At 42.1% G+C, this 144,179-nt stretch overlaps 4 protein-coding genes, 2 long non-coding RNA genes and 1 pseudogene across 7 annotated transcripts; 2 read left to right on the forward strand and 5 right to left on the reverse strand.

Annotated features, from left to right (window-relative positions):
• The first annotated feature begins 25,945 nt into the window (after positions 1–25,945).
• Positions 25,946–27,585, forward strand: LOC146386269 (uncharacterized). The gene is made up of 4 exons (XM_084932365.1): positions 25,946–26,028; positions 26,138–26,293; positions 26,709–26,801; positions 27,006–27,585. The coding sequence occupies exons 2-4, from the start codon at positions 26,189–26,191 to the stop codon at positions 27,132–27,134; spliced, it is 327 nt and encodes a 108-aa protein (XP_084788491.1). The 5' UTR covers positions 25,946–26,028; positions 26,138–26,188; the 3' UTR covers positions 27,135–27,585.
• A 2,158-nt stretch (positions 27,586–29,743) lies between these two features.
• LOC146386270 (uncharacterized) lies at positions 29,744–34,025 on the reverse strand. The gene is made up of 4 exons (XM_084929894.1): positions 33,985–34,025; positions 33,232–33,514; positions 32,521–32,601; positions 29,744–31,895 (listed from the first exon to the last, which is right to left on the reverse strand). Exons 1-4 carry the CDS (start codon positions 34,023–34,025, stop codon positions 30,303–30,305), a joined length of 1,998 nt encoding a protein of 665 aa, XP_084786020.1. The 3' UTR covers positions 29,744–30,302.
• Positions 34,026–37,124: 3,099 nt separating this feature from the next.
• Positions 37,125–40,291, reverse strand: LOC146386271 (uncharacterized). The gene is made up of 3 exons (XM_084932367.1): positions 38,756–40,291; positions 38,314–38,449; positions 37,125–38,038 (listed from the first exon to the last, which is right to left on the reverse strand). The coding sequence occupies exons 1-3, from the start codon at positions 39,076–39,078 to the stop codon at positions 37,577–37,579; spliced, it is 921 nt and encodes a 306-aa protein (XP_084788493.1). The 5' UTR covers positions 39,079–40,291; the 3' UTR covers positions 37,125–37,576.
• Positions 40,292–40,585: 294 nt separating this feature from the next.
• LOC146386272 (uncharacterized) lies at positions 40,586–43,296 on the forward strand (annotated as a pseudogene). Its single transcript, XR_014800566.1, has 8 exons — positions 40,586–40,712; positions 40,833–40,951; positions 41,047–41,439; positions 41,519–41,735; positions 41,863–42,074; positions 42,187–42,334; positions 42,413–42,523; positions 42,861–43,296. The product of XR_014800566.1 is annotated as an uncharacterized LOC146386272 (transcript).
• A 222-nt stretch (positions 43,297–43,518) lies between these two features.
• Positions 43,519–49,858, reverse strand: LOC146386273 (uncharacterized). Its single transcript, XM_084929895.1, has one exon. It carries the CDS (start codon positions 49,856–49,858, stop codon positions 49,229–49,231), a length of 630 nt encoding a protein of 209 aa, XP_084786021.1. The 3' UTR covers positions 43,519–49,228.
• A 2,084-nt stretch (positions 49,859–51,942) lies between these two features.
• Positions 51,943–54,395, reverse strand: LOC146386274 (uncharacterized). The gene is made up of 2 exons (XR_014800567.1): positions 52,776–54,395; positions 51,943–52,299 (listed from the first exon to the last, which is right to left on the reverse strand). It is a non-coding gene; the product is annotated as an uncharacterized LOC146386274 (long non-coding RNA).
• Positions 54,396–58,343: 3,948 nt separating this feature from the next.
• On the reverse strand, positions 58,344–101,467 carry LOC146386275 (uncharacterized). The gene is made up of 3 exons (XR_014800568.1): positions 101,340–101,467; positions 101,127–101,261; positions 58,344–58,622 (listed from the first exon to the last, which is right to left on the reverse strand). It is a non-coding gene; the product is annotated as an uncharacterized LOC146386275 (long non-coding RNA).
• Between the last annotated feature and the right edge of the window lie 42,712 nt (positions 101,468–144,179).

Raw genomic sequence — 144,179 nt, forward strand, 5'->3', positions numbered from 1 at the left:
TCACAAAGTCTAGTTCTGCCTGCGTGTCACAAAGTCTTTTTCTGCATGTGCGTCACAAAGTCTAGTTCTGCATGCGTGTCACAAAGTCTTGTTCTGCCTGCGTGTCCCAAAGTCTAGTTCTGCCTGCGTGTCACAAAGTCTTGTTTTGCCTGCGTGTCACAAAGTCTTGTTTTGCCTGCGTGTCACAAAGTCTTTTTCTGCCTGCGTGTCACAAAGTCTAGTTCTGCATGCGTGTCACAAAGTCTAGTTCTACCTGCATGTCCAAAAGTCTAGTTCTGCCTGCGTGTCCCAAAGTCTAGTTCTGCCTGCGTGTCACAAAGTCTTGTTTTGCCTGCGTGTCACAAAGTCTTGTTTTGCCTGCGTGTCACAAAGTCTTTTTCTGCCTGCGTGTCACAAAGTCTTTTTCTGCCTGCGTGTCACAAAGTCTAGTTCTGCCTGCGTGTCCCAAAGTCTAGTTCTGCCTGCGTGTCCCAAAGTCTAGTTCTGCATGCGTGTCACAAAGTCTTGTTCTGCCTGCGTGTCACAAAGTCTTTTTCTGCCTGCGTGTCACAAAGTCTTTTTCTGCCTGCGTGTGACAGAGTCTTTTTCTGCCTGCGTGTCACAAAGTCTAGTTCTGCCTGCGTGTCACAAAGTCTAGTTCTGCATGCGTGTCACAAAGTCTTCTTCTGCCTGCGTGTCACAAAGTCTTTTTCTGCCTGCGTGTGACAAAGTCTAGTTCTGCCTGCGTGTCACAAAGTCTAGTTCTGCCTGCGTGTCACAAAGTCTAGTTCTGCCTGCGTGTCACAAAGTCTAGTTCTGCATGCGTGTCACAAAGTCTTTTTCTGCCTGCGTGTCACAAAGTCTAGTTCTGCATGCGTGTCACAAAGTCTTTTTCTGCCTGCGTGTCACAAAGTCTAGTTCTGCCTGCGTGTCACAAAGTCTAGTTCTGCATGCGTGTCACAAAGTCTTTTTCTGCCTGCGTGTCCCAAAGTCTAGTTCTGCCTGCGTGTCACAAAGTCTAGTTCTGCCTGCGTGTCACAAAGTTTTGTTCTGCATGAGTGTCACAAAGTCTAGTTCTGCCTGCGTGTCACAAAGTCTTTTTCTGCATGTGCGTCACAAAGTCTAGTTCTGCATGCGTGTCACAAAGTCTTGTTCTGCCTGCGTGTCCCAAAGTCTAGTTCTGCCTGCGTGTCACAAAGTCTTGTTTTGCCTGCGTGTCACAAAGTCTTGTTTTGCCTGTGTGTCACAAAGTCTTTTTCTGCCTGCGTGTCACAAAGTCTAGTTCTGCATGCGTGTCACAAAGTCTAGTTCTGCCTGCGTGTCCCAAAGTCTAGTTCTGCCTGCGTGTCCCAAAGTCTAGTTCTGCCTGCGTGTCACAAAGTCTTGTTTTTCCTGCGTGTCACAAAGTCTTTTTCTGCCTGCGTGTCACAAAGTCTTGTTCTGCATGCGTGTCACAAAGTCTAGTTCTGCCTGCGTGTCACAAAGTCTAGTTCTGCCTGCGTGTCACAAAGTCTAGTTCTGCCTGCGTGTCACAAAGTCTTGTTCTGCCTGCGTGTCACAAAGTCTTTTTCTGCCTGCGTGTCACGAAGTCTTCTTCTGCCTGCGTGTCACAAAGTCTTTTTCTGCCTGCCTGTCACAAAGTCTAGTTCTGCCTGCGTGTCACAAAGTCTTTTTCTGCCTGCGTGTCACAAAGTCTAGTTCTGCCTGCGTGTCACAAAGTATTTTTCTGCCTGCGTGTCACAAAGTCTAGTTCTGCCTGCGTGTCACAAAGTCTAGTTCTGCCTGCGTGTCACAAAGTCTTGTTCTGCCTGCGTGTCACAAAGTCTAGTTCTGCCTGCGTGTCACAAAGTCTTTTTCTGCCTGCCTGTCACAAAGTCTAGTTCTGCCTGCGTGTCACAAAGTCTTTTTCTGCCTGCGTGTCACAAAGTCTAGTTCTGCCTGCGTGTCACAAAGTATTTTTCTGCCTGCGTGTCACAAAGTCTAGTTCTGCCTGCGTGTCACAAACTCTTTTTCTGCCTGCGTGTCACAAAGTCTTTTTCTGCCTGCGTGTCACAAAGTCTAGTTCTGCATGCGTGTCACAAAGTCTTTTTCTGTCTGCGTGTCACAAAGTCTTGTTCTGCATGCGTGTCACAAAGTCTTGTTCTGCATGCGTGTCACAAAGTCTTGTTCTGCCTGCGTGTCACAAAGTTTTTTTCTGCCTGCGTGTCACAAAGTCTTTTTCTGCCTGCGTGTCACAAAGTCTTTTTCTGCCTGCGTGTGCATTCAGGTAAGTTAGAGTTTCTTGCTCTCAAGTGGACTATCACAGAAAAATTCCGTGATTACCTATATTATGCACCATTCTTCACCGTGTACACTGACAATAATCCACTTACCTATGTACTGTCCAAACTGAATGCAACAGGGTGTCGATGGGTAGGAGAACTGGCAGATTTTCAGTTCACAATTAAATATCGCCCTGGTAAAGAAAATGTGGACGCGGACAGCCTCTCCAGGATGCCGGTAGACATGGAAACATTTATGAATGAATGCACAGAGGAAATGGCATACGATGTAATTGGGGCAACCACACAGACAGTGGAAAGGCAGGATGACTCCAATGTGTCATGTGCCAACGCACCGACCCCTGAGGGCATCAGTTACCGGCAGGGAGTGTGGTGAGGGGAGATAGGCCTTTGGAGGGCCTGGGAGTTCCCAGAGAGGTGGAGTGTAAGACCCGACCTGACATATAGACACAGACAAACTCTGTACATAAGATGTAAGGGTGGTGGCCACAATTCAGAGATGGTCCTGGTGTTTCACTGGGATGCTCTTTCCACATTGCAATGTGTTTATTAAACCCACTTCAAATCAAGCTCACTGGGTGTGTTGCAGGTTATTGTTAAAATCTCCATAACAATGTGTATATGTGTTAGTAGGATTAATGCATTTTCTGTTTGTGTGTGTGATTTTTGTGTGCCTCTCCTCCTTGCAGTGTTTCAGACACTTTTCAATTCTCCACTCAAAGGCAGTCGGTTTTCCTCCCCAGGTTCCTTAGCCCAATTTGATCTCCCACACTAAACAACAGCGTTCTTCCATGTCTCCTCCCCCTCCTTCCACTGTAGTCTCGTCTCCCCCCCTTGCAGCAGTCCATTGCAGTCAGTTGTCTTCAGCTTTGTCCTGTGTAATCCCACTGTCTCTGTCTGTTTGGTCATGCAACATGCAGCACCTGTATAAAAAAGGCCAAAGCAGACTGTACTTCCTCGGGAGCAGCACAGCACAGAAGGACTCATCCAGGCTGGAAAAACGAATCAGGAAGGCTGGCTCTGTGGTCGGCATGAAGCTGGACACTTTGGTGACAGTGGCAGAGAAAAGGACATTAAAGAAACTGCTGGACATTATGGACAATGCTGGGCATCCTCTGCACACGGTGGTAAATAATCAGAGGAGCCTGTTCAGCGACAGGTTGCTTCTCCCAAAGACAAGAACCAACAGGCTTAAAAACTCCTTTGTCCCACACGCCATCAAACTCCTCGTTGGAGGGGAGAGGGAGGGGAAACAGGAGGACAAAGGAGGGCGGGAACCACTGAGCTGTAGTGCTTTTTTTTTCAACTGTGCAATATTTGCAGTATTTTTTATATTCAATCTTTTTTGTGGGGTAAATAATATTGACACCAGTCATTTTGTGTTTTTCTGAAATTATTCTGTTATTGTGTACGAAATATTAAAAAAATTAAGCTATAGGGAAATCCTCTAGTTGAAAATCCTGTTTAAAAAAAGCACTTGGGACAATTGTGTTGGTGACAGCTTTTGTTATAATATCAATAATATTTATATGAATATGGGATACTGTTACGTGTTTGCATAGACTTTTGTGGAATATGGAGACACTCCTGGCATTATATGAGCAAAGTGAGACTCATTTTTTAGGGTTGGTGGAGATGAGTGTGAAGATCCAAACAATCCCTGTCAGTGATGGAGAAGCTTTGATGAAAATATTTGGTAAAAGGTTCACCAGCATGAAGGAAATGAAGTTTCAAACTTTCCTTAGGAGGACCCCAGCACGCCTGCTTAAAGAAAAGTAAGTGTGCCGATGTGGATGCTTGCAGCGACTGCTGTATAGAGGACATCCTGCTACACGTGAAACACATCAGAGTCATAATTGTTATTTTAGTCACGTGCTTGTTTATTATCCTTATTGTTTTATCTGGGACTGTTTGCAGACATCTCAGAGAGAGGAGACACCAGCATCTGAACAGAGACTCAAACCAGCAACCTGCAGCTCCCTGCTTGGCTGCTCCAGTTTTCTCCTCACTCATGTTGCCCACCAGTGATTTCTAGCTGCCCACCCACACAGCAGGCTAGAATATGCGCTGAGCCTCAGCACCCAATACTTGGACATGTTTTCTTTATTAAACAATGAACCAGACCCCAAAAAGTAAACAGCTGTTATTGCTAGGCAACGGGAGCAGCATTTGGCGATGCAGCACCTGACATTCCTGACCATGTGGGCGGAGCATGCATGAAATGGAATGTTTAGTAGAACTGTGCAACACAAGCACTTAGTTACAGCATGTTTCATTGTATCCAGACACAGCTAGAGACACATCTACAGCAGCATCTCTGTGCAGGACAAACGACAGTTGACGAAGAAACATCGAAAACTTCACTTCACTCCTCTACAAAACATTGGTTCCTTTGTTTAAAAGGCCAAAGTGAATCAAGGGAGAACGAGAAGAGGATCGGCGAGTGCTTCACCATACAATTCAGTACAGCTGATTCATTTTAAATTTCAAATGATACAGGCTGAAAATGTCAAATTAAAAGAAGAGGCAGAAAAATCAAGAGGAGAAGCTAAAAATTCAAAGTTTGAAACTGAAGTAGTATTGCAGGAATTACTGGATGTGGGTCTCAAACTTAAAGGAGAGAAGATGAGAAAACAACAGGCAGAAAACGAGAATGAAAACATGAAGAAAGAACTGTTGGAAGCTCAAAAAGCATTGGAGGAAGAGAAAAGCACAGCACAAGAAGCCAAAAATAAATATCAAACTGCAAAGAAGGAGGCAGGAAATGTGATGCAGGAATTACAGGAGGTGCAGGAAGCTTTTGGAGACGAAAGAAGGAAAATGCAGTTGGCAACACAAGAAGCTGCAAATGTAATGGCTGAAGCTGAAACACTAAGGAAGGAATTACTGCCCGTGAAGCAACAACTTGAAGAGGAGAAAAAACGTAAACACGAGGCAGAAAATGAGATTGAAAATATGAAGAAAGAATTGTTGGAAGCTCAAAAAGTGTTGGAGGAAGAGAAAATGAAAATACAGGAAGCAAAGAAAGAAATGGAAGATACAAAGAGTTACACTCAAAACATGAAGAAGGAACTGATGAAAGTGCAAGAGGAACTTGCAGAAGAGAAAATTGAGGTGAAGGCATTCAAGAAAGAAATGACGGTGACCAAGAAAGGCTGCAAAGATGAACTTAAAGAAATACGAAAGCACAAAAAGGAAGCTAAAGAGCTCCTCAAACACAAAGGGAAACTGGCCAAAGAGCTGAAGGCAAAAGAAAAGCAAGCCGAGGACAGGAGGGGATTCTGGAGCAGACTGCTGAGAAAGAACTGACCCAGCAGCATCGAGTTTGAGGACATCAATAGTTTCTTCCTCCTCTCTCCACCTTTCTTTCACCCCATCCTTCTTCTTGGGATGTTTGTTTGTTTTTTAAAAACTCTAATCTAAATACATGTACTGAAATACACAAATAAAATTGCCATAACTTGACCTCATGTTGCCTGCTTCTTTTCTTGTGTGTCTGTGGATGTAAAACAGTAACACACTTCCTGCTCTGTGTGTCTTTAATTGTAAATAAATGCAATATGCTTTCATTTTAAAATGCAGTGCAAAAAACTTCTGCTCTAAATCTTTTTTTTAGCAAAAAGCTTTTTTTTGCCTGTTGTGGAAGTTTTCCATTTAAATAAAGCCTGCAGACGAGCGGTGAGCGGTAGCTAACATTCTTTAATCAAACACACAAAGAACAGACAACCAAGCTTGATGAAGTCCCTGCATGACCGCGGGACAGACGGTCAGCAGAGTCTCCCTGAGCCTAGCATGGCTCTCAGTTAAATACCTTCTCCAGGAACAAAAGGCAGTACACAGCTGTTTCACACCTTAAGACTAGAATTACTGAGCCTTTTTTTCCCTGGTGCGAGTTCCTACTACTAGATTTACTAGCCCTGCGCAAATTTGCGTAAATTCCACTGGCACTGCGTTGTCTTTACAGTCCCTGGCACAGCAGCTGCAGCAGCTTCAGCAGCCTGCGTCTGTGCTAATATTTCCTTGTGCTACATGAATCGGCAACGAAGTTCCTGAGCTAGAAGACTCAGAAACAATCTTCTTTTGCCTGTCCACCCTGTACATGCCTTGTACAAAATGTAGGCATTCACCGCCGCCAGGTCCAGCATATTGTAGAAAACCGCTACTGACCACCTGCGTGTTGCTGCTCTTATGGAATACATCCGCACAAGTTGAGGAAGTTCACGCCAGACTTTATTCACCGTGCCCCATAACGGCGTTTTGTGCTGCAGCAGTCTGTGCGACAGTGACAGTGAAGTAAAGAAATTGTCTGTTGTGACGTTTCTCCCATCATCCAAAAACGGCTCCATCAGTTTCATGATCACGTTCTTTGCCAGCCTCTCTCCCTTCTGACGACTGGGGTCTTTTCCCAAGTAAGGAGATGCACTGCAGACATATTTGGTGTCCAAGTCCGTGGCCATCCAGAACTTGATCCCAAATTTGTCTGGCTTGGTTGCGATATACTATGTGAATGGACAACGAACCTTGGTAGGGAACAGCTGTTCATCTATGGTCATGTGTTCTCCTGGAGTGAAACTCTTAGCACAGTTCTTGTTGAAGCGTGTCCAGATGTCGGAGATCACCGCAAATTTATCTGTTTTCACCCGTTCTGCCCGCGTGTCCTTGTCATCAAATCGAAGGTGTTGCATAATTGAAATGACTCTATCTCAGGGCATTGTCTCTTTGATTACTGGCACCAGAAATCTTTCTGACCAGCAATCCACAATGGCACCAACAGGACACATGATTGCTCTTACAAAAAGGATTGAAATGAATGCCATCAGTTCATGAACTGACAAATTCCAGTCCGGCTCTATTCTTGATGGACCGTACACTCCCTGATGGTCTGCAGCATTCCCACGTCTAACAGGCAAAGGAAGCTTTGGAGCACACTTGTAATCTTACGCTGTCAGAAGATAAACAAATAGAGAATGGTAAATTTACATGGACCTCACTCTAAATGGGTTTATATAAATATCATATGTAATATGGTAGTGACAAACCTTAGCAGACTCTGTGGGTCCAGCTTGTGCAGTGAAGCACGAGCGATTTGCTACTGCACTGGGCTGGAAAAAACATTGGACATTGGAATATGTCCAATGTCCAATGTTTTTTCTTGAGAACTGAGACCTGACAATTTTTTGTCTGATACCTGACAACTTTTTTCTTGAGAACTGAGACCTGACAATTTTTTGTCTGATACCTGACAACTTTTTTCTTGAGAACTGAGACCTGACAATTTTTTGTCTGATACCTGACAACTTTTTTCTTGAGACCTGACGATGTCCTAAAATGTACACCGTAGTCAGGGTATCTGTTAAGATGTTAAGAATAACAAGTATCTCTTAAAATGTTTCCGATAATGAAACATTTCAATATAATGTAGACAAAAACAAAAAATAAAAAGAGTTACGGATCAGGGCTCCCCGATCCTTACTGCACATGTGCAAAGTCGGACCGTACAAATCGGGTCTACCCGATCCGTACCACGCATGTGCAGGGGTTTTCTTCTTCTTCTGTTCGTTTAATGGCAGTTTACTCCCCAGTGTACGAGGATACTGCCACCTGCTGACTGAGCAAATGAACCCTATTGTAAACTGAACTAGCGTCATTACAAACGTGTGTTAAATTTGATTTAGTGATAGTGGAGTGTGTTTATGTGTGGAGAGGATTGATTGGAATAGTGATGATGATGTCCGCTATCACTGTCAGTTGTCAGTAAACACTTAATCTGGCTGATGAATCTTCGCGTGACATATTACAAAGTCTGTATTATTAACTCTGTAATTATGCGCCATTCTTCTTATTTTACGGTGCTGTTGTTCAATCGGGGGACGCTCTGTGTTGAGGAGAAAAGCATGAATTTGTTTGTATACGAAGGTATCCATTGTTTAAATGTCCCGGTAGTCGAAAAGGAGGCAGAGCTGTTGAGAAATGCTAGGTGCTAACTGGGCGCTAACTGTATCATTCAAATATATTGAATGTCGCAATGTTGGCAAAGAGAGGAAGTGACGTAAGATTTGTGCATGCGGGGTACCGATCAGGTTTCCGGTACGGATCAGGTAGTGACACTGTGCACGCTTCCTGGTCCCATATATCCCACAATTCATAGCGCGGCAGTGGGTGTGGATAATTTTGCCGCAAAATGCGGCAGAAGGGAGCGGCTGAAGAGTGAACTGTCAAAAGTAAGTACTGAATATTATGTAACTTATTTTTGTGCAAATGGTTAATAATGAAGAACATTAAAACATTACTGTTGGCCACATGTCGGCGAAGTTACGTGACATTAGTGATGTTTGTACTTTCAGCGTTAACTTGGTTTTAAAGCCTCTACTTCAATATATATATATATATAGTCGACCTTAATCTCACAGAGAATGTGATGATTTTATGGATAATTAAAGTCAGTCTGTGGCGTGGGTGTGGTCTCTGGCCAGCTGCAGAGGAGGGGTGACGCAGTGAGCTCCCGGGGCGGCGCAGGGGCGGGGTGAACAGGTGTGCTGGGATCTGACAGTGATTGTGTCTCTTTATATGTTGGCAGTGACAGTCGGAGGAGGGAGGCGGACGTGACGGCACTGCTGTAATATATCCTGTAATATATATATATATATATATATATATATATATATATATATATATATATATATCAATCAAATGGTCAATTTTGATGTTTGATGAGTTTAGATCAATTGTTTGTTTACATCACTCAACACAAGCAGAACTGCATCACTGCAGCAGAAGACACATTGTCCACATTCAGAAGCACATCTCTGTATAGTGACTGGTCTCATGATTTAAACAGGCAAATGTTCAGCATTCAAACTACAGGTGAACAATAGTCAAACCAGATGTTTCTCTGTTATGTCGATACCAGTACACACCTACACAGCATGTTAACAAACCGTGAAAACAGGATATAAAAAAATACATGAATGATTGCTGGTAAGGGTTTCTATATATTAGTATTTACGAAGGGTATGTTGTGACCTATCTTCTCAATTACAGTGGTCCCTCGCTATAATGCAGTTCACCTTTTGCAGCCTCGCTGTTTCGCGGATTCTTTTAGTGCAATTTTGCATGCTTTTTTTTTTAAGCGCATTGTGTTCTGCGTCCTGATTGGCTGTAGATCACTGTCGATCTCCTCCATGCCATCTCTCCTGTACAGTACGGAATCGTTACATCGATCACTAGCAGTGTGACTCTGAAGTGCTGCACTGTTTGTTTGTAAGTTTTCTCCCCAACAAACAACAATGTCAACGAAACGTTTTGCACCGTCAAAGGCACCTGCGGTAGCACCATGCACAAAACGTTGGACTTCTGGTCATACTAAAGAAAGGTAGAAGTTACCTTTTTTTTTTTTTTTTACCATACCGCGCACCAGATTATAAAGTGCATTAAGCTTAAATTAGTGATGTGCGATACCACTGATTTCCTTTCCGATCCGACACCAAGTAATATTCAGGGTGGTATCGACGATATTGATCCGATACTTTGTACAAAAATGTATTTTATTTATTGTATCTCAAATTATAGCATCATAATGATTACAGGACCATCAGAGTACTTGTTTCCAACAATGGCGGCAGCTGCTTAGTTTTAATATTACTCTTATTTCTCTTTCTGGGTCGCAACACATCGTCTTCAAACCCCCGCGGTCTTTCACTACTTGGGTTAAACATGATATATAAGTCACTTGTTATTGTTTGGCTTTTTCAGTGTTTTATTTGTTCGTGAGTAAATCGGTTTGGCTGAGATTAAAGTTATTAGATTAGATTAGATTAAATTTAACTTTATTAATCCCTCGGGAGGGTTCCTCCGGGTTTTCACACAGCTGAATAAACGTCAAACAGAAAATGATTAAACAGAAGAGTTTACGTCAGCGCCCGGTTATATTTTAGATAGCAAGGAGCAGACGGCAGAGTTTCACTCCACCGAGGGAGCTCGCGACGTACTACCCGGCTTTCTTTAGACCGCGAAGGCCGTGTCCTCAGGTGGAAGCAGCCTCTGAATTTGGACACCACCGCTGTTTCCGGACATTTAACGTATTTTATCTGATAAATCAACACTGTAAAATGTATTTATCCCCCCACCCCCAACAGCCTTTTTGAATGTCTCCCTAGTATGGCCACAACACCTCACCTTTTTTCCACATGTATTGCAAACCACGTCTCAGCTGTTTGTGGAGGTAAAATAAGTCCGCACATGACTCCAATTACGCTCAGCCATTGTTGTGAGTGCGCACGCCAAGGGGCTGCGAGACATTTATACAGCCGTATTTCGCAAATGACTATGAAAGGCGGAAGAGGAAGTAGTTCCTTTGAATGTAGACAATCCGAATGTTAGTTTCTTTCCACTGTGTTCCTGTTAATGATAAACTACAAATTTACTCTAAATTACTAAAATATCGATATTTTAATGTGAGAATCGATTCTAGAACATAAATGATTGGTATCGGAGGAATCGATATTTCAGGATCGATCCGCACATCACTAGCTTAAATTAAACAATTAAGCTTAAAGTTAAATTCATTATTTCAAAAATCTGTCATTATTATTTATAGAAAAACAAATATACTGTATGTTTATTTCTCAAATAAATGTTTGGGACTGAAAACAGGTTTTGATCTTTGGTTTCAAAACAAGAGAGAAAAGTGTGAAACTGTTCATGCCTGTCTGAGAAAAGTGTATAAAGTGTGTAGTGACGGGTTTTACAGCCTTAAAACATCTAAAATTATTGTAAAAAATAAAGCTGGCTACTTCGCAGATTTCACCTATCGCTGGTTATTTTTAGAACATAACACCCGCGATAAACGAGGGAACTCTATATACAAATACTGAGAATTTTCAATCCCTTTTCTCTTTTGCTCTGAGGGGCAAGGGAAAAATATCGACAAGTCGATGAACATCAGCTACAGATATATTTGGTAAATGCCCAAGAGATCTTGAGAAATGTAACTCGCTGCTTGATTCGTCCATTTGGTTGACTTTTTTTTGGAAAACCCGACCGCAAACAAGACGCGAATATCACACCGGAAACGAAGCGCCCTACAGGAGTTTCCCCACCGGAAGTAGCATATGGTAAGGTGCATAGTCTATCGGCTTGTTTCTTCCCGTCTCCTGTATCCGGCCGTTCCTCTCGCTGTCGGAATTCGCGCCTCAGAGACAAAGTTATTTTTCAAAAAAAAAAAGAAAGAAAGAAACAGCAACAACTAATAAACAGAGTTTTTGCACGTTCATTGCACATTTGTGGGAATATTTAAATCTGTACTTTTTATTAATTACTTTTCATTTTATCTTTATTTTTAAAATCACCATGGTAATGCGCATGCGCATATTCTCCTGCACGCAAAGGGCTTTGGAGTTGACGTAACGCCGCAATGCATTGTGGGAGCGCAGCACCATCTTGGCAGGCCACGAATCAAAACAAGATTGTTACGAACCATTCTGAAAAGTAGCTCAAAAGAAAAAGGACGGTATAGGGCTTTGGAGTTGACGTCACGCCGCAGTGCATTGTGGGATCGCGGCACCATGACAGAAGGCCACAAATCAAAACACAGTAAGTGTTGGAAGCAGGACTGCCAGAACCATGCTTAAAATCAGCGCAAAAGACAAAGGGCTGTATCGCGACCGATTGCGCCCAGACGCCAAGAGATGGTAGCGTGCATTGGTAATGTGGACCCGTCTGAAATAAGGCAGTGGAGCGGAAACCCAGACAGCCTACCACCGTTGTCCTATCCCGATATTTTCGCGTACCTTGTCTGTGGAGTCAGCGCATACACGGCGAATCATTTTCGGAATTATAAATCCCTGGAGGCGCACACCTAATTCCCAAACAGTTGGGTACAAGATTTGGCCGTTTTTAAGCCTCCACGTTGTGAGTACGTTGACCATATGACCAAGATACAGCCAGAGGTTGCACATAACATTGACTTCTCCTCAGCAGCTGCCCCAAAAATTGCTCTAGATGAACGATTCACCATTGGTGCCAGCTGTGTGTTGCCATGTAAATAGTTTGCATTTCATGTGTAACCGCACATGTATTTGCTAAGTACATGTGAACAGATCTTGAATAATAATAAAAAAAAACAACAACATACTTTTCATTTCTGTTGTATTGAAACCACTTCACAGAAAGTACAATTATTTACAATGAACTGTACATGCAACACAGCAGTTTTATGAATATTCAACAAGAGCAAGCTTCATTTGGCCCTGGTTTGACAACCACACTGGGGCACATGTTCATCAAAACACAGCACACCTTAACATTGTTATCAAGCAGTGTTGTGTCTTCACCCTCACATGATATGAGTAACTCCTGTCCACAGCCTCCATGACATGGTGATTTTGTTGTTGGTCTTCTGTCAGATCTTCATCTATTACTTCTGCACAGCGCACACCTTCAGACTCTGCAGCTGTATAATGAAAGCCTGTAAGATAAAATTAGTGCATACACATAAGGTAAATGTACACCAGTATTCCAGGTGTGTGATTCATCTGAAAGTTATGTGCAGATTAGCGTACAATGAGCACAATTTTGTATGTTTTTGGGGCGGGGGTTACCTCCGATGGGTGCTCTTTTTCGCTTTCGTTGCACTTGCCTTGCGTGCCTGACGTCTTCGTTTAGTAATATCGGATACATGAGATCCCTCCCGTTGCCTCCAGGAGGGGAAACGATGAAAAGAGAGCCCATTTTCCAGCTTCTTGCCTTCCCTATCATGTGATCTAACGTTGCAACCGACCACGCAGTATGTACGAACCATAGCTGACGCTTCCGTGTGCTTCGTTTGGCCTACTGTCATGGCCCCCTCCCGTGACATCACGATCCAAAGCTCTATAGAGATTGAAAATGTGACGTCATTCAGGGGTAAAACCGCAAAGGATTCTGGGAACGAGTGGCAAGCAGTACTAACGCACGCAGGCTTTCACATGAAAAAAGTCACACAGCGATAAAAAGAAACAGAGTGGCAAGAAGCTGTTGTATTATTAACTGCAATAGCCGGTCGCATGACAGCCAGGGGAAGCCGACGGGTAAAGAGATCGGTTTTTATCGGATTCCATCGTTGAACAGAAATTGTTCAAGCCGTGTTACCGAAGTAACAAAGAGGCGACGGATGGCCTGGATTGCAGCCATTCGAAGACCAAATATAACGTCCCAGAACACTCCAGCTCACATGTTAGTCTGCTCCAAGCATTTACACAAAGGTCAGTCTTCTGTTGTAGTTAATACGTCATTTATCATAACATAATTGTTGATGTAGGTTACAAATAAGTCTTAATTTGAATTGAATTCGTTGCTATGCTGCTTTGTTCACTGTGGCTTTGCGGGCTAATGTTTGTTGTGTTTTGTAGGAAAACCAGCCAACAAAATGCTGGAATGCGATCCAGACTGGGCCCCTCTATCAGCCTGGGTCAGACTGAGTTTAAAGCTGCTACCACAGCCAGATTTGATTGGTTAAGAGAGAGAGTGATATCAAAACAGCCACGAAACGTCCCGCCAACTGTTTTCCAGTATGTTGTTTTGCAATGTTTTTGGGTTTTTTTTTGCATTGTTGATTTGTTTTTCACCGAAGCAGCTAATAGAGCACGGTGGATTTTTACAATTTGCCTCTTTCTTGTAAGATTCTATAACAGAATGAAACAATAATGCCAGTTATAAATAAAGACAATAATTGAATGAATTACGAAACTCATTTTATTTCTATTAGATCTGAAAATGTTGTGTAACACTACAACCTGAAACGACAAATAGATGCGTTTGCCTGTACAGGAGATAAAGGAAAAAACAACAGCTGTGAGATGGAATAGTCCAAATCACCAAAGTAAACTGGACCTGGGCTTGTTGCAGGATCTGAAGTTACTAAACATTTTGAGAGTGTATGCACTCACACTTAGGACCATATAATAATAATAATAATGTGCGTGATGAAAGTTGGGCAGCACGCTAACGTCCTTACTCCACTCTGTATGCTCGTGTGGGTCTGACCCAATGACTGCATAAAAGATGGACGACGCGACACCGCCTCCTACCATTGTGCAAAAATGAAGCCAAAATATCCCGCTTGTGGAGGCTGCCATCTTGCAAATTTGGAGCCAGAGTCTGCGCAGTAGTGACTTGAGGTGGAGCGACTGTGTAACACTCCCGCCCACACACCCGCTGGACGTGACCGCAAACACGCCCCCCTACACTTTTTACGTAGCACCTGTGGCTCGAGTTTTTTTGCTGGTTTACCGCGACTGACGACTCGTTTAATTAAGGTAAATACAACCATGTCACTGTTATAAGAAAAGACACACAGCTTATCATCTCATAGTTCTAAAATCGCTCTGTTGTTAATTCGTTTGCTAGATTAGCCGCTAGCATACGCACTGTGTTGGAGGCTTGTTGCTAGCTAGTTAGCGATGCTACACACCTGTTACGCTAATAGCCTGTGTTATTGAAGGATTCAGCGCTCCTTATGTTTTTTTTATCCATTTTTAGACAGCGATGAGATCGGCTACACACTCCACAGAGGCCCAGAGTTACTGTTAATATCAAAAATATAATGCTGTCCTTTGAGATTTTAACATTTAAGACTGAGTGTAATGGATCTAAAACTGTTTAAATCTCTAGTCTACAGCCTGGTAACATGGAAACTTTAAAAAAAGCAGCAGAAGGTTTCAGTAGTGTAGTCTAATGTGTTCTTTTCATTTAATAATAATCCATATTATGTATAACAGCTACATTCACCCTGGAGAGAAACTAGTGAGGGAGACCATCAGGACCAAGCTGGGTTTCTGGGTCCAGAGGTTTGGAGAAACTTCTTCCCTTTCTTTCATCACAGCTGTCCTGTGCCAGAAGTTCTGTTGACCCACTGAAAGAGGCTTCATTTAAGAAACACCAGGAACACTGAAGCTCATCGCATTGATCAAGCAGGACTCATGAGCTTCACCAGCAGCTCCCTCACAGGGAAATCTTCAGAGCTCCTCTGCAGGCCCGCCCCAGGAGATGGATAAACCCAGCATTTCATGAACACTGTGATGGAGACCTTTGGTTTGAGTAATGTTATAAATACTCGGATACTCCCCAGAGGCTCCGGACTTTTACATAAAGATATTATATTCAGTCCTGTAGAAAGTTATATATTTAAAAATATATGATCCTCTCTGGTTACTCTGGTGTGAATAACTCTGCATCACTTTATGGTAAATAACACACTATCTGCAAAAAACTGTGAAAACTGTGACCTTTGACCTTCATCAGGTTTTATTTAATTGTGTTAGAGAAACTCAAGCGTGCTCTTTATGCAGCTGAGTACATCAAGTGTTTAAAACGGAAGCTGTGCAGGTCTGAGATACAAACTGAGGTCCTGTTAATGCTGATATATAGTGACACAGTTACAGGGGTGATTAATCCTTTTGTTTTTTTGTCTTTAACTTTATCAATAAAACAGCTGCAGCTTTCACTACAGCACATGTGGTACTTTAACCTTTGTATTGTTTTCATCAGTTCATTTTGCAGTTAACATGTGAACATGTTGGATGATCTGTCTGCTGTCACTGGGTGGTGCTGAGGTCTGAATCTGAGGGCAGCTCCTGTAATCACAAAGAGAACAGAACCATCAAACTGAAATATAAATTTTATCCCTCAAAATTGAAATAAAGCTGATTTTTCTGTCCTCACACACTCAGGATCTGAAGTTCTTCTCTTACATTTTTTTCAGTATTACAGTACACTACAGTACTTTAATCCATAGTTCCTGAGTAATGAGGAGCTACAAGGTACAAGCTTTTTTTAAAAAAGTTACTGTCTTTACAGATGTGGCAAGAGACTGAAAACATGCTGTTGTTTGCACATATTTAATATTCAGCTCTGCACAGGAGCTGAAGCAGGATGCAGCCTGTTGCTTTTACAGTATAATACTTGTAATAAAAGTACAGTAACAGTAATTAGTGACTGAGCAGCCCGGAGCGTTTCTCTTGATTTTTTTAGTCAGGGTAAATTCATTCACCTGCACAGCTAAACGAACCCTGACAGCCGAGTCCTCATCTTAGCTAGCTAGGTCTCAGGACCGAGCCAAGGACGGTAGTTACGGATTAGCTTACAAACACGTTTAACTTACCGAAAAAGTGCAGCGGGGCCTCGGGTCCTTCTGTCGGGTAGTCCAGTTTACTGAAGAACACCTCAGGCTGTCAGGTTAAAACACTCGGTCGTGTCTTCGTAGCGTAAACGCTGGCCCTCCTCTCAGAGCCTACGCTCTATCTGCTATTCCCGAACAGAGATACGCAAGTTTCTCCGTGACTGCAGCTGCCAGTCAAAGCTGTTATGATGACGTTTCACCCCAATTTAACATCACCGCGGTAGGAATTAGAATCAAACTTATGGGAGAGGAGACCCCTTGGACATCAATCAGCGTGATGAGAACTATTGATAACAAAAGAAAGAATCTTTGGAAAAAAATTATCTGAGGAGAATAAATTTATTTTAGTCTGACCCCAGTCCCATCTGCTAACATGGAGGAGGCGGGGTTTATGACCTATACTGCAGCCAGACACCAGGGGGCGATAGACGGTTTGACTTCATTTTTGGGGAGCTGTCGCGTCGTCCATGTTTTATACAGTCATTGGTCTGACCCTTCCACTCATTTGATTTTTTTCCTCGTCCTTTTTTTTGCCTTTTCATCAAGTCTGTCTTAGTACGGACCTGCCGTGTTCTCCGTTGTTTTGTACAGAACTGTTTTTGGGGCAAATAAAATGTAAGTAGGGATTAAAACCGCAGAATTAATGATTACCGGTGCTGGAAATGCTAGCGCTTGATGCAGCGTTTTCATTTTGTTGCCACGGGTACCCACAAAGCAATGCGCGAAAGTCACGTGGTCTGTCAATGTGCACGTTAGCATATGCTACTTCCGGTGCGGAAACTTTTTTTTGGTTTTTGTTGTTTTTTATTTTCACAGAAATGGACAACAATTATGGCAATCTCTACAAAGATTCTATTTTCCCAAGATGAAATAGTATCAGAACAGGCTGAATTCCAACATATAGAAGATAGATAATGAACAGGAAGTACAAACAACAACAAATAAATAAATAAAAACAAACCCCAAACATAATCAAAGCAAACAAACAAACAAAAAGACGTTATACCTTAGAGGTTTTCTAGTAGATCTACTTCCGGTGCGGAAACTCCTGTGGGGAGCTTTGTTTCCGGTGTCCTATTTGCGCCTTGTTTACGGTCCAAAACAAGTTAAGCAAATGAATGAATCAAGCGGCGATTTACATTTCTACAGATGTCTTGGGCATTTACCCAATATATCTGTAAATGATGTTCATCGACTTGTCGATATTTTTTCCCTGTGCCTCAGAGCAAAAGAGAAAAGGGATTCAAATGTTTCTCAGTATCTATAAACAGCGGTCCCTCGTTTATCGCGGGTGTTATGTTCTAAAAATAACCAGCGATAGGTGAAATCAAGGAGCCAATGTTATATTTTGACGGTGCAAAACGTTTGGTGGACATCGTGGACATACAGTACTGCACTTCAGAGTCACACTGCTTGCGATCGATGCAGCGATTCTGTACTGTACAGGAGAGACGTCACGGAGGAGATCGTCTGCAGCGATCAGGACGCAGGACATAATGTGATGTAAAAAATAAGCATGCAAACTTGCACTAAAAAATCCGCAAAACAGCGAGGTGAAAGGTGAACCGCGTTATAGCGAGGGACCGCTGTAATTTTGAAGGTAAGTCACAACATACCCTTCGTACATACTAATGTATAGAAACCGTTACCAGCAATTGTGTGGCTTTTTTCACGGTTTGTTAACATGCTGTGTAGGTGTGTACTTGACTAGCTGATCTCGACATAACGGGGAAACATCTGGTTTGACTATTCTTCACCTGTAGTTTGAATGCTGAACATTTGCCTGTTTAAATCATGAGACCAGTCACTATACAGAGATGTGCTTCTGAATGTGGACGATGTGTCTTCTGCTGCAGTGATGCAGTTCTGCTTGTGTTGAGTGATGTAAACAACTGATCGATCTAAACTCTTTAAACGTCAAAATTGATCATTAGATTTTTTGTGACACAACAGTGGTGAGTGTTCCCACCTTCTGCTCTTTGTAACTTAACGCGATCTTTCCGGTTTTGAGTTTTGGACATGGTTTTGGAGAATATCTTCGCAGTAGCGATTGACCGCAAAGTAACGCTACCGGAAATGTGTGATCCACACAGAAATGTGGTCACAATTGTGAGTTAAGTGTCGTGATATATGGAGATTATTTTGCACGTTTTATTTTGCTGGTTTATTGGTGTAATTTAAAGCCACAATGTCATGTAAGTTCCCTGTTGCCAGGAGAGTGTATAACACTTTGGACAGTAGGGGGCAGCAGCGTGCTTTGGGAACTGAGTCGGGTGCATAGCTGCCGTAAGTTTTCCATTCTGGCAAGACTGACCAGGCGAACGGCAGCGTGTCTCCTGTGTTCACTTTCTCTCCTGTTTTACAGGTCAGTAATGTGGTCAAAAACATAAAGAAATACACAGCTGGACACTGTGATACTTAAACTTTCATGACATAAGACGGGTCTGTGATATGTGATGTATTACACTGTCGTCATTTTTTTTATTTATTTATTTAGGACAGTGCATGTTAATGAACATAAATGTAAAAAAAAAAAATTACATGAATGTAAACATGCCAGATTATAGCCAAAGGCTAATTTCCATCTGTTGTCCTTAAACATAAAAAAATAGACATAATAATTAATAAAAATTCATCATTCATTCATAATAAAAACTCCATCACCAAACTTACACATACACACCATTCTGTTCCCAAATAAAACATTAAAACTATACAACTCATACATGATCACACACTTGATTTGTCCATAACCAGTTTTTAACCTTTGCCTTAAACAAATTGAGTGTAGAGCATTCTCTAATGGGTTGAGGAAGACTGTTCCACAGATGGCCACCCTTAACAGAGAGGACGTTCTGCCCAAATGCTGTCCGTCTGTGGGGTATAAACAAGTCTCCTCGGATTGTAGCTCGAGTGGTCCTGTCTGAGCTTTCTTTATGCCTAATGAACTGCTTTAGTGGTGGTGGAGCAAGGGAGTGTAAAACTTTATATATTAAACACACTCTTTTAAGTTTCACTAAGTTATTGAAGTTCAGTAATTTATGTTTTTTTAACACATGACAGTGGTGGTGGGAAGTCGTTTTTTTGTCAAGTAGTTTTAAACTTCTTTTATAAATGTTTTCAATAGTTTTAAGTGTTGTTGGACAAGCAAGTGACCAGGACATCAAACAATAGTCCATATGAGAGATGATCATTGAGTAAAAATAAGTTTTTGCAACATTCATATTTAAATTATTACGTATATGATTAAAATTTCGATTATTAAATTTAAGTACCTGGGACACTTTATTTATGTGACTCTTGAAGGATAATGTTGGGTCTAGAATGACCCCAAGATATTTAAATTCTGGAGCTAATTCAAGCTCTACTCCATCCAGGAATATGTTTGACTGCTTCAAGTTTAAGGGGCGTTTTGAAAAATACATACAGACAGTTTTTGAGGTGTTCAACATTAGGCATGAGTCCTCCAGCCAGCTATGCATTAATGCTAAAGCAGCTGTAAGATCTTTTGCCACCTGCTGGACACTATTTGCTTGCGTATATATAACTGCATCATCCGCATACATTTGAGCAAATATATTTGGACAGACTTCAGGTAAGTTATTGATAAAAAGAGAGAACAATAAGGGCCCAAGAACAGATCCTTGAGGAACCCCTGTATCACAGTCTAAATATGGAGATTTAACCCCATCCAACACCACACACTGTTTCCTGTGTGAGAGATATGAGGCAAACCACTGAAGAGCCTGACTGGAGATATTAAACTGAGTCAACCTGGACAACAATATCTGATGGTTTACAGAGTCGAAAGCCTTCTTCAGATCTAAAAATACAGCTCCAACACAGGGACTCTTGTCCAGCAAGCTCTTCAAGTTCTCCACTAACATACACAGGGCAGTATCTGTGGAGTGATGGGCCCGAAAGCCAAACTGCAATGGATGTAATGAGGGTTGGGTGTTTTCTAGGTGAGCAGTGAGGAGTTTAACCACCCACTTCTCAGCTATTTTAGATACGACCGGGAGTATGCTTATGGGGCGATAATTAGCCATGTCAGTCTTCACACCTGCTTTGAAAATTGGTGTAACTGCAGCAATTTTCCAATCTGTTGGAACAATGGAGTGTTCGAATGACATATTCAAAACCTGAGTTGTTGGACGTACAAGCAAATCCATATGTTCCTTTAGGAAATTTGTGTTAATACCATATACATCAAGTGCTTTTGATTGTTTTAAACCTGTAATTAGTTTAGCAACTTCAGTGTCTGAAATATGAGTGATGGTGAACAAATTTTGACCAGCATCATTCACATTATCAGAGCATACGACTGAGTCAAAGCTCTGACTGATCTCCTTAACAGATGAAATAAAGAAAGTGTTTAAGTTACTGGCAATAGACAGAGGCTCTCTAACAATAGAGTTATTTACATAAAGTTCAATTGTATTTTTACTTTTGTTTGAATGACGGCCTAGTAATTTATTTAAGTGTTGCCAGATAATTTTACCATTACCTTTGGCTCTTTCAATTATATTTATAAAAAAATTTGCTTTGGCCTGTCTCAAACTTCTTGTTACTTTGTTCCGCATTGAAGTAAATCTCTGTCTATCCAGAGTTAGACCTGTTTTCAGGAACTGCTTTAGTAATTGATCTCTTGTTTTCATTAAATTCTTGCACTCTTTGTTTAACCAGGGCAAATTAGATGTTGTCTTTATTTTTTGTCGACCTCTAATGGAGTATGTTGATATAACATCCTTAACAATGTCAGTGAAGTGACTGCTGCAGAATTGTGGATCATCACTACACAATAAAGGCTCCCAGTTAACTGATGCTAATGCTTCTGCTACATTTTGTCGCTGACTTCTTGGTATGAATTCATAAAAGGATCTCCTATTAGATGAACTTTGAAAGTCATTCTTAACCCGTGATTTTATAAGTTTTCTAGAAAATAATATAAAATTGTGGTCTGAAATACCAGTGATAAAATTATAAGATTTAATAATTCGCTCGGGGTTATTACTGAAAACCAGATCTATTTTAGTTTTAGAGTGTCTTGTTATTCTTGTGGGTTGTTCAATGTGTTGAGTAAAGTTCAAAGTCTCCATTATGTCCTTGAGTGTTTTTCTGTCCTTTTCACAGTCCCAGTTGACATTAAAATCTCCCATTACAATTATTTCATTAGACTTATTATTTATAGCATGATATTTAAGTAATATCTGTAGTTGTTCATAAAAAATATTCTTTGCGGAAGGAGGGCGATATAAACAGATCAACGTAAATGACATTTCTGGGGAAAGAGTGATTTTAACAGAAATATGTTCTATTTCGACATCTATTGGTAAACTAAGTAAAGAGCAATCCAGGTGTTTTTTTTTTTTTTTTTTTACATACACAAGTATTCCTCCTCCTCTTGTTCCAATTCTATCCCTTCTGAATACTGTGTACTCTGGAAAGACAACCGCAGACTCAGGAGAAGAACTTGTGAGCCAAGATTCAGAGATACCCAAAATAGAAATATTGGAATTGCTTAGAATATGTTCCAGTTGCTCATGCTTTGGTAACATACTGCGAATGTTAATGTGTCCACATAGCAGCCCCTTTGGTTTATTTTTAGTGTCCCAGATTACTTTAGCCTGATTAAATGTCTTGCAGATCTTTGTTCCTCTGTAAATTTTAATAGCAGGATTTATTGTCCTTTTGTTGACAATGCTATGAGCATTTAATGATGAGAAACCCTTTACCGGAGACTGTAGTTTGGGTACAGCAGGTGGGGGCCCAGGCAGCCGAGATGGAGGCCCAGGCAGCCGCGTTGGGGGCCAAGGCAGCCGAGGTGGAGGCCCAGACAGCCGAGGTGGAGGCCCAGACAGCCGAGGTGGAGACCCAGACAGCCGAGGTGGAGGTCCGAGCAGCTGAGGTGGAAGCCCAGGCAGCTGAGGTGTAGGCCCAGGCAGCCAAGATTGAAACCCAGGCAGCTGAGGTGGAGTCCCAGGCAGCTGAGGTGGAGGCCCAGGCAGCTGAGGTGGAGGCCCAGGCAGCTGAGGTGGAGGCCCGAGCAGCTGAGGTGGAAGCCCAGCTAGCTGAAATGTAGGCCCAGGCAGCTGAGGTGGAGGCCCAGGCAGCTGAGGTGGAGGCCCAGGCAGCCAAGATTGAAACCCAGGCAGCTGAGGTGGAGTCCCAGGCAGCTGAGGTGGAGACCCAGGCAGCTGAGGTGGAGGCCCAGGCAGCTGAGGTGGAGGTCCAGGCAGCTGAGGTGGAAGCCCAGGCAGCTGAGGTGGAGGCCCAGGCAGCCAAGATTGAAACCCAGGCAGCTGAGGTGGAGTCCCAGGCAGCTGAGGTGGAGGCCCAGGCAGCTGAGGTGGAGGCCCAGGCAGCTGAGGTGGAGGCCCGAGCAGCTGAGGTGGAAGCCAAGCTAGCTGAAATGTAGGCCCAGGCAGCTGAGGTGGAGGCCCAGGCAGCTGAGGTGGAGGCCCAGGCAGCTGAGGTGGAGGCCCAGGCAGCCAAGATTGAAACCCAGGCAGCTGAGGTGTAAGCCCAGGCAGCTGAGGTGGAAACCCAGGCAGCCGAGGTGGAGGCCCGAGCAGCTGAGGTGAAAGCCCAGCTAGCTGAAATGTAGGCCCAGGCAGCTGAAGTGTAGGCCCAGGCAGCTGAGGTGGAGGACAAGGCAGCTGAAATGTAGGCCCAGGCAGCTGAGGTGGAGACCCAGGCAGCCGAGGTGGAGACCCAGGCAGCCGAGGTGGAGGCCCAGGCAGCCGAGGTGGAGGCCCAGGCAGCTGAAATGGAGGCCCAGGCAGCTGAGATGGAGGCCCAGGCAGCTGAGATGGAGGCCCAGGCAGCTGAGATGGAGGCCCAGGCAGGCCTAGGCTAACTAGGCTAATTAGTTGTAGCCAGTCCAAATCACTGATGTTTGAATTAGGTCCAGGATTTAGTTCTATATCACCAGCCAAAAGTAGCATCAGAACAAGTTTCAGAATCTCCAGCGACAGTTGTGGTATATTTGATTGTTCATGTTTACCTGGGGGTGGTCTAGCATGACCAAAATCCAAGAATCTTGTGAACAAAAGATGTTGACTCCATTTGGCTGGGAAAGTGGTATAATTATCCAGCTTTCTTGGACATGTCAAACTCCACAGAAGATAAAAATGTATAAAAACAAAAAGACAAGTTGATGTCAAGATCCAGGGGTTTTTAGATGGTTTTTTAGGTGGGTTTTTTGGCAAACGCACAGGACCTGCCAAGCTGTGTGTCTGCACCCTAGCAGCCATCTTGAGAGTTCTCCTGTTTCTCGGTGAGCTACTTTAGCTCTGTAGGATGTTATAGCTAGGCTGTATGCCTGGGTAACGCTAGCAAGCTGTTGCAACTGCATATAATACTCCATATAATAATAAGAAGCACCAACCCAGTTGGGTTTACAGTTCCTGATAAACTTGTAGCTTTGTGTTCATGACAAATGTTTTGTATAACGTGTGTGTAAAGTGTTCTGAGCCCGCCTGAAGTCATGTGTAAACTTGCTGTTTCAGTGTTAGAATCTAACTGGTCTGAAAAAGACATATGAAGCGAGAGAGCTAATAAGAGTACGGCCAACAAAAATGCTGGCAAGGAAAGTAGTGCAGTAATGTTGAAAGTAGAGTTTCCTTTCTATGATAAGACACTACCATGATGATGTGAATTATTTTGTTTATCTCATTTATGGGAAAAGAGGTGTAGTTGTCATTTGTTTCATTCATTTAAACCCTTTGTTGTTTTATGCCAGTAGTGTGGACTAATATTGAAATGTACTGGTGGAAAACAAGTCATGTGAGGGAATGAGAAGTTATTGTGAAATTGAGTTAACAAAAGAGTGGAGCAGATATGCTTGTGTTGTATGAAAAAATTCTGGCAAGACTGACCAGGCGAACGGCAGCGTGTCTCCTGTGTTCACTTTCTCTCCTGTTTTACAGGATCGTAATCTGGCTACGCGCCCATCATAGTGGGGCCTGTAACAAATGTATAACCCCACATCCGGTCTCAAACCAGGAAGTTAGCATTTTCTCATGCACAGGGTCCCTGTCACTACCCGATCTGTACCGGAAATCCTATCGGTACCCCGCATGTGCGAAAGGTGTCTACTTCCGGTCGAAGCATTTTACGATAGTTACAGGTCAGGTACGGTGTACATTTTAGGACATCGTCAGGTCTCAAGAAAAAAGTTGTCAGGTATCAGACAAAAAAATGTCAGGTCTCAGTTCTCAAGAAAAAAGTTGTCAGTTATCAGACAAAAAATTGTCAGGTATCAGAACACAAGGTACCAGAGAGAAAATCTTCCTGCAGGTGGCGGTGTTGTCATGTCCCACCCAGTGTTGCCAACTTAGCGACTTTGTCGCTATATTTAGCGAGTTTTCAGACCACCTTAGCGACTTTTTTTCTGAAACGCGACTAGCGACAAATCTGGTGACTTTTTCTGGCGTTATTAGAGACTTATTTATGACGACTTTTTGACGTGAAAGCACGTATCGCTCTTACTCTCAATAAGCAGCGGGTGCTGCGGTGGGCACCTCGCCTGTGCCAAAGCGCTCACAGGCGGAGGATAGTCCTCCCCCAGCTGCTATCAGGGCAGGGCTCCCGCACTGACTGTAACGCAGTCAGTTCTTCTTTTACTGTTATGTTGTTTTGTGGACCACAAAGTTTAAAACTACACACACACAATAACTCCACCAGAGTGCCTGTTTCGGGTCACTTTTGCCGGTCCAAGCCCGGATAAAGGAGCAGGGTTGGAATTGTGACATTAAAAAAACAATAATTGCTAAAAGAAATTTAATTTGTAGTTCTAAATAAATTCTAAATGCATTTAAGACGTTTTTTACTGACTTTATGTCTCTATCACGATGTTATTTCTCTCTCCAACAGCGTAGGTTACAATTACATTAGCATGACCAATTATGCAAATTAGGCGATGACATCATTTAGCGACTTCTAGCGACTTTTAGGACAACCAATAGCGATTTTTCTTACTGAGGAGTTGGCAACACTGGTCCCACCTGAATTGATTTCCAAATATGTCATCAACGTGTGACAGTGGGAGAGCGTAAGGTCATTGACCTCACCGGAGTTTTACTGCGGTTCAGGCTCCTAACAACACAAGGGCTGTATCCCAATTCAGGGTCTGCAGCCTTAAAGTGCGCAGCCTTAACGGTCCACAAGGGCCGCGTACTTAAAGGCCGGAAGTGAGAGGCTTGTGAAATGGGACCAGTGTTGCCAACTCCTCAGTAAGGAAAATCGCTATTGGCTGTCCTAAAAGTCGCTAGAAGTCACTAAATGACGTCATTGCTTAATTTGCATAATTGGTCATGCTAATGTAATTGTAACCCACGTTCAGTGTTGGTCAAGTTACTTGAAAAAAGTAATCAGTAACTAATTACTGATTACTTCCCCCAAAAAGTAATCCCGTTACTTTACTGATTACTTATTTTCAAAAGTAATTAATTACTTAGTTACTTAGTTACTTTTTAAAAAACACGATTTACAACCTGAATAGGTGATAAAGCGATAGATCTCTCTAGCCGAAGACTTGAAGTGGTCAGCCTCTGCCCCTCTGTGGGTGAGTTAAAAGAAAGGTGGCCAGCATTATTCACTGAGGCTCAGGTGAGTATGTGTGATAACTTTTCCTTCCCACCAAAAAACATTCATGTTATAACTATGAGATCTGGTCTGTCATTTGAAATGTCATTTTTTTTGTCCCCTTACTTCTTAGATCATCGAAGAGTTCAGACGCATCACCACAGTTTCTTTGGTGGAGACATTCATGCTGAAACTTGATGAGTACACAGCAGGTCTTTTGCAGCTTATGCCTGCCAAAGGAGGAGCTGCTGGTTCCAAGATGAGACCTCTGCTGGACACTTTGAATGACGTATGTTATTTGACTTTTTTCACAAATATGTAATTATGGAGGGCTGCAGTGGGTAGCACGAAGGTCCTGGGTTCAAATCCTGGCCCAGGGTCTTTATGCATGGAGTTTGCATGTTCTCCCTGTGCATGTGTGGGTTCCCCCCAGGTACTCCGGCTTCCTCCCACAGTCAGAAAACATGGCTGTTAGGTTAATTGGTCTCTCCAAATTGTCCTTAGGTTTGAGTGTGTGCGTGCATGGTTGTTTATCCTGTCTGTCTCTATGTTTCCTTGTGATTGACTGTCCAGGGTGTACCCAGCCTCTCACCCGTTGAAAGCTGGAGAGAGGCATCAGCCATGTTTTTGTTTTTAAGTAATTCAGTCTTAATGTATGTAAATCACTCGACTTAGTCTTTTCACTAAATTGTATCTCCCTACAGACACAGAGCATTGAGAAGAAAAGGGATCTCCTTATCTGCTGCCTCATTAGCTACCTCGGGGAAAGACAAGAAGATCTTTTTCATGACTGCCAGGTTTGTCATATTGATAACAGATTACTTATTAACTCAAGGGATCCTAATGTTCTTCTCTCCTGTCCTCTCCTATCCCCTTTTCTCCCCTTCTCCATTCATCTTCTGTCCGCTCCCCTCTTTAGATCAACTGAAATATATTGAAAAAGCATCTTAAATAAAATAAAACATGTGTATGCTTTTTCTTTCTTTCTTTTTAACACGTAGGAATGTGAGGATTACACAGACAATATGATGAAGGTGATCGTGATCCACAACATCATGGCTGAGGAGGATCCATCAGATGTGTCCATTGTGATTGAGGGAAACCAAGTGATGGAGGGATGTGGAAGCTGAACAAAGGCATGTGTACTGCTGATGGGACTGATATATGCCCTCAACCTCGAATATCCGAAGGAGCTGAAGAACACATCTGACACTTTTGAAAAACTGTTTTTGGAACTTGACGGGGCGAAACTACTGAACAAGGTCCACGACCTCAAAAATAAGCTTATGCAATGCACACACATTTCCCCTCTTGTTCCCAGAGGATCTTTTGTCCAGACATAGCTTGATGGAGCTGTAATTTTTCTTCTGACAGCAAGCACGGAAACTATTGAATGTTGGTGATAGTGTTCTGTTCTATCTATACATATGTTTGATAACGTCCATGCACAGAAACAACCTTGTAGAGTTTCTGTGCTTTTGGCTTTTAAAATGGACTAAGTGGCCTTTGAAAGTGTTGTCTGCATTAGCTGTTGTGTTGCACTTTATTCTGTGTTTTTATGGAATAAAAACATTGAGATGATGAACCATTTGAATATCTTTTTTTGGGGGGGTACATTTTACCTTATATGAATAGGTAATGTTTATCAACTGATAATAATTAAATTTTATTAGTAATTATCAGGTATTACCAACTAGCAAACAAGAGATAATTTTACCTAATTTCAATGAGTAAGTAGCTGTTGAATGTATACATAAATATGGGGTAAATTTTACCCAATTTAATTAAGTATTTCATAGCTTTTTATTGAAGCTATTTTATACACAATATATTGAACTAAATCTACCACAAAAAAGTCAATGCAAATTGTTACCTCAGATTTATTGGGTAGATTCTATAGATGACTTCTTACAGTGCAGCCAGAAACATTTACCTCAGAAGCCACTCCTACCAACACCCTTTAAGATCAACCCACTTCCAGATCACGCCCCCTTCTGTTATTTTATTTTATTTTGTATGAACTCAAAATCTTTAGAGTTTCATATTTATAAAGTATCACAAAGAATACATTTATACCATTGTATGAGCTACACTTCTTGTAAAAAAACTGATTGGAAATGCATTTGAGAAAAGCTCCTGCTGTGACCTTCCTTCTGTGAGGGCACACACACACACTCACACACTCACACACACACTCACACTCACACACACACACACACTCACAGAGAGAGAGAGAGAGAGGGGGAGATCATTAATACAAAAGGTTGGAGCTTGTTTTGGATTTTCACTTGTTGATGGCTTTAATATGAGCAGTCACATAAAATTCATTCCAGTTTTTTGCCTTTGCTTCAATTAAGAAGTTTCTTTAAATCTACAACAGCTTCCTTTTCAAAGATTTTACTGACATAGTAAGGAAGTAGCTAGGGAACTCAGTAAGTATGAGCAACAATAGCTTAGGGACAGTTTCTCCAATAAAGAGGATTTCATCATCTGCAGTTCGTCAAAAAGTGGCGTATTAAAAACAATTCAGCAGACCCTCAGAGTGCGGATACAAACTGTTTTCAGCTGTAGAGGTAGAGGTACGCTTCATGTACTTATCAACATACAGTTTAGAGGCTTGCATTAGAGTGCTTTGGTGCTTGGGCATCTTTTATTTAGCACGGTTATACCATTGTGAATTTAGCTATCATATGTTTGACATGCAACTAAAAATTCTAAAATATATTTTTTAAATCAGTAACTTTGCAAATTTAGAGGAAATGTTTTCGGACAACATATGTGTCACATTTTAAACAGGGTTTGAATAATCAGCGCTGACATACAGACATTTATGCCCTGGGTATAACAGACATGCTCACCTTGTGAAAGGCCCTCGGATTTCTTGGAGCAGAGAAACACGCTATATTGTTGCTTTTCTCTATTGTATAAGCAGCGCCCGACTGTCAGAAACGCTCTGTGCGGGTAGCAAAGTCGGCTCAATGCACATCCAGGAATTAAACTCTTATGAACAGCTATGAATTCTACCTCTCTGCTGATGTGTTCCCAACAAACGATGTTTTCTACATGGCAAAATTGTGTGCTAACTACCTCACACCACTGTGTCTGGGATCTGAAAAAATAAAAAGTTACAACGATATACCTTGCGGCAGTTGTGAAGTGCTGAGGAAAATACTGTGTGTCTGATGGGGTGTTTTTATATAGGTGGACTTGGTTTCAGTTGGGCTCTGAGATGCAGATATAAAGAGCAGGTTGCAAAGAGAAAGGTGGAAAAACTATGGAGGTTCGGTTAGTCAGTAGGAGGTGTAATTGTCAGCCTGTAGAGATAAAGGTGTGGGGTGTAAGAAGATGTGAAAAACCTTTGGAGGTTCAGTTGGACATGGTTTCAGTTGACCTCTGACATGATAAGATAAGATAATGGAACTGTGTCAATGGAAAATTGTACTGAGTAGTCAGTACACTGCAAATTCCTTGTAGCTTGACAAGATTTATTGTCTTAATTTTAGCCAGATTATCTTGTCCATCTTGTTTTGAACATTACAAGCTAGTTTCCAGTCTCATGTGTTAGATGATTAAACTTGTTTCAAGTATATATTACTTTTTTTTCTTATTTAGTCAGTATATCTAAAAATGAACCATTTTACATTTATTTCAAGCAAAAATAGCTTTTAGATAGAGTGTAAAACAAAAATTATCTCAAAATAAGAAACATTCACCTTTTTCCTTGAAATAAGAAAGTCACTCATTGGAAGGTATTTATTTCAGGTTTTTAAAGAAAGGACATCTTCAAGGTTATATTTTGTCATAACATAGACACTGTTTCTGAAATTGACTGGGTAATATGACGTAAAATCAAGTAGGTCTTCAACATCAGTCAGTTCAGTTGCTTGGGCAAGGTTGGGAATTGCAATTTCATAGGCAAGAAAGTCTTTGTTGAAACCCAAGGTTTCATACACCTGGTATTCAAAACAATAAAGTACACTATTAACAATAAAAATGTTTTTTACAAGTCCAAAGATAGGGTTTAAACCATTTGCTGAAATGAGTATAAGAGACCTGTCACAGATGTATTTGTTTCCATGTAAAATAAGCCACTTTACTCTAACGGCATGATGTATAGCATCTTCAATCCCCAAAAAATCTACAACCTTTGATTGCAAATGGTCCATATTAGCAACCTCTGATATAGGACCTAGTTCTTTCTCATTTACAAATATCGGATGCTCAGTTCCTGCTTCACTTTGGCAACACTCCAGCAGCTGATTGTGGTTTACAAGAGACTTCCACACATTCTTAAAGTTTCATTTGGATGACCATTGTTTAAAAAAACTGTGTTTAGACTCGAATCTCATGCACATATGACGTATTACAGGTCCCAGGGCAATAATTTGAGACATGTAATGTTGCTTTGGGATTACATTTTTTTCTGGGAATAGTTGCCTGAATTGTTTAAGATGATCTTCTATCATTTTTTTTAGTTTGGACACAGTTTGTAAAGACACAACTGGGGCAAAAAGTATTTTAACAATTTCAATTAAATCCAAAATAAACTGGATAAAGGGATTTTTCTCTACAACACTGTACAATAAGAATGGCAAAATCTTGATCAATATAAGCATTTGTCCAGAGGATTGTTTGAGTCTGTTGTCACTTGAAGCTAAAGTAGCAATACTAATTGATGAAGGCTTGTCACGTATGTCCACTGATGAAAAAGGAAAGTTCTGCATGGCAGAATTAAACAAGTCCAATTCCAAATTTCCAGATAAAACAAGGTATTTCAACACACACTTAATTTCCATTGGTGCCACTCCTTCAAGAATTACATGCATAATATCCTGTGGCATCTGCTCTATGAGATTAAAACCTGGGAAATCAACTAATTTGCTTTGTCTATTTATGCCAAAAGTCGTTTTGAGCGAGGATTTCAAAAATTCAGTAGTTGCCCTTTCTATTTCAATGCACTGCCTAATGTGTCCGTCCAATGTCCGTCTGGTGAAACTATGTTCATTGAAATTTTCTTGCATTTCATCAAAAGTACACTCACAATGACGACATTTGCTATACGCAAAACCAACTCCTTCCTTAAATCCTGCAAGCTCATGCTGGGCCAGAGTGTCTCCACACACAGCAACAACTGCTCCATTTAAATAAAATTCCCCATTGACAGTGTTAATCATAACACCATCGTACAGTAACTTCAAGTCCTCATTGATTCTCCGCAGTATTATATCTACCCCACACTCATCTATGTCCCTAGACTTTGCGATTGCGAGAAGTCTGATGGAAGCCAACTTTGATCTAAACTTAGGGTCTATGTTGCCTAAGGTGTAATAAAACATTAGTAGTTTATTTACACTCGCACGTGACCCTAGGGGGTTACACATTTCTATCTCATCAGAATAGAGTATCAGTTGTAAAGCAGAGTTCTTCTTTGAAAACAGTGGGTGGGTTTTGAAAATAATTCCATCATTAATGTCATACAAAAAACTGGCGTTGGGGCAACTCTGAGGTCCAGCACTGAGCATGTCAAATAGTCTTGAATTGGATAATAGCTGTTTCAAACTTTCAATCAAAGGAATGTAGTAGAAAGACTTGTTTTTGATTGCAAGAACTCTCGATTCTCCCTTTTTAACTCTACAGGCATACTTGGAAATGATGATCTCCTCAGGTGTGACAGGGTTGAAATGCATCTGTGTTACACGGTCCTGTAGGTTTGAAGCTGCACATATGGGAAAGGGATCCTGAAAGTTGTCCAGTGTTGAAAGAACTTCTTGTTGTAAAGGTCCATTGCTGTCAGGTTGCCTTTCAAGGATGGTCTTTATTTTTCCCCTCAAGGACGTCAGAAGAGCTGTTTGATACTGTTGAACACCAAGGACAATGTTGTTGACACTCCTCTGATGGGGGGAAAAAAAAAAACACATCAGAGACATGAAAACGTAAATAGAAAATATAACAGAAGCAAAATGCAACTCTATTTCTTTAGCTCAAATTAATGAGCCACTGAATGTTGTAATTTACCAGTGGAGCAGTAGAAGAAGAAATCAACCAATAATTGGCATTGTTTTGCATGACATGCCACATGCATGACTCACGTGGCACAAACACATTGCACCGAGCAGGATGGAGGAGCATGAAAGGTTACAACAGAAAAAGTGAACAAATGATTACCTCATTTATTTATTTTTTTATGTAATTCTACTTCATTTGTCTTTTATGCCTAAAAGTGAACACATTTTACACTGTTAAGCCTATTTTAAACTGTTGAGTGTGCCCAGAGTTACATACATTGCAGTGAACTGCACAACTCTTGTGCTTAACTTCTTCGTAATGTACATTTGTTCTTAATAACTTATATAGGTGAAAGTAATAGCTGAATAAAACCAGCGATGAAAAACAATCAATTAATTGCAAAGACAGTGGACAGATTATGAAAAAAAATCATTAGTTGCAGCCTTACATTGAACCAGACTTATTAACAAGTTAACAATGACACCCCCATAATATCAGATGAAGCAGTACCTGTGATAGGTGGCATTGCTCCCGCACACCAATAGCAAATGCAGCTGCGCATCTGGCAAGATCAACAGTTTCTCTTTTACCCTACAGGACAAAAAGAAAAACAATTGTGTAAGAAAAATGACTCACTCAGAATGTGTTTCAAATTCCACCAGATGCAAAACAAAACAAAGAAATATTCCAAACTGTTGTACATTTTTGCTATGAAAAGATTCATACTACAATGGATAGCTAATGAAGCTGCAAATGTTATGAACAATTTAAGAGTTATTTAATGAAACTTAACCAATCTTTATGGAATCTACTCTGAAGTTAACTGAAAGAAAAATTTGAAAGCTGCTTGGTTCATGGAGCATCTAACAACAACCAAGGCAGGTACACAACACTGGTAAATAATGAGTTTATTTATTATGTTTAAGTATGGTAACTAAGCCTACATTGTTGTGCAAGCCTGAATTTCAGCGGATTCATACATTTGAAATTCAGCACTGGCCTTCATACCTATTAAAATATTCTAATCAAGTAGTTTATCTTAGAAAACACATAACTTTAAAACTATAACCTTCACTTGAACTGAGTACATTTTCTCTAGTTAGGCTTTACTACGGTTTTACTAAAGCTGAATTGGGGTAACTGTGCTTGGTTAAGGTTAAACAACACACATACATTTAAAAATTCGCGCGCGTACACACAGAAACACATAAAGTACATTACCTGATTCTGACGAGGTGTTTGAAGCTCAGCTGCGTCTTGCTCCATCACGTTCTGACTTTCCTGTCGCTCCTCCTCCAACACCTCCGATGTTACTGGGGGGTCTAGTGGTGGTGGCTCTACTTCAGTGCCATTGCCATTGCTAACAGTTTGTCTGAGTTCGGCAGTATAGTCGGCAAAAATGGCTGTACCAAAATTTTCGCCTCCTAATACATTTGCATCGGATGAAGCTGTCAGCCATCCTGTAGGCGGGTTCCCAGTGGCGATGTATTGTGGATGTGTGCGTCTGAGATGGTGGTAAAACGAGTTGAAAACACGGTAATCCTCGGCGCATCCATCGACTCCACAAATGACACGGAAATCTGGACTGCGACTGTGTGCAGTATTAATGTGACTTAAGAGAGACTTCAATGTTAACGCCACAAAGACGAAGCAAATCACACACCTCCAACAGGCCATTGTATTAGACTAAGTCAAGCAGAAAATATGTTGCAGTGTGGAGCTGTTACCGCGCTAGTTTAGGAAATACCAAGTTCATGGGGGGAGGGGGGTATTACAAACTGTAGCTGTAAAAACAAAAAAATGGTCACAAATAAGGAAAAATGAAATAACACCTATAAGAGTTTATTTTAAATCAATGAAGAAGAAATTTACCTATCATACTGACTGTGTTTTATGAACGTACAAACCACTAAATTGTATATGGAAGCAAAAATTGAGATGTCCACCCCCTTCATGTTCCATGTTAGTTGTTACCTAACTCCGTTTGAATTTGGAGTCACAGGAATCTTCTGCATCTGAGCGTTGAAAGAAAAACTGTAAGAGAAAACTTCGTCGAGAAAGAGAGGTAAGCAATTTTAATTTTTCGAATGTAAGTAGTGTGTAGTCTAATCACTGTTTTAAAGTCAAGCGGACAGAATAATAAATTTAATTTGAGCGCGGGAAGGAGTAATGTAGCATGCTAACGGATGCTAGCGTTAGCTTAGCAGCCCTCGCATGTGGTTCAGAGAACATTTAGTGAAGTATCTACTGTAATGTTGTGAGAATTCCTAGCTATGCTATTTATAAGGGGCAGTGTTAGCCGTTTGTATTAACTTAATAGGCACACTGAGAATTTCTTTCAATCAGCAAGAGAGCTAATTAACCACATTCAGGGTTTTCCAATGGACTACTTGCACAATCACTTCCGCGTTCTATGTAGTCCTGCCCCAGTGCTTCCAGTGTGGTTAAACCATGGCGACGTTCTACACTCGCTGCCTACAAGAGCTCCCAAAATTGAACATCACTGATGTTCATCGGATTTACAGAGTGACGACTACCCCCGTCAGCAAATTAGATAAAGGATTTAAGTTATATGCTGCATCATATATACACAACTACGAAGGTAAGAAAAAGTAAATTAACGACAAAGAAACGCTAGCTAGCGTCAAATGCAAACACTACGTTACTCCGCTATGTCCTTCATTTGATGTCAATTCTCTATATTACTCTACACCTCTATATTATTATGTTTTATTAAACGGTATTTTATGTCGTCCGAAACTATAGTTGAGGTTTTCTTAACTAATGTCACTTTTGTTGTTAGACACTGTTATAATAGCGTTAGGTAGTTGGCTAACTAAGGAGGTAGTTAACTACCTAATGCTACTCTTGCTAAGTGTAAAATATATATGTTTAAGACGTGCTGACATGAGTAATACAGAAATAATGCTAATGGTACTTGTATCTTTATTCAGTGTCCAATAAAGACAGGTTGTCAGGGGAGGTCGGTGTGAGAGGCTTGTGCTACAGGTCAATGAGGAAGAGTGAGGCACCACACAGACTAAGTGTAGGCAGGAAGCTGTGTAAAGTTGTTAATCCCCGTTCAGTGGGGTTCAGTTCATTTAAGCATTAGTTAAGTTCATTCCTAAAGGCCCATCAACTTGAATGTTTTCCTTGTCTCCCTGCTTTATCACTCCTAATTTGACTAGTCAGATAGTTAAATCAACGTGTGTTTGGGTGATCAGAAACATTTGACACCAAGTTAATACTGCAAATATACACAATCAGTTATTACAGTTATCAAGGATGGTTAAGTTGTTTTAATAGGGAGAGAAAGAAACACTAAGCATTCAGGAAGGTAAGCTTGTAGGGGTCAGTAACCATAACACTGAACTATGTTCCTGTTCGGCTCTTCCATGAAGATGTTACATTTTTAAATTTTTGTTCTTTCTTCTTAGATTAAGCTTCTGGATTCATCGCTGGTGATACTGACACATAGTCAGTGCTCCTGTGTGGCAGGCGCTGTTATGTGCAATCACACAGTGGCACTGCTCTTCGAAACAGCACACTACTCACAACTCACCCTGTGCATAGCTGCACGGAATCTGAACAGCAATGGCACAAGCCACGGACAGTGGTAATTTAAATGAGGTTAAAGTTTTTGAATTAGTCCATGTTTACATATGAACAGCAACACCATCCATAGTAAATGTGTCTTCTGTTAGGGTGTGAAGCCAGGACCCATCAACTCCATGATCTTCACTAAGCCGGTACCAAATAGGATGGCCCAGACTGGAGTACGGTAATTAGATTTGTAAAATTTGGTTTCATGTGTTACAAATGTATGTTGCTATTTGTTCATACATACATGTGTCAGAATAGGTATTAATTTACATACAACATTACACTTTCTGAAGACGGCTAACTCAGTCATGTACATATACATCCCAGTCTCTAACTTATGCACCACTGTTTTACACCTTTTAGTTTTTAGTTTAGTTGTTGTTCAACTGCTCATCAGTGGGATGCAGTGGTGTGACTTTGTTGTGTGGGCACAAGAGGACTACCTAGTGCAAAGAATAGACATGGATACAGATGTGCACAATGCAATCAGAGAAAAGGCAGACTATTTCTTTTTTTACATATATATGCCAAGATACCTGTGTTTGGAAAAATGAACAGTGAAAACATAGCAAAAAGAAAAACAGATCCTTCAGGCTGGCTGGAACAAAATAACTGATGTTTTATTTGCAATGTATTTCATGAATTATTTTGTTGTTACATGTTACTTTTATGTGAAATCAATAAACTGTTATTTAAGCAATGGCATCAATTTCATTTTTTAAAAACACACATTAAAACATTGAATTTGTGTAGAACTTATTTACATAGTATTTAAAACTCCATGCGTAGCATACTGATATACATTTAGACAATAACACAACTGAATGAAGAAAATGACAAATGGTATTTTTGATGTTACAAAAGCACAATGTCACTTATGATTTTAAAACGATTTAGTGATTTACTTTATAATTTTGATAAACAATTTTGTTGAATCTGAATAGTAATATAGTAGTATAATTAAACAGTATTATTAACATTCAACATTTGCAATGAATTTGAATTATCAATAACTGAAACTCAACTATCAGCACTCAAGTGCCAGTTCTGTAATCAAGTATTGTCAGCTGAGAAGGAAGAAATGTAACTGTAGTGGCCTCAGCTGCAGGTCATTTTCCATAAGTTACTTGTACTGGCACTGGTGTCTTGGGAAAAATCCATCTTGTCTCACTTAACCCATTTTTTAACTAATGCTGTGTTCTGGTAATTTGACAGCATACATGCTACTGCAAACAGTTGGTTGATATTGTAAACATGTGACATGGTAATGATGCTATCAAAAAGTTTCTGTTTTATCCTCCTAATGACTCGCTCCACATGCACCCTGAGTCTGGCTATGGCCTGCGTCTCCTTAACCTGGTATGCTGGCTTCTGCTTAGATAGAAAAGGTGGGCAGTACACTTTGCATTTACAACAGTCGGTGATTAGGAAGGCCTTATCTACCATCACTGCCATGTCTTCAGTCAACTTCTCAGCAATGCCTGATTGTTTGAATAGTTCCTTGTCACTAACCGAACCAGCTTCCAGTTTGGATTCGGGAGACAGAAACTATCTCTACTTTTAAGATTAGGCTTCAAACTTTCCTTTTTGCTAAAGCATATAGTTAGGGCTGGACCAGGTGACCCTGAATCCTCCCTTAGTTATGCTGCAATAGACGTAGGCTGCCGGGGGATTCCCATGATGCATTGAGTTTTTCCTTTCCAGTCACCTTTCTCACTCACTATGTATTAATAGACCTCTCTGCATTGAATCATATCTGTTATTAACCTCTGTCTCTCTTCCACAGCATGTCTTTTATCCTGTCTTCCTTCTCTCACCCCAACCGGTCGCAGCAGATGGCCGCCCCTCCCTGAGCCTGGTTCTGCCGGAGGTTTCTTCCTGTTAAAAGGGAGTTTTTCCTTCCCACTGTCGCCAAAGTGCTTGCTCATAGGGGGTCATATGATTGTTGGGTTTTTCTCTGTATCTATGAAGCGCCTTGAGGCGACTTTTGTTGTGATTTGGCGCTATATAAATAAAATTGAATTGAATTGAATTGAATTGAATTAGAGATGAATGTCACTGGACCATGTGGAGCTATGCCAACCAGGGCTTTCATCGTACAGTGGGATTTGTACGAAGAGTACATTTCACTTTGGAGAAGTGGTGAGGATGGTGTCTGACGCCTCAGCTCTGTACAGTCAAGGATCATCTGGGTGTCTGAGAAATCTTTGAATTCCTCAGGGAGGTAAGCTTGCACTTCTTCACGTGTAAGCCAAATGCATTGAGACCCCAGTGCAGTGGCAAGAAAATTTGTCCATGTTGCAATAATGCGGCTCACTGTGGACTGGTGTATGATAAATCGGTGTGCCAGGTCCCTCACCTTCAAACCAACTGACAGGAAAACCAGGAAAAGAAAAAACTCGTCAATTGGCTGTAGCAGCTGCCTCTGGAAGGTGAAAACAAAAGGGAAAATGTTACTCCTTAAGCTATGAACTAGTAAAATTATGCTTTTCTTGGCTAAATGTTTTGTAATGGTTATGCATACCATACTGTACCATGGGGTAAACAATGAGGTGCTGTAGTACACAGTATGTAAAGGATACTGAGTCTAGCATACATACACCTGTGTATGTATGCTATTGTACATTATGTAATGTTATTGTACATAAATACAATAACATTACACCTCTAGTTCTAACTACCAACAAACCCATAACCTACCGTTGATGTTCGTGCAGGTGTCAACACTTCTTCATTCCGATTGGCAGCTGACTTGGCTCTTGAAACCCGGATCATTTTATAGATGCAAGGCTCAATCAAAAACCAAAATGCCATCAAATGATCATAGCTTGGAAATCTATTCACGAGAGAGACATACATCGTGTCAATCATTAATTAACATCCAACATTGGCATAAAAATAATGTAAACTGTGACAAATATGCTAATGGTATGCTGTATAAAATAGTCTGATTAAGAGTCTATTTGGTGTTGTATTTTACCTGTAGCATTAGGATATGGTTTAAATACTAAAGCATCTACATGAAACATACAATCAGCAGAGAAAAAGTAAATATCTATTTTGTTTTCATTAAGACTGGAAACACTTGAAATTTAACCTTGGTATATTTTAAACAGTTAGCTTGAATAGAACTTAGGTGTACCTGGTATAGAATCGGATGTCAGTGTCGGAGCCAGCAAAACACTGTAACCCAAATTCTCGCTGGACACGTAACTCCTGTATTTCCTTTCTCAGAGTCTCCACGTCTTTGGACAGGTCTTCTGCAGCTGATGCAGATATGTCCAATGCAGACGGCTCAGGGACTGAGCAGTAGTCATGACTGTGCTCTTCTTGATCGTCAGGAGGAACTAGTTCAGGGCGTCGCTCCGTTCTCTCCCAAACACTACGCCGCGGTGGTTCAACTTTATAGCCATTCCACTCAAAAAAGTGTTGGTACAGCACCTTTAATAAGCCGCCTTCGACCATCGAGGGTTGTTGGCTCTATGAGTTGATCACTGGCAAAGTGTCTGCAGCAGACCCTGGTGTGAGAGGTAATCGTGAAATGATCCCGGCATATGTTTACCAGCCATTGTCTTCTCAAGTCGGAATGGGTCGGAAAGCCATAAAAACTTAGTATGCCGTTAAATTTGGCTGAAGCCGAACAAAGTGGGACACAGCAATGTTCGGAGTATTTCTTGTCCTGTTTTTGAAAATGTTCTGTTTTAAATACTTTCCTTTTTATACTCATTCTGAAGCGACATTAGCATAGCTACCGACAGATAAACGAACATACCGGAAACGCCCAAGCGGTAGTATTTGGAAACAGAAATACGTCACCTGCCCTAGTGCAAGTAGTCCATTGTCTTTGACTGATTTACTAGCTGCTTGAATTCCCTCACAAGGTGTGGGTTTAAATTAATATTTTGATATTAATTTGATTTATTAAAGTGGGCTCAAAACAGTGTTATTCAGGAATCAGGCTGGTTGGTAAAACAAGTAGCGCTGTGTATCGATTCAAAATTGAAACAGAAGATGGCAGCACTGCATGTACAAGGATGCCAGCTGCCGTTAAACCCCGAAGAAGAAGAAGCTGTATCCCAGAATTCATAGCACGGCCTAGCTCAGTTTCCAAAAATGGCGGCAGCTAGTTAGTTTTAAAATTTCTCTTATTACTCTTTCTAGGTCACAAAATAAACGTTTAACATATTTTCAGGCGAGAATGTAGCCGTGTAAACTTCAAATATCTGGACAGTTTATCAAGACACCACATATTTTCAAAAGCGCTCTGACATTTTTGGAGACGTCTGTTACCCATTAGCTCGATAGCTAGCCGGGGTTTAATGCTCACTAGAGCCCGTGAGAACACCGGACTCCGGGCAAACCATTTTCAAAACCACCGCCGTCTTTCACTACTCAGGTGAAACATGATATATAAGTCACTTAAATGACTTAAAAATGTTATTGTTTGGCTTTTTTCAGTATTTTATTTGTTCCTGAGTAAATCGGTTTGGCTGAGATTAAAGTTATAGTTTTTACACAGCTGAATAAACATCAAGCAGACAACTGATTATTAGAAGTGTGAGATGCTCGAGAATATACTCCAGTGTCCTGTTATATTTTAGATATCAATGAGCAATCTGCAAATTTCTTTAAAATGTAATAAACTATCATCTTACCTTTATTTTTAGTTAGCACATACCTGAAACACTTAAAGCTGCAAGCTAATGATCGTTATATAAGAGCAGATGCTGCTGGTGCAATAAGCTGTACATTTTACGTCCAATGGATGCATGATCTGGCAGCCCTAGTCAGCATAATCTTATTGATGAAATTCAATGACACAAATCTGGGTGAGTAAAAGTTCACCGGGCAATATTGTATAACCCTTTCAGACCTCAGCCTGGCTGTCTGGACATTTCTTTTCTGTTATAGCTTTAAAAAGGGTAAAAATGTTGAACAATCAAAACGATTCTTTGATGTGAATCAATTTGATTCTCATGGGACTGAATTAAGATTCAACTTTTCAAATGTTTTTAACATAACACTAATTGTAAACATTTGTCTTGCAGGTGACTGAGCAATGGAGAAGCTGGATGATGTAACAGTATCTGTCCTTAAAGGTTATATTTGATAATATATTTGTGTATATATATGTGTGTGTGTGTGTGTATACATACATACAGTTTTGTTTGTGCAGTTATGTGCTTGCACAGTTTAACTGGTGTTTGTCTTTTTGTTAGCTGCAAGCATTGACGAGCGCATGCTTTTAACATTGACCCGTGATGATCTGAGGGACCTTTTTTCTGGGCCTGAGCACTTTCTCAGAAGAAAACATGTGTGGTCAATAATTCATCCTGAGGTATTATGTAAAAAATATTTAGTTCAACTAATCTCCAGAAAGTATGCTTTTATTTTAGCAGTACTTGACATTTTTATTTTCTCACCCTAAACCAGGAAGACCATCCGCTACCACAGAAACCTGAAACAACTTCTTCACCCAGGGTAGTTGCAACAGGCCCTCCAACTGCTGATGCTAATGTAAGCCAGCTGAAAATCTTGCAGCTCCCCAGTCCTCCGGAATATGTTGTGTACACCGACAGTGAGTTGGAGCAATGCCGAAAGAGTTACCTGGAGTTGGCCTGCTCCGGCAGGGAACAGGCATGCGTCATGTCAAAAGAACTGAGATGCAGATTGGTGAGAAATACAATCACAAGTATGGTGTCCCTTTTGAGAGCAAGCCAAGGCCAAATGGAGCGATACCCCTCTAAGACCGAAATCACTGCAATGGCTAAAAAAGTTGTCGAATATTATCCTATGCTGCAGGATAATGATGCAAGCGTAAAACACGTAAGTTCTTGTATTTGTGTCTCATATATAAATCATTTTGTTTTGTTCAGGGGGCATGATATATATGTATTTTCACCAGGAGAGCATTAATGCCAAGTTACAAAAAAGGCTGCAAAATATGAAAACCCCAGTAAAAAGGCAAGGACCAACACCGGAAAGGGGACGGCCCAAGAGAAGGCTCACTGACCTCTCCCCAAGGGATGAAGAAGCTGATGATGAAGATGCTGATTGCAGTTGCAGTGGTGCATCTACTCTGTTATCACCTGTCAGAAATTCTGACGATGCCTCCACTTCATGTGAGTACATACATGTAATTTTGTAAAATGGTTATCAACACACAGCCAGTAGTAGCTAATGTTTTGTGGAAGTCTACTTCAGTAACAATGAAAAACCAAAATGCTCTTGTACTTCTCTCTATCTTAGCTGACAAGGATAGTCGGCAAATACAAGCAAGACATTACAAAACATTACAAGAAATGTGCAAGAAGGCAAAACCAAACCAAGAAGATGTGTCCCAGCTATTAGACCTCGAGTTTGAAGCCAGAAGATCCTTCATTGACTCAGACACCACGAAAGAGGAGAACAGAGCTCACCTCATCTTGGATGCATATCCATGCTTTAAAGAATTGCATCATGTAAGTTTTTGGAAGAGTTAATCAATAATCACTTTAATTTCAAATATATTTGGTGTGGTAGTAAAGTTATTTTGATTTTATTTGTTTACTTATTTTTTTAAACCTATTGTAGGCATTGGGTGAGCTTCGCAGAATTTTGGATCCCCACAACAACAAGTTCATCAGTCAAGTAAAACTGAGATGGGAAGAATTCTGCTCCAGGGTAGAGTTCTACGGTGTGTCAAAGAAGGCAATGAATCCACCAATGACCATGGACAAAAGTAAGTTTTACCATTTGAATACAAAGTTCTCATCCTTTAAAATTTATGTTTATGAAGGTTTGTTTCTGCTTTGTCCAGCTGAAGCCCACCTTGCACTGATGAAGGCTCTTCCAACGCTCTTTCCCACACCTGCCCATCCACCAAAAAAAGATGGGGAATGCTTCTGAAGCATTTCTACATGTCCTGAAGGTAAGTTTTATCAAATTTGCTTATAAAGAGCTACAGAAAATTTGGCAAACGAAATATTTCGGTCAAACATGACTCAAAAATGCTTTTTCGGTTTCAGCCGAAAGACTTAAATCTATAATTTATTGTTTTCATTAATTTATAACGTATTTAATGTACACAAGTGTGGTCACATAAGGAGTCGCTTGACACTGATAAACCATAAGTCAAAACTACTATAAAATGGGTGTAACCAACAAAGAACAAGATAATGACGTCTCCGACGTTATGACCAAATCCCAGCAAAAAAAACATACAATTAACATAAGATGTTAACTGTCATGTCTTTTGTGTCTTGCAGCCTACAGAAGATCCAGATGCTTTCCTCCAGAAACGAAGCTTGTCATGTCCAGTAGTGATGTTCGATGGCTGCAAGTGTGTCATTGCTGTTGGTAATTTACCAGTTACAACATTTGACAAAGAAAAACTTGGTGAGGCTATGATATATGTGATGGCATACTTTTATGCACTCCATCTGACTTACCCCAAATGCGTGGCAACCCTGCTGTCTGTCATTCAGACAGAAGTTCTCCAGGATGCCATTCATGAGCATGACACTACATCATCTTACAGAAAAGCCCTGGCAGAATGGCATGCATTTATTGGAAAGTAGTGTGTAAATTTCAGATAAGATTAGGAGAGGGCACTTCTGTTTTGTTTTTTCAATCTGGGTCTTATTTCTAAAATGGAAAATGTTCATTTACTCACCCAGACAAGTTTTGTGGTATTTGGTGTCATTCGGAAGAAATTTTAATCTTTGTGGTCTTCCTATGTCACTCGTCAATTTTAATGGCAATGGCGAAACCTCTAAGGCTGTTGAAATGTTGAAACCACTTAAACAAACTCATAATGTTGGACCTGTACTGTTCAATTGTATCTTTATTATCTGCAGGTTATTGTTAAAGTGGACAAATAAAGATGGACACTTTTGCTCTGTTTCAGCAATGTAATCTTAAAGTAGTGTTTAGCTAAATTTAAAAAGAAGATATCTTTAAAATGATTTAATGTACTAGTTTTTAGATTATTTGCCTTGATTTGTTTGTTAGAATAAGTGTTTTATGCCTATTTTCAGATTTAATTTCTTCAACATTTTACTTAGAACAAGTGGTTAAAGCTTATTTTAGGTTTCAAGCCATGATTGGTTGCCTGGAATAAGTGTAAAAGACTTATTTTTAGCTTTATTATCTTTATTTGTGGCCTACAATAAGTGGTTAAAGCTTATTTTAAGTTTCAATGTTCTGATTTGTTGCCTGGAATGAGTGGAAAAGACTTATTTTTAGCTTTATTTAAATCTAGATATTGTTCTTATTTCAAGAAATCTTATTAAGAAAAAAACACTTACCCCATGGGCAGATAATTTCACTTGTTTTAAGCAAATCTTCACCAAAAATAAGTGTATTTTTCTAGTATTAAGGAGGTGGGTTTTTGCAGTGTATAAGCTTTTAGTGATATAAGTTTATTGACGATAGAATACTGCATGATGACCTTTTCCTTGTTTAGAACTGATTGTTCTTTATGAAACGTGTTCTGATATTTGTATCTGAAGCTTTCCACAGCGATAGTAAGAAGTTGAACAAGCAGTTCTCACCTCACACACACACACACACACACACACACGCTCATGTCACTGAACGAATGTATTAATTCCTGTTGTATAAATAAAGAAAGCAGACGGTGACAGAGCACAAGTCCGTGAGTGTCTCTTACGTGTAGGAGCGCTCTGTCACTTGTCCTCGCGAGTAAAGACAACTGCAGTGTTTGTGTTTTCTAACTCAAGTGTCTCAGCTGAAGAATTGCGGGGTGATTTAAAGAAATCCCCTGTCAAACTGTTTGTAATTAAAAAATGTGGAAACTATGGAACTACAGTTGGGATGTGTGCTGGGATGCTCTTGATAAAGGGAGCCTCTTTTATTGTTTCATGACTTGTTTTGCTGACTGTTGGGGGCCTAACTGTAACCCACTCTAACTGTTGCAGAGTTAAGAATCTGTAGTTTCTGGAAGTAACACAAGAAAAGTTTATTTCTAAAGGAATACCTGTTGTTGTTTGTGGTGCTCTATTTAAAACTATTAGCCTCTGTGTCTTTTCGGAGCGCTAAAGAAAAAAAGTAAAATGCTAGTTAAATCATCCATGTGTAATCAACAAGTCTTACTGTTGCAGTGTGTTTGTGCCTAGTAGATAATTATAGGGCTAGTTGCATTAAAGGAACATTGGGGTTGATACAGTGCTAGTGTGGCTAGGTGTGAATATGTGCTTTTAGAAGTATCACAGTTTATTTCTAAAGGGATACATGTTGTTTGTGGTATTCTGTTTAAAAACTATTAGCCTGTGAAACTATTAGAAAAGTGAAATCTTCCTAAACTAGCTAAATTAAATGCTGTGTGGGAATACACGGTTTTTAGAAGTATCACTGTTTATTTCTAAAGGGATACCTGTTATTTGTGGCACTCTGTTTGAAAACGGATGATCTGATATCCTCGTGTTGGTGTTGTTCCCAGACCATCATGAAAATGTTGTTCCAGGTTCAACATTGCAAGTGACCAATCACATTGTTGTGACGTTATTCTTTTGCGCGCCAAGCCATTCGTGCATTTATGAAATTCCAATGTTGCAAGGACAATATCAATTCTGCTTACTGTTTATTAAAGGGTTACGGTTAGGGTTAGGGTCTGGGTCCGTTGATCGGCGGACAGAGGCGGTTTCTCGCAGCTTAAGTACAGTTTTTTGTTTTACGCCGGTTTTTCCCCGAAGTCGCAAAAGTATGACGTCACAACATTCTGATTGGTCACTTGCAATGTTGATCCTGGAACAACATTTAGTATGATGATCTGGGAACAACACCAACACGAGGATATCAGATCGTGCGTTTGAAAACTATTTGCTCCTAAATAGCACTAAAGAAAAAGCAAAATGCTCCTAACTAGGTAAAATACCCCTAAACTAGTTAAATTAAATCATCTATGTCTAAATAACAGAGCTCTGAGACCTATACAATCCTTTAAAAAGAGTTTAATTAAAACACATAATGGTTTCATTAAATAAAACGCTATTAAACACATGTAAACTCATATGACCCCAAAAAAAGTATAGGTATATTACTACTAGCAAGCTTTCGGCACCGGGATGCTTGGTTCTCATTCCTTGTTCGTCTTCTGCAAAATGCAGCAGCGTGCTTATGACTTTGAGGTTGATTGATTTGTAATTTGATTGATTGGTAATTTATTTCAACATGTGAACAATATACAAGTACATTTAGAAAAGAAAATAAGAGAGAAAAAAAATACTATACAAATTACATACAAAAAAACATTCTGATTAATTTACATGTTGAAAGGGAGTGGGAAGAAGTATACACTTATTTAATCCCACCCCTTTGCCATAAATTATCAGTTAATATTTAGTCAGCTTCCTTACTGATACAATTTGTAAGAAAAATAGTGAACAGATTTCTGATATACTATATACTATAATATCACATCATGAGTTTTTTGTTTGTTTGTTTTTTTTTTAAATAGAGACATTCACTTAATTTAAATATTTTCCTTTTCTTTATAGTTCGAGAAGATCATATTTTTATAACTCTTTTTGAACAGTTTTATGTTTGGACATTGCTTTAATTCCATATTCAGATTGTTCCATAGTTTCACTCCATGCACAGAAACACAAAAGCCTTTTCTTGTAGTACGTACCTTCATTGTTTTGAAGTTACAAAAACCCCTTAAATTATAACTTCCTTCTTTCAAAAAAAACATACTCTGAATATTACCTGGCAGTTCTTTATTTTTTGCTTTGAATAGAATTTGTGCTGTTTGGAATTTCACTATATCGTCAATTTTCAATATTTCAGACTGCAAAAATAGTGAGTTTGTATGTTCCCTATAACCTGCATTGTGGATGATTCGAATTGCTTTTTTTTGAAGAGTAAAAAGTGAATGTAATGTGGTTTTATAGTTATTGCCCCAGACCTCTGCACAATAGCTTAAGTATGGTGAAACCAGTGAACAGTATAGAATATGAAGTGATGTTCTGTCGAATACCTGTTTTGCCTTGTTTAGTACTGCAATGCTTCGTGATACTTTGGAATGAATATATCTTACGTGAGCTCTCCAGTTAAGTTTTTCATCTATTATTACCCCCAGAAATTTATTTTCACTGACTCTTTCAATATCAACACCATTTATTTGAATCTTTGCATTTGTATTTAAACTACTATTTCCAAATAACATCAGTTTAGATTTATTCAAATTTAATGATAATTTATTTTTATCAAGCCAGAACTTCACTTTACTTATTTCATTAGTCATATCCTCCAATAAGTTCTGCAGATCATCACCAGAGCAAAAAATGTTTGTATCGTCAGCAAAGAGAACCATTTTTAATACTTTGGACACTTTACAGATGTCGTTAATGTACAAGTTGAAGAATTTTGGACCCAAAACTGACCCTTGGGGTACACCACAAGCAATGTCCATACATAAGGAGCAACCACCATTTATTTTCACAAACTGCTTTCTGTCACTTAAATAACTCCAGACCCAATCTAAAACTACCCCTCTGACACCATAACGTTCCAGTTTTCTTATTAATATATCATGATCTATAGTGTCAAATGCCTTTGTCAAGTCTATGAATAACCCAGCCACATATTGCTTTTTGTCTATGGAATTTGTGATGTATTCTATTGAATCTAATAGTGCCGATGATGTTGATCTGCTTGATCTGAATCCGTACTGACTCTCAGTGAGTAGTTTATGTTTATCTATAAATTTTTCCAGTCGGTTTTTAAACAGTTTTTCAAGAACTTTTGAGAATTGAGGTAGTAAAGAGACAGGCCTGTAGTTTGTGAAATGGTGTTTGTTTCCAGATTTGTATAGAGGTATAACTTATGCTATTTTCATTCTGTCTGGAAATTGACCAGTTTGAAATGATAAATTACAGACGTATGTAAATGGTTTTATAATAGCCTCAATGACTCTTTTAACCACTATCATATCAATATCATTACAATCCAAAGATTTCTGATTTTTACATTTTTTGACAATTTCAAAAACTTCATTTTCATCAACGGCTGTGAGAAACATAGAATATGGATTTCTGTCTAGCAGTGTATCCGGTTTTTCCTGTGCTTTCCCAGGATCAGTGATTGTTCTTGCTAAATTTGGTCCAGCAGTTACAAAGAATTCATTGAGACTATTTGCCACAACATCCATATTGTATTCTTCATGGTCATTACAAATGAAATACTTGGGATAGTTCTTTTGTCCAGTCCCACATTTTATAACACTGTTCAGGATTTCCCATAATCTTTTATTATTATTTCTATTTATATCTAATTGCTTCTTATAGTATTCCTTTTTACTAAATCTAAGTATATTAGTTAACCTATTTTTATATCTTTTGTATCTGATTTCAGCATCTTTAGTTCTCGTTCTTAAGAACTCTCTGTATAGAGCATTTTTCTTTATGCATGCATTTTGCAGACCTTTTCTTATCCATGGACAGTCCATATATTTCTGTTTCCCACTATATTGCTTTATTGGACAGTTGGTATTGTACAGTAATGTAAATATTCTAAGGAATTCATTATACGCACTATTAACGTCCTGTTCCTGATATACTTCACCCCAGTTTTCTTTCAATAAATCTTTTTTAAATGCATTCATTCTTTCTTCTGTTCTTACTCGTCTGTACTCTTTTTTACTGTCCATTTTATTGATCTTGTAATTCCTATCATAGATTGTAAAAATTGGAAGATGGTCACTTATGTCGTTAATCAGGAGTCCACTTACAGTCTTATTTTCAATGTCATTTGTAAAAATGTTGTCTATGAGAGTTGCACAATGTGATGTAATCCTGGTAGGTCTAGTAATTTTAGGGAATAGGTTCATACAGTGCATTGTGTTTATAAATTCCTCAGTGGTTATATGTTTATTTGGGTTTAGCAAATCAATTTTGAAGTCTCCACAAATGAAAACTTTTTTGTGAGCTATTTCAATAAATGTTTCTTCTATCCAGTCTTTAAATGTCTCAATACTACTACCTGGAGCTCTGTATATACAGCTAATGATTACATTTTTACTTTTTTCTTTACAAATTCCTACTGTAATACATTCTAGTACATTATCAATCACCATCGTCATCTTTTCCACCACATTAAATTTCAAGGATTTGTCCACATACAAGGCCACTCCTCCTCCTCCTTTGTTTTGCCTAGTTATAAATGTGAATTCATAACCCTCCAGTTCAAAGTCTGTTCCTTTTTCCATATTGATCCAAGTTTCTGATAAGGCAATGACACTAAATGGATGTGAAAACTGGTTAAGATATTCTTTGATATGACTAAAATTAGCATAGAGACTTCTACAGTTAAAGTGGATAATTGATAATTTATTCTCAGTTTTAATCCTCTGATTGTAGTCTTTATTTGTATAGTAACAGCAATTGTTATTGTTAGATGAGAAGAAGTTGTTGTCTGGATCTATTTCATATTCCAAGTCATGTGTATTGTGATCCATATAGTTAAATGTTTTCAGTTCCAATTGATCATATTCTGCAACTGTCTGACTGATGCAGCTGTTTCTTCCAGATGTATCTGAGTTCTTCCTTCCAGTGTGTGTCATAAGTGAGTGTGTGGTTGTCTGTTACCTTGTTTGCCGTCCAGATCGTGTTGCTCACTGATATTTTTCGAGATCCGCCATATTTTTAATGGTCAGAACTTTGGCTTCCTCTGGTGATCCGTTTAGTTTAATGAATATTTTGCAGTTCGTCGTCCAAGTGCTTTGGATTTTTCCCAGCTTCTTAAGGTGTCGCGCTTTTTTGGCTATTTCAGCGTTGTGTTTGGTTAGATGTTCATTGATAAAGACATTAGATCCTTTTAATTTTCTTCCTTGTTTCAGCAGCGTAATCTTGTGATTTCGATTTACAAACCTTAATATAATAGCCGGTATGTTGCCGGTCCTCCTGGGAAGAGGGTGGCATGCTTCGACAGAGTTACAGTCCAGGGCAATCCCTTTGGACCGCAGGAAAGCAGCCACCTGTTGTTCCGTGGAGCTAATGTCAAGCTCTCCAGGTTCCTCATTGCTATCAGCGGTCACCGCCTGAGCGTATGACCGGGGTTTAACATGGAGCCCAGTGATGATGACGTAGTTTATCCTGGAGTATTGTTCCAGGTCAGCGACCTTACTTTCCAGGTATGCAATCTTTTTATCTTTTTCGGCATTTTGGATGCGGAGGAGCTTTACCTCCTCCACAATTTCAATGATATTTTTCTGCTGCAACCTGATAGTAGAAATTTCCTCCATGAAGTAAGAGACTTTTTAATGTCCTCGACTTCCTCAGCTGTCGGTGTCCTCTTCGGCCCCATTTTATCTGGTTACCCTGGTAGCAGGTTCAGTCAGCTGATTCCTCAGTCAGCTGTTAGCCTGGTAACGTGTTGGCTAGCCTGCAATTACCTCGTTAACTCCGTTAGTCCAGTCCAATATCCTGTATCAAAGTCGTAATCCAGACAGGGTGGTACCAAAAGTTCCAACAATTTGAGTAGTCTTTGCTCCAGAAATTGATGGCCAAATTTCAAAAATCCACAGGACATGATCAAAACACAACTTTCAAACAAATGACAAACAGGAAGTGACCTTCACCAATTCACAGATTCACAGTTCTTTCTTTATCCCTCATTCACGAAAGCAGCAACGTGCTCTCTACCATCGAGTTGCCAGTTTCTCTTCATTTGTCACCACAAATAGCAGCAACAAATCGTTCTAGCCCCGGATACCAAGTTCTTGTCTCTCATTCACAAAACGGCCAGTTTCTCTGCATGGGAAAAAAAATGTCACTGGGTTGTCAGGTTTTCCTTTATCCCTCATTTACAAAAGCAGCAGCAAGCCTTCTACCAATGCAAGGATGCTAGGTCCTTCCCTCATATCCAATCGCAGCAGTAAGCTTTTCTATGAACGAGTCACCAGTTTCCCTTTCCCGTATCCCCCATTGGTAATATGTAGCAGCATTCTTTTGGCACCGGGATGCCAGGTTCTCTTCCTCTATCCCTTCTATGCAAAAACAATAGCAAGCTTTGGCACCGGGATGCCAGCTTCTCTTCCTCTATCCCTCCTTTGCAAATGCAATAGCAAGCTTGGCACTGAGATGCCTGGTTCTTCTTTAGCCCTCCTTCACAAACGCAGCAGCAAGACTTCTTATATAGAGTTGCCAGTTTCTCTGCATTTATCACAGTAAAAGCAGCAGTGAATCCTTCTACCACTGGGATGCCAGCTTCTACGCCTCTAGCCTTCATATGCTAAGCAGCAGATGTCCCTTTCGGCACCAAAATGCCAGCTTCTCTGTCTCTATTCCTCATTTGCAAATGCAGAAAAAAACTCTTTGCACCGAGATGCCATGTTCCTTTCTCTAGGCAGCTCACCCTTCCGGTACTGGATTGGCGGCTTCCGCCATCAATCCGCCATCAACAACAACAAAAAATTCCTCTCACCAGGATGCCAGTTTCTCCGTTTTGTCCAGTCTTCCAAAAGATGTAGCAGCAAACCATTCCGGCACAGAGATGCCAGTTTCTCTGCCATCTTTCCTGCCTTCACAAAGCACCGGCGACCCTTCGTAGCAGCGGGATGCCAGGTTCTGTCCTTTATCGCTCCTTTTAAGACATAAAACCTGCGCCATGCGTGTAATTCTTCATGGCGTCCCTTCACTTCTCATGTGTTTTCACTAGCATCATCTAGCATCCACCCATGACACAATCATTCGAGACCGCTCTCTAAGCTGACTCATGGTTCTGACTACGTCTAAACAGCTTATCATGAAGTTCAGTGTACTCGAACTCTGCTCTCTGGTGATTTTGGGGCTAATTATTATAGAAGACAGTTTTCCTCTAATCAGTCTTTCAATTCATCAACCCTACCCAAGCCGCTGCTGTCACTTCTGCGGAAGAACGCAGAGTGGCGGAGTTTGAAATATTACTATTTCTGGATCACAAAACAAATATCTGCTCGATTCATCAAGACATTACATATTTCCAAAAGTGCTCCAACGTTTTTGGAGATGCCTGCTACCCATCAGCTGACCACGTAGATGGACTGGCCATCGGGCTTACCGGGCATTTGCGTTACACGTGGCGAGCCAGCCAGGAGCCTGATGTGTGAATGAGTGTTTTTTTGTGTTATTTGGTTTAATTGAATGTTTGGTATTTTCTGTGGTTTTGAGAAGGTCTGCGACAAGGGAAAAAAATGAAGTTTATTCAGGAAAGTGGGGTCAATGCGTGTAACGCAAAGTTATTTAAGGGCTAGTTTTATTGCAATGGGTGAGTTTACTGACTGACGCGCAGAAGAAATAGTTCTTTATGGAGCCTAGATGGTGTGAATGACGAGACCAAAGACTGCAATATCTTGTACCAAAAATATATTGAATAAATGGGGGAAAGGGGGAGTGGAACAAAATAATTAATACAACACACAACATAAATAAATGCCCACAATTAATTAATAAATTAATGCTGTGATTCTCTGTACAAGAGTCCTTTTGTTAAGAGTCCATTTGGTCCTTTTTTTAAAGTTTCTTTTTTTAAAGTTCACTTTTTTTAAGGAATTCCTCCTTAGGGTCCAGCTTCATGTAATGGGAAAATATGTCCGTAATCCAAAGACTGCAAAGTGGGGGAAAAGAGGGGGGAAAAGAATGGTCCTACCGGCTCGCCACTTCAATATGAAGAAGATCAATTCAAGGGGGGAAAAAAAACCCTGACCTGTAGGCCAGAAAAATGTCCATTAGCACATCAAGTTCAATTCAGTTTACCGGTAATCAAATACGTTTTTCTGCAGTTCTATGCAACAATGCAAATCATGAATTATCATCATCAATCACAAATGTACAACAGTTAAATTATTAATCATCTTGGCTACGTAGCTTAATCCACACATTCCAGTAGCGTTCACTACAAACAAATACAAAAACAACAATAAAGAAAAACAACTGTCTAACAGACAGCATAGCCGAATTCAAGGCAACACATAACGATAATCATTCAATTGCACTTTGTTTCAAAGTAAGCCCACTTAAGTGCTTAAGTAAATAAAAGTGTTCAAAAATAGAAGCTTTCGAATCGGAGTTCTTCCCGCGGTGGGAACGCCGGCGAACAAAGTCATTTTTTAATCGCAGAAACGATCGACTGGTTACTGACAACTAAAAAGGTCGTTATTGGTAGATGTTAAGAACACTTACCGCTGAGGTGATACAATTTTATAGACGAATTTAGGTGAGAAAACGCTTTGTTTTCCAACGCCGTTCTAAACGCCAGAAACTTACAGCCACAGCAGGAGTCGAACCCGCAAGTATCCCTCCACAGCCGGTTTTCATACCTGCCGGAACGTGGAAGGAGCAAATCAGGAGAAGGGGATCAAATCAGCTGACGTGGGTCTTGTGACAGTGCATAGTTGATATGGGTTACAACGATAACCCAAGCAACGATTTCCTCCAAAGAATACAAATCTGCATTTTGAGAGACACTGTCTGCTACAGAAACATTATCAGAGTCAGAATCACACTCCATGTCATTCGTGTCGTTACCATAACAACCAGCAGGCGTCCTGCACTGCTGCTCCTCCACCCCTCCTTCCCCCGAGGCAACAACACACTCTGCACCCAACTCAGAGCTCCCCATTTCATCCCCATTCTGCTCCGTACTGACCGCAGGTCCAGCTCCTCCACCCTCTCTGTCGGCTTGGTCGTAGTCATGCAATCACTCACCTCACTCCACACCAAAGCCGTAGCGTCCGCGGGAGAAACGCCGACCTCACCTCGCACCGAGGGCGCAGCGTCCTCTTTAGATAGGACAGTTTCACCACACGCTAGAGGCACAGCTCCAGACGGGTCAACGGCGGCCTCGCCCCGCACTAGAGGCACAGCCTCAGCCGGGACAAGAGCAGCTTCGTCCCGCACTAGAGGCACAGCCTCAGCTGGGGCAACAGCGGTCTCACCCCGCGCCGAAGGCGCAGCCACGTTCAGCGCCTGCTGCCCGCTAACCCCCTCCCCACTATCATCCACAGCAGGTCCCGCTGCAAGCTGTCTGTGAGGACACATTATTTTCTTATGACCCACACTCAAAACATTTCATGTTCCCAGAACTAGCATACACCATGTAGAGCCCTTCTTCATGTCTGACACGGAAGGAGACATCCAGTGTCTGTGTGGGGGAGTCTAAAAACATGAACATTTGCCTCCGAAGGGACTGAACATGCTTTAACTTGGCGTCCTTACAGCCCAGACTCACTGTCCGGGAGCCACTGGCAAATCTCCCAAAGCGCTTCAGTTCTTGCTCTAAAGCCGCATTGGGAATAAACGGAGGCACCCCCGACACAGTGATCCGAGTGGAGGGCACTGCGAGGGGTGAAACCTGCATAAATTCATCGTTCAAATACAGGCCACTCTCTATAAGCTGATTGACAAACCCCTGCTCTTTCAAGAATATGACAACCGCTTTATTCATACGTGAAGCATACGAAATGTTTCCATGCCCCACCCGCTCACCTACAGCCAACAGCACCTGCTCGACAGCGGTGCTCGGCTGCGGCACCACCCTGACTCCATGCTTCAAAGACAGGGACAGCGTCCCACCGGACGCCTTGCCTGTCAAACTGAAATACAAACTACACAATCACAAACAGCTATGAAACAATCATACAATAAACACAGCAAGAAAACGGGAAAAAAAGCATTCAGTGAAAAAAATCACACACTCTCACTCAGACACACCAAACTCACCACCATCAAACTCCCAGCATGCAGTGCGAGAGAGAGAGAGAGAGGAACAGAGAGGGAGAGAGAGAAACAGAGACTTTTGACTTTTCACACAACTTTATTTACACCGAGTTAAACAAAACAAAAAAAACAAACACACAATCACAACAGTCATTGCACACTAACCATTAACTAAGGTACCCAGCACACACACTCAAAAGTTAAGCACAAGTGTCCCATCTGCTCCTACTGAACACAAAACCCTTCCAATGCCCCACACAGTTTCAAAAGAGTCCAGACTATTAGTCAGAGAGTAAAAAGCATGCTCTACTCTCAGACGGGATGCCACACTCTAAGAAATAAAACATGGGCTTTTTAAAAATTAATTCATAGTTTTATGTTCAATATACTTAAAATTGTTAATCTTATGGGTGTAATTAATATTTTTAAATTTGATTTAATTAATTCTAAACCGTTTTAATGTTAAATAATATTGATATTTCCAATTTATTGAACACATTTAATTAAATCCAAAGAGCCCTTTCCACATCCTTTCTGAGCATGCGCAGAGAATGAAAAAAAATCTTCGCGCATACGCATTGACCTTCTTCATCTACGCCACAGTGTGCTTTGGCCACGTGTCTGGAAAGAGGGATTAATCACGATTCATCCGTTGGAGTTAAGGTAATTTCTTCCTATTTTTAATAGAATATAATTTAACTAGTACTTTGTGATAATATATGGCGTATATTTTTCCGGTAAATATGTGGGCCGTATGTGTTCTGTAGGTTGTAGCATTTTGCTAGCGTTGGAAACATTCATTTGCATATTCAACGTTACTGCACATCTGAATATTGTCCCATCTGCGTTTAAAATTTCATTCGAACTCCGAATAGCACACTTATTTTATTTGTTTTATTGCACTATCAAGTTAGGAGAACATTAGCCCGAACAAGAATTGGGATACATGTGCAGTGATTGTTGATGAGTCCATACTCGTCTGTTTCACTGAAGAGAACCGCTGCGTAGTTTGCATATCTTCGCGCATCGAGTCTCAAAGAGACCTCTGAAGGTGACCCCCACTTGCCCCCAAAAATAAAATCAAGTATACTGGGTGGTTAGTGCTCCGTTTGTTTGCTACGGTGTCAAAGATATTGCACTTTTATTAAATAGGTCATTGAGAGTTGAAGAGCCCCCCCCCAAGCAAAACGAAAACGGCCCAAAATAGGCCAAAACATGCCACAAAATGCTCTGCTTGGTTAGTGCTTGTTTGTGCCGTTAAAATTAACATTTGTGCTGCTAACCCCAACGGACTCTGTTTTATCGTTTAGCTAAAAGTATGAAGAGATTTACTTAAAGTTGTCTGATATTATATACGTCAGATGATGAAGTCATCAAAATGACACTGTTTAGAACAGGAGTGGGCATCTCCAGGCCTCGAGGGCCGGTGTCCTGCAGGTTTTAGATGTGTCCTTGAGCCAACACAGCTGATTCAAATGGCTAATTTACCTCCTCAACATTTCCTGAACTCCAGAGACTTTGTAACGAACTAATCATGTGATTCATGTGTGCTGACCAAGGGTGATCTCTAAAACTTGCAGGACACCGGCCCTCGAGGCCTGGAGATGCCCACTCCTGTTCTAAACAGTGTCATTTTGATGACTTCATCATCTGACGTATATAATATCAGACAACTTTAAGTAAATCTCTTCATACTTTTAGCTAAACGATAAAACAGAGTCCGTTGGGGTTAGCATAGTGATTGACTAGTTAAATGTAAAAATAGGCATCAAAGTATTTGAAGTAATTTCATTGTTTATTTGTTCTTTTTGTTTTTTGTTTTGGTAAAGGAATGTTTCTAAAAATACTCCCTTTTGTTTCCTGAAAGTACAAAATAATATAATATGAACACATTTATTTAACTGAATGATAAAATGATCTTGGTGTTATGTATACAGCAGGCAGCCGCAGTTATTCCTTCTGGCCACCAGGGGTAGCTGTTGTTCCAGCTCAGCAACCACAAGAGACACACACACACACACTTGCTCCACATGTGTAAAAAGTCTGCATGCTCTCAGACTATGATATTAAAGAGGCAGTTAACAACATGAATGAGTATGTATGTGTATGCAGCAGCCTGGCTCTTACCTATCCCGTGGCATCATGGGAAGTCATCCAGGAACAAGCCAGCAAAACTGTTCATACAGTCAGCGTGAACAGATGAAGCAACTGTGTTTGAGCTGGTGTTTAGCTTAGATGTTACTCCTCTCAAAGGACTCTTACAGATAAAACTAGTTACTACTAGTTAGTAGTTTCTACTAGTAACCTTAGGCTTGCCTCATGTTCTTTTCTTTAGGGAGGACATATTATGAATCTGTAACTTTACAGTGTTTCTAATCCATTTTTAGATATTCAGGTGTGAAAGTTATCCAGACCTTCAGGCAGTGGCGGTCCTAGCCTGTTTGGCGCCCTGGGCGAGCACTCCCTCTGGCGCCCCCCCCCACACACACAAAACATAATAAGGATTCTACATTAACATAAAACTGATGTCGGAACCATACTGAATTTCACCAGAGAAACACACACACACACACACACATGGAGAGAGAGAGAGTATGCGTTGTATGCAAACGGCTACCAAACGGCCATCATAATTCGTCATACAATGAGAACAGGACAAATCAACAACTGACAATGACTAATTAATATTAAAATCTGTAACATAATGTATTGTTTGGAGTTTAGTCTGTTACTGTTGCTATTTTTACCATTTCTTCTTGGAGCAACTGTAACCCACATAATTTCCTTAGGGATTAATAAAGTATTCTGACTCTGATTGTTTCAGGATGACCTGCCATTATCCAATCACACATCTGCTTACCTGCATCTTTTGCTCGTTTCTCCTCCTCTTCTTTTCTCTTTTTTCTAAACTGAGCACCTGATGGCTTTGAACTTTTCTTGTCCATCTTCCATTGGTTTTAATTTCGCACTCCAGTATGAACACAAATCCCCCAACCCGAGGATCTGCACAACATAACCTAATAGACCTACACCTTAGTTCACAGATTCACTTTGTCTAAGGTGTATTTCTGGGATTTCACACAACCCAGGATTCAAATCATGAATACATAATTTACAACATTATGAATGAAATGTGCTCTACTTGGAAGCAGCCGGCCCCCCTCCCCTTTCGACAGGTTGTGTGTGAGACTTTAAATCATCAAACTCTAAATTATAAATGTTAAATTGTTATTGATCCCTTTACTCCTGGTCCTAAAGTTATATTTATTTTCTTACTCTTCTTATATTTATTGTTTGTTTACTTGCACTGCTGTAACTGGAGCCTCGTCGTCTCGTCTCTGTATATACTGGACTGTATGTAGCGGAGATGACAATAAAGTTTACTTTGACTTCAGCAGCGAGCAGGCGCACCGAGGGCTCTTGCGCTCACTTTTCGTGTATAGAATTTCGAAAAAACATTGGTGCAAATTATAAGTCTGTATGATGATGTCTGGTGTTTTCGTGTTTGTTGGGTTGTTTTTATTTTGTTTTATTTTGCGAGTTGGTTATTAGATGCTGCTCCAGCCAGCCAGAGAATCCCCCATCGCCCCGCCCTCTCCTCCCTGTGCCGCAAGCAGCAGGCGCACCTCGCAAACGGAGGGCGCCCTTACTCCCAGCAAATGGGCGATACAAAACCGATCGGTGCCTGTACCATTCCCAATATGCGCTGGCATGATGTCGGGGCAGCATGAGTACGAGCAAATTTTTTTTTTTTGCCCCACCACGATGCCGTCCCGGGCAACCGCCCGTGTCGCCCGTATCAAAAACCACTACTGCCTTCAGGTTTCACGTGGCTCTGAATAGTTTCTGAGGCCTTTTTCCTACTTTCAGGATGTCTCTGATTTTCTTATCATCGACTTGTGACAGCACTCTGCAATACAGCCTTGAGTAGTATTATAGGTGTCTAATGTAGCATACTGTAACACACACACACAAAAAAAGATTCTAGGTCTGACCAAACATGTCAGCCGTGGGCAAAAAGATGACAGTCAATAAAATTCTAAAAAATAATTTATTGACAAATAATCAAGAGATTCAATTCAATTTTATTTATATAGCGCCAAATCACAACAAAAGTCGCCTCAAGGCACTTCATAGATACAGAGAAAAACCCAACAATCATATGACCTATGAGCAGCACTTTGGCGACAGTGGGAAAGAAAAACTCCCTTTTAACAGGAAGAAACCTCCGGCAGAACCAGGCTCAGGGAGGGGCGGGGCCATCTGCTGCGACCGGTTGGGGTGAGAGAAGGAAGACAGGATAAAGACATGCTGTGGAAGAGAGACAGAGGTTAATAACAGATATGATTCAATGCAGAGAGGTCTATTAATACATAGTGAGTGAAGAAGAAACACCCAGTGCATCATGGAAATCCCCTGGCAGCCTACGTCTATTGCAGCTTAACTAAGGGAGGATTCGGGGTCACCTGGTCCAGCCCTAACTATGCTTTAGCAAAAAGGAAAGTTTGAAGCCTAATCTTGAAAGTAGAGATAGTGTCTGTCTCCTGAATCCAAAGTGGAAGCTGGTTCCACAGAAGAGGGGCCTGAAAACTGAAGGCTCTGCCTCCCATTCTACTTTTAAATACTCTAGGAACAACAAGTAAGCCTGCAGTGCGAGAGCGAAGTGCTCTAATAGGGTGATATGGTACCACAAGGTCATTAAGATAAGATGGGGCCTGATTATTTAAGACCTTGTATGTGAGGAGCAGGATTTTGAATTCTGGATTTAACAGGAAGCCAATGAAGGGAAGCCAAAACAGGAGAAATCTGCTCTCTCTTTCTAGTCCCTGTCAGGACTCTTGCTGCAGCATTTTGGATTAGCTGAAGGCTTTTCAGGGAGTTTTTAGGACATCTTGATAATAATGAATTGCAGTCGTCCAGTCTGGAAGTAATAAATGCATGAACTAGTTTTTCAGCATCACTCTGAGACAGGATATTTCTAATTTTAGAGATGTTGCGCAAATGGAAGAAAGCAGTCTTACATATTTGCTTAATATGTGCGTTGAAGGACATGTCCTGGTCAAAAATGACTCCAAAGTTCCTCAGAGTGTTACTAGAGGCCAAGGTAATGCCATCCAGAGTAAGAATCTGCTTAGATACCATATTTCTAAGATTTTCAGGGCCGAGTACAATAACCTCAGTTTGATCTGAATTAAGAAGCAGAAAGTTAGCGGCCATCCAGGTCTTTGTCTTTAAGCCATTCCTGCAGTTTAACTCATTGGTGTGTTTTATCTGGCTTCATGGACAGATAGAGCTGGGTGTCATCTGCATAGCAGTGTAAATGTATGCTATGTCTTCTAATGATGCTGCCTAAGGGAAGCATGTATAATGTAAACAGAATTGGTCCTAGCACTGAACCCTGTGGAACACCATAATTAACCTCAGTGTGTGAAGAGGACTCTCCATTTACATGTACAAACTGGAGTCTATTAGATAGATATGATACAAACCACTGCAGCACAGTACCTGTAATACCTACAGCATGTTCTAATCGCTCTAATAGGATATTATGGTCGACAGTATCGAACGCTGCACTGGGGTCTAGCAGGACAAGCACAGAGATGAGTCCACTGTCAGAGGCCATAAGAAGATCATTTGTAACCTTCACTAAAGCTGTTTCTGTGCTGTGATGAGCTCTGAAACCTGACTGAAACTCTTCAAATAAACCATTCCTCTGCAGATGATCTGTTAGCTGTTTGACAACTACTCTTTCAAGGATGTTTGATATGAAAGGAAGGTTGGAGATTGGCCTATAATTAGCTAAGACTGCTGGGTCTAGAGATGCTTTTTGAGTAAAGGTTTAACTACAGCCAGCTTGAAGGCCTGTGGTACATAGCTGATTATTAGAGATAGGTTGATCATATTTAAGATTGAAGCATTGATTAATGGCAGGACTTCTTTGAGCAGTTTTGTAGGAATGGGGTCTAAAAGACACGTTGATGGTTTGGAGGAAGTAATTATTGAAGTTAACTCAGAAAGATCAATTGGAGAAAAAGAGTCTAACTTAACATCAATGGTACTAAGAGTAGCTGTAGATAATATTACATCTGTGGGATGATTATTGGTAATTTTTTCTCTAATGATAAAAATTTTATTTGTGAAGAAGTTCATGAAGTCATTACTAGTTAACGTTAAAGGGATGGTTGGCTCAACAGAGCTCTGACTGTTTGTCAGCCTGGCTACAGAGCTGAAGAGAAACCTGGGGTTGTTCTTATTTTCTTCAATCAGTGACGAATAGTAAGATGTTCTGGCTTTGCGGAGGGCTTTCTTATAAAGCAACAAACTATTTCTCCAGGCTAAATGATGATCCTCTAAATTTGTGACACGCCATTTCCTCTCCAGCTTACGAGTCGTCTGCTTTAGGCTACGCGTTTGAGAATTATACCACGGAGTCAGGTACTTCTGATTTGAGGCCTTAGTTTTCACCGGAGCTACAGTATCCAGAGTCGTACGTAGTGAGGAGGTGAAATTATTAACAAGATAATCGACCTCTGTTGGAGTAGCGTTCAGATAGCTGCTCTGCTCTATGTTGGTACAGGGCTTTCAAGATGATAACAGTGGGTGGATTATATTCTTAAACTTAGTTACAGCGCTTTCAGAAAGACATCTACTTTGATAAAATCTACTCTCCACCGCTGTGTAATCAATTATTGTAAATGTAAATGTTATCAGGAAATGATCAGACAGCAGAGGGTTTTCAGGAAACACTGTTAAATGTTCAGTTTCTATGCCATATGTTAAAACAAGATCTAGAGTGTGATTAAAGTGGTGGGTGGGTTCTTTTACATTTTGAGAGAAGCCAATTGAGTCTAATAACAGATTAAATGCCATGTTGAGGCTGTCATTTTTAGCATCTACATGGATGTTAAAATCACCCACAATAATTATTTTATCTGAGCTCAGAACTAAATTAGATATAAAGTCTGAGAAATCAGACAGAAAAATCAGACAGATAAAAGATAAAACAGTCCAGTGTCCCATTTATGAATCAAATAAAAACACACAGTCCCAAGGCCAGAGCCAGCTATGCCACACTGCCAGCTGCACTCCACATGTTGCCTTCAACAGGGTTAGAAGTTGTCCTCTGAGACCCACCACCCTGCAAGCATATAGCCAGTGGTCACTCCAGCCTCTGCAACTCTGCTACCTTTAGGCTGTGGCATATAATAGGCCCTGGCTTGCACAGAGAGACAAAACGTTACTTTCACTATAGAATTCATAGAGCAAAACCCATCCATCCCAAACATATCTGATTTCATCACATTACATACCTGCACAGAGAGACAAAACGACACAGCAGTGTTTGTAGTGTGGGCTATAGGTAGACCAGTGTATCAGTGCAATCAAGTACACCTGCCTCTAATTAGTCCAACCCCATTCCAGCCATTGGCTCACCAAAAATGTGACACACACACACACACACACACACAACCACTCCCAACCCAGTGCAACTTCACACAATAATATGGAGCTGAATTAACACAGGCACATTAGTCCACCATGTTACAATACCACTAACAGTGTAGTGTACCATACAGTCATAGGGTGACATGTTGCTACCTTCATTACTGTTGGTCTTTTGTGACAGTGGATGTTTTGCATGTCAGTCGATATTTCCCACGTGTGCACCATTTATCAGGCGCATATATAACAGGTTTATATGTGGCAGGTGATGGGAAGCTTAAATGCCCTGCTTTGTTGCTGTGGATGATCATGCTGTTCATCCTCCTTTTCTACAAGGACAGCTAAATAACTGTGGTTTGTAATACTCAGTGGGTTTATATTTTGCTTTTGAAACCTCCACACTAGCAAGAGACTGAGCTAGGCTAACAAGCAGTGAGTGTTGTGTCCTTCCTAACACATCTGACTGACCTGATGAACAGAAGAAAGTGCATGTTTCAGCCACAGGCTCAACTAAAAAATAATGCACAGCTACTATGAAGTCCCAGAATAAAACTGTAGACTTGAAGTCTAATGTGTTCCATTTAATTTATTTAACCCTAAGTGACGGTGCTTTCTTTAATGTTGTTGTTTTTCTAAGAAGCACCTGAACATTAATACCAGCTGATCCTGAACCTTTCCATTCTTGGAACAAGTTGGCACTAATTAGTTCCTGGTTTTCAAATTAGCTGTTTTTTTTATGTTTTCTAAATTGGTAACCTTTCTTTATAAACCACAGTCGGTGAATGTAACTGAATGTGTAATTTAGATTGTGATTCTGAATCTGTTACAATTGTCAGCTCATATAAAGGATGCTGACTACATTGTGTATGTGTCTTTCACTCTGTTGTGGAAGTGAAGTGTGTTTGCTTTGGCATCATCACCTTCTACACAGATGGCAGCTCTCTGTGTGTGTTCTTCACTGAACCTGGCCAGACAAAGAGGACAAAAGCTGTATAATCCTAAAAAACAAGCATAGGCCACTTTGGAGAGATGTGAACTGGATGGTTTAACAGTGTTCTCACTTTGGACTGTTGAGATGTAACTGTAGACAGTTATGGTCACAGTATTATCTATGTATCTCTCTCTCTCTCTGGGAAGGACAAGATCAGGGCTATAACACCTACGCCCATGATCAGGTACCCTGCTGGGATAATCAGCTGGTCAAAGGAGAAGTGGCCCCAGTGGTAATCAGAGCACTAGAAGGGGTGCACTACTAAGAGAGAGAAAGAGTCACCACTGCTGTTAAAAATTCACTGTAAATAAATGCACAATGCATGTGACTTCTGTGAGTTCCCAGTACTACATGTTTCATCTCATTAAAAGTCCCCTTAGCCTTCGGTGTAACAGGGATAATGATCATTTCAGTGTGAGATATACAGAATAAACCTGAAGAGGCCCCTTTACACCACGGGAAGCATAAAGATCCCCACACAACAAACCGGCTAATGTGATTGGTCAGAGGGATGACGATGGCAGAGAAGACTCTGAAAGAAGTGACGGAAGTGACGGACAAGGTAAGCGACTCATGTTGTAGCTGACGTCAGACGCCGGAGATTTTGGCGGAAAATTAAAGCAAATGGTAGCTTAGAATTGAACAAATTCCTTTAAGCTTCAGTATTACCAAATACACTTATCAATTGTCTTATAACTAACAACTTTTGTCTAAATCATCTCCAACACCCTGGAGAACAACGGGGAGAGTTTAGAGGCTCTCCAAGATTACATCGATCAGTGCTTCCAGGATCTCATAATGAAGAAGGCTCAGAGTGCAACTTCCCCGGCCAAAACTGAGACGCCGTCATTGAAATGATGTCATCCGGCAGATTCCCCCAGCACAACATTGCCAGCCAGCAAAGATATTGCAGACATCCTAGAGTTAATTGACAAACGATTGTCCAGTTTTGATGCAAGGCTGTCCTTGGTGGCGATTCTTCACCAGGAATTTAAATCCTTGCGAGAATCCCTGGAGTTCAGCCAGCAGCAGGTGGAAACGCTCGCTGCTGAAGATGCCACGCTAAGGGAGTCGGTGAAATGTCTCACAGAAAATGTCACCCAGCTAAATAGAGAAAATTAGAAAATAAAAGAGACAGTTATTGATCTACAAGCTCGTGGTATGTGAGATAATCTGGTATTTTCTGGTATTCCAGAAGCCGCTGGAGAAGACGCGGAGACCACGGTGAAAAGCTTCATCAAAACCCACCTGAAGCTGCCGGAGGACACGGTGAAGAACATCGTCTTCGATAGGGTACATCGCCTCGGCCCCATGCGGGCAGCGGCCGGGAGACCACGTCCTATCGTGGCCAAATTCGGCCACTTCAAACAAAAGGAACATGTGAAAAGCCGCGGCAGGGAATTAAAAGGAACGGACTTCAGCGTGAACGACCAGTTCCCCAAAGAGATCCTGGAACGACGCAGGGTCCTCTTCCCAATCCGACGCGGCTTCATCCAGAAGGGCTCCCGCGCTGTCATCGCTGTGGACCGGCTGTACGTGGACGGACAGCTCCACCGCGACCCCGACATCACTCCGTGGCTGTATTAACCTCACACCAGATAAGAATCCGCTACACCCTTTCCCTATCCACTCACACTAACTTGCATTAACATCTGTTTAACTTGCCAGTATCAAATCGCATCTTAAGTGTGATTTCATAGCAGAATGAGCACCATCACTCTCCGTCAGTGATTTAATTGGAATTGTTTCCGGGGTTTTTTCTCCTTGTTTTTTCTTTCCCCCTCTTGTTTTTATGCTGCTCACCCTTGTCCTTGGTTTCTTTCTTTTTATTTTCTTTCACTACCTCTATCACCTGCTTCCACACTCATCCACAAACAACATCCTTTATTTCGACACATACGCACAGCACGTTCATGCACAGTCATGCGCTCAACGGCAGCACATTTACATCAGTCAGACAGCGCACACAGTCGTATAGGATACACACACTTAAGCCAAGCATACTCATATTAGTAAATATGCACACACATAGTCAGACTCAGGGAGCATCTCGCCACACATATTTTCTCTCTCTCCTTCTCTTTATTTATGAACAAGTGACGTATTCTCTCCACCTGTCTAAGCGACACACACAGCATACATCCCTAGTTATACACAGACATCTATGGGTGCACTGAGGTTTGTTACATGGAATATAAATGGAGCTGGCTCCAGAGAAAAGAGGTTAAAAATATTTAACCAACTCAAAAAACTACAGGCAGATGTTGTCCTTTTACAAGAGACCCACAGACCTCTTAGAGGTTCCAATGAACTTAAAACACCTGAGTTTCCTTATGTGTTCTTGGCTTGTTATAATTCTAGACAAAGGGGAGTAGCAATTCTAATACATAAAAATATTAATTTCACAGTACTCGATACAGTTATAGATCCAGAGGGCAGATTCTTAATCATTAACCTATCTATACGTGATAAAAAGCTATGTATTGTAAGTGTATATGGTCCAAATGTTGATGATCCCTCATTCTTTCACGGTTTTTTCAGTGCACTCTCTGAACACTTAGATTGCACACTTGTTCTTGGGGGAGACCTCAACCTTGGACTAAATGAAGAAATGGATAGGTTCAATACAGCAGGAACTCAGCGTAATTGGCAGTCCACAAATATAATCAAACAGTATATGAGCGACTTTGGTCTTTGTGATGCATGGCGCTCCCTTCACCCCACCAGTAAGGAAAATACTTTTTTCTCACATGTCCATCACTCCTACTCTCGTCTGGATTATTTTTTGGTCAGCAGCTCACTGCTGAGCGACATTTCAGACACTGAGATTCACCCTATAGCTGTCAGCGATCATGCTCCTGTATCTTTAACACTAATGCACAAGAATAATACTACACCAAGTAAAAACTGGAGATTTAATACATCACTGCTCAAAGATGAAGAGTTTATTAAATATTTTAAAAAAGACTGGACTCTATATTTAGGCTTTAATGATGCTCTCCGAACTTCAGCATCTGTTCTATGGGAAGCAGGGAAAGCTGTGATGAGAGGTAAAGTATTTTCTTTCTCATCACATAAAAAGAAAGAAGAAAACAAAAATATTCAGGAATTAGAAAAAAACATTAAATCCCTAGAAGAAGCCTACGCGTCCCACCAAGATCAGGAAACATTGAACAAAATATGCTAAACAAAACTAGAATTAAATGAGATAATTAATAAAAAACAAAATTCTTAGTACAAAGACTAAGCTTACAAAATTTTCAACATGGTAATAAATCCGGTCAATTTCTAGTTTACCAGCTAAAAATAAATAAAGAAAAAACAACTATAGGTGCTGTTCAAGATTAATCTGGGAACACAATATATGACCCGAAACAAATAAACAACATTAAACCCATCTAAAAAGGAAATTGATCAGTTTTTGAACAACATAACTCTTCCAAAATTATTAGACACTGAAGCAATGGCACTGGATTCACCACTGACGCCAGGTGAACTCCAGGAAGCCCTGATAAGTATGCCCAATAATAAGGCTCCAGGTCCAGACGGCTTTCCTGCAGAATTCTACAAAGAATTCTGGGCGATTCTAGCACCAGTTTTTTACAGAACGTTGTTGGAAATCAAAGAAAAGGGCAGACTTCCATCAAATATGAATTCTGCAAACATTAATCTTGTCGTGGTCCTGAGTCTGCCGACTCAGTGTTTTGTGTTTCTTTATGTTTTTGTTTATCCTGAGTATGTATTCTGTTATGATTTGCCATTTGTTAGGTTTCTGTTCTGTGCTTACCCTGGTCCCACTTCTGTGTTCTGTCTGTCTATGGTGTCACACTGTCTGTTTGTGAATCTGTCTGTTTAGTTAGTTCAGTGTCTTGTCTGGTTCTCTGTGGCTGAGTTTCCTGTTTTATTTTGAAAGTCCCTGTCTCGTGTGAGTGTGTTCAATTTACGTTTCCCCTGTCCCGTCAGCTCTGATTTCCCCCAGGTGTGTTGCCCTCCTGTCCCTCATCCCCTGATTACTGGTGTTTGTATTTAAGCCCTGTGTGTTCTCCTGCCTGTTGCTGGTTCGTCTGTGTTCCACGGTGTCCTGTTCCTTGTCTGCGTCTCTCACCCCGTTTGGTATCACCTCAGGTTTGTTATTTAGTTTTCCCAGTTTAGGTTTCTTTAGTTTATTGTTCTCCCTCTTTGCCTGTTTTGCCACCACTCCACTTTGTAAATAAACATCACTAGCATTATCATCCTCTGCTTGCATTTTGGGTCCTTTCTCCCTCTAACACCACACGGCTCACCTCGGCAGCTGTGACAGTACAAACCGGCCACAATCTCTGACAGCATGGTGGGAGTTTCTAAAATTGACAGAGTCTTCATTAATCCCATGCAAACGTACACCTATCTGGAACAACCCTGACATATTACAAAACAATAATATGATAAACTTTCCAGATTGGAGTGGTAAAGGAATCATATACTTAGAACATATACTGGAAGGAACAGAATTTATTTCATTTGACAGACTAGTTACACAATATGGGATCAACAAGAAAAGATTTTTAGAATATCAACAAATTAAATCCATAGTAAAAATCAGATTTAAACCGGGTCAAGTTCAACTACAAACACCACCAAGTGTGGTTCAATTTCTAACTCTTAAAACCCCAAAATTACTCTACAAAATATACAGAATGCTTTCTAAAACAGATGAATCAATAACACTTCCTACTGCAAAATGGGAAGCGGATTTATCAGTTAACTTAGATCAAAACTTGTGGTCTCAGATTTGCTTAAAAACCTTTCATCTAATTAGAAATCCCAGTCTTCAATTAATTCAATACAAAATACTACATAGAGTGCACTATACAGGTCATCGGATGTTCAAGATGGGCTTTACGTCTACCAACAACAACTGCTCACACTGTCAAACCAATTGGTGTGGGGGTAGGGACAGCCTTGGGGCGTCGGGGGGTTCCCCAGGAGCATCTTCCTTGGAGGGCTCAACCCGGGGTTGCGGTCATGGCCTATTATGGTGGCCCAGAGATGGTGCTCCATCTCTGGGCTGGGGCCCTGGCTGGGGCTTGGGTCCTGGTAGGTGTGTTACCGGGGTTGTGGGCGGGTGGGTGTATGGGGGCCCAGCCCCAATGTAGACATTGAGGGCTATCAGGAGGGGCTATGCGCTTACCTGCTGCTCTCTGGCAGGTAGCTCCATGTCCTCCTGGGTTTTAAATGCACCTTAGAACACACATGCATCAACACTACATATGAGCGGGCCGAGGGAGGTTTGGAGTCTTCTCACACCCCCGTTCTCTGCGGCCTGCTGGAGCGGGGGGGCTGGGAGGAGAAGTTGGCCGTCCGATTGGGGTCTGGAATGTGGGGCCTCCCTCCTGCTGCTGCCGAGCCGGGGCGGTCTGCTTCTCTCCACCCCAGGGAAAAGGGTAACACTGCCTGGGTCTGGGTGCAGTTTCCCCCTCCAGGGGCAAGGGTACCTAGACCTGGGGCTTAGAGTACGCTTGGGGAGTGTGATTGTGTGTACAGTGTCTCTCTATGTCTGTCTCTACGTTGGGTGAGTGTTGAGTAATTGCATATGAGAGCATGAGGGTGGGAATGGATGTTTGTATCTGTGTGTGCCTGTTTGTCTGTGTCTATATGTCAGGTCGGGTATCAGAAGCCACCTCTCTGGGGACATCTCAGGCCCTACAAGGTATGGAGGCCTATCTCCCCCCACCACTTCCCCTTCCAGTGGCAGACGCCCGCAGACGTGGTGGTTCTTTGTGTCCGGGGATGGGCATCCGGGTACCCACCAGCTCATTCCTTGGTGGCTGCTTGTCGGGGCCTGGAGCCTGGGGCTCGCTCGGGCCACTTCGGGGGTGGGGTGCCCTCGGCCTCTCGGCCTGGGGCTCGGTCACTCTGGCGCAGCTGGCTGCCGGCGGAGCTCACGGGCACGTCACTGCAACCCCCCCTGGCCTCTGCTCCGCGGATACTGAGTGACCCCTCATCTGGGGCTCTCCTCAGCTCTTTCTGGGATAGTGGCGCAGCTCCCCTGTGTTGGTCTTCCTTGGTCTCTTGTGTTCTGGGGGCCTCTGGATTTCTGGAGTCTTGATCTCCTCCATACCTGCTTCATGCCCTGGTGGACGGGGCTGTGGCCCCCCCACACCCTCTAGCAGATCATTACACGAAGGAACCTTTTAAATACAAGCGCGCTCATGCTCACAGGTGTACACGCGGGTGATCACACACACAAACTACACCCTTTTTGGCTCCTACCTCAAAGCACACTGTGCGCTGTCGATCTTACGTGCTGCACAATAATGTTTAATATTTAGTATTTACAGTTATATTCACATATATCATCGTGATGTTGTTTATTCTATTGCTCTCGTTTTCTTCTGCTTGTTTTCTTTTTTCATTCTCAACAGGTGATCCAGGTGATTGATAGATGTATTTTTTGTCTGCTTATTTTGTTGTTTTCTGTTTTTTGCCCTTTATCCCCGTCCCTCTTCCCCACTGTTTTTCTTTCCCTCTTTCTTTCTCCCTTTTCTTTTCCCCAGTCAAGTCTCTCCCGTATTTAACAAGTAAAAATAAAATAAACAATAAAAGGTGAATCAAATAGACCATTACGGCAAGGCTGGGATGGTCCATTTGGTAAAGTAAATCCGTTGGGCATCTTTCTTTGCCTTTAGACAACAATTCTGATGGCAAAAGAGCCAAACGGGACAGGCAAAAAAAAAAAAAAAAAAAAAAGAAACTCCCACCATGCTGTCAGAGAAGAGCTGATGTTGACGCTTTTGAAGCATTCATGTCGTTGGATATTTGAGCTGATAAATGGTAGATCTGAAATCTCTAGATTATTGCAAAGTGCTTGTTCAAAGTGCTTGAGTTGGGGAATGGCTGCAATCACAGCATTGTAAGATGGCGAAAGAGGTACCCTTACCCCCTCCCCGATTCAGAGATGGTCTTTCCCTTTTCACGTAAATGGCCTCCTTGACTCCGCGCTCAAACCAGCGTTCCTCCCTGTCCAGTATGTGAACATCCTCATCATGGAAAGAGTGTCCACTGGCCTGTAGGTGTAATTGAATTTTGCTGACACATGGTGGAGGTGGAGCTGGAGGACCTGTACAACTTGAATGGACAATTTATACCATCTCATGGTACCGGTAGTGCCAAAGACATCAGTAAAGAGCAAAATTAGCAAAGAAATCAGTCAATGCAATGATCTTTGGCCACTGTTTCACTGTGTTTCACTGTGAACCTGAACTGTACCTGTTGTCAGCAAAACCTGGACTGAAGCATAACTTTGCTGTCTACGAGTGTCTGCTGCACCAGGTGGACTGTAAGTCTGTGTACCTTTGGTTTAATTGCTACATGTTTTAAATTTTACTTCTCTGTTGTTTGTGAAGAGAATTTCCATTTGTGTAATAAATTGCTAGAAATCTGTAAGTTTTGTCATCAACAATGCTGAAAGAGGGGCAGATGTTTTCTGTTGTATTAAGAGAATTAAAAGCTGACACAGGAAGTTGGTGTGTCCTAATTGCTTAAGAGCTGTCATTACAAAACTAAATCTGTGTGCACGTGTGAACAATATCCTCCTGAGAATGGAGGCTGAAGCTGGCTTTTGTACACCAGGACAAAACTACTCTGCAGATTGACCTTTGACCTTGTAGCATCAACTTTGTAAAATATTCACATCAATGGGTTAATTCTTACCCACAGTCCTCTGGGACAAAACAGGCTCCGCTCTCCCACAGCGCTGACCTGACCTTTGAAGACTAGCTCAAACCTGCAAGTGTACTGTGATAACATGAGCAGCAGACAGCATTAATTATTGGAGGAAGCAGAGTTGAAAGCGTGTGCGCGCGCGCGCACACACACACACACACACACGTATATATATATATATATATCATAAAAGGTTTGTAATATTGATTACTGGGACAGCAGAGGCTTGCCTCAGAATGAACTTAGAACTTTTATTGTCATTATACAGCAAGACCATAAAGGTGCAAAGGTAAAGATATACAAAGAAGAAAAACAATATAAGTAAACTATATACACTGTGTATGAGTAACAGCCATCTATATAGTTTACTTATATTGTTTTTCTTTAGGTTTTAAAGAATTCTTCTGCATTAAAGTAATCCAGTGACAGTTGTCAGCGACAGAGCAAACAATAACACATTTTGTCAGTCTTGACTAAAGTCTCTCTCTCTCGTGTCACCTCTCTTGCATATGACAAAGGAATTTGTAGGCTGATGAATACAAACTTAAACTCACCCATCCGTGCACACACCACATAACTACTTTGCCATTCTATAAATAAACCAGTAAATAACTCACAATGCACTTGTGTGGACTCTTTTTCTGTTGTAAGTTTGAGTTATTTGTCAGATTAAACTCTTTAATTTAATCTAGATAGAACAACTTTATAGAATTATATTTGTTCGCAGATGTTGGCAGCTATCAGCGAATAGTTATCAGCTATTTTGAAACAATAAAAAATACACTTTTTATCAATAACAAGAACTCCATAAGAGCCAATGAACTGTACAACAGAAAATGCAAATGCTATTTATGGTCTCCTCACAACAATGATAAGAAAAATAAACTGAGCCAATATGGCATGTTTGTTAATACAGAGATACACATGTTAATGTGATTTTAGATTAACTCACTGCGTGTCATGCCCAGGGCTGAACTGGGACAAAAAAATCGGCCTGGGCATTTTGACCAGAGACCGACCCACCAGGTATTAAAGCCATAAAGCCTTTGAATGAAAACAAACGCTGTTGTGACAGTGATGTACAGTCTTGTTGGTATATGTGTGATTTCTGTGCATTTTACATCAGATAAAAACTTTGGTTGTAAGAGTCACATAATTATTTATTAAAAGCTTTTTATTTTCAATGAGAATAAGAAAGAAAAGTATTTCTTTGTGCCCCCCTCTCCCTGTTAATGCCCTACCTGGCCCCCCTGGCAACACTTTGCTAGACCCGCCCCTGCACAGTTACCAGCTGTCAGCTACTTAGAAAAGGATCCTGGTGTTATTTGTCTCTCAGAAACAGTTCATAACTTCAACTCATTCATGTCACCTAAAAGGTAAACCTGTTTCTCCATCACCTGTTCAGCTCTGATGATTCAGTAAGGACATCTCCTGGTTTCATCTTCATGTTTCCCTCTCACCACATATCCAAACCGACATCATGACCAGCAGCTTTACAGCTGTGGCTCCAGCAAACATCAGCTGATACTAGAAATTAATATTAAATAAATTCTAACAACAGCTGATCAAGCTTCAACATGGTGCTGTTGTTTAGCACGACATCCACTGGTTTCTTCTTTCTGGCGCGAAGTGGGTGATAAACAAACATGAGAGAAAAGCCGATCAGCTGATCATTGATCAGTTTAATGATTGAAGTAGAAACAGGCGAGAGAGGGGAGAGAATGAGAGAAGAGTCCGCTGTGCAGCGTAACGACAGAATAAATCCAGCTTTGTGTCTTTTTCCATTGTAGCTGAAGTCCGGGACAAACTGTTCCTTTTCACCTCAATACGAAACGCGTAATATTTTCTCTGAATACGGGACGATTCAGTTTTTACGGGACGGTTGGCAACTCTACTAACTAACCTTATGAATAAAATAAAGTTTACTATCAGTAACATCATAGCACCACCCAGCTGTATAGAAACTCCGTCATGCTAGCTACTACGCAGTTCGAATTATTGTAACTGACGGTAAAAAGTCAGCATAACGAAAATAAACTCCACCTAAACTTGGTTTATATCTGACCCAGATAGACTGCAGGTCATAACTTCATACCTGAAGTTCAGTTCTCCTGACACTCGGACCGGTGGCTGCCTTGGGGCTCTCCTCCTCCTGTCTCCCCTTTCCCTCATCCACCTGCTTGCCTCTGTGGAAGCTCCGCCATAGCCACCACCAAACAACTGAGTTATTTTTACACATCGACGAGCATCTGGCCAATCCACCACCTTTCATTGTTTATACCATCACAAAAAAAATGAACAAAAAAAAACATCGGCCATAAAAATGAAAAATTACCATCGGCCCACCGGGCAAATGCCTAGTATGCCCGATGGCCAGTCCAGCTATGGTTGTGCCATCAGTTAACCCTTCATGTGCCAGCCGTGGCACGTGTGCCCAGGGTTGCCGACCCCTGCAATATTTGAGTTATCAGACTTTTATACTCTTTGATCATCACAGTAGTTACATTTTGTCAGAGTTCTTATATCCACAAGGTTACTGACAGTTTAGTTTAATTTTACTCTCATTATGGAAAAATAAAGTGGACATACATACTTTAAGCAATTTTTTGGCTGCACTGATCTAAAAGAGACTCTGAGACTGACGGCTGTCATTTTTAAAACTGCTGTCCACTTTGCTTTCCACAGGATGTGAAACCAACTGGTAAGAGTCTTACAGTACTTGTGTCTTTACCTCATGCTAATGAATACTCGTGGTTGTTATTGTTATTTAAGGGAACTGAAAAACACAATGAGCCTATGAGTCGACACCAAGCAGCAGCTGTACCATTGTCCCTATGTGTTATGGCATTTGTGTCACATATAAATGATGTCACAAGACTATAATCCACATTAGGTGGTACTCTATTGTACTCGATTGTAATCTGAAATGACCAAAACCGAGTTGAGTCGAGCCAAGTAGGTACAAGAGGAAAAAGGCTGTTTGAGCACATGCACACATAAATGTGAGATCCAGGAGTTCACTGTTACTTATGAGGAGGGAAAATAGGAGTATAGAAATAATGAGATCTGGATGATCCTGAGAGGTCTGTCAGTTTGACTGAAAGCTTATGGTTTGCAGCTGATGCATCTCCAGCTCATGTTGGACATGCCAAATATAATTCTTGGACTTTGTCTGGTCTGCAGAGATGTATTAAAGAAATAAAGAAATGTGCATTGCCTGTTAGTTCTGGTTGCTGGCACATTGGACATGGATTTTTTTCATTACACTGTGACTGTATCCATTAGCAGTCATTGGTGAATTAAATATAAATGTGAACTGATCCTAGCTTACATTAATGATGAAGCATCAGAGTTTTTGGACTGAGGTTTATTCCAGACCATATGCTTCACTTTCCTTATTAAAGAGGTGAGAAATAAATCATCATGGATTAGTGAACCTCCTGTGGCCAGAACAACCCAATCTCCCAAAACTTCCACAGAACTATCCCAAAATGTTGATTCTTTTCATCTGATGTTGCAGTGGGAGAAATGTTTTGTTGGTCATTATTCATTGGATTTCTGTTTTATTTGGAGCTTTAACTTCTTTTAGTTTCAGTAATAATTTTCCATCGCTTCAGTTTTTGGACTTCTGTGTTCTGCTTTTGGATTCTATTTTCAAACTGCATTAAGAAAAATAGAAGTTTCTTTCTCGAGTCAGTGTTTGCTCTAACAATCCTTCATCCTGACTTTATCCTTCACTATGTTAGTTTTTGCCGTTAGCTTTTTGTAACACTTTCAGATTACATTTCAGAAAAACTTGGTCTCCTTGGTTCCCATGTTCTCGTTTGCTTTCATTTCTAGTTAGTGCCTAACCCTGACTTCCCCTTCTATATTAAAAGAAAAAACAACACCGTTCTGTTGGATCAGGACTGAGATGTTTTTGGCCCTGCAGTCAGCTGTGTAGATCATGTTTCAGAGGAAAAAAACAGCAGTGAAAGCTCTGCATCTTCTTCCAGCTGTGATATGACTGCCAGAACTGATCAAGACCACTCAAGATGGTAACATTTACACAATGTGGGCACAAGCATAATAACTCACTCTTTTTCTTACAAAGGACTAGATCGTTCTACAAATGTTCACAGTTGCTTGCACAGCTGATGACCATATGCATGTTATGAATCACTTTCAGTGTGGATGGTTCCAAATCTATTATCAACTAACTTAAACAGTGAAAAGTTCCTAGGATCACAATTACTGTGCATCTACATGATGATCAACACAATGCATTACATTAGGATGGGTAACCAATTTCCAATAACCAGAAACAAACATAACCTTGTACACAGTGATGGCATGTCTGTAGCGAGTTAGGGATCAACACAAGTTGTCCAAGTGGTATGAAACATGAAGTTTCATCATTCGTATATTAAGACAGGCTGGTAGGTTTTCTCACTCCAACTTATTTCTTACTGTAATGCACCGTTCACTCAAAACATTAAAAACACGTATCCTGTCTTCTGTTCACCAGTTCACTGACTCAGGTGAGTTTCATCACCTGCTTCTTCAGTCCTCATGTCAAGGTGACCTGGGTCGAGACACTGAAGCCCTGATTACTCTTGATGTGTCTGTGCCTGTTTGTGTAAGTGCTTCACTCCAATGCAGTGTTTCTTGCTGCCTTCCAAAAGAACCAACTCTGTCAGAACAGCACCTCCAGATAGTCTTCAAACCAGCGGTCCCAACCTTTTTTGCTCCACTGACCGATTTAATGTCAGACACTATCTTTTTACGGACCGGCCTATAAGGATAAATACAACAAAACACAATGATACCACCAAGACAAAACTGTGGTATTTTGTAAATATAATAATAAACGTGAATTCACTGTGTAATTGTGTAATTTTATTGGCAGCGTCCTCCTTTTTTTTTTTGCCTGTCCCGTTTGGATCTTTAGCCACCAGAATTGTTGTCTGAAGGCCAAGAAAGATGCCAAGTGGATTTACTTTACCAAGTGGATCATTATGGCCTTGCCATATTGGTCCATTTGATTGACCTTAATTATAATTATGTATTTATTTTATTTTTGTTTTTTAAAGACGGGACAGACATGACTGGGGGATAGGACAGGGAGAAAGAATGAAAGAAAGAGAGGGAGAGAAAGAAAAATAGAGGGGAGAAGAGATGGTGAGAAAGGGGGGAAGAAAGAAAAAAGAAAAACAAACAAAACACCTGGATCACCTGTATGGAGATAAAAAAACCAAAAGAGAAAACAAACAACAAAGAGCAACATAATAAAAACAACACCATCACAATAAACTAGCTAACAGTAGATAACAGTAGATACTAAATATTACATGTTATTGTTTTTTTTTTTTTATTTCACCTGTTGAGAATGAAAAAACAAAAAACAAGCAGAAGAAAACGAGAGTAATAGAATAAACAACATCACGATGATCTATGGGAATATAACAGTAAATACTAAATATTAAACATTATTGTGCAGCACGTAAGATCGACAGCGCACAGTGTGCTTTGAGGTAGGAGCCAAAAAGGGTGTAGTTTGTGTGTGTGAGCACCCGTGTGTACACCTGTGAGCATGGACGTGCTTGTTTTTAAAAGGTTCCTTCATGTAATGATCTGCTAGAGGGTGTGGGGAGCCACTGCCCCGTCCACCAGGGCATGAAGCAGGTATGGAGGAGATCAAAACTCCAGACATCCAGAGGCCCCCAGAACACAAGAGACCAAGGAAGACCACAGGAGGGGCAGCCACGCCACTATCCCGGAAAGAGCTGACGAGAGTCCCAGATGAGGGGTCACTCAGTATCCGCGGAGCACCCCACCCCTGAAGTGGCCCGAGCGAGCCCCAGGCTCCAGGCCCCGACAAGCAGCCACCAAGGAGTGAGCCGGTGTGTACCTGGACGCCCATCCCCGGACACAAAGAACCACCAACGCACCGATGTCTGAGGGCGTCTGCCACTGGTAGGGGAAGTGGTGGAAGGAGATAGGCCTCCATACCTTCGAAGGCCTGAGATGTCCCCAGAGAGGTGGCGTCTGATACCCGACCTGACATATAGACGCAGACATACAGGCACACACAGATACAAACATCTATTCCCACCCTCATGCTCTCATATGCAATTACTCAACACTCACCCAACGTGGAGACAGACATAGAGAGACACTGTACACACAATCACACTCCCCAAGCGTACTCTAAGCCCCGGTTCTAGGTACCCTTGCCCCTGGAGGGGGAAACTGCACCCAGACCCAGGTGGTGTTACCCTTTTCCCTGGGGTGGGGAGAAGCAGACCGCCCCGACTCCGCAGCAGGAGGGAGGCCCCACATTCCAGACCCCAGTCGGATATTCTTTTCTGTAGTGACATTATCTAAGCTGCCCAACAAACACACTAAAGGGGAAGTTGGAATGTTACATTTCAGAGACTTTGATAAGTCTTCACATATCTCACGCCAAAACTTCTGAACTGGTGGACAGAACCAAAGAGCGTGGATATAATTGTCCGGTGAGTTGGTTTGACAGTGTGAGCAGTTGTTGGTAGACGTATAACCCATCTTGAACATCCGATGACCTGTATAGTGCACTCTATGTAGTATTTTGTATTGAATTAATTGAAGACTGGGATTTCTGATTAGATGAAAGGTTTTTAAGCAAATCTGAGACCAGAAGTTTTGGTCTAAGTTAACTGATAAATCCGCTTCCCATTTTGCAATAAGAAGTGATATTGATTCATCTGTTTTAGAAAACATTCTGTATATTTTGGAAAGTAATTTGGGGGTTTTAAGAGTAAGAAATTGAACCACTCTTGGTGGTGTTTGTAGTTCAACTTGACCCGGTTTAAATTTCTTTTTTACTATGGATTTAATTTGTTGATATTCTAAAAATCTTTTCTTGTTGATCCCATATTGTGTAACTATTCTGTCAAATGAAATAAATTCTGTTCCTTCTAATATATGTTCTAAGTGTTTAATAATAATAATAATAATGGATTGGATTTATATAGCGCTTTTCAAGACACCCAAAGCGCTTTACAATGCTACTATTCATTCACACTCGCATTCACACACTGGTGGAGGCAGCTACAGTTGTAGCCACAGCTGCCCTGGGGCGCACTGACAGAGGCGAGGCTGCCATATATTCGCCCCTCTGGCCAACACCAGTAGGCGGTAGGTAAAGTGTCTTGCCCAAGGACACAACGACCAGGACAGAGAGCCCAGGGATCGAACCAGCAACCTTCCAGTTACAGATATGCTTCCCAACCCGCTGAGCCACGGTCGCCCGCAATCAAATTTGATTCCTTTACCACTCCAATCTGAAAAGTTTATCATATTATTGTTTTGTAATATGTCAGGGTTGTTCCAGATAGGTGTACGTTGCATGGGATTAATGAAGACTCCGTCAATTTTAGAAACTCCCACCATGCTGTCAGAGAAGAGCTAATGTTGATGCTTTTGAAGCATTCATGTCGTTGGATGTTTGAGCTGATAAATGGTAGGTCTGAAATCTCTAGATTATTGCAAAGTGCTTCTTCTACATCTAGCCAAGGTTCATCTAAGAGGGTATGTTTTAGCCATCCTGAGATAAACTGAAGCCTGTTGGCTAAGAAGTAGTGCTGAAAGTTAGGTAGTTCTAATCCTCCTTTATCCTTGGTCTTTTGTAGTGTTTTTAAGCTTATACGTGGGGGTTTATCTTTCCAAAGGAATTTGGACATGTATGAATCTAGAGATCTGAACCAATCTTGTGGCGGTTTAGTTGGGATCATTGAGAATAAATAATTTATTCTTGGTAAGACCATCATTTTTATAGCGGCAACCCTTCCCATGAGTGATATGGGTAGCGTCCTCCTGAAATGCGCCAACAAATTGAGAGTAACATCCTCCTCTCTGCCCCTTAATCCGGTATTTAAGTCTAATGTCATTAGCCGTGTCTGGGCCCAAACTACACTGAGTCAGTCCTTAAGTCAGTGATGCCGTCACTGAGAGTGACGGCATCACTGAGAGTTACAAACTGTCTAAATCTTTTCATCTTTAATAAAATGATCAGCGTTGCTGCTTTACCAGGTGTAACAATTAAGTTTAACATCCAGGCATCCATGAAAACAGGATTTACTAAACTTAACGGAGTTACAAGTTAACAGGAAGTTATCTCACTAGCTTCCACCTAAATATAATATAGCATGTTCTGACTGAGAGATTTCTGAAACAAATTCAAACGTACAGCTCTGCTATCACTTCCAACATAAATTAAGACAGAAAACTAAACAGCAGTGACATTTGTAGAGTTACTGAAGTTGGGTATATAATGATGTGCTATGTGATTGCTAGCTACACAGCTATGTTAGCATAACATAAACAGTGAAGCTGGAGTATGAACGCTTACTTTTTTCCACTCGATAAAAGTTAACGTGAGGGTTCCTGATGGTTAAGCACAAATGCAATCACATGGCAGGATGCTGTAAACAGACCAAACGTCAGTCAGGAGAACAACTGAGATAATCCATCCACAATACATTAGTCATTAATATACTGCTGCATGGGCTGGGCTGTAGTTACATCGGAAGAGTTTAAAAACTGAGCTTTAAAATGAACAGTGCTAATAAAAACAGAGAGAGGCTGACAGTGATCACTGTTTTTAGGGGCTTGTTCAGATTAAATAGAACAAGATACAAAGTATTAAAACATGTTAAAAACACAATAGTCTTATTAAACGCAGCGTAGTTTGGGCCCGGAAGTAGGATTCATCACGTCATCACTTAAAGACCGGTTGCTCTGTGGTCACGTAAATATTTCTTTCAAAATAAGACACACAACTATAACACGGGAAAAGAACCAGGGAAACAGAGTTAATGATAAAAACACTGAAAACCATAAATTTCGGACCCGAGTCTCAACTCTCGCGGCCTGGTACTAAACGACTCACGGACCGGTCCGTGGGCCAGGGGTTGGGGACCGCTGCTTTAAAGTATTCTAACTATGGAACAGTAGTAGTAGTAGTCTTGCAACTTTAACTAGTTAGTAGTAGTTAGCCACAGTTTTGATTTTTTTTCTGTCCTGATAGCAATGTAGATTTCTTTATGCTCCAACTATATTGGAATTTTATTGTGCGTAATGGCTGCACAAGATAATATATGATATTAATAAATTATTACTTTTTTAAAAATTTGTTTTAAATGGCGAGAACACTGTTTAAACATATTCTGTTTATACAAGAGTAGAGAGAGAGGTGAGACTGAAGTTGCCCTGGCTTACCTCAAAGAGACCGTAAAGGACGTAGCATTGAACCTTTCATGTTTACAGTGACACAAAATGCTATAGCAGAGTTTATCTGTTTGGGATTTTGTTAATAGTTCATTAAATCTAATCAGAATTTAATTAAAAATAGATTTACTCAACATCTAATTAATAAAGCTAAACGAGACTATAACTGTTAGAATGAAATGTTTCTAATAGCCGAGTACAGACCTCTTGACCTTTTACTGTTATTTGGTGTGCATGTGTATTGTATGCTGCTTCTATCTGCGATCTCGTTATTTTGGTCACAACCCACAGCTCGTGACCATAGGTGAGGGTAGGGACGTAGATCAATCCGGTAAATTGAGAGCTTCGCTTTTACACTCAGCTCTCTCTTCACCACGACAGACTGGTACAGCGTCCACATCACTGCAGCCGCAGCACCAATCCATCTGTCAATCTCCTGTCACTCGTGAACAAGACCTCGAGATACTTAAACTCCTCCACTTGGGGCAATAACTTGTCCCTGACCCAGAGTGGGCACTCCACCCTTTTCCGGCTGAGGACCATGGCCTCAGATTTGGAGGAGCTGATTCTCATTCCAACCGCTTCACACTCGGCTGCGAACAGTTCCAAAGCGAGGTGGAGGCCATCACCAAATGAAACCAACAGAACCACATCATCTGCAAAAAGCAAAGATGAGATCCCGAGACCACCCAAGTGAAAGCCTTCCGCCACTTGGCTATGCCTAGAAATTCTGTCCATAAAAATTATGCAAAGAATTGGTGACAAAGAGCAACCCTGGCGGAGCCCATCGCCCACCAGGAATGAGTCTGACTTATTGCTGGCTATGCGGACCAAGGTCTTGTAATGGTTATATAAGGATGTCTGTGAAGGTTCTCAGTCATCCAGGTCATCGTAGTCAAAGGAGCTTGCAAAGAAAAGCGTCTGGACTTCTTTAAGTTACTTGAAGACGTTTCACCTCTCATCCGAGAAGCTTCTTCAGTTCTAAGGTCAAATGGTGGAGAGTCCCAGATATAAACCTAGTGGGAGTATCCCCCCACAGAGGGACAAAAGGACCCCCTGATGATCCTCTAATCGCCTGATCCAAGGTGTGAAACTGGGTGTGGGTCCCAATCAGCCAGAGTTTCGGGTGTGTTCATTGTGAAACCTGGCCCCACCTTATCATGCGAATTCCTGAGGTCAGATGGCCCAGGATGTGAGTGGGCGTTAAGGCGTCTGGGAAGGGATCTCAAAACTGGATTATAGATGGCAGAGAGTTGGTGTCGTAAACCCCCGCCTCTGTTCAAAGATGGTCGCTCGTTATATAAGGATCGAATAGCAATGGGCCAAACACCCCATACTCCCGGAGCACCTCCTACAGGACACCTCGAGGGACACGGTCGAATGCCTTCTCCCCGTCCACAAACACATGTAGTGGGTTGGGCAAACTCCCATGCACCCTCAAGTATCCTTGAGAGGATGAAGAGCTGATCCAGTGTTCCACAACCAGGATGAAAACCACTTTGTTCCTCGAGTATCCGAGGTTCAACTAAAGGATTGACTCTCCTTTTCCAGCACCCTGACATAGACTTTCCTAGGGAGGCTGAGGAGTGTGACCCCCTATCATTAGGACACACCCTCCGGTCCCGATTCTTAAAGGTGGGAACCACCACCCCTGTCTTCCAATCCAGAGGTGCTGCCCCTGATTTCCACACAACATTGCAGAGGCGTGTCAACCAAGACAGCCCTACAACATCCAGAGCCTTCAGGAAGTCAGAGCGGATCTTATCCACACCAGGGGCTCTGCCACCAAGTAGTTGTTTAATTACCTCAGTGACCTCGCCCCAGAGATAGGTGAGCCGTCCCCCTTGTCCCCAGACTCTGCTTTCTCCACTGAAGACGTGCCAGTGGGATTAAGGAGGTCCTCAAAGTGTTCCTTCCACCACCTGAAAATGTTCACAGTCAAAGTCAGCAGCGCTCCACCTGCACTGTACACAGTGTGGGTAGAGCACTGCTTTCCCCTCCTGAGTCGCCTGACGGTTTGCCAGAATCTCTTCGAGGCAGTCCGAAAGTCTTTTTCCATGGCCTCTCCGAACTCCTCCCACACCCGAGTTTTTGCTTCTGCCACTGCCCGAGCCGTGTTCCGCTTGTCCTGTCGGTACCTATCACCTGCCTCCGGAGTCCCTCCACCGCCACCTGATCCAACTCACCACCGGGTGGTGATCAGTTGACAGCTTAGACCCTCTCTTTACCCAAGTATCAAGAACATATGGCCTCAGGTCTGGTGATATGATTACAAAATCGAACATTGACCTGCAGCCTAGAGCGTCGTGGTGCAGTGTGCACTTATGGACACCCTTATATTCGAACATGGTGTTCGTTATGGCCAAACTGTGGTTTGCACAGAAGTCCAATAACAAAACATCGCTCAGGTTCAGATCAGAGAGGCTGTTCCTCCCAATCACGCCACTCCAGGTCTTGCTGTCATTGCCCACATGAGCACTGAAGTCTCCCAGTAGGACAACAGAGTCTCCAGGCAGAGCACCCTCCAGCATCCCACCCAGGGACTCCAAAAGAGCTGTGTTCTCTGAACTGCCACTCGGTGCATAAGCGCAGATGACAGTCAGGTCCTGTTCCCCGACCCAAAGGCGCAGGGAGCTAACCCTCTCATCCACTGGGAAGAGCCCCAACATACAGGCAGCAAGCCGAGGAGATACTAGAATACCCACCCCAGCCCGCAGTCAACCAGACTGAGACAGAGTCCAGCCCCTCTCAAGGAGACAGGTTCCAGAGCCCAAGCCATGTTTCGAGGTGAGCCCGACTATATCTACCTCTCAACCTCACGCATTAACTCAGGTTCCTTCCCCACCAGAGAGGTGACATTCCATGTCCCAATTGCCAGTCTTGGTAGCATTGAATCATTCTACCAGGACCTCCGCTTCTGGCCACTGCCTGGCACACAATGTACCCGAACCCTATGGCATCTCCTGGGGGTCGTGGGCCTGCAGGAAGATGGGCCCATGTCTCTTTTTCGGGCTGCGCCCGGCCAGGCCCCATGGACGAAGGCATGGCCATCAGGCACTCGCCCTGGGGCTCCCTCCATGGGCCTGGCTCCAGGGTGGGGCCCCGGTAACCCTATCTCGGGCAGGGTGAACTAGTCAACGCTTATGGACCCCAAGTGCACCATGGGGGTCAGAACTGTAGTGACTGGACTCAGCTTTGTCCTTGTAGTCCCTCTTGGCCTGCATGTATGTGTGTCTATCCCCAGAAAGAGACACCCAGAACATGTGTCGAGAGGTCATTTTAAAATGGCTAAACTTTCAATTTGAAAGATGTGAAGCATCATTTACAGCCTCTAATATGCATGTTTAACTTTTTAGCTGGTTTTATTTTGAAAGTATATTACATTTCCTGTATTACCTGTCAATCATCTCAACTATGAATTATAGTTATAATAATGTATGGGCTGGAACACAAGGAGTGTTATTCATGTGATGAATAACAGCTGTGCTCATTTGCTTTTGCTGTTTGAATGGTGCTAATAAACAGAGGACACACTGACCCTCGTGCACAATTAAGACTGAGAAAGCGTGAAATCACAGTGGTGGGAACTGGTTGCTATGGTAACTAAAGTAAGCGATTGGAGGGAGAGGTAAAGAAATTGGGCTCCAAAGTGATCTGGGTTGGTGTTTTTGAGACAGGCTCCCTTAAAAGGAATTTTAAATTCAGTTCAATTTTATTTATATATAGCGCAGAGTCACAACAACAGTCGCCTCAAAGCACTTTATATTGTAAGGCACAAGAAAAATGTAAACGTTCTTTGCAAAATTTGTAAAATCGCTAATCCAGTTGTAGCCTGATGTTTTAATGTAACTTTTGTGGGAGTATTTGAAAGCTGCGAGACAAGCAGTGCTTTGAAATTTTATGCAGAAGAAAAAGAAATAATAATAAAAGAATAACATGACGACAAATAAAGTCTTAGTGTTAAAGTCAGTGTTATTATACCAGCACACTCAATAATAAATCTGCCCAATACTATACAGTATGGCTCAGTGCTATTGCACACTTAATAAGAATAATAAATGTGATGAGTAGTAAATAATACTAACTATTAAGAATAATAAATCTCTATTGTGTGTTATTGCATTGGCACACACTTTGCTGAATCAGCATTCACAGTAATAATAAATCTGACAAATAAAAACAAGAACTGCTGGAGAAAAACAATACTGTAATAATAATGCTACTACTAGTAATACTGCTGAGGTCACCAGTGTCCGTGCTTTGGTGGTTAATCCACCAGAGACGACAGCTTTTGTAGCTCTCAGGGTTCTTCCTGGCACACATTTTTATGTGACCTGTAGATGTTTCATGTAAAGTCACAGTACATCAAGAGGTGTGTTGGGTGTGTGTATGCTGCTCTGTAAATTAATCATAATTTATTTAACCAAAATCTTGAACTTAACTTATTAACTAATTTCTTTGCTTTAAAAGTTTCAAAATCTGTTTAAATTACACATTTTGACAGTAAATTCAAATGCGCTGATCTATAACATTTCTTTAGATAGAAATGATGTTAAAGTTTATGATGATGTTTCTACAGAAAGAGACATGAAACAAAGAAAAATCAATGGCACTTCCCTGTGGACTATTACACACACAGACACCTGTGCCCCACGACTCAGGACACAACTGGCTGTCTTCACCCTCCACCCCTCCTTTTCTCCACCACCACTCACACTTGCCATCATCTGTCCAAATCTTGCTGCCAATGGATCACACCCCTCTGTCCTTCAGCAGTCCTCACGTTTGAGTTGCTTTGCTGCTGGCTAGCCCGTAGCCCCAGCAACTGTCACCATGGCTACAGGCTAGGATTACACCCAATCATGAGATGGGTACAGCGCCCATGAGGAGAGTACAGGCTGAGCAATGTAGGAGGAGGAGGGTGGGGCTTGTTCAGAGGCTTGGTGGTCACAATGCCAACTCAGCAGTGGAGCAGTGTCTCAGCTGGTGATGAAGCTGTAGGTGATTCAATTCAATTAATAGGATATTATGGTCGGCAGTATCGAACGCTGCACTGAGGTCTAGCAGGACAAGCACAGAGATGAGTCCACTGTCAGAGGCCATAAGAAGATCATTTGTAACCTTCACTAAAGCTGTCTCTGTGCTGTGATGAGCTCTGAAACCTGACTGAAACTCTTCAAATAAGCCATTCCTCTGCAGATGATCTGTTAGCTGTTTGACAACTACTCTTTCAAGGATGTTTGATATGAAAGGAAGGTTGGAGATTGGCCTATAATTAGCTAAGACTGCTGGGTCTAGAGATGCTTTTTGAGTAAAGGTTTAACTACAGCCAGCTTGAAGGCCTGTGGTACATAGCTGATTATTATTGATCATATTTAAGATCGAAGAATTAATTAATGGCAGGACTTCTTTGAGCAGTTTTGTAGGAATGGGATCTAAAAGACACGTTGATGGTTTGGAGGAAGTAATTATTGAAGTTAACTCAGAAAGAGTCTAACTTAACATCAATGGTACTAAGAGTAGCTGTAGATAATATTACATCTGTGGGATGATTATTGGTAATTTTTTCTCTAATGATTAAATTTTTATTTGTGAAGAAGTTCATGAAGTCATTACTAGTTAACGTTAAAGGGATGGTTGGCTCAGCAGAGCTCTGACTGTTTGTCAGCCTGGCTACAGAGCTGAAGAGAAACCTGGGGTTGTTCTTATTTTCTTCAATCAGTGACGAATAGTAAGATGTTCTGGCTTATCCAGGTACTAAACTGCAGTTAACTCATCACCTGAAGTTGTTTTGGGTTTTATTTTACAAATTTCCATGTAATTATTAATTTGCATTATTCGTTGAATAATATATGAAATAACTGTTAAATCTATTATACTACTTGTTCCCCTGAACTTACATGAATGGGAAGAGGTAGCACACCAGATATGCCAGCATTAACACCTCCTTAATGCTGGTTAAAAACACATTGGTTATATTAAAGATTTTGAAGGCTCATCAATATCACATTTTTGTTATTGAGGACAAGTTACTGGTGTTCCAATATCAACATATTGGGAGAGCAGGATAAGAGCTAGCGCTAGCTTTTTTTTCTAGAAAACACTAGACTTCCTGGCAGATTGAACCACATCATTATTTGTGGAGAGGTCCAGTGCAGTCAGTCCAAATACAGGTGAGAACCTTTGTAACACAGTAACAACATCATTTGAACTACAATGTGAATTTACTGGTTCCAGGTCGCTGCTCGTGCGGTCGACCGGCCAGTCAGCTGAGCAGTTTTGCGTTCTTTTTCTAACTTTAATGCTCTTTTCGTTGTTGTATTTCGCCGTCTACTCTGTATATTTGTATTCTTTTCCTTTTCCTAATTTTTGTGATTTTTCGGACTTGTTTCCGACACTTCAACATGACCCCAAGGCTCACCTACACCAGGGACTCCCTCATCCAGCTGCGGCTGCAGCTGCAGCCCGGCCTCCGGCTTTTCCGCTCCGCTTCCACGGACTACTTTCCCGGGGCAATACTCCGTGGACACGGAAATCGAAAAACTCACAATAAAAAGGTAACTAGGAGCGGGATTAAAGAAGAGTGGGGTGAGAGCCAGACTAAAGAGGGAGACACACAAACAACGAGCACTCCCGTCCATTATCCTCGCTAATGTGCGGTCTCTCCACTCCAAGCTGGACAAGCTGCAAGCCTGCATCAACCACCTGCATGAGTACAGAACTGCCTCCATTCTGGCATTAACAGAATCATGGTTAAACAACAGCGACGACAGCGCGCTGCACATTGATGGCCCTTTCACCACCTCTTCGTCTGGACAGAGACCGCAAACGCACCAGGAAGCAACATGGCAGTGGCGTGTGTCTGTATGTAAACAACAGCTGGTGCTCTACAGTCACTGTGAGCGAGAAGCTGTGCACGACAGACATTGAGCTCCTGGCTGTTTCCCTGCGCCCCTACTACCTCCCAGAGACTTTCCACAGCTTTTCATCATCTTGGTTTACATCCACCCCAGAGCTGATGCAGCTAAAGCCACAGAGTACACAGAGTAAGAGGCGACCGTGGCTCAAGAATTGGGAGTTCGCCTTGTAATCGGAAGGTTGCTGGTTCGAGCCCCGGCTTGGACAGTCCCGGTCGTTGTGTCCTTGGGTAAGACACTTCACCCGTTGCCTACTGGTGGTGGTCAGAGGGCCCGGTGGCGCCAGTGTCGGGCAGCCTCGCCTCTGTCAGTGCGCCCCAGGGTGGCTGTGGCTACAATGTAGCTTGCCATCACCAGTGTGTGGATGTGTGTGTGAATGGGTGGATGACTGGATGTGTAAAGCGCTTTTGGGTCCTTAGGGACTAGAAAAGCGCTATACAAATACAGGCCATTTACCATTTACTTCACCAACATTCTGTACAAACTGGAACAATTATCACCGGACTCTCCCAAGTTCATCCTGGGTGTTTTCAACCACTGTTCCCCTGACAAGTCGCTTAAAGGATACCAACAGTATGTTACATGCAGCACACATCAGGGGAAGACTCTGGATAAATGCTACGGCTCTGTACCAGATGCATTTAAAGCCCCACTCCTCCGCCCTCTCTGCTCAGCAGACCACCACACCATCCTGCTGGCCCTGCTTACACCCCAGTCATCAAGAGGATTAAAAAGTTCACCAAATTATTTTTTCAAAGTAACTTGCCCAACACTGATGCTTTGTAACATCTTATACCCAATACTAGTTATAATGTACCTCTCCACTGGCTTCACAGACCACACTGCCTGTTGCATACACTCTGCTTTCAGTGCAGGTTTGGAAGCAGGCCTGCAGATATGTGCTGAAAAGTGTTTACAGTGTTAATATGAAAATAAAAAATGATACACATCAAAGAGAGCCTAATATTTAACAAAATCATTTTTATCCTAAAGCTTCCTGAAAGTTGGTATTTTATTCACTGCTGTTTGCCAGTGAAATACTTGGATACTGTTACGTCTCCAGAGCAAATACGACACAGATGTCGTGTGGTTTTAGTTACAGACAGCACACTCACAGGAGCAGTGGAACATTTTGGGTAATGATCAGTGTGAAGTGAATGGACCCCACGCAGCCTCAGGTGAGGTTGTTAAGTCAGCTTTACACAAGTTTAGAAATGCTCAAAGAGAGCTTACAACAACTGCAAATCCCAAGATCACCAAGATGAAGATCACTGTACAAAAGTACAACCTACTGGAACCAAGGTTCAAGAAGAAAAACAAAATCTAATTTCTTTTCAGTGATGAAATTGTTGTGATAAAAACACTCTTACATTTAAAAGCTCAAGCCACTCTTGAGGGTGGCGCTGTCACTTGGTGTTCGCTCGCTCTGCGGTAGAGTATCACTTCCTGTTCCTGCTCAAACACAGTGGTGTTTCTGAGTAGCTTATTTGCTTAGCAATTTAATTAACAACTTTTAAATACATTCTTCTTTCATAGTATAATCTTCACGTGCTTCATCCGAAGCACACTTTCTGTGTACTCACTACCTAATTTATAGCCAAAGTATTCACTCACTGTCTCTGTACTGTTTCGCTAGCTTAGCTTAGCTCGTAGCCGACTCGTTAGCACCATGGCTACTTCACCTGTCCCTCCTGCACTTTCTTGCTCATTGTGTCAGATGTTTAGTTACTCCTCGGCCTCCTTTAGCAGTAATGATATCTGTAACAAATGTAGCATATTTGCAGCTCTGGAGGCCAGGATTACTGAATTGGAGACTCGGCTTCGCACCCTTCATTCACCCGTAGCTAGCCAGGCCCCTGTAGCTGGTGCAGCTGAAGATAGCGTAGGCCCCGCTAGCTGTTCCCCGGCAGACCCCAAGCAGCTGGGGAAAGAGGGCGGCTGGGTCACGGTGAGGAGGAAGCATAGTCCTAAACAGAAGCCCCAGGTACACCACCAACCCGTTCATATGTCTAACCGTTTTTCCCCACTCGGTGACACACCCGCCGGGGGTCAAACTCTGGTAATTGGTGATTCTGTTCTCAGACATGTGAAGCTAGAGACACCGGCAACCATAGTCAATTGTCTTCCAGGGGCCAGAGCAGGCGACATTGAAGGAAATTTAAAACTGCTGGCTAAGGGTAAACGTAAATTCAGTAAAATCATAATTCACGTCGGCAGTAATGACACCTGGTTACGCCAATCGGAGGTCACTAAAATCAATATTGAATCGATGTGCAACTTTGCTAAAACAATGTCGGACTCTGTAGTTTTCTCTGGTCCCCTCCCCAATCAGACCAGGAGTGACATGTTTAGCCGCATGTTCTCCTTAAATTGCAGGCTGTCTGAGTGGTGTCCCAGAAACGATGTGGGCTTCATAGATAATTGGCAAACCTTCTGGAGGAAACCTGGTCTTGTTAGGAGAGACGGCATCCATCCCACTTTGGATGGAGCAGCTGTCATTTCTAGAAATATGGACAAATTATTAAACCCCCCAAAATATGACTATCCAGAGTTGGGACCAGGAAGCAGAGTTGCAGTCTTACACGCCTCTCTGCAGCTTCTCTCCTCCTGCTACCCCCCAAAAACCCATCTCCATAGAGACTGTGTCAGCTCCCAAAAAGACAAAAAACAAACTAAAAACCAGCAACAAACAACTTAAACATAAACAATTACAAAGAAAGAACAGTACAGTATCCACATCTGAACCAAAGAGTAAAACAGTGAAATGTGGATTATTAAATATTAGGTCTCTCTCCTCCAAGTCTCTGTTAGTACATGACTTAATAATTGATCAACAAATTGATTTACTCTGCCTTACAGAAACCTGGTTGCAGCAGGATGATTATGTTAGTTTAAATGAATCAACACCCCCGAGTCATTCTAACTACCAGAAACCTCGAAGCACAGGCCGAGGGGGCGGTGTGGCAGCAATTTTTCACACCAGCCTATTAATTAATGAAAGACCAAGACAGACTTTTAATTCATTTGAAAGCCTGTTGCTTAACATTGTCCACCCCAGCTGTGAAACTCAGAAACCAGTCTTACTTGTTATCATCTATCGTCCACCTGGGCCTTACACAGAGTTTCTGTCTGATTTCTCAGACTTTATATCTAATTTAGTTCTGAGCTCAAATAAAATAATTATTGTGGGTGATTTTAACATCCATGTAGATGCTAAAAATGACAGCCTCAACATGGCATTTAGTCTGTTATTAGACTCAATTGGCTTCTCTCAAAATGTAAAAGAACCCACCCACCACTTTAATCACACTCTAGATCTTGTTTTAACATATGCATAGAAACTGAACATTTAACAGTGTTTCCTGAAAACCCTCTCCTGTCTGATCATTTCCTGATAACATTTACATTTACAATAATTGATTACACAGCGGTGGAGAGTAGATTTTATCAAAGTAGATGTCTTTCTGAAAGCGCTGTAACTAAGTTTAAGAATATAATCCACCCACTGTTATCATCTTCAATGCCCTGTACCAACACAGAGCAGAGCAGCTATCTGAACGCTACCCCCAACAGAGGTCGATTATCTTGTTAATAATTTCACCTCCTCACTACGTACGACTCTGGATACTGTAGCTCCAGTGAAAACTAAGGTCTCTAATCAGAAGTACCTGACTCCGTGGTATAATTCTCAAACACGTACCCTAAAGCAGATGACTCGTAATCTGGAGAGGAAATGGCGTGTCACAAATTTAGAGGATCATCATTTAGCCTGGTGAAATAGTTTGCTGCTTTATAAGAAAGCCCTCCGCAAAGCCAGAACATCTTACTATTCATCACTGATTGAAGAAAATAAGAACAACCCCAGGTTTCTCTTCAGCTCTGTAGCCAGGCTGACAAACAGTCAGAGCTCTGTTGAGCCAACCATCCCTTTAACGTTAACTAGTAATGACTTCATGAACTTCTTCACAAATAAAATTTTTATCATTAGAGAAAAAATTACCAATAATCATCCCACAGATGTAATATTATCTACAGCTACTCTTAGTACCATTGATGTTAAGTTAGACTCTTTTTCTCCAATTGATCTTTCTGAGTTAACTTCAATAATTACTTCCTCCAAACCATCAACGTGTCTTTTAGACCCCATTCCTACAAAACTGCTCAAAGAAGTCCTGCCATTAATTAATTCTTCGATCTTAAATATGATCAACCTATCTCTAATAATCGGCTATGTACCACAGGCCTTCAAGCTGGCTGTAGTTAAACCTTTACTCAAAAAGCATCTCTAGACCCAGCAGTCTTAGCTAATTATAGGCCAATCTCCAACCTTCCTTTCATATCAAACATCCTTGAAAGAGTAGTTGTCAAACAGCTAACAGATCATCTGCAGAGGAATGGTTTATTTGAAGAGTTTCAGTCAGGTTTCAGAGCTCATCACAGCACAGAAACAGCTTTAGTGAAGGTTACAAATGATCTTCTTATGGCCTCTGACAGTGGACTCATCTCTGTGCTTGTCCTGCTAGACCTCAGTGCAGCGTTCGATACTGTCGACCATAATATCCTATTAGAGCGATTAGAACATGCTGTAGGTATTACAGGTACTGTGCTGCAGTGGTTTGTATCATATCTATCTAATAGACTCCAATTTGTGCATGTAAATGGAGAGTCCTCTTCACACACTGAGGTTAATTATGGAGTTCCACAGGGTTCAGTGCTAGGACCAATTCTGTTTACATTATACATGCTTCCCTTAGGCAGCATCATTAGAAGACATAGCATACATTTTCACTGCTATGCAGATGACACCCAGCTCTATCTGTCCATGAAGCCAGATAACACACACCAATTAGTTAAACTGCAGGAATGTGTTAAAGACATAAAGACCTGGATGGCCGCTAACTTTCTGCTTCTTAATTCAGATAAAACTGAGGTTATTGTACTCGGCCCTGAAAATCTTAGAAATATGGTATCTAACCAGATTCATACTCTGGATGGCATTACCTTGGCCTCCAGTAACGCTGTGAGGAACCTTAGAGTCATTTTTGACCAGGACATGTCCTTCAACGCACATATTAAACAAATATGTAAGACTGCTTTCTTCCATTTGCGCAACATCTCTAAAATTAGAAATATCCTGTCTCAGAGTGACGCTGAAAAACTAGTTCATGCATTTATTACTTCCAGGCTGGACGACTGTAATTCATTATTATTAGGATGTCCAAAAAACTCACTGAAAAGCCTTCAGCTAATCCAAAATGCTGCAGCAAGAGTCCTGACAGGGACTAGAAGGAGAGAGCATATTTCTCCTGTTTTGGCTTCCCTTCATTGGCTTCCTGTTAAGTCCAGAATTGAATTCAAAATCCTGCTCCTCACATACAAGGTCTTAAATAATCAGGCCCCATCTTATCTTAATGACCTTGTAGTACCATATCACCCTATTAGAGCACTTCGCTCTCGCTCTGCAGGCCTACTTGTTGTTCCTAGAGTATTTAAAAGTAGAATGGGAGGCAGAGCCTTCAGTTTTCAGGCCCCTCTTCTGTGGAACCAGCTTCCAGTTTGGATTCGGGAGACAGAAACTATCTCTACTTTTAAGATTAGGCTTAAAACTTTCCTTTTTGCTAAAGCATATAGTTAGGGCTGGACCAGGTGACCCTGAATCCTCCCTTAGTTATGCTGCAATAGACGTAGGCTGCCGGGGGATTCCCATGATGCATTGAGTTTTTCCTTTCCAGTCACCTTTCTCACTCACTATGTATTAATAGACCTCTCTGCATTGAATCATATCTGTTATTAACCTCTGTCTCTCTTCCACAGCATGTCTTTTATCCTGTCTTCCTTCTCTCACCCCAACCGGTCGCAGCAGATGGCCGCCCCTCCCTGAGCCTGGTTCTGCCGGAGGTTTCTTCCTGTTAAAAGGGAGTTTTTCCTTCCCACTGTCGCCAAAGTGCTTGCTCATAGGGGGTCATATGATTGTTGGGTTTTTCTCTGTATCTATGAAGCGCCTTGAGGCGACTTTTGTTGTGATTTGGCGCTATATAAATAAAATTGAATTGAATTGAATTGAAGCCTTGCTTGGTATATGAGCAGTTATACTGATGTGTTGGCATGGCAAACACCACATAAATAATCCCAATAGATTCAGCTTCTGCACCAACACCATGGAAAACTGTGGAATAAAGAGGGAAATTAATAAACAGTACAGGTTCCACATGAACATCATAGACAAAGCCTGAGAAACCAAAGTAACTGGTGCTAGAACTTAAGTAGTGGTCTAACCACCCAGCACATGTGGACTAAGGAGAGTTTCTTGGTGGATAACAAAGTACATGATGTCAGAGGAGATGCCAGTTTGGAAGCTTTGGATGCTGTGTTCCCACGAGATGCTTAAATTTCAATGCAGTAGACACGATGGATGGGGTAGGCTGATGACAGCAAGACGCTCAGAGATAGCAGCCTGATAAACGTACACCGCACAGCCTCAGGAGGGAGTGGGACAGAAACATAGATGTCACAGATATCTTTATTGAGGATGTTTGAGGGGTTTGTAAGTATCTGAGACTGCTCTTTGTGGATAACATTTGTGATGATGACTGTGTTAAAGGATTTCCCCTCTATGCCACGAACAATGGAACCTAAGAAACAGGTAAATTTGGTTGGACATCCCCAATAATGGAGTCAGCTGTTGCCAGAGCTGTGGACTGATATGCAGTGTTAGCCGCTGGACACAGAGCTGGTCATGCTGGAAGCAGACCACCTCTATGACTCTGATGATTCAAATTCAGAAGTTCCAATCAGCAGATAAGGGTTGGGACCACATGCTCCCAGTTCAGCTGAATCAAACCAGGACTGGTGTTGTGTCTACTTGGGTTACAGAGCAGGGGGACCAAGTTAACCACAGGCTCTGTATCAGATGTAACCAGGTCCTGCTCCAGGTTCCCCAGCACATCAAGGTATGACAATGGGAAGAAACAGATCTGTCTTGGGTTTCCCTCCAAGGCTACATCACTGCTCCTCATCACAGGTGGCCTATGCTGTCCACAGCACCATCTCTGTAGTTGGAGTAAACTAGGGAAGCATGGAACTGTCAGGATTACAGGAAGCTTCTGCTGCCATTTAGTTCAATAGTGTCACATCCTTATTGATCTGAACCCTTATGGATTCAAGCATTGCTGTTTTTGGTTCTGCTGGAGGTACCCGCATCAGTCTGGAGGAGACTGTTTGAAATATCTTAAAGCAGGGTTTGTTTAAGCAGAGCAGCTGCTAGCAAAACACAAACTGTCTGTGCTATCGGGTGGGCGGCCAACCCTTAAAACCCACAGAACAGAGAAATGGTAAAACAAAGTCTGACCAAAGCTGACAATAAAATAGTGCCAGGTAGGGTATTAAGGGAATTTAAAAACTAAAAGAAAATGCAAAAACTCAAATAAAGGGTGGCTGTAGCTCAGGAGGTAGAGCAGGTCATCTACTGACTGGAAAGTTAGTGGTTTGATCCCAGTCTGCATGCCAAATATCTTTGGGCAAGATACCCAAGGCTAGGAAGCACTGAAAAGCATAGAAGACAGTGATTGTGTGAATGTGGCGTGTTGTGCGCTTTGAGAGAAGAAAAGTACTATAAAAGAATCAGTCCACTGACCAATAAACTAAATAATGGCAAATAAGGCAATGACCAAAAGACTGAGGCCAAGGGAGACAACAGAGAACATGTCAGGGCTTCTGTTGCATAACTTAGTATGTCAGAGGGCCCGGTGGGACCAGTGTCCGGCAGCCTCGCCTCTGTCACTGCGCCCCAGGGTGGCTGTGGCTACAATGTAGCTGCCATCACCAGTGTGTGAATGTGTGTGAATGGGTGGATGACTGGATGTGTAAAGCGCTTTGGGGTCCTTAGGGACTAGTAAAGCTCTATACAAATACAGGCCATTTACCATTTACCATCTATGGAGCTCATGAGCGGTTCGGCTGAAGTCTACGCCCATCCTTGATCTTAAGACCATTCAACTTGGAGGTATTTAATGTGTACCATGTAATATTCAGAGTGTACAGATGCTATTTCAAGAATCAGATGTCAAACCAGCACTGCATGAAAGAACTAAAAATATTAGATGGAATTTGAAAATATCAATCGTCTCAGAGCTTATAGTGTCTAAGTGTTTTTAGTCAAAGTTTCTATGAAAGACATTAATGTAGCAGCAAACTCCATAAGAAGATGTTGGAGTTACAGCGTTTCCATCCAGAGAACAGCGTCACACTCGGTGTGTGTGGTTAGAGTTCAGTGATGAGCAGTAATCAGTCTCAGATCATCTCGTTCTGCACCGTGAGCTAGTCTAACATCAGCTCCAGCAGCTCTCTCATTAGCTCTGCTGAGAAATGATTTACAGTCACACCTGTTGGACCAAAGTAACAAGTCACTTACTTGGTTAAAGAAATGTGTTGTTTGCATACAGATTTCCAGTAATAACACAACATTAGCTGGGACAACAGCTATAGTTCTGATGGAGCGTCGATGGAAACAGAGAGATTAAGAATGAATCGCCATCTGTCTTCTGTTTGCGTTTTTGGTTCAGAGAACGAAACGGCTGTTATCTTGACTGTTGACCTCTGACCTGGTCTGTAAGCTGGACGCTGTTCAGTTCCTTTCCACAGAGCAAAAACATTATGGCAGCTGCGTCTTGATTCTGAACCCCTACTGAGGGAAAACAGGTCTCCACCAAGCAGCATGGAGCTGGTCCAAGTGCTTGGATCCATTTGGCTGGAGAGCTAAAATGAGGCTTTGCTGCTTTAACAGTGAATGTGAGGATAGAGGTTTGAGCTCAATGTATGTTTCTTAAAACAAACAAATGATCAGAGACACTGAAATCCTGCTTTGTTTGCATCCATGTTTGCATCTTCTTGATGGTTTTTCACAGAAAGACAAATTACTCAAACATAAAAATAATTATTCTGCAGAAAAACATTCCACAGCAGTGTTATATGGATGAACATTATCTAGGGTACAACTCATTTCACTCTATCTAGTCTACAGCACTATATCACCAAATGCACTCACTCATCTGCCTTCAAATGTATGCGTACCTCAGAGACATCCTATTCTTAATCCATGTGGTGTAACAGCTTCAACTCTTCTGGGAAGGGTTTCCACGAGCTGTGTGTTTATGGGAATTTCTGTCCATTCCTCCAGAAGCACATTTGTGTCCTCGTGCACAGTCATGTTGGAACAGGAAGGATGCATCCCCAAACTGTTCCCACATGTTGGGAGCTTGAACTTGTCCCAAATATCTTGGTATGCTGAAGCATTAACAGTTTTTTCTATTGGAACTAAGGGACTGAGCCCAGCCCCTGAAAACAACCGCACACCGTCCCCCCTCCACACTTCCACATTGCAATCTCACGAGTACCGTTCTCCTGGCAACCAACAAAACCCAGACTCATTAATTGAACAGCCAGACAGAGAAGTGTGATTCATCCCTCCAGAGAGCATGCCTGCACTGGTTCAGTGCTGGCTGGACTCTGGAGCAGTGATCTAAATCTGAAGGCCACATGAAGTTTGCAGGTGTAGAGTGATTGCCTCTGCAGAAAGTAGATGACCTCTGTGCACTATGGACCCCAGCATCTGCTATTTCAGGCACGGTTTAATGGCATTCCTGGTTTTCCCAGTCAAATTCAAACACAGTGGACATACTGACCCTGCAGCTGTTCACCTTCACCAACTGTGTTCATTAGCATCTGCACTGAATGTGTGTTTTCACACAGACGTCTGCCTTTCAAATGATTTATCATTATTATTAGTTAATTAGTTTAATTAGTTCTAATTTCACATTCCCTTCTTTCTCGTACTTGCCCATTAAGGATGCAGATTTTTGTTCCTTCATCATGAAGTATGCAGCTCTTCCATCACTTCAGAGAAGCAGACAGTAACTAAGCATGCTCACTCTCCTCTCGTCTCTTACAGACCAAGTGACCCTGAGCACACCACATCCGGATTTGAAAAAATAAACCCACAGTCTCTCACATGCACACACAGGGGTGTCCCGAGGGTTCATCAGGCATCCAGCCAGTCTTTGAAGTCTGGAGTCACACTGCATCTGAACAAACACAAAGCTCCAATCAGCTCCATCATTATCTGTAACTTTTCTACAAATGTAGAACTGCTGTTGCGCGGCCCAGGTCCTTACAGTGCGCTGAGGTGAAACAGGGTCTCGTTATGTTTTACTTTTAGGAATTTACACGTTCAGTTTTTCAACATTTTTGTGAATTACCACATATTTGAATGGATGCAATGTGATGCTAGTTATTTTTATTAGTGATATAAGTCATGTTGGATGCGTGCTCCATGGGGTCAAAGCTCCAAAACTTCATGTGGACATATGCAAAATTGCTTGCTGGCAGACAAAAACCTGGGTGTCCTCCCACTCCACAGTGCCTTGTTTGCAGTGTTATCAATGCGTTCCCTTCAAACTAATGTCTACTGTTTGTGGCTCTGTGCTATCTGATTCTGCTCGCTATAATTCATTGATCAACAGCAGATCACTTCATCCCAGTCTGATTTGGTAAAGATTTCATGCTGGATGCCTTTCCTGATGCAGCTCCTCCCATCTCTCCGGGCTTGGGACCAGCATTAGGACTACGCTCATTTGTGGCCACCTGTGGCTGGGTCTGTGGAAAGTCTTTGGCATCTTCTCTACGCAGGTGACTGCCCACTTCTGAGTGATGTGGCTGAGGTGTGTTATGGAGCAAAGTGAGTGTATAGTGTGTGCTTGATATGGAATATAAGGCCAACCTGCGTGACCAGTACAGCATTTGTTCTCAGCCAGTAACAGAGACGTAAAACTGAGTATGCTACACTTTCATACAAAATGAAACACAATGAGCTATGAATCAAACATATTGTTAGAGTGGTCACTGCTGGTTCTGCAACCCACCTCCATAACCACTCATGCTATTTCTCACTGAATGAGTCATGTCTGCTGTCACTGTTACCTGTTCCTGCACCTTGGCTGTTTGGCTTATTAAGGACATAATGGTTCATCAAAGGGATTTTGGTGAGAAAGGAAGTGCTGCTGCCTGTTTTTAGTCTGCAGATTAAACAGCTTTATTCTCCAGCTGGCTCGATTCTCTGAGGTTTTACGGATTAAATGGATTAAACATCTTTAGAGTAAACAGAAGGAAATGAAAAAAAAAAAAAACCCACACCAAATCATGCTGCATTTGTCCTGTGGAGCATCAAACAGGTTTGTATTTGGGTAGAGAGGCTGATGAGACGCAAAGCTGTGCTCCAGGAAGCAGAACTTTCAGCTGTGTTTGCATCAGACTTTCATCAGGTGTTTTGAAGTATTTCACAAATGACAAACAGCCTGACACACGTGAAAGCCAACAGCCCACAGGGACATTCATCACATGCTCAGAGGACCAATCAGCGCTCTGCTCTAAATAATAATAATGATAATAAAAATAAATGGTAAATGGCCTGTATTTGTATAGCGCTTTACTTAGTCCCTAAGGACCCCAAAGCACACTACATTCAGTCATCCACACATTCACATACACATTCACACACTGGTGATGGCAAAACTACGTTGTAGCCACAGCTGCCCTGGGGCGCACTGACAGAGGCGACACTTAACCAATCAGAAAGTGGCATCTCCAGACTTTCATCTCACGTCTGTCATGTGTTCAGATGCTCAGTTTTAAGCATTGCTACAAATATCACTAAACACTGTTTCGGTCTGAAACTTTGTTTTCTATCCTACCAGCTGCTGTTGCAGTGAACAGACTTTATATCCAAGTTAAGTGTACACTATCAACGTCCATGTGTGATGATAACTAAACACTCAGCACTGCTCAGCTCAGCAAATAATGTCTGAAAGAAAATCATAAACACATTAAAAAATGTGTATGTGATGCATTGCTGCATAATCATGAAAACCCTTTGACAATAAGTTAAATGCTAATCTTTCTTTGTTGTTTGGGCAGTTAGCAGTATTACAGCATGTAATGCAGACGTACCCGTCTGGTGCAGGGCAGACTGTGCTGTCTGCTGTCACTGAGTCAATAAAGTTGAATGTAAGCCGATGATGCTCCTTACTGTCACTGTGCAGACTACACTGCCAAGTTTAAAACAGAGTAAAAAGCCAAAAAAGAAATTATGAAATATTTATGTGTATTATTTTGGCATGTAAGGCAATCACCATGTCACTGCTACAGAAACCACACAGGCACACTGTAGGTGACTCGCTGCAAGCAAAAATAATCAGAAATCATTAAATTATTATCATTAAATAGGACTGCAAGAGCTGCACAATTATGGCTAAAATAATCATCACTATTATTATTTGTCAGTGCTTAGATCAGGATTATTTGTCATGATTATTTTTATTTTATCCTGAAGTTTGTGGTGTGTTTTCATTCAGCTGAATAAGTGCGTATGATTTCCTCTAACGTCACATAAATTCAAAGCATGCAACATGATAACTTCAAGTTCAGATTTCATTTTTTGGCTTTTTGTGACTGAGACTTTGTAAATATTTATGTTCAAAATAATATTTAGGGAATCACACTTTAACTGGGCTTTTCCCAGTATGTCATCATTTCAGATTTCTTTTTCTTTTCTGTTTTTGGACAAAAGCTTCATTTTTGGGGGTAACAAGTCTTTCAATCTAGATGGAGGGCTGAAAAACAAAGAGGTATCAATACTTCACACTGCATTCATTGCAAACTAGTGAAACCCTTGCTTCTCTCTGTCCTTGTATTTCACATGTTGATTTCATCCCACTGCTCAATTTCATTCTCAGTCCAAAAGGAAGTTGGATGCAGCTGATTCATTTACACTAAGAGTGTCTGTAATCCATCAGCTCCCATCTGCTGACAGCAGACGATTTCTCCTTTGACATACCAAGCTCATCTTTAATAACCCAGCGCTGTGGTCTTTGCTTTGGTGTCAGGTTCCACTTTGTTATTTGGCTACACTCAGAAAAATAAAGGTGCCAGTTGGAACCAAAAGTGGTTCTTTAGACTGATGCCATAGAAGAACCTTTTTTGGTGCCACAAAGAACCTTTCAAACAATGGTTCTTTGAAGAACCTTTAAAGGTGCCCCAAAGAACCATTTAAAGGTTTTTCAAAGAACCTTGTTTTTTTTTTTAAAATATACCAAAAGACAAAAAGGCATTTTAACCCTCAGCACAACATCACTACTAACACATGTCACATATTAGTAGGGATGGGTATCGTTTAGGTTTTATCCGATACCGGTGCCAAACCGGTACTTTTGAAACGGTGCCGGTGCTTAAACGGTGCTCAAACCGGTGCTTAAAGAATGGAGAACACAAAATTGGTCCAAAAACCTCTCATGTTCAGCTGTTTTTTTGTAAAAAGATAACAATGTTAGCCTTTTCTGCAGCTATAGGGGATTTATGGCATCACTCTTGGCTGGAAGCAGTGCTTAATCAATGGAAAAAACACAAACTTTGTCTAAAAACCTCTCATGTTTAACTGTTTTCCACTTTTTCTTTGGTCATTTTAGCCTTTTTGGCCAGGGTGAAGGGAGCATCTGCCATCAAACAAGAAGACAGCCACATGTAGCTATGATGATGTTTGCTAGTTCACCTTACATGCATTAATGTAATAACGTGGTTAGCCTACTCAACGTAAATTACACACGAACAACATTAAGCTACTCACGCAGAGAAGAACGGCTGCTGCTGCCATCATCATCCGTCATCATTTCTGCTACACTGGCAGGGCTAGGGGCCAGGACTCTCCTCTTCGGGTTTTTGGGGGATGTTGCTAACTCCGGATCCGATAACAGGCACCACACCCGCAGTAGATGTGCTCGGTGTGAGGTCTCGCAGCAAGCTATCAAATACGGCGCATTTCTCGGCTCTTAAAAAAAACGCTATGCGTCGCCAGGTGTTTCATCGGATTTGAGGTGTTACCTCCTTTGACAGTATCACAGTATCAGCTTAAAGCACTTGTTGCAGGCTGCTGAGTTTGCATCTTTTGCTGTGAAGTACAGCCAGATTTTGACCGCTTCGCCCTGGGCGTTTTTAATCTGTAGCTCTGCTCTAAAAGAACGTACGTACCTGGGCCCGCCTACTACGCTTGCAAAGGTAAAATGATTGGCTAGAATCCAAAGTGTGTGACATCTCAGGAAAAAAAAAGCACTGAAATAAAGCACCGAAATGTGCGCTGCTTTTCGGTCTGGTTACTACCGTTTATGACAGAACCGGTGCCATCATGGCACCGGATACCGGTACCCATCCCTACATATTAGTCATTTAAACAGTAACAATTAAATATTTTTACTATACTATAATTAAATAAAAACCTTAGAAATAGCAATAGCTTCATAACAGACCATTAAATCAACACATTGTCATCAGCAGATGTTTGCATGTTCAGTAAAAATACTGAACTTAAGCCTTACGGTAAGTTTCATGTCCTTTGTTAGTCCAGTTTAGGACAATGTCTCTGACGTATGTATCATATCAGATATATGTCATATCAAAACAAGCCCACACCTGCAGTTGTTTCAGTTTTTCACAGGTGTTTCCTGTCAGCTGGTCAACCTCACTCAGGTGGACATCCATATCAGCCAACCAAACGACAAGCTCCTCCCTTTGTGCTTCAAATCCCTCCCACTCTGAGACAAGGAGCTGAGAGAGAGAAAACAAGGGTCAATTATAAAGAAGATAGAAAAGTGAAACCCTCCTCAGAAGGTCTGACTCGCATACCTGCAGTCAACCTGTGATGGACTCCAGTTTGGCGTTCACGTCACCCCAGCGGCGGCCGCACTCCCTCGCCACTGCCAGCAGCCGAGTTTGCAGGGTGCCCTGGAAGAGCCGAGCTAATATTTGACTCCTCCTGGTCAGGCTCTCCAGCTGGATGAGCCAAGGTCTCCCCTCTCGCCGCCGCCTCTGAACACACAAACACAAATTGCATGTGAAGCAGGAGAAGCAGATTTTTTTTGCTATTCTTTTCTAAATCCAGGCTAGATCACGTGGAGGTATTTGGAAAACTTTTTTGGCCAGCGGACGACTGTTGTCTCACAGAAAGTCAAATCAAATGTATGCGATACACAATTAATTCACAAGAACACATTATAAAAAACAAGTCCAGTTTTTGCCTGATTTTGAGTGAATTCTGCATCAAAACAGGGTAACAAAATTAATAATAATAATAATAATAACTTTATTTATAAAGCGCTTTCAAACAAAGTGCTGTACAACTATTTGAAACTAAAAAGATAAAAAAAAATAAAAGCGATACATAGCAATACAGGTAAAAGACACAATACAAGTTAAAATACAGTAAAAATTTAAAAACTAAAAGCCATAGAATTAAGACATGTAAGATAGGGTGAACAAATGTGTCTTCAGCTTAGTTTTAAAAACCTCCACAGAGCATGCCTGCCGAATATCTTGAGGGAGGTTGTTCCACAGAAACGGGGCACGAAAAGAAAAAGCTCTCCAGTTGTCTTTTTTTCTGGCTCTAGGAACCTTTAGAAGGCCAGAGTCCTGAGATCGGAGAGCACGGGGTGGAACGTAAAGATGTAAAAGGTCGGAGAGATATGAAGGTGCCAATCCATTTAAAGCCTTGTAGGTGAGCAGCAGGACCTTAAAATCTGCTCGAACCTGACAAGGTAGCCAATGCAGAGATCTCAGAACAGGGCTAATGTGCTCAAATTTCCCAGTTCTTGTTAAAATGCGAGCAGCTGCATTTTGCACCATCTGTAGACCTCTGAAAATTTTCTTTGGTAGCCCAGAAAGAAGAGCATTACAATAATCAATGCTTGAGGACACAAATGCATGGACAAGAACCTCTGCAGTGTCGCTTGACAAAACTTGTCTGATTCTGGCGATGTTCCTCAAATGATAAAAGGCGGTCTTTGTTATCTCTTTTACATGAGACTCGAAGGAGAGCACCATGTCGAACCACACGCCCAAGTTTTTTACCTTGTTCCTGCAATTTATGACACTGCCATCAATTCTCAAGATGAAATTTTGGGACAAGTGCTGAAATTTGTGTGGCCCAATGACCATCAACTCTGTTTTATCAGTATTTAGGAGCAAGAAATGATCCGATAACCAGCCCTTAATTGCAGATAGACAAGATTCTAGTTTAGAGACTTCAGCACAATTTCCAATGGTTAAAGGAACATAAAGCTGTAGGTCATCCGCGTAACAATGAAAGGTTGCATTAAAACAGACCTTCCCAAAGTGTGGGGCCCGCCCCCTACGGGGGGGCGCAGAGCCATGGCAGGGCGGGGTGCGGTATGAAAAGGGGGGAAAGAAAACAAAACTCTTGGACACTGCTAGCACGGGGCACCTACAGAAATGCAAAGCAGGAGATGAAGCATCGCTGAATATGTTTCCAAACCAACTTCATTCTAAGCCAAAGACAAGAAAATATGGTGAAGCAAATCTTCCCTTTGGCTTCACCTGCACAAGTGCCGAGGTAGGTCTCCCTGCAGGATTGGTTTTCCCTTCGTCGGGAGCAGCGCTGGGCTGTTTAAATCACGGACAAACAGGATCCCACATTCTTGATTTTTAGTTCACAAACACTTCTTGTAATGACTAACTACTCCTGACATTTTGGAGATATACATACTATACTATACTTTATACAGTAAAGTTACAGTGGGATACAAATAACATCAGGCTGATCCTGCCACGATTTGTTCCCCGGTTCAAATCACGGACAAACAGGATCCCACAGCTGTTTATGTTTATAAACACATTTTGCACAGAGTGGCATTTTTTGAAAAATGTATTGATAGCAATGATGAATATTATTACACAGGAAAAAAACAACTACACGTAAAATAATCACACTGTGACGCCTCTGCCTTTGTAAATGGAGGGACATTAACTGCGTGTGTATGTAAGCCTGTAAAACCTGCAGATAGTCAGATTAACAGTATTTTGTCTCTATCTGCCATTCTGCAATTCATCTCATGTAAACAATAACGTGGCGCACAGCGTGACGTGAAAAAAGGCACATACCTTTGACATTGCGTGACGAACTCTGTATTCCTCGTCCACACGTAAACGCAAAAAAGGAGTTTTAAAAAAATCTCAGTTTTCGGTGATTCGAAACGCCGTTTACGTGGACGAAACAGCTGCGTTTTCAAAAATACCCGTGTAGGTGCGGACGTAGCGTAAGAGAGTTAGTAGTTTATTTTCTTACTACCTGTAATTTATTGCAGATGACTTGTATTTGCTTAATTTTTTACTAAATGTTTGAGGTGTGAAATAAACGGCAATGGAGCAAAATATGGGTGTGTGTGGTTGGAGGATGTGTGCGTGCGTGTGCGTGGGGGGGCAAACATTTTTCTTGAAAACAAAGGGGGGCCCAGCAAAAAAAGTTTGGGAACCACTGGTCTAGGGTGTGGCCCTTACGTGTTGGCCCAGACACAAATTGTGTGAAGTTTGAGGAATCAATTACATTTAAGAAATCTTTGACCAGGGGTTTATCCTCACAACACAGATGAATATTAAAGTCCCCCACTATAAGAATCCTTTCATAGTGAGTGATAAAACATGTCAAGAAGTCTGAAAATTCCGAAATAAACAAGTCATTATATTTAGGTGGACGATAGATGACTATAATTAGAACCACAGGACAGCTTAAAGTCAGGAGTTGGGACTCAAATGAGGTAAAAACACCAGGACTTTGTATCTGTTTGCATTTAAAACAGTCTTTGATGATAGAGGCTACCCCGCCTCCCCTCCCAGACAACCTGGGGGAGCTGAAGAAGCTGGCCCCGGAGGGGCAAAGTTCCAGCAAGGGTGCCACTTCACCAACGCGCAGCCATGTCTCAGTTAGGAACATGACGTCCAGCTTATGAGTATCAAAGAAGTCCCGAAGAACATGAGTTTTATTTGATACAGATCTTGCGTTTAAGAGAGCTAATTTAACTCTCTGTCCCTCCGTGGTAGCAGGCAGTGATTGTAAGTTGTTTATATTTGCTCCACCTCCCCTCATATCCCGTTGGCATGGCGACCAATAAAGCACCGTCGGGTGAGCATGCTCCGATGACGTCGGGTAAACAGGAAGAAGGCAGCGCTGTTTGAGGCAAAAATAAAGTCCTAAACAGCCAGGGTCGCCGATGGTAAGGACCCGCCGCATCTGAGGTCTGACCCGAACATGCTTCCCAGAGCGCGTTCCACACATACGTCCACTTCTCCAGCGCTTCCGTTTCGAAGGATTCCAGGGGGGTCACGGCGATGCAGTTCCTCCGGTACCGACGCCAGAGGCGGCGGGAGTCCTCCACATCGCTCGCTAACGCTGGGAAGCTTCAGCAGTGAGTCACGGATATTAAGCAGCGTCTGTTGCTCATACGCCAACAAAGAGTGGGTTTTTAAAACTAGCAGGGACACCACTAAGAACACAAAACATAAATATTGCAGAACCGAGAGACGCCGTGCCATGACACCCGGCACCATCTTCACATTTGCTGCAAACGAGTGTTTGCAGCAAATGTGAGCACAAAGCCTCACTTTGTACAAGCCTGCTATTAAAGTTCTCCTTTATGCAGTCCAGTAGCACTGACTTCAATTGTGATGAAGTGTTTTGAAAGACTGATGAGAGATCACATCACTTCTTCACTTCCTGCCACCATCGACTCACTTCAGTTTGCTTACCGGACTAATCGTTCCACAGACGATGCCATATCTCACCTGCTCCACACATCCCTGAGTCACCTGGACACTGGCAGAGGGAATTATGTTAGGATGCTGTTCATGGACTACAGTTCAGCATTCAACACAATAATTCCCTCTAAGCTTTTCACCAAGTTGACGGATCTAGGACTCAGCTCATCACTGTGTCAGTGGATCCTCAACTTCCTCACAGACAGACCCCAATCAGTGAGGGTGGGAAAACAAGTCTCCCCCTCCATCTCACTCAGCACTGGAGCGCCTCAGGGCTGTGTTTTAAGCCCCCTGCTGTACTCACTGTACACTTATGACTGTGTAGCCACATCAGACACCACCTCCATTGTCAAGTTTGCTGACGACACTGCTGTTGTGGGCCTGATCTCCGACAACATCGAGACGGCCTACCTGGAGGAGATTAGGAACCTGGAGACCTGGTGCCAGGAGAATAACCTCCTCCTAAACATCAGCAAGACTAAGGAGCTGATCGTGGACTTCACTACAAAGCAGGCGAGGAATTACAAACCCCTCATCATCAGTGGCACGCCAGTGGAGAGAGTGGACAGTTTCCGATACCTGGGTGTCCACATCACTCAGGACCTGTCATGGTCCTGCCACATCAACACCCTGGTTAAGAAAGCCCGTCAGCGTCTCTTCTTCCTCAGAAGACTTAGAGACTTCCATCTGCCACTGAAGGTGCTCAAGAACTTCTACTCCTGCACCATCGAGAGCGTCCTGACGGCAAACATCTGCACCTGGTTTGGGAACAGCACCAAGCAGGACAGACGAGATCTGCAAAGAGTGGTGCGCTCAGCCGAACGCATCATTCAATCAGAGCTCCCTGACCTGCTGTCCATCTACACCAAGCGGTGCAAGTCCAAAGCTAGGAAGATTATGATGGACCTCTCCCATCCCAACAATGGACTCTTCTCACTGTTGAGGTCTGGGAAGCGCTTCCGTTCCCTTAAGGCCAAAACAGAGAGAATGAGGAGGAGCTTCTTCCCCCAGGCTATTCGGGCCCTGAACCAGGTGTAGGACTGGACTCTCCCACACACGTCATTATAAGACTGGACTCTCACACACATCACATCACCACACGCACCACCACACATTTCCTATAATCCTATAATTCCTATAATTTATAATCTTTATAATCTTTATAATCTCTTCTGCTATTTGCACATTCTTTACTGTAAGTTAAGTAAGTTAATTTGTAAATTTTGTAGTGACCTGTAAATTGTAAATATTGTAAAACTTTTTTTCTGTCATTCAATGGTCAGGCATTGTACAGCTACAAGCATTTCACCCCCATGTCATACTGTGTATGGTTGTGTGTGTGTGACAAATAAAATTTGAATTTGAATTATGCAGACAACGTTCCTGTTTTGAAGGCACAACTTGGATCTGCTGTACAAATCTTATGGATACACGCTAAATGAAACAGTAGTGTGCACAACTCCAGATTCTGATCCCTCATCCTAATATGGTCCCAAAAGGCTCACAAAAACCCACATAGCGATAGCAATAAAGCAAATGTTGTGGCTTCAAAATACAAAGTCCATAAACCAATGGCTGACATGGGTTTTATCACAACATATGTTCTTAAGACTAAAAGTATAATACAGATTTTAGTCTGAGAGATTCGATGTTCATTTACCTGCAGATGCCCTATACATGCCTGCTCCATGGTTTTCAACAACATTTTGCACATCACTATTTTATACAGGTGAACTAAAACAAGTCATCTTTTTTTGTGAGAGGACAATATTAATGAAACAAACCTCAATGACATCATAGAGATCACTAAAGATGCTCCTGCTGCTTTTCTTCCTCCTCATCCTAAGCTTCCTTCTCCTTGTCCTCAACTTCCATCCAATTGTAATTCAATCTAATTGTGTTTCTCCCCCTCCTCTTCCTCATTTTGTTGGAGCTGTGAACAGAATTAGTGTGAATATGAATTAATTTGTGCAAACAAGAAAAATCTACAGCTCTTTGGTCAGAGTTGGTCTTGCAATTTAAGCCGGGTAGAGTAGATTTATGTTTTGATGCCGCCTGCTTCAGCTCTATGACTGGCTGCTGAGTGATATTTACACCCTGGCTGGATTACAAACTTTAACCACGTGCTGAACTTTGGCCCAGCCTTGATACCTCCTGTTAGTATAATGGCCTCTTCTTGACTTAATGTATGATGGTGGATAAATGAAATGTACAAAGAAAATTTAACGATATTACAAAAAGGACATCTATCTTAGAAACATCAAATGACCGGAGCATAACTTGTCAACTAGTCCGAAAATAAGTTATACAGGAACAGTCAAAGACACACCTTCTCATGTCACATTTCTATTCATTCAAAACACTTATCCCAGCCTTGCCGTATGGTCCATTTGATTGACCTTTGTTTTTATTGTTTATTTTTTTTATTTTAACCTGCTAAATACGAGACAGACTTGACTGGGGGAAAGAAGGGAGAAAGAAAGAGGTAAAGAAAAACAGCGGGAAAGAGGGACTGTGATAAAGGGCAAAAAACAAAAACCAACAAAACAAACAGACAAAAAATACAAATATCAATCACCTGGATCACCTGTTGAGAAAGAAAAAAGAAAAAAACAAGCAAAAAAAAAATGCAATATAATAAACAACATCATGGTGATGATCTATGTGACTATAACAGTAAATACTAAATACTGAATATTATTGTGCAGCACGTAAGATCGACAACGCACAGTGTGCTTTGAAGTAGGAGCCAAAAAGGGTGTAGTTTGTGTGTGTGAGCACCCGTGTGTACACCTGTGAGCATGAGCGTGCTTGTATTTAAAAGGTTCCTTCATGTAATGATCTGCTAGAGGGTGTGGGGGGGCCACAGCCCCGTCCTCCAGGGCATGAAGCAGGTATGGAGGAGATCCAGGCTCCAGACATCCAGAGACCCTCAGAGGAAGGAAGGAAGACCAATGGAGGGGCAACTGTGCCACTCTCCCGGTAAGAGCTGAGGAGAGTCCCAGATGAGGGGTCACTCAGCAGCTGCGGAGCAGAAGCCAGGGGGGATTGCAGTGACGTGCCCGTGAGCTCCGCCGGCAGCCAGCTGTGCCAGAGTGGCCGAGCCCCAGGCCCAGAGGCCGAGGGCACCCCACCCCCGAAGGGGCCCGAGCAAGCCCTAGGCTCCAGGCCCCGACAAGGAGCCACCAAGGAGTGAGCCGGTGTGTATCCGGACGCCCATCCCCGGACACAAAGAACCACCAACGCACCGATGTCTGAGGGCGTCTGCCACCGGCAGGGGAAGTGGTGGGGAGAGATAGGCCTCCATACCTTGGAGGGCCTGAGATGTCCCTAGAGAGGTGGCGTCTGATACCCGACCTGACATATAGACACAGTCAAACAGGCACACACAGATACAAACATCCATTAAATAAAGCCTGCAGACGAGCGGTGAGCGGTAGCTAAGATTCTTTAATCAAAACACAAAGAACAGAAAAACCAAGCTTGTGGAGAGCCTGCATGATCGTGGGGCAGATGATCAGCCGAGTCTCCCTGAGTCTAACATGGCTCTCAGTTAAATACCTTCTTCAGGAACAAAAGGCAGTACACAGCTGTTTCACACCTTAAGGTTCACACTCCCTTGCTACCTCCCAGAGTCCTCAAAGAGACAAAAGATTCTTCCTGTGGAGTTGTCTGCTTCCCCCCAACTTCCTTACTAGACCCCCACCATTTGTCTTACTGTATGAGTGTGAGACATGCTAAAATCCAGTGGCACCAAGGCTGTACGGTTTTTACTAAGCTAACTACCTTTAATTTAGCAAACTCCCACCGCAAGGGTGTGTTTTAACTGATGAAACTGTGTCGTACTCAGGCTCGGACATCTGATTGCTGCCTTTTATAAGCTTTATTTCACAAGCATAAGCTAACACCAGTACAGTAACCGTGCCTTTACAGAAGCCAGGTAATCAACTGAAAGACACAAAATAAACACCCATACAGCATTAACAAAGCAACACTATTAATGACAGTACAGTTTAGTAATAGTCATATTTATAGCTTTAACATGTTATTTAGTCAATACAGGAACTCACCAGCTCGGCTTCATCAGTCATAACAGCAATATCAATGAAAAGAAGATCCAGCAGGTAGGATCTATGAGCGGCTGTTAACACGTATCATCCCAGACTTACATAAATCACTCCGTCTTAAATAAATTTGTCATTTAAATCAAATATGGGTCTGGCTGATAATAAATCACAACAAAATAAATCGACATGATAGAAATATGGGAAAAAACCACACACCTCCCACTTGGGCTACGTGTCAGACTAAGTAGGCCACAATAACCAATAGCAGTAAACACTAATATAGAAAACAAAAAACTCGTATAACCATGTTTTAAACAGGTTGGGCCTGGTCCCCACACCAAAGAGTCCCCAATCTGCAAGTATTTCTCGGATACTCAGGGGGATGAACCACGTCCCTCTTGCTCCTCTACTGGCAGTAACACCACCAACCTCCTTACGTCCCTGTGGAGAATGGTGGAATGACATGGTTCCCTGTCCTTCCTTGCCTGAGACCAGTTGATGGGACGACCACAACAAATCCTTACTTTGATGTCCCGAACAACACCCCAGTGATCTGGATCTGCCTCCTCCACGCGGCCCAGCTTGAAACGGCCCCTAAGTGCGTTCTGATCTGCTCTGGCCCCGATTGGCCTCTCATTGGTGAGGTTGGCCGCCAAATAGAGGAGGGTTTGGAATTCCAGAGCAGTCAAGTTTCCCTCCTCACCAACGTTACTCAACGCCCTTTTCAACACACGAACAGCTGCCTCTGCTGCTCCATTCTGGTGTGGGGAGTCCACTGGACTAAACTCCCACATCCAGTCAGACCCAACTACGGCTGCCTTTCTTTGGATCTCTTCTTTGTCGATACTCGCAAGGAAATTGTAGAGCTCCTTCAGTGCAGGTTTAGCTCCCACAAAATTGGTCCCCTGGTCAGACCAGAGTTTCTTGGGGTGACCCCTCAGGGCAGTAAACTGCTGGTATGCCTTCAAAAAGCCCTCAGTTGACAGATCTTCAACTATGTCTGCATGAACTGCTCTTGAGGCCATACAGCTAAAAACCACGCCCCAGACTTTCTTCTTCACTCGTCGCCTTACTGATTCTCTGACAAAATACGGACCAAACAAGTCCAAAGTAGTGCACTCGAAAGGGACTGCTGGCGTAGTGCATACGGGAGGAAGATCACTCATCACCTGAGTGCATAGCTTGGCCCTGCACTTTCTGCAATGTATGCACGAATCAATCACCTTCCGTACGATCCTGGAACCTTGAACTACCCAGCCCCTCTTCCTCATCCGAAGAAGGGTGGCAGAAACACCTTCATGGTTGACACGATGGGCGTCCTCAGTGAGGAGAGAGCTTAACCGACACCTGTAGGGGATCAACGGGACCCCGGACCTCTCCTCCTTAACGGATTGAATCCGGCCATAGCACATCAAGAGCCCCGTTGTTTTATCTTTGCTCACAACCAGGCGGTTGAGCGTTGTCGTAGGGAAAGTCACACCTTCTTGGGCGGCGAGGCACAAGTCCTGAAACGCCTCTACCCGCTCCTGAGCCGTGGGCACTGCCTCCCACTTTAATCCTACAGCAGTTTGACCCCTGCCAGATAAGCAAAAGCGCAAGGCCCTGTGGACATAAGCTAAGACCCCACAGAGCTTGGCTAGAGAATTGAACCGTGAAAGATCTACTTGATTTATCAAGGCTGAACCCCAGTACTCCTTGATCCTGCAGACATTAGAAGCAACAGAAGGAGACCCCTTAGCAGGGCTCTAGACTAACTTTTTGCCATGGGTGTACCGGTACGCCTAACTTTAAAAAGTTAGGCGTACCGGCACAAAAGTTAGGCGCACACAAATTTTATAATAATTTATATAATATAATGTGTTTTCCTGGATACACTGTGCTTTTTCAGCATTCAAAGATTGATGACAGGCTATGAATTTCAGAAGGATCAGGCCTTAACTTAACAGAAAAGTTAGCAATAGTTCTTTTCCTATTACAGCTACATCCACTTCTGTCGTGCCTAGGCTGCTCACTAGGGCTGGGTATCATCAGTGATTTCTATAATCCATTCAATTCCGTTTTTCAAAGTCCCGATTCGATTCAACTTAGCCTCAGACAGTCAGAAATATTATAATTCTGATCATTTATCAGTACTGACTTCATCAGAATTGTGAACATCACAGCAGATGCCTTTGTGTGAAAGTAACTGAGAATAAAACACAGAAAAACATGAAGGAGATTTTCCTGGTCTGGCTTTTTATAGCAGATAACCTTAAAAATATTCTACAATGTTCTGCATATAAAGTTTAAATTTCTTCAGTATTGAACAACAGAAAAAATAGGCTTTCTTGTCCGAGGTCATTTAAGTGAAAAAAAGAAAAAGAAAAGAAAAAGACAGCAGCCGACAGCGCTGTAAACAACGGTAGACTGGTGGGTAATAATAAGCGAATGAATAATACAGAAAACAGAGATTGGAGACGGGAAACTGTTCTTGAAGTATAGAGAGAGATAGAGAGAGAGCTAGCTGTGCATGAAGTGTGATTTTAATAGTCGTGGAAGCAAAACAGCAAAATTCATGACGACATTGATCAAATGTGAAGCGCAGTTTGCTGCTTCTTTTGCTGCTGGCTCGGTGAATTTTGGTTGGAGAGAGACAAAACCTGCAGCTCAGAATCACCGCAAGAAGACGTAATCACAGCGCGGACCAGACGCATCAGAATCGCTAAGCTCCGACAGCGTGTCCGTCTACGGGCCGTTGGGTGAGAAAGCCTAGAAAGACAAAGTTGATTCTGATGCGTCGGGTCCGTTCCGTGTTTACGTCTTTGTGTGGAATCCGTGTACCTGCTCTCATCTGCTGTTTGGTTGTTGTTGAAATGGTTTTGTGAGCTTTAATCTGAGAATCTGGCGTTTCTGGCAAAACACAGTTATATTTAAAAGTCGATTCAGGATTTAATGAATTGATATCGCTTTATTCAAGCTACTCACCTCCCACTTCCACCTGCACTTTCAACTGGACCATGGCCAATCAGAGAGGTCCCGCCCCTTACTATCTCTGATTGGTTTAGTCCACGATAGGGGCATAATGTGTGTCCAATTTGGTCGCATTTGCGACCAAATTGGTCGCACTCTAGAGCCCTGCCCCTTAGTCTCAAAAGACGTAACCTTGTTGCTGAATGGTAAAAGCTCTGGACTTACTCAGCCATCGACCACGGCTTTGACCCTATCAAAACCATCTGGAGTAGTCTGCACCCTTTTCTGCGACCTTGTTAAGATGGCAGAAAAAGCCTTTCTTTGGAGTCGACTTACGACTTCTCTAGTCCCAGAGGCCACCTCTGCAGCCGACTTTATGGGCCATTCCTCTACTGGCTTGGTTAGGAAAATGGGACCGGTCTGCCATGAAGAGTCCTCATCAAGCTGCTCAAGGGAACATCCTCTTGTGACTAGGTCAGCCACGTTGAACTGGCCAGGAAGCCACCACCAGTCGGTCACAGGCCCGGCCTTCTGTATCTCTCCCACTCGATTGGCAAAGAAGGTCTGGAACCCGTAACTTTCCCGTTGGATTGCACCTAACACAGTCTGACTGTCCAGAAAATGGTACCAACGATCTATTTCCAATCGACTGTACTTCAGAAAGTAACCTTTCAGGCGAGTGGCAAAAACAGCCCCACAAATCTCTGCCTTGACAGCATCTCCCTTTTGTTCGATTGGAGTCAATTTGGCCTTGGACTCCACGAGCCAAGTCTTGACCCCTCCAGACGTTTCCCAGCGCAGGTAGAGGACCGCTCCGTATGAGTCACAACTCCCATCAGAGAACGTGATCCCCCAGGGCTTACCCACCCAGCCGGATGGCGTAATGCTCCTGGGAAAGGTGATGGTACTCAGCCGCGCGTACTCCTCAAAGAGCTTGATCGCTCTCCCACGTAGTTCATTAGACAGCGGCTTATCCGATGTATCCTTAGTCAGTATCTCGGCCTCCTGAAAGGGTCTTCTGACAAGAATAACACCTTTCTGCTTCAGGGGCGTCGCCAGACCAAGGATGACGTAGAGCCCTGCTACCTGACTCAGAAGCATACGACGGGTGAGGGGATTCGGCGTCTTCTCCTCTATGTCCTCCTCAGTGAGGTCTACTTGAGTACGCATCTTTTTCTTTCTTGTGGAGAAGTTAATAGCCACCATGAGAAAGAGCTTGTTTTCTTCCACGAGATAACCCACACCCAAGGCCTTGTTGTCCTCGGTCCGCAGCTGGCTGGGCAACATGATGGTTTCTGGTTCGGCAGGAACAGCACCTTGCTTCCCACTAAAGCCAGACCGCACCCAAGGCTTGAGGTAAAACCCCCCATGCTTGAGAATGGTTTCAACCCCCTCAAGGATCTCGCTCAGTCTCTTAGGGTCATTGTGGGACACAAGGATGTCGTCCACGTAAGTATCCTCTTCAATGACACATCTTTCTTCCACTCTGTTGACAAACTGTGGCAGGAGGGCACATGGCAACCTGAGCGATACAACCTGTAGGCTTGTCACCCATGTTCACACGCACTACAGCATAATCCTTGATGTCCTCCTCCAGGGAATGCCTCCACAAGAAGCGGTGAACATGCACCTCTTGATCCTCCAGCCATACAGAGCTATACATTTTGGAGACATCCCCTATTGCCGCATGCTCTCCCTCCCGGAAATGGAGCAGCACTGCCCTAATGGGATTCAGAACATCTGGGCCTTTCATCAAGATGCTGTTCAAACTAACACCTCTGTACACCTGGCTGCTGTCCCAAACGAGCCTCACCGACGTGGTGTTGGAGTGTGGGTTGGGTGCCATCAAATGGTTTATCCACAACACGGCTCCTAATAGTCCCAGCAAGGAAATCCAAACACAGTCTCTCACATACGACGGCTTGACGGTGTTTTGGAACAAAGTCACATCGATCGGCCGTGACGATCGGCCGGGCTCCGTCTAATTACTGGATTCTCCGTAGCCGACACAGACCCTCCTCCACTTCTCCGTCGCGGGGGCTGGCTAAGTGTTGATTACTGTACGGTTTCTACTAAGCTAACTACCTTTAATTTAGCAAACTCCCACCGTAAGGGTGTGTTTTAACTGATGAAACTGTGTCGTACTCAGGCTCGGACATCTGATTGCTGCCTTTTATAAGCTTTATTTCACAAGCATAAGCTAACACCAGTACAGTAACTGTGCCTTTACAGAAGCCAGGTAATCAACTGAAAGACACAAAATAAACACCCATACAGCATTAACAAAGCAACACTATTAATGACAGTACAGTTTAGTAATAGTTTAGTCATATTTATAGCTTTAACATGTTATTTAGTCAACACAGGAGCTCACCAGTTCAGCTTCATCAGTCATAACAGCAATATCAATGAAAAGAAGATCCGGCAGGTAGGATCTATGAGCGGCTGTTAACATCCCAGACTTGCATAAATCACTCTGTCTTAAATAAATTTGTCATTTAAAGCAAATATGGGTCTGGCTGATAATAAATCACAACAAAATAAATCGACATGTTAGAAATATGGAAAAAAAAACACAAAGGCATTATACAATAAAATAATGTGATTAATACATAAATAAAAGAAATTCCTATACACATGCTTTCATATGCAATTTCTCAGCACTCACCCAACGTGGAGACAGACATAAATATAAATAAATAAATAATAAATAAATAAATAAATAAATAAAAAGTAACTTAAAGAAGTCCAGACGCTTTTCTTTGCAAGCTCCTTTGACTACGATGACCTGGATGACTGAGAACCTTCACAGACATAAATAGACACTGTACACACAATCACACTCCCCAAGCGCACTCTGTACCCCAGGTCTAGGTACCCTTGCCCCTGGAGGGGGAAACTGCATCCAGACCCAGGTAGTGTTACTCTCTTCCCTGGGGTGGAGAGAAGCAGACCGCCCGCAGCAGCAGGGAGGCCCCACATTCCAGACCCCAGTCGGACGGCCAACTCCTCCTCCTAGCCCCCCCGCCCCAACAGGCTGCAGAGAACGGGGGTGTGTGAAGACTCCAAAACCTCCCTCGGCCCGCTCATATGTAGTGTTGATGCATGTGTGTTCTAAGGTGTATTTAAAACCCAGGGGGGCATGGAGCTACCTGCCAGAGAGCAGCAGGTAAGCGCATAGCCCCTCCTGATAGCCCTCAATGTGTACGTGTATTTAAAATTGTGAAGTTGTACACCCTGATGGTCATCTGGATGCCATGTAGCGTGCCCACCCCCAAGGTCCTATATGTATGTGTTATGAGAGTGTGAGTAATGTGAATGTCTAAGTTGTGGGATAAAATTGAGGCACAGGCAGCCAGAAGGGGACTGGGGGGGGGGATGCCTCCCCTGCACCCTGGTGACACACCTTCACCCCAAGGTGCATGCGTGGGTGATTGTGGTGGAGGGAGAGGGAGGCAGCTGGGGATGGGGAGGGAAGGAAGGAGCAAGTGGCCCCTCCGTGAGGCCAGCTCCCCCGCTGACCCCAGTAGGCACCCCCACACTCTGCAAGCCGCCAGGGCAAGGGGGCCCAGGCCCATCCGGACCGGGGCCCAGTTCAGCAGTGCCGCCCAGCCCCACAGAGCACGAGACAGCCCACCCGACCCCACCACAGAGAAAGCTGCACCCACCCCGTCATCCACTCATCTTCCATACTACACAAGAAAATAGACACCCAGGCTGAGTTCTTCCTCCACCACTCCTATATCCCCCACCTGCAGAGTAAGTTCCTGGAGAGAGGAGAGATTAGACCTCCTGCAAGATGTAACAGCCTCCCCCACCAGTTGAAGAGCCCCTCAGGTGGCTTGATGCACTGGCAGCACCCTGCGCCAGGGCTGAGCCCCCATACACCCACCCTCCCACAACCCCGGCGACACACCAACCAGGACCCAAGCCCCCAAGACCCAGCCAGGAGACGGAGCACCCCCAGAACCCCACACCCGGCCCGCACCCACCCAGGGGCAGCCAGGCTACCAGGTCAGTAACCCACGTCAATCAGCACAGACCCTCCCCTAGCCCCGCTGCACGCAGCCATGAGGAAACCATCACCTAAGAGCCAACAGGGCCTTTAATAGGCCATGACCGCAACCCTGGGTTTAGCCCCCCAAGGAAAATGCTCCTGGGGAATCCCCCGATGCCGTAAGCCTGTCCCTACCCCCACACAACAGCGAAGGTGGGACCAAACTATGACCCCCCCACCCTCACTAGGTAATGGAGCTGATCAAAGGAGCCCAGAGCAATTGATCTGATGTGGTGGCAGAGGCTGTATCAAGACTAATGTAATCTATTAGATAATTCCTATATTGGTTAAAATTAAGATTATTTTTATTTTTCCAGTTCATGAGGACTGTTTTCTTGGCTATGCATAGGACAGTGAAAACCATATGGGCTATATTCTTATCTGTAGTGACATTATCTAAGCTGCCCAACAAACACACTAAAGGGGAAGTTGGAATGTTACATTTCAGACACTTTGATAAGTCTTCACATATCTCACGCCAAAACTTCTGAACTGGTGGGCAGAACCAAAGAGCGTGGATATAATTGTCCGGTGTATTGGTTTGGCAGTGTGAGCAGTTGTTGGTAGACGTAAAGCCCATTTTGAACATCCGTTGACCTGTATAGTGCACTCTATGTAGTATTTTGTATTGATTTAATTGAAGACTGGGATTTCTAATGAAATGAAAGGTTTTTATGCATATCTGAGAACAGACGTTTTGGTCTAAGTTAACTGATAAATCCAGTTCCCATTTTGCAATAGGAAGTGATATTGATTCACCTGTTTTAGAAAGCATTCTGTATACTTTGGAAAGTAAGTTTGGGGTTTTAAGAGTAAGTAATTGTACCACACTTTATGGTTTTTTGTAGGTCAACATGACCGGGTTTAAATTTCTTTTTCACTACGGATTTAATTTGTTGAAATTCTAAAAATCTTTTCTTGTTGATCCCATATTGTGTAACTAGTCTGTCAAATGAAATAAATTCTGTTCCTTCTACTATATGTTCTAAATATTTGATTCCTTTACCACTCCAATGTGGAATCATATTATTGTTTTGTAATACAGGGAGTGCAGAATTATTAGGCAAGTTGTATTTTTGAGGAATCATTTTATTATTGAACAACAACCATGTTCTCAATGAACCCAAATAACTCATTAATAGCAAAGCTGAATGTTTTTGGAAGTAGTTTTTAGTTTGTTTTTAGTTTTAGCTATTTTAGGGGGATATCTGTGTGTGCAGGTGACTATTACTGTGCATAATTATTAGGCAACTTAACAAAAAACAAATATATACCCATTTCAATTATTTATTTTTACCAGTGAAACCAATATAACATCTCCACATTCACAAATATACATTTCTGATATTCAAAAACAAAACAAAAACAAATCAGCGACCAATATAGCCACCTTTCTTTGCAAGGACACTCAAAAGCCTGCCATCCATGGATTCTGTCAGTGTTTTGATCTGTTCACCATCAACATTGCGTGCAGCAGCAACCACAGCCTCCCAGACACTGTTCAGAGAGGTGTACTGTTTTCCCTCCTTGTAAATCTCACATTTGATGATGGACCACAGGTTCTCAATGGGGTTCAGATCAGGTGAACAAGGTGGCCATGTCATTAGTTTTTCTTCTTTTATACCCTTTCTTGCCAGCCACGCTGTGGAGTACTTGGACGCGTGTGATGGAGCATTGTCCTGCATGAAAATCATGTTTTTCTTGAAGGATGCAGACTTCTTCCTGTACCACTGCTTGAAGAAGGTGTCTTCCAGAAACTGGCAGTAGGACTGGGAGTTGAGCTTGACTCCATCCTCAACCCGAAAAGGCCCCACAAGCTCATCTTTGATGATACCAGCCCAAACCAGTACTCCACCTCCACCTTGCTGGCGTCTGAGTCGGACTGGAGCTCTCTGCCCTTTACCAATCCAGCCACGGGCCCATCCATCTGGCCCATCAAGACTCACTCTCATTTCAGCAGTCCATAAAACCTTAGAAAAATCAGTCTTGAGATATTTCTTGGCCCAGTCTTGACGTTTCAGCTTGTGTGTCTTGTTCAGTGGTGGTCGTCTTTCAGCCTTTCTTACCTTGGCCATGTCTCTGAGTATTGCACACCTTGTGCTTTTGGGCACTCCAGTGACGTTGCAGCTCTGAAATATGGCCAAACTGGTGGCAAGTGGCATCTTGGCAGCTGCACGCTTGACTTTTCTCAGTTCATGGGCAGTTATTTTGCGCCTTGGTTTTTCCACACGCTTCTTGCGACCCTGTTGACTATTTTGAATGAAACGCTTGATTGTTCGATGATCACGCTTCAGAAGCTTTGCAATTTTGAGACTGCTGCATCCCTCTGCAAGATATCTCGCTATTTTTGACTTTTCTGAGCCCGTCAAGTCCTTCTTTTGACCCATTTTGCCAAAGGAAAGGACGTTGCCTAATAATTATACACACCTGATATAGGGTGTTGATGTCATTAGACCACACCCCTTCTCATTACAGCGATGCACATCACCTAATATGCTTAATTGGTAGTAGGCTTTCGAGCCTATACAGCTTGGAGTAAAACAACATGCATGAAGAGGATGATGTGGACAAAATACTCATTTGCCTAATAATTCTGCACTCCCTGTATGTCAGGGTTGTTCCAGATAGGTGTACATTTGCATGGGATTAATGAAGACTCCGTCAATTTTAGAAACTCCCACCATGCTGTCAGAGAAGAGCTGATGCTGTCGCTTTCAAAGCATTCATGTCATTGGATGTTTGAGAAACAGCATTTTCTTTGCTTTCAAACAGAAAATAACCACTCGTGAATTAGCGTGAATAGAAAAAACAAATTTTAGCAAAAGACTAGTATGTTATTATTTTTTATCCAACACATGGGCTCAACTCACCAAAATGACAGAAAATTCCGCACGGACCATCCGAAGCCTGTCTTGTGTCACTACCCGATCCGTACCAGAAACCCGATCCGTACCACGCATGTGTGAAAGGTGTCTACTTCCGGCCGAAGCATTTTACGATAGTTACAGGTCAGAGTATCTGTTAAGATGTTAAGAATAATAAGTATCACTTAAAATGTTTGCAATAATGAAACATTTCAATATAATGTAGACAAAAAATAAAAATAAAATGATAGTTACGGATCAGGACTCCCAGATGTCATGGTCAGTGGGGTTACCAGGAGGGTGTCTCCTTCTGTGGCTGCTGTACCATCCCTTTGGGGCAGGGACTTCGGTGCTTCAACTGAGCCTCAGCTGCGAGCAATCAGCTGGAGACCTACTTCAGCTGTCTCAACCGTGTCCTCCGTGCCAGTTTGTTCTACCCGTCTCGGTGGTAAATGACGTTTCCCTTTGTGGTTTTCCTTGTGTGACTTAGCTCTCGGAGTGATTTCTGTCTTCCCTTTGTACAGCGGAGTTCCTATCCTGGCTTTCACCTTACGGGGACAGTCCCCGCCTCCCAGCCTACTCGTCCGCTTGCCCTCCAACCTCCAAGCTTCAGCTTGGGACCCTCCAGACGCTTTCCACGGACCTCTCCCCTCCCCTCAGTAATTCTAACCCGGACTGGCACAGTAAGGCGAACAATTCTCCAGTTTCTAGTTATCTATGCTCCAGTATTCCCTTCCGATTATAACTACCTCCTGCTCTGTTACAGAATATTCCCGTGGCTCACTGACCTCCTCCCCGTCCCTGCAACTAACCTGATTGGTCCCCCCTTGTCACGTTAGGTCACTTTTTCAATTAAAATTCACTGTAAGCATTCCTCGCCCGTGTTTGTCTGCATTTTTGGGTCCACTTTCCTGATCGAACCTGTTGGTTCATGACAGAACAAACTGGCCAAGAAATGGACCCAGCAGACCCGGTTCGCTCTATAATCAGTAAGCAAGGCGTTCTGCTTGGTCGCCACGAGCAGGCTTTGCAGTCATTAGAGGCACAATATAGAGCTATTGGTCAGACTCAGCAGGGAATCCTCGACAAGTTAGATCAGTTGGTTCAATCACACTCCGGCAGCGAGACCGCTTGCGCCCAGCCAACCCGAGCCCACACCTGCCGCTAGCGCTGTCTCGGCGGGTTCCTCCCCGGTGACTGAAGCCGCGTATCGCAGCTCTCTTCCCCCTCACCAGAGCCGTTTCACGGGGATCTAGATAAGTGTAGCGGTTTTCTTTTCCAGTGTGCTCTATTCTTCTGCCGAACGCCACACACCTTTCCCAACGACGCTACTAAGATCTCCCACTTCGTGGGTTTACTGAGGGGAAAGGCGCTTCCGTGGGCTGAAGCGTATTTTTCAGCGATACCCCTTCGACGACTTTCTCACAGAGTTTAAGGGGACTTTCATGCACCCGAGTACGGAGGGTAGCGTTGCGAAAAGGTTATTGGGGCTTCGACAGGGCAAAAGGACCGTTGCGGAGTACATAATTGACTTCCACACGGCGGCTGCCGAGGCAGGCTGGCCGGATCCGGCACTTCGCGGCATATTTCTTCAGTTGCTCAATGATCAAATGAAGGATCAGCTAGCTTCGCGAGACGAGCCTGCTTCTTTTGAGGAGTTGGTCTCTCTCGCCCTCCGGCTGGATAATCGCCTGAGGGAGAGAGAGAACGAAAAGCATCCTCGTATTCAGAAGTCGCCGTTCAGGGTCGCGCCCCTGCTCACCTCCACCCGCACCTCCGCCTTTTTTCACCCCCACGATCTCGCGTCCTCCTTCGCCCCCTCCTGAACCCATGGAAATCGGACGCTCACGTCTTACGCCCGAGGAGAGGGAGCGGCGTTTCCGAGCAGGGGAGTGCCTGTACTGTGGTCACCGACTCAGGACCACGACAGAGCTTTTCATTTTAACTCCATCACAGCTGGTAAAACTCCAAAAGCTGTCGACTGTCCTTGAGCCATGCAGGTAAATAAAACTCTTTTCTTTTTGTTACTGTTTCTTCAAAAGTCTATAGTTGACGGTTACTGTGTAGATTAATAGTTACTTTGTTGAACTGTCTGCTACAGGTTTGTGACTGAGCTTCTTGGAGGTGAGACATACGTCTCGTGTTCAGTGGTTTTACCTGCTTTCGGCCACCTGCATCACACCATGGAGGTCTCTGATGATGACTCAAACTACATGGTGAAGTTTAAGACTGCCTTCACAAAGGGCCAACGTCACAAGAGCAGAATCCACCATCAGCGAGACAGACTGCCCGCTGCAGTGGTGGTCCAGTCGAGCAGGGACCGGCCCACAGCTGTCTGTCCTGGCCTTCAAGTATCTGATTGGTCCAGCCACTTCTATCCCATGTGACAGACTGTTCTCACTTACAGGTCATGTAGTAACAGCAAAGCTGCTCTGAAAATGTGAACAGGCTAGTTTGTCTAAGCAACTGGCTGGAAGAGACAGACAGTAAATAAGCATGGAGGTATTGTGAGTCCAATGGTTTTGTTATTTTCTGCACTAAAGTGTTCGATGATCATTTTAGCCTGATGTACAAAATAATGTTGGCTTAAAGGTGAAGCTGCTCAAAAAAACCTTTTATGTTTCTGCCTCATTTTTTAAGAAGAAAAACTGCACTTTATGGTGAAATTTGTATTGTTATTATTAAAAGACAATACCGTTTTGAAAATGTAATTAAAATAGCACTTTATTTTTAAGTCTGCCCAAGTTTGGCCAGGGATATTAGTTTCTCTGTTTTGAATTGAAATGCAGTTTAAATGCTTTTTTTCATAAATTAAAAGAGCTGGAGTTTACAATGTTCATGTCCATGTCTATTATTATTCTGTCGCCCACTAAAACCCTTTTAAATTCAAAGAACTTTTTGCACTTTGGAGCAAATTTTCTTAAATTAAATGTGATTAATAGAGATTCATTAATTACAAAGCCTCTAATTAATTATAAAAAAATTTTGTAATCGAGTCCCACCCATAACAAAAATATACTAAATATATAACACAAAACTTTAACTGGCAGAAGTCCTCTTTCATATTTGAAGCAAAAACGATGAAGCTGCATATTGTGCTGCATTTATTGTGCAAGTCTTTGTGGTATGACTGTACAGGACATACCAGTGAGTGTGTAACCCATCTCAACCACACAGGGCATTTCCTTCTGCATTTGCATCAACATAACACTGAGTAACTATGTCATGTGTGCAAGGACAAAAGCGGGAAAATCCTGCAACCGTCAAACCTGAGCTGAAGTCTTCAACTCACCTCAGAAACACTCTCACTTCCTGATCATGAGTCTCACTTCTCCTGCAATGATTAAGACTTATTGTAAAATAAAAGCACGCTGACTGTTGGGATTTGAATCTTGATAAAACACAAGAAATCTCTGACTGCAAGTTTGAGCTCAGTGCAAATGTTATTCAATTACTCCTTTTGTTTCAAACATGTCTTCTGAATACAGTTTCCTACTTCAGGCAACACCTGCACACAAAGTGATTCCAGGTTAGTGACAGAATCTGCAGCAGCACTCTTGAGACCTCTACAACTAACAAACAAACAAAGAAACAAACAAAGAAACAAACAAAATCAGCTGACACACCCTGAACATCATATATTTTGGTATTTATTCTTTAGAATGAATAGGTACATATAAGCAACACAAACGTCTAAGAGCGTTAAACGAGGTGAAAAATGATTTTCACTGTAGCATGAGGTGATGTGTTTGGAGTTCTGCTACAGTCACACAGTAATTAAAACAGTGATTGGAGACCGCAGCACTGCCAGCCTCGTGCAGTGAACTTGCAACTTTGAACCTTGAAACTTTAATCTGTCGGAGTCAGCCAGCCGTTCTTTGGAGACGGTCGCCTTCCACCGGGTGACCTGTGGAAGTGATTACCTAGATATAGTTGTTGCTCAGCATCTAGCTATCTAACAACTCATTTTTCCGAGTGACAAGGATGTTTCCATCATATATTAATTTCTTTAGTGTGACTGAGCCCAAAAAAGGTCATTTTTCAGAGGTAGATGCTGGTCCACCCTAGATTAGTGTAGTGTAGAAAAAGGTATTTTGTTGTCTTACTATACTGTAACAAATGGCTACATTGCAATTTTAAAAAAATAACATTACATGAAAAATAAAACAAAACATAACATTAGAGTTTCCTACTCACCTATATAATTTTGCATTTAGCTTGAGTTGCTGGTTATGTTGTCCACAGAGCCTATTGTAAATTGACCCGCGTTTACCTTCATCTTGTCACATAGTGAGTTGATATTGGTGGCATCTCATCTGTCCCATAACCTGAAACAGACCTGTTAATTTACCTCAGAGTGACCATGATTAGCTTATAGATACATTTTAAAATCTAAAGTACAATTTACATGACATGAACTCGCTCTTTTCTGCCAGTTAGCTAACCAATGTTGCCACACTGACACAGGCGCATTCTTACATGCATTATACGAAGCATGTTGTTCCAGATGCCACCTTGGACTGTCAGAACAATAACACAATGAACAATATGAACACTGATGATAACAAAGAACAAACAATAATGAACACATTTGTGAGTACTGCTCGTTGTTTGTTCTGAGTGCAGACTAATACAGGAAGGGTTTCAGAGGCTGCAGATTCTTACAGGTCGAGTTAAAACTTTATTTTAATAACGGAGACGTTTCATGTCCAGATCTCTGCAGATGATAACACCTGAGGCTGCTGCTGATTGTAAATTAGCTTTTGTTGACTGCTGAGTGTGTAAGAGAAATAAAGATTACCATTGTAAATGTATTGATTTCACAATAAAGGTCCTTCCTCACACACCCTAGAAAGAGGCCGACTATGAACAGCTACATGGCGGTGACAGCGTGTCGCTGTACTGACTCGTGTTAAGTAGCTAGAACAGTGGAAACGTGAGCGTATCACAAAAGCACAGTCAGGTGCATAACAGGCATATTTTTGGATGGACTTTGATGATCTGTGTCAAACAAAGCTGGTGAGTGTCTCTAAAATAAGTGAGGGGCTTTCGTAGCCCTGTCCAGTCACAAGGACATCAAAACTTACCCAGAACTATGATTTTAGCTTTGCTCAAACACACTGCTGCTTTACTCTGCAGCTCTGTTATGGGGGACATTACAGGACAGAAGATGATGAAAACAAACCCAACGTCTGCTTCCTCCTCAACTGTGGTGAACTCAGCTTTCTGTCACACTGTGGTTGGAGGAAAAAAACACAAGCCAACTTCTGTCTCACTTCCTGTAGTAAAACGGTCGTCTGCTCAGCCAAGCAATAACAATCAAAACAGGAAGTGACGCAGAGTGAGCTGCAGCATGACAAAGCACATTTACAAACTGATGCTTGCAAACAGGCTTTGCCACAATATGCATGAGGAACAATGACTGTGTTTCAGAATCAGTCATGGGTCAACATGCATATACATATATATCTCTATATAATATATATACATATACATGTGATGAATTTAAACATTGTTAGCTGTTAGTTTTTTTCTCTCACTGCATTAAACATAGTGCAGACTGATACATGTGTTCATATGAACAATAAAGTTTAGAAAAACTACTGTTTGCACATGATTTTGGAGGTTAAGTAGACTCATCAAACTGGAGTAACTGTGTCATACTCAGAGGAATGAGCTCAAGTTCATGAGGATACAGTTAGAAAGGCCTAATAAGCTTGACCTGTTTGGACGGAGGTCAAGCGGGTGACTCGATTCAATCCCTGTCTGCTCCACTCTACATGCAAAATATCCTCCGATGCAGCCATCAGTGTAATACCTAATGATAATTACACTACTTGAATGTTGATTGAATGGACAGACAACAGAGCTCCTGCTATGTGGTGTGATTTTTCACATGCCAGTGTTGAAATGTCTAAACACACATATATCTTGATGTGATTAGCAGATATTAGTTTTTGTCGTTCATGAAGACTGAGAACACGGAGCTCATGACACAAAGATCTTGCTGCTCCTGTTTGCTGGCATGTCAGCCTGATAGATTCTCACTGACCTTTGTAACCTGCTGAACACAAACTTTTAAGATACTTGATTCATTTTCATTTTTTGTAATATGAAAGTATTAGCAAGAAGTGACTTCCTTGCAACAAAAGCAGCGAATGTTCAGCTCTGTAAAAATGTGGGAGGCAAACTTTAGAGAGAGAGGTCACAGCTAGGGATGGGTACCGGTATCATGGCACCGGTTCTGACATAAACGGTAGTGACCAGACCGAAAAGCAGCGCACATTTCGGTGCTTTATTTCGGTGATTTTTTTTCCTGAGATGTCACACACTTTGGATTCTAGCCAATCATTTTACGTTTCCGAGGATAGTAGGCGGGCCCAGGTGTGTCTGTTCTTTTAGAGCAGAGCTACAGATTAAAAATGCCCAAGGCGAAGCGGCCTGGAACAAGTGCTTTAAGGTGATACTGTGATACTGTGCAAAGGAGGTAACTCCTCAAATCCGATGAAACACCTGCGACGCATAGCGTTTTTTTAAAGCCAAGAAATGCACCGTATTTGATAGCTTGCTGCGAGACCTCACACCGTGCACATCTACTGCGGGTGGGTTACCTGTTATCGGACCCAGAGTTAGCAACATCCCCCAAAAACCCAAAGAGGAGAGTCCTAGCCCCTAGCCCTGCCAGTGTAGCAGAAATGATGACGGATGATGATGGCAGCAGCAGCCGTTCTTCTCTGCATGAGTAGCTTAATGTTGTTCGTGTGTATTTTACGTTGAGTAGGCTAACCACGTTATTACATTAATGCAGTAAGGTGAACTAGCAAACACCGTCGTAGTTACATGCGGCTGTCTTCTTGTTTGATGGCAGATACTCCCTTCACCCTGGCCAAAAAGGCTAAAATGATCAAAGAAAAAGTGGAAAACAGCTAAACATGAGAGGTTTTTGGATAAAGTTTGTGTTTTTTTCCATTGTTTAAGCACTGCTTCCAGCCAAGAGTGATACCATAAATCCCCTATAGCTGCAGAAAAGGCTAACATTGTTATCTTTTTACAAAAAAACAGCTAAACATGAGAGGTTTTTGGACAAAGTGTGTGTTCTCCATTCTTTAAGCACCGGTTCGAGTACCGGTTAAGCACCGGCACCGTTTCAAAAGTACCGGTTTGGTACTGGTATCGGATAAAACCTAAACGATACCCATCCCTAGTCACAGCAGACGTGGAACATTTTATTAAAGTGTTTTTAAACATATACATTTATTTGATTTAACATAAACATCTACAGAATACACAAGATCTCAGTAAAATTAAAGCACTGTCTTCACAGACAGTGTAAAATATATGATTAAGTCTAAATGATGTAAATTAGCCTTAATATGAGACAGATTTGGTGTTTATACGTTTACTAGCATTTACAGTATCACATACAAATCTGTGAGAAATCTTAATAATCTTAGAGATTGATTCATACAGTGTCTGCAGCGGCTGTCAGGAAGTCATTGCCAAGGAAGGGAAAGACAAGAAGAGGACGAGCTTTCCCAAATTAAACCAGAACTGGGCTGAAAATCCTCATCAGCAGGCTTTGATAGATCCAGATGTGTGAGTGTGTGTAAGAGTCAGGCCTCCATGTGTACGGCACACTGCAGGCTCTGTCGTAGGTTGGGGATCTTTTTCAAAATTGGTTGAATGGAGACAAGTATAGTCAGATTTTGATTAACCATGTAACACCATCTGGAAAGCATCTGATTGCCAGTTGCTTCATTTTTCTGCACTGCCAGTACAATGAAAGCAAATACACCCTTTCAGTGCTGCACAGACCTCCTCTGAGCCTAAACCCAGCAGAGCGCTGCTCCTCCAACCAGCCTGGAGAGCTGGTCCTGAAGAATGTGGTCACAGCAGCTACGGACTTTGAAGGGAACTGGATTTGTCACTGTACTGTACGTGAATATGAATTATTGAATTATTTTTATAATGAATCAAATTAAATTATGTTATTAATGTTTGTTGTCCTCATAGAGCATCAAAGAGATGGTTTGTGTTCCAGCCATGCTTTCACATTTTCAGATCAGCTGATTACACAAGCCTGAGCCCCCAATAACAATTTATGCTGTTGAGTAATCTCATAACATGAGTGAGGGAGAGAGAGAAGAAGATAGGGGGTGGGGGGTGGGGTGGAAATGATGGAGGTCTGGCCAGAGAGATAAAGGGAGCAAGCCATCACTTGCTTCCTCTGCCCAGTGCTCCAGCGCCTCCCCCCACCCTGACAGCTTTCATCCAACCTTTGCCAAAGACAGTTTTTCAAAGGGCTGAAAAAGTAGGCCATGAAGTTTGGAGAGTTAGACAGCAAGAGAAGAGGACAGAGGGAGGCTACATTTCAGTTTGAGGGAGGTGAAGCAGAGGAGGAGACTTGAGTGGTGCTATCAGGAATCTTTACCCACTGGTGAGACATCTCGTCTGGACTTTGCTGTCGATTGTGTCAACTCATCTCCGTCTGTGATTCCTCAGAGGACAAAACACACGCTTATGTTAAAGCTAAAGTAAAACGGCTCAGCATAGCGGGGTCTTTATATTCAGTCTAACATCTCTGGAAACTTTTCCTACACTTGCAGTAACATAAAGCATTGCTGTGTGAATAATGTCATTTCCACGCTCTGTCAGCATCACACACACGTGTGTGTGGAGCAGTGTGGAGGTGCTGAGTGGAGACGAGTGTCTGATTCACAAGAAGTTTAAATTCAAATCGTGCAAATAACATAAATGATTTCTTTAGTTTCAGTTTTTCTTCATTCATTTCTTACTAAATGTGCATAAAATGTATATTAAATGTAACACTCTTGAATGTCTTTATTTATTACATGTAATTTTTTATAACGTTACAAAGGCAGTGTTGGAGTCCAGCCTGAATCAATCCTTGGGACAGATATCCAAAACGGATCAATGCCAAGCATAAGAAGAACGAACCTGTGGAAGTATCAGAACAAATATTTTACATGAGCAAAATAATATCTCTGATTGGCAGCTGTTTGTCATTACATCATCTTTCTGGTAGTTTTCAGTTTGTTTTGTTTAAATCAAAGATAAGACAGTTACTGTCTCTTCCAGTGATGAAAACCTGGATGTGGCTCAGCTTCAGTTGTGAATCTGAGCATCTCTCAGAGGAGTGTGGACTAAGGTCTACGAAGATGAGTGAAGATAATGGAGGAGATGTTCAGAGAGAGGCGGGGCTGCTGGCAAACTCCATTATCTCCACACAAATGTGGCAGGACTGCAGATTAAAAACACCGATGTAAGCGAGGAGCTTGATGTTAAAGATGGATAAAGACCAAAAACACAGTGAAAGCAACGACAGAACACAAAACTAAATTCTCCTAATTCACCTGATCTCAACTTCTTTGAGCCTGTTTTATATTTAATGAAGAGAAAATTGAGACTACAGCCAAGCAGCAACTGCAGGAGGCTCCAGCAAAACCTGGCAAAGCAATCTTCATTTGTCATGGCACTTCTGAGCCTGTGAAAATGGGATCCTACGTACCAAACTGTCACTTAATCTGTGTTAGTCTACACTGTAACCGCATGATGGTCATTTCATGTCATGTAGTGAACACAGGACGCAGGAGTGAGCAGCAGAAAGCTGAATCGACCCAGTCCTCAGGTCTGGGACCCATGCTACGGCACTGAGCAGTGTGTGTGTGTGTGTTTCTGTGCGTGTCTGTGTGTGTGTGTTCTCTCTCATGTTGTCCCCATATTTATTTATGGCCCAACACTCAGGCAGCTGCTGAGATGCCTGCAGGCTGACCGTCACACGTCTGCTTTAGCTGAGGACGATGGCTGTGTGATTCCACTGGGCCTGAACAGAGTGAGACAAAACCACGCGTGTGTGTGTTCGTAGTCTTTGCAAGGACAATGGTCCATTGCAGGGCTATTTTGATGGGCTTTGCCGGAGCTCAGAGGGGGGTTGACTTGTTTTTAGGATGGAGGAAAGAACCAGATTTGTAGCATTATGTCAACAAGAGTCCTCACAAGCAGAGCCAGACATCATGGTTGCCAGATCATGTTTCAGTCTAGTGGAATTCATGTAAACATGTGAATGTTTATGCTAACACGTGCAGACGGACAGGTTTTATCATGTGTTTCTTGCAGACACACACGTCTGTATATTTCAGAGGGGTCATTGTGGGTCATCACCAGGCATTTTATTAGCTGTTTGCATGTAAACACTGGGCTGTTGCTGAGGGTCTGAGCCGGTAATCAGTGGCTATTTTGAGGTTTACATCCACTGAAGTCTTCCACTCTGTACCCACTCGCCCTGCAAAAGCATCCCAGCAATGTCTTCTTTTATCCAGGCTTTCACCAGCTGATCGTCCCCCTGAACCGTCGGGGATCCAGCTGGTGCACGCAGATTCTCCTCTGAAAGACTCATGCAGGTCACTGTTGTTGTGAGACCAGTATTATAAAAATGCAATTCAGATAAATTTAATAAAAAGTGTAGCAACAAACAGTTGAGATGTAAAGCCCTGACCTTTAGGATTTTTAGTGTTAGCATTTTGGTCGTGGTGTTTCTCAGAAATGATCTCATGAGGTTGGAGTGCTGATTTCTCAGGTAACGTTAGCTAGCTTAATAAGCAACAGTCGACAAAAACACTTCTCTCAACAAAACTAAAACACAAACTTCTCGGATGTTTGGTCATATAATCAAAAACAACAGAAAATGAACAAAAGGCTCCAACAGCATGAAAATGAAGCCATGGATGGCTCCAACAATGATACATCTCATGAACTGTACATTGGTTTTAAATATGGTTTTTAATAACAGTAAAGAATGAGTCCATAAAGACTGACTTTTAGTGGCGTCGTGTCATTTTACATGTTAGCTTCAGTTTTCACCTCCGGAGCCTGACTTATGTTCAAATCCTGTTTTTTGTGAGGGGCAACCAATCACAAGGCAGATAAATGGAACAGGAAGCAAAACCAGTCATGCAAGGATTATTTTAATGTTGACCTATCGCGACTTTTCTTATTATTTCTGTCACATCTATTTTTTGCATCAGTGGATACTCATATAAAACAGGATTCAAATAATGACATTAGTGTAAATAAAAAATAATGAGATTTTTCAAACCACTTTGGGACTTTTTTAAAAACCGTTTTACAAAGTGACAGAAAGGAGACATTTTGGCCAAGAAGAAACAAAGCTGTGCCTTCATTCTTCAGTCCTTTCTACTGTGGTAGATGTAAGAACAGCTTCATTGGGATGAAGACCATTTGTTCTTGGTGCCACCTCATGTTCTGCTTCTCAAACATTTTGAACATTAATCTTGTGCTTCTCTCTGTCATTGCTCTTTCTTCACCCTTTGCTTGATTTAATTAAAATAATGTCAGCTCTATCCACAGATACAGGCGACATCAGCGCTCTAAGATAACGTCAGTGCTGGAGATCAACACTGACAATGCCAGGCTATTCTAATTTTATAAATTAACAGCAGCTGAAAATGTCACTGTAATCAAACACCTATGTCTCTATTCTGGGGATCAGTAATGCTGTTTCCACTGGTGTCACAGACACACTAAAAGTGTCCCTGTGCAGACGTCAGGCTCGGCCGCTGACCTGATGTTCAGAGGTGGAAATGTGCTGACTCAGCGCTGATGGGGTTTCGTCTGCTCACCTCAGTCAGCAGTTCTGTAGGAAGGGCTGGCTGAAGCAATAACTGAAGAGGCAACAGTCACCTCTGATCAGCCACACCTCTGTGTCACCCAGTAAAAGCCTCTTCACAGCTGTGGGTAAATCAGAGGATGAGCTAAAATACATCACATCTCAGCGCTGGGTTCAACACTGTGCTATATTACAGAGAAACAGTTAACATTCATAACAAAGCTTTAGCACTACAGCCAGGGATTTACTGATGATGGACAGGATGCTGCAGAAGCAGGCAGCAGGCTGCGCAGGCCGGGGAGACATCAGCCAGATGATCAATGACAACCGGAGCAGACCGGGCAGAGAACAGGCTTCGGGATAGGTGCAAGAAAACACCTTATTGTGAATATAGTTTATTTATTTATTTCATTTTTGGCATGTTGCCTTTAAAAAAATCTATGATTATAAAATACACAAATACCAGAGGTTCTGTACTGTATTTATTATCATACACACAATAATAGATATACCCTTCAGTCAGAGGTGTTTTACATGTGGAGTCATTTCAATCACTCACCTTGAACTGGAGGAAAATTGATCTTGAGACCAATTCTAAAATCTTTGGATTCACAGCATTTCTTTAAAAATACCGATTACAGAAGTTTAATAGGATTTGATCTATTTATTTTATCATTAATTTGCTAATGCAAAATGGAAGCTGCGTGTTTCCCACCCTGGGTGGGTCGACATGGGAGGGCGCTAGGAAGAAAACATCCATCACAAACAATTATTTAATAACTGTCTTTAATCAGAAATCACTCAAATATTTGCCAATCAATGGAGAGAAGGGCAAAGTTCATGTACAAGTAGTCTGGTCGAGCCTGCATCACTGCTCTGGTGTGTTTGATGAAGATTTAGTATATAATTGTGTTTTTAAATAATTGTGTTTTTTTTTATTGCAGAGGTGTAATGTGTGCACAGTGACAGCTTAATCTGCTGAGTCAAGTGACCCACGGCTGCCTTCTGATCAGGATGTTTCTAAGAAACACACACACATACACACAAACAGTATGTGTGTGCCCATCCTCAGGCCCTGCTGAGTCTGCTGTTTCTCAGCTGTTGTGAGCAGCAGTTTTCTTGGTGTCATAGTGAGAAGATGCCTTGTCACACTTACATGTTTCAGATCATCTAAGCATTTCTAACGTTGGACAAAAATAGCCAGACTTAATATAAAATATAGCTTCAAATGATCATTTCTGTCACGGTTGAGGATAGAGTGGACTCAGGTGTGGAGCTCTGAATATAAGCAGTGCGTTTATTTACAGTGGATAAAGGCTGACAATAGTTTGACTGTGCAATAGTGGCTGGTGCTCAGACTGTGCGTGGTAGTGGGTGCCCGTCTCTCCTCCAAGTGTCTCCTTGTGCTCGTGTATCCTGTATTCCTAGTCGCACACAGACAACAACAGTAAATTACCAAATATAGCTGACAACACTTAGCTACATGAACGGCTTGTAACACTACCAGGCTTAGTGCAATACTCCAGCGCTGTCTGTCGCTCAGCCACACCATTAAATAGTCCTGCCTAAGATGGTGGATGATTGGCAGCAGCTGGTGATGAATCGGTTGCAGATGAGGTGAGAAGCGTCTGGCTGCAGCCACTGGGGAGCGCTGTATTGCGACCTCCACAGTAGCCGGAAACATGTGACCTCCACAGTAGGCAGAAATACGTTCCCTGCATGGATACAGTGGAAACGGTAAGTAAGTAAGAAAGTAAGTACACGCTTACTGCCGAGCTTAGCAAATGTAACCTTGTAATATGGTAGGAACATTGTGTCAACTCAGACTTCAGTGATGTTAGTTACTGACCCTAATGAGCTGTCGTGTTTCGTTTCAGACTAGATTTACAGAAATGCTCACTGAATGTGTTGGCAATAAAGGAAATTAAAAAGAATAAGTTGGATGTACTTAATTCATTTGTGTGGAACCTGTTGACAAAATAGATTTATGTAAAACTAATTAGTAAAGCATAAGGTGGCTGAAAATATAATATTTGAATTAATCTAACTTAAATTTAACATTTTACTGCCAAAAATAAGAAATGTGTTTAAATAACTAATCTAAACCATCTAACCTGTAAATGTATCATTTATGTTCATACAACATAACTTGATTTAGGTAGTCTTAAATATCTCTTGTTAATCCTAAGTAGTTTTTTAAAATTAGATGACTTAAAGATTTTTGCTTTAAACTAACACAATGCAATTTCAAAATAAAAAGCTTACAGTTGCTATTAACATTAATGTATTACCCTGTAATCAATAATATTTTCATACATTTTACGCATTAACCCTCTGGGCAACTATCCTGGCCATTTGTGGCCACTTCACTTTTTTGACCATTTTTGCTGCGTTAATGGAAATGGAATGAATGGGTCTAGATTTGCTTCAAGCAACTCAAAGAAGTCCAGACGCTTTTCTTTCCAAGCTCCTTAGACAATAAATTATGACGCATCAAATATTACACAGGCTGCAGTGAATCTCTGTTGATAGAGGCTATTGAGCTTTGAGTTTCCCAGTCAAACTTAGCTTTGAAGCACATGCTAAAAACACTTTCACTCTTGTAGATTTCATAACAAGATAGCATAGCCAAAATATTAACTCTCAAAAAAAAAAAAAAATTCAAAGCTGCAGCACATACAGCAACAAACACTGTTAGTAAATGTTTCCTGGAGTTTGTGCAGGTGCAATAAGTGCTACTGCTGTAACAGCTTCAAGATCACTTATTTTTCTGGAAAGATGGCAAGAAGGGCATTACTGCTCATTTCTACAATCTCCCAGATCTTGGAATACAAGCCTTTGTCCCATGAAAACCACTTCACAGTAGTAGGAGTCCTCTAAAACCTACAAATGAAGAGTGATCCTGGAAGAAATGGGGCGCACAGTAGTGACCTCAACAATTGGAAGACAGCCTTGTCCCCGATGCTCAGATGAAAAACAAAAAAAAGGAAGTTTCATGAAAACATTAGGACTTCATCACCTGCTTATCTGAAAAGTTACTGGTAATATATAACCTAACCTAACTGGCATTTAAAGAGTAAAAAAAAGAATGTAGATAAAATTTTGGTTTTGATGAAAAGGACTGGAGCTAATTTAAAGAGTCAAGTCGGTAAAAGTCGATAAATGTTTTAATAAATATACATTTTATAGCTTTTTACAGCATTGGCCAAAAAAGTGGCCAACGAACAAGCTGGGAGAGAGTTTTATATTTTTTGCTGTCCTTGAACAAAAATAACAGTGCATGATAATCAGTGTTGATGTTAATCAATTAGATGTCCCAGACACTATTAATGATACAGTGGTCCCTCGTTTATCGCGGGAGTTACGTTCTAAAAATAACCCGCGATAAGTGAAATCCGCGAAGTAGCCAACTTTATTTTTTACAATTATTTTAGATGTTTTGAGACTGTAAAACCCCTCACTACATGCTTTATACACTTTTCTCAGACTGGCATGAACATTTTCACACTTTTTTTCTTTTGTTTAAACACTCTTAAAGTTCAAACCTTCATAGAAACATAAGTCCAGTATTATAGAATGAAACCGTGCAAAACGTTTTGTCAGCATTGTTGTGTTTGTTGGGGAGAAAACTTACATCACTTCACTGCTAGCGATCGACGGTATATGTAAATTTGACAAGCTAAACTCATTCTGTACTGTACAGCAGCGGTCCCCAAACTTTTTTGCACCACGTACCAGTTTAATGTCAGACAATATTTTCACAGACCAGCCTTCAAGGTGTCGCGGTTAATACAACAAAATAAAATGATACAGACAAAGACAACAACAGTGGTATTTTGTAAATATTAAAAAAAAATTGTAATTGTGTAACTTTATTAGCAGCGTCCTCCTGAAATGCGCCAACAACATTGAGACTAACATCCTCCTCTCTGTTTCTTAATGCTCTCTGGTCACTATGGTAACACATAAATAGTTCTTTCAAAATAAGACACAAAACTACAACCATACATTTCACACCCGAGCCTCAACTCTCGCGGCCCGGTACCGGTCCGTGGCCCTGTTGGGGACCACTGCTGTACAGGAAACACGGCACTAGATTGATTGACAATGGTCTACAGCAATCAGAATGCACAACACAATGTGCTGTAAATATATATATATATATATTATGCCAAAAAAGTAGCAAAAAAACAAAAACAATAAACATAACAGATGGACACTTTTGTCCATGCACAAGCTGAAGGGACATGACCGACCTGGTCATGTTTATTTCTCTGCAGCATCAATAGCAACAAAAACGCAATTTAGTTTTCGATGTCAAAGTCGATTTAACCGAAGTCACATGTTTCCGGTTACTGTGGAGGTCACAATATCCCCAGTGGCTGCAGCCAGGTGCTCTTGGGTGAGGCAGCTCAGGGCGACAGCTTTTCCGGGTCCCTTGTTGCTACGCAACCTCCGTAAACAATTGCAACGGAGCCGGAGAGAAAGAGCAAGAGAGAGAAAAACACACACACGCATATACACACAAGCAGGTCGACCGGTTGGGGCACCGTCCGACCCTGACAATTTCATTTATTTAATGAAAAGGTATCCTCTGGTCCAGTGTGAGAAAGTAAATACCCCTCTTGTTAAATCATGAATTAACTGTGAGTAACCACATGCTAATCACAGAACCTGTCTGACAAAGAGAGGTAGGCTAAAAAACCAACAAATTATGCCAGAATCTCGAGAAAGTCAAGAGCAGACGAGTCATTGAATAATGACTAAGTAGACTCAAACTAAAGTCAGCACATTTATTCCAAAGCAATCCCCCGAGCTGTTAGCGAATGTAATAACTACTTCCTGTTCGGTATCTTAGATCGTGGAGGACAAAAGGTTTCAAACTTTTGTGCAGGCCTTAAACCCCATATATGTTTTTACCCAGTACTAATAAATGCATGAAAATACAGTGTTTATGGATACACTGAATACAAAATTGCTTACCAACACACAGACCATTCATATTTCCTAAATTAGACTGAAATAGAAGGAGAGCCCCGGGGCAGACCCAGGACACGCTGGAGAGATTATATCTCTCGGCTGGCCTGTGAACGCCTTGGTGTCCCCCCGGATAAGCTAGAGGAGGTGGCTGGGGAGAGGGAGGTCTGGGCTTCTCTGCTTAGGCTGCTGCCTCCGCAACCCGGCCCTGGATAAAGCGGAAGAAGATGGATGGATGGATGGATAGAAGGAGAGCAAAAGCAGAGCTCCCAAATGAGGAGCCCTTTGGGAGTTGTAAGAGCCAGCTCCAGTAAGGAACCCAAGCCAAAGAGCCAAATGTTTGAAAAGAGCCAGACCTCCCATCACTATTATTGATATCTTTCAGTTTGCAAAGGGTTACAAAGGTTTTTTTTAAGGCATTCATGGAGCAATTACCCATAAATGGAGAAAACTTGGAACAGTGGGGAACCGGCATGGCCAGCCTAACAAAGTTACTACAGGAGCACATTAACGACTCATGCAGGAGGCCACAGAAGAACAAGGAACAACTTCTAAAGAACTGCAGGTCTAAATTGGCCAAGTTAAGGTCCAAGTCCATAATTCAGCAATAAGAAGAAGACTGAGCAAAACTGATATCCCTTGGGAAGTTCCAAGGTGAACGTCACTGCTGACCAAAAAAAACACAAAGACTCACATTTGCCAAAAACATCTTGATCCTGAGACTTTTGGGAAAATCAGGACGTGGATGACTTGTGTTTGTACTTGGGTCCATTTCTTCAGTATGTAATAGTGTTTGTGTTCAAAACATGAAGAAAACCTTAAAGAAGATGCAGTTTGTTGTCTGAACAATGTACAATGTTTGCACCTTGAGGCTACTGTTGTTGTGATTTGGAGTTATATAAATAAAACTGAATTAAATGAAACTGAAAGGATCCGGAAAGAACAAACTGGGGTGAAGCGTTGTCATCTTTCTTTACTGAGCAGCACTACAGAGTGCCTTTTTGATGGTGTGTTCAGTGTGAATGTTGGCTTTCTGCTCATTCATAGTTTCCACATGCACTGCATATAACCCCTCTCACTGGGCTGGCTGGCGTTGCAGTATTGCAGTAATTCTATCCTTGTATAGAATTGTATAGAATATCCTTGTCACTTGTGATCAGTGTGTCCTGGATCCTCAGCAGCTGATGCACACCCTGTTAACCCGGGTGCCATCTGAGCCAGTATGGCTTTCATGCTCTGAGGCAGGCTTGGGTAGTATGGTGGGCCTTGACTGAGGACCTGGTCGTGCATTTTTTTTAAAAAGATGCCTGCGTGATCCTCGGGCTTGGGTTCTCTACTAAAGGTTTTTAAGGTTCGACACAGTATCTTAGCTGTTTCCTTCGACTGGACTCTTCTAGACAGTGACCTCTGAAGTTATGCCTGGAATCTGTTTTGGGGCATAGCTCCTACTGCCCCTATTACCACTGGGACCACTTTGGACTGCATTGTCCACATCTGGTCCAGTTGTCCCTGATGCTTCTCTGTTTTCTCATGCTCCTTATTCCCGATGTCTCTGTCCACTGTGATTGGTCTTCTGCTCCTTGTCAGCCACCACTGTGTCTGGTTGGTTGTCCAGCAACTCCTTGTCTTTCTGGAACCCACAAGACCTTTACTCTGTTGTTCCAAACCACCTTTGGTGGTGTTTTCCATTGGATTTGAGTCCATATGAGCACAGATGTTCCTGGACATTATCCCAGCCACTTGGTTGTGCCCCTGACTGTACACTATCCTGCTGCTATGTATTAGATAGTCTCTTAGTATTTAGACTCCAGGGCTCTCTGTGCTGTCCTGTAAGCTGGATATTTCAAGCCACTGGTAGAATGTCATCCACTTCCTCGAGCCATCTCAGGGGGGTCATCTTGCTGATATATAAGAGGATGAAATTCATCTTGGATTGTGGCACTCACTAATGCTTGCCATCACTCTTTCTGTTGCGCACACAGACTCAGTGAGTTAGACTTCAGGTGGAGACCATGCAGTCTAAGACGTTTTCATGGCTGATGGCTATTCCACCCCTGAATCTATATTTGCATCCACTCTTGCTGACTTAGGGGGTTGACATAATTTATAGAAGAAAGAATTTAAACGTTTACAAGGTTACAATGAAAAAATAATCACTGAAATAAAAATTCACTACTTTCCCAATAGTATTATCTCATCTGTCCTCACTTGAGCGACATCCCGTTCTTAATGCATTGGGTTTGATATGATGTTGGCCCACCCTTTGCAGCCATAACAGTTTCAACTCTTCCACAAGGTTGAGGAGTGTATTTATGGGAACTTTTGACCACTCCTCCAGAAGAGTATTTGTGAGGTCAGACACTGATGTTGGACCAGAAGGCCTGGCTTACAGTCCCTTTTCTAATTCATCCCAAAGGTCTTCTGTCAGGTTTCAGTCAGGACTGTGTGCAGGCCAGTCAAGTTCTCCCACACCAGTCTCACGCATCCACGTCTTTATAGATCCTGCTTTGTAGACTGGAGCACATCCATGATGGAACAGGAAGGAGCCATCCCCTAACTGTTCCTACAAAACTGGGAGCATGAAATTGTCGAAAATGCCTTGGTATGTGAAGTATTAGTTCCTCTCAGTGGAACTAAGGAGCCGAACACACTCCTTGAAAACAACCCCACAGTGTAATCCCCCCAAGGAATAGGATGTCAACCATCTCTACTTAGTCAACACGCTGACATCGCCCCTGTGCTCCTGATTGTGTTTCCTGCCTCTGAACTTCCTGGCTTTTTCTGGGCAGGTCGTTGCAGTGTCACGTAGAGCAGGGAGATGTCCATGAGAGTTGCCTGAATTCAATTTCAATTACATTCATTTTTATTTATATAGTGCCACATCACAACAGCAGTTGCCTCAAGGCGCTTTATATTGTACAGTAGATCGTACAATAATACATACAGAGAAAAACCCAACAATCACGTGACCTCCTGTGAGCAAGCACTTTGGCGACAGTGGGAAGGAAAAACTCCCTTTTAACAGGAAGAAACCTCCGGCAGAACCAGGCTCAGGGAGGGGCGGCCATCTGCTGCGACCGGTTGGGGTGAGAGAAGGAAGACAGGATAAAATACATGCTGTGGAAGAGAGACAGAGATTAATAACAGATATGATTCAATGCAGAGAGGTCTATTAACACATAGTGTGTGAAAAAGGTGACTGAAAAGAAAAAACTCAATGCATCATGGGAATCCCCCGGCAGCCTACATTTACTGCAGCATAACTAAGGAAGGATTCAGGGTCACCTGATCCAGCCCTAACTATATGCTTTAGCAAAAAGGAAGGGTTAAAGCCTAATCTTGAAAGTAGAGATAGTGTCTGTCTCCTGAATCCAAACTGGAAGCTGGTTCCACAGAAGAGGGGCCTGAAAACTGAAGGCCCTGCCTCCCATTCTACTTTTAAATACTCTAGGAACAACAAGTAAGCCTGCAGTGTGAGAGCAAAGTGCTCTAATAGGGTGATATGGTACTACAAGGTCATTAACCCTGGAGAACCCATGGGGTCAGATCCGACCCCATGGGTTCTCCAGGGTTAAGATAAGATGGGGCCTGATTATTTCAGACCTTGTATGTGAGGAGCAGGATTTTGAATTCTGGATTTAACAGGGAGCCAATGAAGGGAAGCCAACACAGGAGAAATCTGCTCTTGGTGCAGCATTTTGGATTAACTGAAGGCTTTTCAGGGAGTTTTTAGGACATCCTGATAATAATGAATTACAGTCGTCCAGCCTGGAAGTAATAAATGCGTGAACTAGTTTTTCAGCATCACTCTGAGACAGGATATTTCTAATTTTAGAGATGCTGCACAAATGGAAGAAAGCAGTTGTTGGAGTCAAATTGTTAAATGTTGTCATTGTGTTACTTAAATTTGTAAGTCTTAGTTCAAGCAGCATGATCAAAGACATTCCTTTGTTTCTGACCACCTCCCCAGCCAGTTTGTTGGTGGGGGAGGCTATAGTGTTTTATTATGGGACATCCTATGTGAGGGTTCTGTTTCCTTGTTTTGTAAACTTCCAGCTTTATGACCCTTTTGTAGGCAGGAGGTCACACAAACGCACCCCCAAACACACACACACACACACACTCGCATGCATACACACACACACACACACACACACACACACACACACACACATGCAGTGTTTTAACCTTTTGTGACCATAGGGGGGTTTTTACAATGGGTGGTGCTTGTGTTCTCAGAATAAAAGGCTGCAACGAAGGCTGTTCATTTGAAGTTGGCTAGGAGACAGGTGAGGAGTGTTCGGCTCCAAGAGCCTGGTTCTGACCAGCCTCGCTTGCTAGCAAGTAAAAAACTGGTTAAAGATATTTGTCTTGCTTCCTTGTCGTTAACGGGAATAAGTTTCTAAACCAGCGGGGCCTGTGGAAGCGCAGACCCAACAGCAGTCCTACATATTTGTTTAATATGTGCATTGAAGGACATGTCCTGGTCAAAAATGACTCCAAGGTTCCTCACAGTGTTACTAGAGGCCAAGGTAATGTCATCCAGAGTAAGAATCTGGTTAGATACCATATTTCTAAGATTTTCAGGGCCGAGTACAATAACCTCAGTTTTATCTGAATTAAGAAGCAGAAAGTTAGCGGCCATCCAGGTCTTTATGTCTTTAAGACATTCCTGCTACTAATTGGTGTGTGTTATCTGGCTTCATAGATAGATAGAGCTAGGTGTCATCTGCATAGCAGTGAAAATGTATGCTATGTCTTCTAATGATGCTGCCTAAGAGAAGCATGTATAATGTGAACAGAATTGGTCCTAGCACTGAACCCTGTGGAACACCATAATTAACCTCAGTGTGTGAAGAGGACTCTCCATTTACATGTACAAACTGGAGTCTATTAGACAGATATGATACAAACCACTGCAGCGCAGTACCTGTAATACCTACAGCGTGCTCTAATCGCTCTAATAGGATATTATGGTCGACAGTATCGAACGCTGCACTGAGGTCTAGCAGGACAAGCACAGAGATGAGTCCACTGTCAGAGGCCATAAGAAGATCATTTGTAACCTTCACTAAAGCTGTTTCTGTGCTGTGATGAGCTCTGAAACCTGACTGAAACTCTTCAAATAAACCATTCCTCTGCAGATGATCTGTTAGCTGTTTGACAACTACTCTTTCAAGGATGTTTGATATGAAAGGAAGGTTGGAGATTGGCCTATAATTAGCTAAGACTTCTAGGTCTAGAGATGGCTTTTTAAGTAAAGGTTTAACTACAGCCAGCTTGAAGACCTGTGGTACATAGCCGATTATTAGAGATCGGTTGATCATATTTAAGATTGAAGCATTAATTAATGGCAGGACTTCTTTGAGCAGTTTTGTAGGAATGGGGTCTAAAAGACACGTTGATGGTTTGGATGAAGTAATTATTGAAGTTAACTCAGAAAGATCCAATGAGAAAAAAAGAGTCTAACTTAACATCAATGGTACTGAAAGTAACTGTAGATAATATTACATCTGTGGGATGATTATTGGTAATTTTTTCTCTGATGATTAAAATTTTTATTTGTGAAGAAGTTCATGAAGTCATTACTCGTTAACGTTAAAGGAATGGTTGGCTCAATAGAGCTCTGACTTTTTGTCAGCCTGGCTACAGAGCTGAAGAGAAACCTGGGGTTGTTCTTATTTTCTTCAATCAGTGATGAATAGTAAGATGTTCTGGCTTTGCGGAGGGCTTTCTTATAAAGCAACAAACTATTTCTCCAGGCTAAATGATGATCTTCTAAATTTGTGACACGCCATTTCCTCTCCAGCTTACGAGTTATCTGCTTTAGGCTACATGTTTGAGAATTGAGTCTAATAACAGATTAAATGCCGTGTTGAGGCTGTCATTTTTAGCATCTACATGAATGTTAAAATCACCCACAATAATTATTTTATCTGAGCTGAGAACTAAATCAGATAAAAAGTCTGAGAAATCAGACAGAAACTCTGTGTAAGGCCCAGGTGGACGATAGATGATAACAAATAAGACTGGTTTCTGAGTTTCACAGCTGGAGTGGGCAAGGCTAAGCATCAGGCTTTCAAAAGAATTAAAAGTCTGTCTGGGTCTTAGGTTGATTAATAGGCTGGTGTGAAAAATTGCTGCCACACCGCCCCCTCGGCCTGTGCTTCGAGGTTTCTGGTAGTTAGATTGACTCGGGGGTGCTGATTCATTTAACCCTTGTATGGTGTTCGGGTCTGTGAGACCCGTTTTCAGTTTTTTTAAAAAGAAAAATTAAACAATTAATTATTTTTTCAACCTGAAATTCATTGGCTTTGGCTTATTTTCTGTGAAGAACATAAATCCGAACTAATTTTCAATGACCTCATACTGTACCTCCCCCCATGCATTTACATTACATTCAAGGTGTTCGGGTCCACTGGACCCAGGTCTAATAAAAGTGTTGAAAGTGTAGGTCCTGTGTTCCCACACTCTGTCTTCCTCCTTTCTGGTGCTGCTGATAGTGTTTTCTTCCCCTCCTGCTCCCGCACAAAGTTGCAACATTGTTGAAAATTCAACTATCGACACCGTTTGCTCTTACATTCCCACACATTTTACCCTCTTTCTTGAGGGATAAATTTTATTTTCTCATACCCTGTCCCACCTGCAAATTAGGGGCATAATACTATAAATAAGACTTTGCCAGTGTGGTTCTTTATCACAACTGATCAAGATGGCAAAAGATTATCTGCTGCGAGGGCCATCCAATTGATTTTGGAAGAGAGAGGGGCTTCGGATGATGATGTCGAGGAAGAGGTTTCAGAATATTTCACATTTCTGAAAATTCAGAGTCTGACAGTGACTTTGAAGAAGAGGATGAGGTTGAGCACCATTTAGTAACAAAACAAAGACGAGTACCCCATCTGCAGCCAGCTCCAGGACCAGAACAAGCCCACCAGACAGCAAGTGAAGAAATATGGATGTCAATAACTGGTGAAATTGAATGATCTTCTTGCCCAAGAAATGAGCCACCCTGCAGAGCTGTTACTGTGATAAACCAGGGCCAACATGGCTGACAGTTACTCATGTGCAGGACATCAAGTCTTCATTTGAGCTTTTCATCCCAGATTCCATCCAGAAAATTATTCTGGATTGCAGTAATCTAGAAGGAAGGTGTGTTTTTGGAGAGAGGTGGAAGGAGATGGACCAAATTCATCTAAGAACCCCAAAGGCCTACTTTGGGGTTCTTATCCTTGCAGGAGTTTTCAGGTCCAAAGGGGAATCCACAGAATCCCTGTGGGATGCAGAAACCGGCAAGAACCTTTCCGTACATCAATGTCTCTGGAAAACTTCCACAAAATTTCCAGGATTATCCGTTTTGATAACCGAGACGACAGTCCAGCTCGACGGCAGAGAGACAAGCTAGCTGCCATCAGGACGGTGTGGGATAAGTGTGTGCACCACCTCCCCCTGTTTTACAACCCTGGGCCTAATGTCACCATTGATGAGCAGCTGATCCCATTTAGTTGTGAAACATATTGCTTCACGTGTAAATGTGTTGTGTCTTTCCACTCACTCCACTTGATTATAACTGATTTCTTTTTTTATAACATTTTATTAAAAAAACAAAAAAAACGAGAAGCACATTAATTCATAAATGTGATCTAACAAAGGTAAAGGGAAAAAATTAATCATGTTTGCTGTTCATATGGCTTGTAATTGGGATGAAGTAAACATCTGTTGAGTAATTTAACATAAAATTGTTTGATAGTGTTAATTTGGAAAGCCAAAACTCTAGCGGGTCCACCAGACCCATGAACACTGGCTGAGTAACAAAAATATGAACACCACACAAGGGTTAAACTAACATAATCATCCTGCTGTAACCAGGTTTCTGTAAGGCAGAGTAAATCGATTTGTTGATCAATTATTAAGTCATGTACTAACAGAGACTTGGAGGAGAGAGACCTAATATTTAATAATCCACATTTCACTGTTTTACTCTTTGGTACAGATGTGGATACTGTATTGTTCTTTCTTTGTGATTTTCTATGTTTAAGTTGTTTGTTGCTGGTTTTTAGTTTGTTTTTTGTCTTTTTGGAAGCTGACACAGTCTCTATGGAGATGGTTTTTTGGGGGATAGCAGGAGGAGAGAAGCTGCAGAGAGGCGTGTAAGACTGCAACTCTGCTTCCTGGTCCCAACTCTGGATAGTCATATTTTGGGGAATTTAATAAATTTGTCCATATTTCTAGAAATGAGAGCTGCTCCATCCAAAGTGGGATGGATGCCGTCTCTAAATAGGCCCGGTTTCCTCCAGAAGGTTGGCCAATTATCTATGAAGCCCACATCATTTCTGGGACACCACTCAGACAGTCTGC

The sequence above is a fragment of the Perissodus microlepis genome, chromosome 6, assembly GCF_051167445.1.
Source record: "Perissodus microlepis isolate ML-2025 ecotype Zambia chromosome 6, ASM5116744v1, whole genome shotgun sequence".
NCBI lineage: Eukaryota > Metazoa > Chordata > Actinopteri > Cichliformes > Cichlidae > Perissodus > Perissodus microlepis.

Coding starts and splice junctions, on each gene's coding strand:
- LOC146386269 (XM_084932365.1), top strand. CDS start 26,189: ATGCTGAAACTTGATGAGTACACAGCAGGTCTTTTGCAGCTTATGCCT. Junction 26,294..26,708: donor TGCTGGACACTTTGAATGAC/GTATGTTATTTG, acceptor ATCTCCCTACAG/ACACAGAGCATTGAGAAGAA. Junction 26,802..27,005: donor ATCTTTTTCATGACTGCCAG/GTTTGTCATATT, acceptor TTTAACACGTAG/GAATGTGAGGATTACACAGA.
- LOC146386270 (XM_084929894.1), bottom strand. CDS start 34,025: ATGCAGAAGATTCCTGTGACTCCAAATTCAAACGGAGTTAG. Junction 33,515..33,984: donor CCAAATTCAAACGGAGTTAG/GTAACAACTAAC, acceptor CCACCATCTCAG/ACGCACACATCCACAATACA. Junction 31,896..32,520: donor AGCAATGCCACCTATCACAG/GTACTGCTTCAT, acceptor TCCCCCCATCAG/AGGAGTGTCAACAACATTGT.
- LOC146386271 (XM_084932367.1), bottom strand. CDS start 39,078: ATGGTCGAAGGCGGCTTATTAAAGGTGCTGTACCAACACTTTTTTGAG. Junction 38,450..38,755: donor GACATCCGATTCTATACCAG/GTACACCTAAGT, acceptor TCTCGTGAATAG/ATTTCCAAGCTATGATCATT. Junction 38,039..38,313: donor CACCTGCACGAACATCAACG/GTAGGTTATGGG, acceptor TTCACCTTCCAG/AGGCAGCTGCTACAGCCAAT.
- LOC146386273 (XM_084929895.1), bottom strand. CDS start 49,858: ATGGAGGAAATTTCTACTATCAGGTTGCAGCAGAAAAATATCATTGAA.